Below are 104,800 nucleotides of genomic sequence, written 5' to 3'. Positions count from 1 at the left end.
TGGGGTCAATCAACCTTTAACAGCGTTAAGTTGTAGCCCTCTATGTGTAGATTTTGGACTTTTTCTTGAATGGTAGGAGGATACCTTGGTGAGGAGTCATGGTTTCTGCAATGAAAACCTGAGTATTGCCCAGATTGTAGGTAGAAGTTTTGCATAGCTTACCTAGATGATCACGAATGATGACTCCAACTGCAGTAGAGCAAGCACGAACCGAACCGAACCGTTAAAATTGATTTTGTGTGAACGGATGGGAGGAGACTCCTAGGCTACGAGCATGGAGGAGCTTGTTGTGGGGAGTGGAGCGAGGTGTTGGAGATGTGGTGGACAAGAGAACCAGTTGCATGGCAGATATCGATGGCATTGCAGAAAGTCCATTATAACTTATAGAACATGGCTTTAATTATGAAGTATGCGACGAATAATATTAAGTTTTTCATTTTTGTAGATGATGTCATTCCTCTCCTTCTATATACTCCAGATACGAAATATATATATTTGGAGAAGAGTTGTTTTTCCTTTCTGAAATCGTGTATCTCAAGGAGTACGTAGTGAGATAACTGATTAAATTTAAGTCAATGTTTGACATCGGTAAGTTGCCAATGTTGATGCAATTTAGGACACTAGATAAAAACTTCACACATGCTAATATGAAGGACTTTTCGCTTAAAAAGGGTTTCCCCAACCCTTGGACTATTATAATAGATTTGTCAGAGGAATATTTTCAACTTTGGTGGAATATGTAATGCCCCTAAAACCTTTTTCTTCATCAGGGTCAAGGTTGTGAGCTAATCATGTAGCTGATTTGATCGTAAATTGGCCAAAAGAGACGAGGATCCATATTGAGATATCCGTTATGCTAATTATATAGTAGAAGAATCCCTCTAATAATGTTGTTTACATGAGATGGGAGTAAATTTTGTAACTTTGAGATATCCCAAGTGTGACTATGAAGGATAAATGTATGAAGACGTAGCTTGTTATTCTAGGAGGTAAAGAGCGATACCCTTGACTAATCTATATTAGTTTGAGATTGTGCAAAGCTACACAGTACATAGGCATTACTCAAGAGAAAAAGGAAAGAAGTAACTATGAAGAAAGGGTGAAAATATGCCATCATATATCTTGACGAAAGTTTGGAAATTTTAAGGAAAGTGGCGGTTTAAGCAAATCATCATGTTAGACAATAGCCAATTAGATACACGAATCCAATGGAAAATTTTCGTCCAATCCCCAAGTTTGTGGACAAATAATTTAATAGTGGGCTAGTGCTATAATTATTGCATCCTATGATTCCTAATTTTGCCCTACAAGTGGTGCTTGATTAATAATGATATGTGCACTTTCTTGCCTCGACATAGACCTGCCTATATCAAGCTAACTAGCCAAGGTCGTCTCGACCTGCCTATAACTCCGATGAGAATTGAGTCTGTCTACCTCAGGTGAAGAATGAAGGGGTTTATTGCTCTTCTTTTTTTGCATGATTCCTCTCTAAAATATATTTCCTTTTCTTTGTTACATGATTTGTTACTTCTGTCACTGCTTTAGGGGGAAAAGTGCATAAACAAAAAAAGTGGGAAATTATGAAATAAGTCCTTAAAAAAAAGAAGGGGAAAGATTGTCATACTACTATATAGATAAAGTTGCCTTTAATATACATTAACAGCGCGTATAAAGCGACTGAGCTTTCTCAAATCAAAAATGCTAAACATTATCGTATTTATACATAATCTTTAATAGGTAGACAAATTCAATACTTTCTTAGTAATTACAAGGAAATTAATTAGGTAGATAAATACAAAGCAATCATACGGTAAAAACTAAGGATTAATACACACATCTTCTATGCTTCCCTCCTAAAGTGGAGCATGTAAGTCATGACAACCCAATTAACATATGAGAAATTATTCGAGTTGTTGTCAAATAAGAGCGTTGTTGAAGTATGTGTGCAATATTCTACACAAGTAGGTTAATAGTAAATCATATTGTTGTGTTGCACACGAGTAAGTTAATAGTAAATGATATTGTTGCGCGATAATATAATTTAGGGTCTATTGTACGAGACGGTTTTTTACGAGCAACAAAAATTACGAGGCTATTAACAAGTTGGCTACGATTTGGAAACTAACTTAAGAGCACCAACTATTGACCCTTTTGTTACAAAGTATACAAAGTTTCCCCCAAAAGTGTTGAATTGACAAGTCACAAGTGTGAATTCCAAGTCCAAAAAAAAAAAATGAAGTATGCAAAATGTTCCATACTCTCTCCTCAAATTAAAACAATTCCTCTGGTCCATAACACCCATCTTTGTTACCAAAGTCTGAAGGCCATGAGGATTCAGAATATATAGGATTCTTTTTATTCATGTTGATTCAGGTGATTGGGTGAATGATCAGAACATAGTGCAACGAGCCTTTCTTAGTTACTCTTGATATCGTTTTACGCATGGAGGACTAGCATTATGATATATGTTCAACCATCTAATCCACTTCCTCTCATTTCGTTTTGCACAAAGCCATTTTAAACAAAAATTTATCCTTCCTATATATGCATGGTCTAATTACCAAACAATGTGAAATTATTTCATAGCCAAATCCACATTCTTTGACCTAACCTAACTTGGGCCCGACTTGGGTAGATGTGTTCAACTTGGGGCCCGACCTAACTTGAAAATTAGCGGGTTTTGGACAATATTCTTTGGCCTATTGTTTGGGCCCGGTCTGATTTTTGGGCAAAATATTTAGGCCATGAGCAATCTAAATTCGGAAATTAGGCTACATTTTGGCCTGTCCCATGCTCAAATTAGTGGCTTTGGTGCGAAAAATTCTGCCTAAGGCTTTGGCTCGAAGTGGACTTATTTTTGGCCTAATCCCGACCCATGATCATCTTTACTCTCAAGTGAATATATTGCACTGTGTTTGAGATATAGTTGAGCATATGCCTGAGATAGTTGGAAATTCTTAAGAGACCAAGAGAGACTTGTAAATCATCAACTGGAAAAAATTAATTTCGCTTTTCTAAATAATAGGCTCGAGTCATTTGACCAACATCTACCAACTTAGTAAAGTTTACAGCAGCTTTAGGTAAACACTTGCTCCCATGAGACAAGAGCTTTTAAATCGCACATAAGTCTTTCATTAGACTTACATTATATAAGCTTAGAGTTTGCACCGTATTATTAGCATCCAAATTACATTGAATAGGAACAAATTAGAAAGAAGCAGATGGAAAGAAGTTTCAGAGAAAGTCTTTTGAAGAATGATATATAATTATAGTTTTCGTCTTCCAAACCATTGTTGTAAACTGTAATAGCTCGCTTCTTCCAATTTTTCTTTGTAGTTTCTTGCATGAAAGACATGAATCCTACACTATACATATAGGTGCTCATTGGGTAAGATCTAGTTCGAGTATTTAAGCAAAGGAAGCAACAAGCAAGAGAAATTGGGAAAACCTCCGAACTAGGGTAAACTGGAAGTACAACAGCTAGTTATCTGAATCTTTATGTGTTTAAATAAGGATTCTAATGGTTTTTTTTTGTGTAATTGTTGATGAACACTTAAGGTTGCTAGAGAGAATGAAAAGTGGGCTTAGGAGGAAGGAATTCATGAGCTTTTGGACCCTAGAATCAAGGTATACACAAGCACGCACCACCATTATATATATTGTATGAACAAAGCTTTAGTGCTCTCTTGAAAATGTTTGTATTAATAAGCTTAGAATCTCATGATTTCGGTTTTGCATGTGTGAGATTGTAAATTAACTTCATGGTTTTTTTGGATTATGTGATAGTAGGTATGTTGCATGCACGTTCCCACAATAGATTAAAGAAGTATAAAATCGATTTTCATGGATCTTGCCGCAGTTAGAATGAATAAATGATGTCTCTTGTAACGTAGCCCGGTAGCCCGGGTGCTCGATATCATTAGTGTTGCCTCAAAAAGGCTCTAAACACCTCCATTTATTAATTTCTCGTGTGCAACCAAAAATACTCCGAACTGAACGTGAAAACAATCATATATTCGTTTCAAGCCCTGGTAGTCCTTTTTATTGACCTCCCATGTTCGGAAACATTTTGGGGGATTTTTGGACTTCTCCGAATCCGCTAATATTTTGTCCCGAAACCTTCCTATGGGTGCCGACATGACTTTTAACGTAGCCCGGTGATTGGTATAATTTGCGTTGCCTCAAAAAGCGCCCCTAGACACCACATTTATTCATTACTCGTGCAATCCAAATTTGCCTGAAATGAACGTGAAAGCATTCAAATTTCTAATGAACTCTCATGTCCCTAGGAGGCATCCCTTGGTATCTGTAATCCTAGCTACGGGAAAGTCCAAAAGCGTGCATTTCTTCAATTTTGGTTGTTTTGTGGGACATTTTGGGCGACTCCAGGCCAGGTCATATTTTTATCCCCAAACCCTCCTACGAGTATCGACATGACTTGTAACTTAGCCTAGTTGATGATTGGTACCATTTGCATTTTCTCAAAAAAGCCTCTAAACACCCCATTAATTCATTTCTCGTGCAACCCAAAATTACCACGAAATAAACGTGAAAGCATTCATATATTTGTTCCAAGCCATACGAGACCTTTCTAATGACCTCCCAAGTCTTAGGGATCATCCCATGGCATCCAAATCCCCCATCCTGGAAAAGTCGGAAAGCGTGTATTATAACCTTCAATTTTAGCTGCTTTGCGGGTATTTTTGGACTCATCCGAGCCCTGTCATATTTTTCTCCCGAAACCTTCCTAATGGTGCCGACAGGACTGGTAACGTAGCCCGAGTACTTGATATAATTTTTCATTTCCTAAAAAAAGTCTCTGAATACCCCATTTATTCATTTATCGTGCAACCCAAAATTGTCCCGAATGAACGTGAAAGCATTCATATATTCGTTCCAAACCATGTGAGTCTTATGTAATGACCTCTCATGTCCTTAGGAGGCATCCCACGGCGTCTGGAGCCCGAGCACTGGGAAAGTTTGAAAGCGTGTATTATAACCTACAATTTTCGCTGTCTTTGGGGAATTTCGGACTCATCCGAGCCCGATCATAATTCTCTCTCGAAACCATCCTAGAGGTGCTAGAATGACTTATAACGTAGCCCGTGTGCTTGGTACCATTTTTGTAGCCTCAAAAAGCCTGTAAATACCCCATTTATCCTTTCTCGTTCAACCCAAAATTGTCCCGAAATGAACGTGAAAGCATTCATATATTCGTTCTAAGCCATGAGAGTCCTTATTTCTAATGACCTCCCTTGTCCCTATGAGATATCCCATGGCGTCCGGAGCCCGGATCCTAGGAAAGTCTGGAAGCATGTATTATAAACTTCAATTTTTGTTGTTTTGGGGAAATTTTTTGACTCATCCGGACCCGGTCATACTTTTCTCTCGAAACCTTACTATGGGTGCTAACATGACTTGTAATGTTGCCCTGGTGCTCTATATCATTTTTTTGCCTGAAAAATCCTCTAAACACCCTATTTATTAATTTCTCATACAACTAAAAATTGCCACCAAATGAACGTCAAAGCATTTTTATATTCATTCCAAGCCCTGAAAATCATTTCTAGTGACCTCCCATGTCCCGAGGAGGCATTCCTTGGCGTCTGGATCATGGGCCTCGGGAAACCCGAAACCATTTTGTGGGCTTTCTTGGACGACTCTGATCCAGGTCATATTTTTTCTCCTTGCACCTTCCTAGGGAAGCCATGACTTATAACTTAGCTTAGTCGTTTGATACCATTTGCATTACGTCAAAAAGTATCTAAACACCCCCATTAATTCATTTCTCGTGCAATCCAAAATTACCCTGAAATAGACGTGAAAGCTTTCATATATTTGTTCAAAGCTGTGGGAGACCTTCCTAATGACCTTCCATGTCCCTAATGGGAATTCAATGGTGTCCACAGCTCCGGTCCTGGAAAATTATGAAAGCGTGTATTATAACCTTCAATTTTGGCTGTTTAGTGTCATATTTTTGTCCAGAAACCTTCCTAGTGGTGCCGACATGATTGTTAATGTTGCCTGAGTGCTTGATACCATTTTCGTTGCCTCAAAAGGGTTCTAAATACCTCATTTATTCTTTCTCGTGCAACCCAAAATCGTCTGAAAATGAACATGAAAGCATTCATATGTTCCCAGCCATGTGAGTCCTATTTAATGACTTCTTATGTTCCTGGGAGGCATTCCATCCCGTCCGTAGCCCGGTTATTCACAAAGTTAGCAAACATGTATTATAACCTTCAATTTTAGTTGTTTTAGGGGCATTTTCGGACTCCTCTGGACCCGATCATATTTGTCTCCCGAAATCCTCCTAAGGGTGCCGAGATGACTTGTAACATAACCCGGGTGCGCTGTACCATTTGGTTTGCCTTAAAAATCCTCTAAGCACCCCATTTATCCTTTATCGTTCAACACAAAATTACCCCGAAATGGACGTGAAATCATTCATATATTCGTTCCAATCCATGAGAGTCCTTTCTAATGATCTCTCATGTTCCTAAGAGGTATCCCATGGCGCCCGAAGTTCGAGTCCCGAGAAAGTCCGGAAACGTGTATTATAACCTTCAATTTGAGCTGTTTTGAAGAAATTTTTGGAAACCTCTTGCCCCGGTAATATTTGTCTCCTGAAACCTTCCTAAAGGTGCTGACATGACTTTAATGTAGCTCGGGTGCTCTGTATCATTAGCTTTGCCTCAAAAAGCCTCTTAATACCCCATTTATCTATTCTCATTCAACACAAATTGTCCCGAAATGAACGTGAAAGCATTCATATATTCGTTCCAGGCCATGGGAGTCCTTTCTAATGACCTCCCATGTCGTTAGTAGGCATCCCATTTGGTTCGGAATCCGGGCCTTGGTAAAGTCCGAAATCGTGTATTATAACCTTTAATTTTGACTGTTTTGGGGGTATTTTTGGACTCCTCTGAATTCGGTCATATTTGTCTAACGAAACCTTGCTACAGGTGTCGATATGACTTGTAACGTATCCCGGGTGATCTGTACCATTTTCTTTGCGTCAAAAATCCTCTAAAGACCCCATTTATTGATTTCTCATATGCAACCAAAAATTATCACGAAATGAACATGAAACCATTCATATATTTGTTCCAAGTTGTGGAAGACCTTTCTAATGACCTCCTATGTCCCTAGGGGACATCCTATGGTGTCCAAAGCCCAGATACTGGAAAAGTCCGAAAGCATGTATTATAACCTTCAATTTTAGCTTTTTTGGTGGCATTTTTGGACTCCTCTGAACACTGTCATATTTTTCTCCAAAAACATTCCTAGTGATGCCGACAGGACTGGTAACGTAGCCCGTGTCCTTGATACCATTTTAACGTTGCCTAAAAAAGTTTGTAAATACCCCATTTATTCATTTCTCGTGCAACTCAAAATACTTCCGAAATGTACGTGAAAGCATTCATATATTCGTTTAAAACCATGTGAGTCCTATCTAATGGCCTCATATTTCCTTAAGAGGCATCCCATGGCGTCTGGAGCCCGAGCACCGGAAAAGTTCGAAAGCGTGTATTATAACCTACAATTTTCGCTATTTTTTGGGTATTTTAGACTCCTCCGGGCCCCGTCGTATTTTTCTCCCGAAATCATCCTAGGGGTGCCAGAATGAATTACAACGTAGCCTGTGTCCTTGGAACCATTTTTGTTGCCTCAAAAAGGCTCTAAATACCCCATTTATCCTTTCTCGTTCAACACAAAATTGTCCCGAAATGAACGTGAAAGCATTCATATATCTGTTCCACGCCATGGGAGTCCTTTCTAATGACCTCCCATGTCCCTAGTAGGCATCCCATGACATTCGAAGGAAGGGCCTCGGGAAAGTCCGAAAGCGTGTATTATAACCTTCAATTTTAGCTTTTTTGGTGGCATTTTTGGACTCCTCCGGACACTGTTATATTTTTCTCCGGAAACATTCCTAGTGGTGCCAACAGGACTGGTAACGTAGCCTGTGTCCTTGATACCATTTTACGTTGCCTAAAAAAGTCTGTAAATACCCCATTTATTCATTTCTCGTGCAACTCAAAATTCTTCCAAAATGTACGTGAAAGCATTCATATGTTCGTTTCAAACCATGTGAGTCATATCTAATGACCTCCCATGTCCTTAGAAGGCATCCCATGGCGTCCGAAACTCGAGCACCAGGAAAGTTCGAAAGCGTGTATTATAACCTACAATTTTCGCTGTTTTTGGGGTATTTTGGACTACTTCGGGACCGGTGATATTTTTCTCTCGAAATCATCCTAGGGGTGCCAGAATGACTTATAATGTAGCCTGTGTGCTTGGTACCATTTTTGTTGCCTCAAAAAGGCTCTAAATACCCCATTTATCCTTTCTCGTTCAACACAAAATTGTCCCGAAATGAACGTGAATGCATTCATATATTCGTTCCACGCCATGAGAGCCCTTTCTAATGACCTCCTATGTACCTAGGATGCATCGGATGGCATTCGAAGGACGGGCCTCGAGAAAGTCCGAAAGTGTGTATTAACCTTCAATTTTAGCTTTTTTGGTGGCATTTTTGGACTCCTCCGGACGCTGTCATATTTTTCTCCGAAAACATTCTTAGTGGTGTGGACAGGACTGGTAACATAACCCGAGTGCTTGATACCATTTTATGTTGCCTAAAAAAGTCTCTAAATACCCCGTTTATTCATTTCTCGTGCAGCCCAAAATTATCCCAAAATATATGTGAAAGCATTCATATATTCGTTCCAAACCATGTGAGTCATATCTAATGACCTCCCATGTCCTTAGGATGCATCCCATGGCGTCCGGATCCCCAACACCGAGAAAGTTCGAAAGCGTGTATTATAACCTACAATTTTCGCTGTTTTTGGGGTATTTTGGACTCCTCCAGGACCAGTCATATTTTTCTCCTGAAATCATCCTAGGGGTGCCAGAACGCCTTATAACGTAGCCTGTGTGCTTGGTACCATTTTTGTTGCCTCAAAAAGCCTCTAAATACCCCATTTATCATTTCTCGTTCAACAAAAAATTGTCCCGAAATGAACGTGAAAGCATTCATATATTCGTTCCACGCCATGGGAGTCCTTTCTAATGACCTCCCATGTCCCTAGGAGGCATCTCATGGAATTTGAAGCACGGGGCTCGGGAAAGTCCGAAGCGTGTATTATTACCTTCAATTTTGGTTATTTGGGGGGCATTCTGGATTCCTCCAGGTTCGACCATATTTTTATTCTGTAATCTTCCTAGGGGTTATATCTTGTGGAAGAAGCTGCATAAGCAGCGATTAACGTCATTATGTATTATGTATTCTGTATTTTGGGGACATATCTTGAAAGTCTTGCAAGTAGTACGAAAAGGGAGACATTCCTTGTAAAGAAAAAGGAAATCGCCTGAATGGTTGTTCTGTTCTGGTCCACTTCCCCACAAAAGGGTTTAGTGGGAATTTTAAGACAAATATCTTATATATGTATGGACTTAGGGGTGTTAATGAGCCAGGGTGGCTCGCAAACTATTCGAGTTCGGCTCGGTCAAAGTTCGGCTCGGTCAAAGTTCGGCTCGAGAGGGCTCGACTCGAGTTCGGGATCGGCTCGAGACCTTAACGAGCCAAGCCTGAGCCTCCCTAAGTTCGGCTCGAGAGTTCGTGAACAAGCTCGAAAGTATTTTAGATATTTTTTATATAAGATATTAATGTCCCACATCGACATAAAATGTGAACAACAACCTTATTTTCATTATAAAATCTTACTGCCTTTTACTAAACTCCATTTTAAATTATGTCTTATTTGTATTATTGGACTATTTATTTTGAAATATATATTTATATAAACATTGAACACATTATATCTAAAAGAAAAAAAGAAAAAAAAAACTTGCATGCCTCTTTCAAAAAAAAAATAAAAAAATGCATGTGCTACACCGTACAGCCTACAACATACATAAGTTCCAAGTGTCCCACATCAGAATTCAGAAGTGCAGCGTGTGATTCTTTGTTATATGAAATTCTTGAAGTCCCACATTGATGAGGAAGGGAAGGAAAGAGTGAACTTTTTACATTAAAAGGGCATGTGGATAAAGAGTTGACAAACTTCAATGGAAGTTGGGCCTATTTATTAAATAGGCATGACCTGACTTTCATATTAGTTTAATCTTAGCAAAAGTATGTTGGGCTATATTTTTATCAAAAGCCTAATGAATAAAATTTTTGCTGTACTTTTTTTTAATATCTGAACAATTTTGTTTACGAGCCGAGCTTGGGTTTGAGCCTTTCGAACTCGAGCCGAGCCTAGATTTTTAGGCTCGACGAGCTTCGAGCTCAATCTCAAACATTTTCGAGCTGAGCCGAGCCTGGACATGTTCGGTCTCGGTTCGGCTCGTAAACACCCCTATTTATGGTGTTGAATTTCGAAAAGGTTTTGTTTTGTAGTATATTCGTTATACTTCAAGTCTTAACCAGTTTCCGAATAAATTGGATGTATAAGTCATCCCTCATGAAGTTAAATTGTTCCTAATTAGAGTAATTTTTTAAATTTACCTTGTTCAGGGTGGTCGACTTGTGTACCAGCTTTGCTTACTTGTTTGAATTATGAACATGTCCTGGTGGGACATGCTCGTCTATTTTGCAGGACCAAGCTAATTAGGTGAAGTATGGGGGGATACTTAGCTTTTATTATACTAGCCTTCTATGCACGCGATAATGCGTTGATTTCTTGCTTTGTTCTTAAATTTCATCTAAATATAATTTTGAAAAGTATAATTGATAATCATTATAGTACAAACTAATATAATTTATAACTTGTTTAGAAATTGACATTTAGATGTAAAGTATTCATTTCATTTGTAAACCTTTCAAAAAAAATTTAAAAGTTTTTATTTATTTATTGAGTAACCATTTTTCTCTTTTATGTTAAGTTACTTTGTTAATGCTTATTTAGTTTATTATTGGAATTTGAAGGAGACATCAATACATACCATGACCCCATCTTTAAATTATAAGAAAGGATATAATCTTAGAGAATCTGAATATGTAATTATATATATTAGTAAAGGACAAAAAAGACTTTTCATAAAGGGACACCGTAGCTCCCCCCTTGGCTTATATAACAGAGATGTTCGTCGCGTGGTCTCTATTTCGAACCTCTAGTTAATCTCTAAGGACATTGAATATATTTAACTAAAATAAGCTTGTGCATGTATGTACATATAGATTCCCCTTTTATTTTCAGTTTTTAGTTCATTTTCTTGGTTTTTTTGAATAAATTAGTATCTCTTTCTAAGACTTCTTCAAACCCTATTATGGGGGTTTTAGTCTATTTTGTGATCTTGCAGAGATGTCCTTCTGCCTTATAGGAGTTATGAGTAGGTTTTTTTTATTTTTTGATATGAGAAATTGTTCTCATTGTTTGAAGTTCGAGACTCAACGTAAAGGTATTGGAATCTCGGATGCGGTTAACATGGTTCGATCAAGAATGCTCTTCCAAAACTATGTCAAAATGATAGACTTCCTCATCAATATATAACTACTTGATTCAGCAAATACAAAGGGGATGCGCTATATTGCTCGATCTGGTTCATTATTGTAGTTTCTTCGAAGACGAATTTAATTTAATCTTGTTTAATTGTGTCTTGTTTTTCTTTAATATCTTTTGTTGATGTCGTTTGGTCTTCAATTAATGAAATTTCTCTTTCGAAAAAAAAATTAGCTAGTTTAGTTTCAAATATACTTTCAACATATAAACCTTTTTATAATTTTCACTAAAAGACAATTATAGATATTAATGATTAAAATTATGTATTGATTAGTCAAATATTGCAATTAATAAAGAATGACCGATGTACTACCTCTGTTTTTATTTAGTTGCAACATTCACCTTTTTGCACAAACTTTAAGAAATGAGAAAAGAGAGTATAATTGACCCACTTGTCCCTGCTACTAGTACTATACTTAAATGGGGGAGAGAGAGATTTAAGGGTTATATAGTCAAATTATCCCAAAAGCTTTCCTAAAAGGGAAAATGTTGCAACTAATAAAAAACACCTAAAAGTAGAAATTGTTGCAACTAAATAAAAACAGAGGTAGTATATAATAACAAAAACATATTTGTATCGCATTTTCTAGCCAGTGCAAAGCATGAGTTTAGATAAAATTTAGTTATAAATGAGACAAAACTCATATATAAAACTATTTCTAAATTGAACTGAGATCTTAAACTCAACGGTCAACTCTCTAAAGTAACAATGCAATTTAAATCAGAAATAAATACTGAAAAACTGCAAATTGTTTTTTCATATTCAAGCTGAGAATGAGATCTAAAGTGAACATTACATGTGATTGCTGAGCCTGATCTAGGTTACAAATTTACAATAGAATAGATTCAATTCTTTTTTACCCTTTAAAAATTTGAAGTATATGTGTTCCGCACAAAAATTAATTAAAGAAAAAGCCATTGCATGCAGAAAGCCAGCAAAGCTGCTACCAACTCTTAATTAAATTTAAGATGCATAAAATATTAACATACATTAAAGAAAATTAGCTTGGTGTCACTTGTCAGGGTGGCTGCGTTGTGGTATTGTCTGAACATTGCTATATAAATTTACTGGACCACCAAAGTATCATGTAACTATATAATAATTGGTGAAGCTCAATAGGTAAGTTGCCTTTAAGCAAAAACGTACCAACTCTTCCACGTATAATGGTAGTAATAATATAATCTCTCTAAAAATATGGATTAAAAGAGGAAAGAGTAAGATATCTTGCAGTGGCGGACTTAAGATTTTTTTTTTATTAGAACAGGTTCCTCCTAATAATCTATGTATAGTTACATCAATAAGCACCTTATAGTTATCGATCACTCTTGTTACATCAAATTAAGTTAGATATTACCGTCAACTTTTCTTCCAAATCATTGATAACTCTTTCTCATTTTACACTCCAAAAGAATCTAGACTTGATTTTCATTATATAGGTCATAGCCTCATATATAGGTTAGGCTCTTTTATAGAAATTATTAACAAAACGGTGATCATAACCCGCTTGATCTAGGAAAGTTCCTATAAGAATTTTATCTCTTGTAGTTGGCCATACACTATCTGGATTTTTCCAAGATCTAATATAACTCCTTCCTTAGCCATGGTGTGGCTTAACATGGCAACTTCTCAAGCCAAAACTTTATACTTCAAGATTCCAACATGCAACAATAATTTCTCGTGAAGAGTCAAGATGATCATTTGAAGATGTTTCTCGTGCTCTTCTCTATTTTTTGAGTAAACCAAAAAATAGTCTATGAATATCACTAAAAAAATGTGTTCAGGTAACCTTGAAGATATGATTCACCAAATCTATTGATAATACTGGTGCATTAGTCACTCCAAAAGACATCACTCTAGATTCATAATGACAGTAACTCATCCTAAAAAGCAATATTCTTCGTAATATTCTCATTCATATTTCTTAGTTGATTTGTAAGTAGGTAACTCAACCATAAGTCAAAATTCTTGCTCCCTTCAATTGATCAAACCAATCATCGATCATTGAGTGAGAGTATTTATTCTTTACGGTTACTTAACTCCACATAAAATAGTCAATAAAATAACCTTAGATTACCTTCCTTCACAAACAAGATTGGTGTGCCCATGGTGAAACACTAGACCTTACATATCTATTTTATAAATGGTCCTCCAATTAAGTCTTAATTTACTAATTTTAGCTAGAGCCAGACAATATATAAATCTTATAATAAGGGTTTTCCACTCTAGGCACTAAGTATAATACGCTCAAGTTATGTTGTCGAAGGCATATACACCATAATCGCTTCTAATAGTACATCCATATATTCATTCACAAGTGAAAAAATTTCCATTTTTATTCCTTCTATGTACATCCAAATTTTGGATATTGCATAAGTATCAATGATACCCTTTCCTTACACACAAAAAAGAGGTCATAGTTGAGATGATCTTGCACCAGACTTCTCATATAACACTTTTCAGCCCCTTTGAAAGATAGAGCACTACATCTAGAATATTCAAAAGTATCCCCTCCTAACCACTCTGATCTAGTGTTCCCGTGTTTGAACAGACAAACTCAAGCCGAAAAATAAACCTGTTCCGACCCAAATTTCTCATAAATAACAAATTCATTCCGACCCGACTTTGTGATTCAAAATAGACCACTTTTAAGTTAAAAGTCCAACCTGTTTTATGATCACCTCTAATAAAAAGTTCAAACGACAGAGTACACAATACGACCATAAAATCTTTTTGAAAGATAAGAGGATTTCCCTAGGCCCATGAAACAGGGCAAATTGTTCCATATCATAATTAGACAAAAAAGATGAAAACTCACTTGAGCAATACTTTTCAGCATTGTCTGTATCTTACCCCCACACCACACTTTATAGTAGCAAATTAGCAAATAACATAACATAACATTAGCTAAGCTTATGTTATACCGCATATATGTCAGTTGCTAGAAACGTGAACAGTAATGGACACTCCAAAAACAAAGTAAAAACAAATTCATACAACCAAACCAAACAAATTGATTAACAAGGAATACCTTGTAAAGTTGGCAATAACAACTCCATTAAACCCCAGCAAACTGTAGAACAGTAAGCTTCCTTTTTCAGCTTCCAAACACTAAAAATCAACAAACCCATCTTTCAATTCTAGTTCAGCTGCTCCTTTCTCATCAACTACTCACATTTATTACATTTATTTTTCACTTTGTACAGTAATCATCACTTCATTCTGTTTTTAAATCATTCAATTTCTGATTTTGTTCATTAAATTTTTCTGGGTCCTCCCCATTTTTTCTTCTTCATCATTTCTCTCTTATCATCTTCATTTTCATCTTCTTATTTTTTCTGGGTAAGTGAGAGTGAAAGAGAAGAGTTAAAAGGAGATGCCTTTAGTGAGATTTACAGTGAAAAATGAATATGGGTTGGGAGTTGAAGAGCTGTATAAAGATGGTGTTCAATCTGAAGATCCTAAACTTGTTCTTGATGGTGTTGCTGTTGCTGGTCTTGTTGGTGTTCTTCGCCAATTAGGTGATCTTGCCCAGTATGATCTCTTTCTCTCTCTCTCTTTACTTTCTTCTCTTTTAATCTGTTTTTCTTGCTTATTTTGGTGTTGATTTTTAGACTAAGTTGACAAATTGATTTCCCAGTTTTGCCTTTTCTGGTAGATTTTTTTTTCTAGAGTAAATACATGGAACTAATTCCTACAAAAAATCAATAAATATGGAAACTAAAGCCCTGTTCTTTTGGACACAGTCTCAGTTCAGCTCGTTTCAGTTCAGTTCAGCTACTTTCCTCTCATAGTTTTACTTCAGTTCAGTTCAGCCCAAAATATGGGTTTTTGTTGTAATTGTTGGGTTTTTTGTTGCTTTTGTATAAGAGTGAGATATATGGGTTATTGAAGATCAACTTTGGTCCTTAATCAGCAACTAGGACACTTACTAGCTGAGTTTGGGGATATGTTCAAATCCATGGGTTTATCCTTCAAATTGAAATCATGTTGTAAAAAATGTCCCTTGCTGATCATCTTTTAACATGTAAAAAATGACCATGGTTATGCAACATCATCTTTTAACATGTGTTTTTTTGGTTCCCGGCTAATTTCAATTACCATACACTACCACATCTAAAGTGGCAATGGCTTGGATGGTAATGAAAGTTTGGGAAGAAATATAGGAATTCGGAGATGGACATACATTGTCATTGACATATCATGAGTCTTTTTTTCATTGAATTTACCTATATATTCAGTATCACTAGTGTCATTTTATTGCTGCATAGCAAAATGAGGCTTACGGACTTTTTAGCTTCATATTGATAAAATTTGAAATGATGGTTTTCGTGCTGAGTGATATTTGCTATGGATTGTATTTTTTTGTGTGTTCATATTCACTTTTTCCTTAAATCTTCAGGGTGGGGATGTGATAGAAGAGGGTAAGGAGATTTTTAAAATTTTTGGTTAATAGAAGCCTCAAATGGTTGAAATTTTGTACAATCAATCCCCATTTGCATGTGATTGCTTGAGCCTGGTGGTCCTGTTGCTGATTGTAGTATTAGGAAGCTCAGCTGATTTGGGAGTTAGAACTTTTGAAGCAACTATTTTATCACTCTAGTGTTAACTTTCTGCAACAACATTACAGCGTTTACTGTGGTCGAGCTAAGGAAAGTTGGTTGGCTCGCCTGAGGGAGTGCTTGACAAGAGTAGGCTATAAAGATTAATGATTTGCTAGAATAAAGTACTTGCATAGGAGGTGGAATGTTGGCCTCTCTTACTTGTACTGAGAAAGCTGCATTAATCTTGGAGTATCAAAGTGCCAAGTGATGACAATTTGTTTGAGCAGTGATGATAGTCATGCTGAAGTTTATATTTGATGTTGAGCCTCAGTCTATCATAGGAGAAGTATTTGTTAAAAATGACTTGTATCTTGAAAAAACTTATAAACTCCCCCTCTTTCACCCCTCAGATAAAAGCAAATTGGAATCTTGCAACTTTTTGGTGAAAGAAAATCTGATAATATGCTTATTGCTTATACTAGTCAGTCAACCAACTTGAAAATGATAAGCTTAGGAGGTTTCTTTATTCATAGTAGCTTGTCATGCAGTACTTTGAGTTTTGACTATTGAACATCCTCCTTTTCTCTCTTCTTGTTCACTTATTAGTTATTACTAGACCTGGCAAAGTGGATCCGAAACTATGACCTGCACTCGTGTCGGACACTCGTACCCATCAATATCTCTACCCACTTCACATAGTACATTAAAAGTTTGTTGGTAAATATGAATATAGTTTTTACACAAAACATCACTCTCTAATTAGTTTATTCAAGTTACGCATTGTTGTTTTTCTTCTAGTCCTTTTGTCCTTTTCTAGTTCTTCAGAATTATGAAGTGTTTTCCTCTGTGTACAATCTTATTGTGAGGTAATGCATAGATGTTTTACATCTGTGTACAATCATATATTCTTATTCTTCTCTCACAACCATCACTACAAGAAAATAACCAACAACCACCAACTTCCAACCATAACGAAATTATGTGTGTAGACTTCAGCCTATTACCTAATCCCTCCAGATTTAGTTCCTTTCTCATGTTTTAGAAAAAGTGTGGAAAAGGAAGACTAAAAGAAACTACTGCTCTATCTAAATTAGTCTGGTCGATTGTATTGAAACCTTTTTGTTGCTTAACAAGTATTTCACTGTCACCAATGTTACGCAGAAAGTTTTCTAAGTCATCCTGTATAGATTATTAGATTGTGACTTTTCTCCCACCATGTGCTGTGGAATGTAGATTTGCAGCTGAGGTTTTCCATGGCTTACAAGAGCAGGTTGCTTCTACCTCATCCAGAAGTCATAAGCTGGTTAATCGTATTCAACGGATTGAAGCTTCACTCCCTTCAATCGAGAGGGCCATACTCTCACAAACAGACCACTTACGCTTTGCCTATACTCCTGGTATGCTTCTCTCTTATAATTGCTTTATATTGTTTGGCATATCAATCATTCTTGTAAACTAATTTATCTCCGATCATCATTTTGGTCCCCTGGTCTGAGTCGAGGAGGATCTGCTTTTGACATCTTATCTGATTTTAGTTTCTCTGAATCTATGTACTGTTGCTGTGCTAAATTGTATTTTTCCTTATTTCATATCAAAGCATAAGTGTATACCCTGCAAGAAGAGCTCCCTTTTTTTTTGAGTGCAAGAAAGACCAGTGTTACTCCGACACAGATCATCCCTTTGGTTAGTAGAGCCATCTACCCATCTGAAATATATATTGTGGTTGTTTGAATGGACCATCTATCAACTACTTATTCATGATGATAGTATGCCATCATTTTTCCAATTGGGAAGGACAATTCCCTCCAAATGTCATGCTAGTAACTTCGCATGACTTTACAAGTTAGCATCTGCCTGTCATTCTCCAATCAAGTCCTTGTTTATGAAGATCTTACTGCTAGTTTCATTATTTGGCTTTTCACCCCCAAACACCCCCCCCCCCCAAAAAAAAACCAGAAAAGATAAAGAAGAAAGAGTAACACAATTGAGAGGACCTTTTCTTGACTGGTTGTCGTGCTTATCGGTGTTTTTAGGCTAGCATAGTGAAATGATCCTTCTGAAATTCTGTCTCAAGATTTGCAGTTTTGCAGGCTCTGAATGGCATTCTCGCATCAAAGAGGAACGAAATCATTTCATCTGTGATGACTTGCCACATTTTATCATGGATTCATATGATGAGTGCAGAGAACCTCCACGTTTGCAGTTACTTGATAGGTGAGAATGATGTGTGAAACTGCTCATCCTGATTCTAAATCGTGCTTGTTCTCATACTTTGCTATTTATAGATTCGACCCCGGTGGTACTGGATCTTGCTTAAGAAGATACTCAGATCCAACATTCTTCAGGAGGGCATCATCTCGCTCTGAAGTATCTAACAATGAGAAATCTCAACGAGAAAGGAAGGCTCGGAAAAACAAGGTGCATTGTTTCTCTTTTCAGTTGCATTTCGATAGGGAGTGAGGATGATTAATATGACCTTTAAGATAGGACAGGAAAACATAGAACAGTTCCTTATGTGTCAGAAAGGTGATCACTTATGATTTACGACTTACGAGTACAAATCAAGTAGCATTGTTCTTTACTGTAAAGATGGAACCACGAAAGACTAGATAAAGTACTTTAAAATTTATGTTTCTGAATGAAATTTCAAAAAAAAAAAAAATAGTGTTGTTTCAGGAAAATCAATTACCTCCGTATGTGAAGATTGCCTTGCATATTCATGTAACTTTTTAATTTGCAGCCATGGCTTTCTTGAATATTCTGCCGCTTAATTGAAAATAATTTCATTGTCATTGCCTGTAATCTTCTTTAGGAACTAATGATCTATTTTTCAGTATATTTCAATTAACCATTCACGATGTACAAGAAGCCTAATATTACACCCACATTCCACAGAAAAGAAGATCTTGGCAGCGGAATGGACAACTTCCAAAGTCTGCACCACAAACTGTAAATGGCAGTTGCAGGTATCAGTTAATTTACTTCTCTGGATTTATGAGCAGAATTATCAGTGAATAACCATAGGCTGTAAATGGCCACTTTCTTTGACTTTTTTTTTTTTGAGCTGATTTTTCTTTGACGTTATTGCTCTTTCTTTTGGCTAAAATTACATTTGATGGTTTTCAGGATGCAATTTTCCTCTACTGGCCAAGGACAGTCTTCTCTGTCACATACAGGTTCTGCCTTTGACATGACCTTCAAATCTGATATGGGAGATCAATCAGATTCACGTGGTTCGAAGGATGGAGTAGATTTTAGTGATTGTGTTTCTTATCCAAGCATATTGACCTTGCCTGATGAAACCAAAAAACGGGGATCCTGTTCTTCAGTAACGGGGGCAGAAGTAAGCAACAATGGATCAATGTACCGTGATGAGCAGACTACCGTAGCCAGTGATGATAACCTGTGCAGTCATGCAGCGGAAGCAACTGTTCCCCGCTCTTCTAGTGCGACCTGGGACGAGATACTGGAAATAGTTGAGCCTACAGATGTAAATTATGAGATCGAGGATATCCAACAAGTGCCTGTGACAAATACGTCCCTTCCTGAGCAAGAGGCTAAGCTTGTGAATGAAAATGGTCTCAATCATTTTAACGACTTCTCTGAACATGGAAGTACCCCAAAATCAAAAGCTGATGAGTGGTACCCAAAAACAGCTAGTGATGGGAACTTTATTGATCCGACTATGGATTATGAGATTAATGAAGTTCGAGATTTACTTAAGCCTAAAATTGACCTTCATGAGCATTATGCGGAGCCAGCTCGTCCTAATTTGTGCATGCAAGTGGTGGATTTGTCTGAAGGTGAAAAATCGCCACAGCCAACTACAATTGGCAACTTAATAAATGATTCCATATACAGGCGACTGGGAACAACTGAGGCTCAATATTCTATTGATGCTAAGTTTATCATTGCTGAGAAGGAATTGGGAATTGTCGACTCTGTACATGCTGGTGCAGTGAATGCCTTTACTGAAGATGCTAACGAAGTAAAAGCGATTGAATGGAGCCAGCAGCAATCAGAAACAGTCAACACAGAGCATGTTAGTCAAATAGATAACTTTTGTGAAGGTGGAAAGGATGTAAAATTAATTAGATGTAGCCACCAAAATATGGAAGTAGTCAATCCAGAGCTTGTTAGTCAAGGGGATGGCTTTTCTGATGATGGAAACAGAGAGAAAGTTATTGAGTGGAACCAGCTGGAAGTGGAAACAAATAGTACAGAACATGTTAGTCAGGAGGAGACCTTTTCTGATGTTGGAAACAATGTGAAACGAATTCAATGGAACCAGCAGGAAGTAGAATTACGAGATGATGAAAATGTTAGTCAAGTGTCTACGTTTACTGAAGATGGAAACAGTGTGCATGTAATTGAGTGGAACCAGCTTGAAGATATCGACAGTGGAACAGAAAACTTTGTTGATGCACTAAATACTATTGAATCAGAATCTGAAAGTGATTTTGAGACCGAAATGAAAAAGGAAGTACAAGCAACAGCTTTGAAAGATGAATTGGGAGAAGATACAGTGAACAGCCAAACATCAGATATAAGAAATCATTTAGTACCAGGTCATCAACATGTTTCTGCATCCTATGATCACAAGGAAGGAGGCGTAGAAGATATAGAGAGGTCAACCGCTTATGTGTCTTCATCCAATATGCAGTCTCCACACCATATTCAGTCATCTCATGACAAGTTGGATTCAGGTTTGAAAGATGAAATGGGAGAGGATACAGTGAATGGCCAAACATCAGATATAAGAAATCATTTAGTACCAGATCATCAACATGTTTCTGCATCCTATGATCACAAGGAAGGAGGGTTAGAAGATATGGAAAGGTCAACTGCTTATGCGTCTTCATCCAATGTGCAGTCTCCATACAATACTCAGTCATCCCATGAAAGGTCAGAATCGGCGGAAGGCCAGAAACTGGATGTTTCCAGATGCTTGTTTGACAAACAGTCCATGGAAACCAGTCAATCTGCTTCTCTCTCCAATGTTCCTCGGGTTCTAAGTGTTTGTGCTAATGTTCCGGAGATAGAAGTAGAACCTGCAGTCTGTGAAATTGCAAAATCTGATTCTGAGGCTCCTGGTGATGAGAGGAACATTAGTGCATCTCATGTGCCTCCGGAATTATCAACTGGGTCATCTGCCACCTACTCACCTGCTCTCTGGACAAATGGATTTCTCTTAGGACTACAGCCTTCAAAACCTACTGTGTTTGGCAGGCCTAATTCAGGGGATTCTGCTCAGACAAGTAATAGTAATGAAGTTGGTCAGTGCAATCTCGATGCAATGCAGAAGGTTGATCATGCAGGAATTCTGGCTTCATCAGTAAATAAAATCGAGCATGTCAATAATTTGTCTCAACAAAGATTAGAGAAGACACATAATACAACTGTAGGCTATGATAAGAGTAACCTAAGTGATCATCCTATGGTAGATCCGAGGAATGGTGATGCAATGCTTCTTGAAAGTAAAGTCTCCATAGGTACAAATGTGAAAGATGTATCTTCTGAAGCTACTGGTGCAAGCGAAGATAGATCATCATTGTTATCCCTTCTCGGTCGTGGTTTACTGAAAAATGGTCTGCGCAGGACAGGATCACTGGGTTTTGATGAAAGCCATGAAAGTAGTAGCCCCTTGAAAACTAATGAATTTGAGAATAGATTCCAAAATTCTGTTTCACACTCAGTACCTGAGACTGATCATAAAGGAAAGTTGAACTCTCCTGTGAGTTCTCCACCACCATCACCACCTCTTGAGCATATGAAGATATCTTTCCAACCTGTTGATGGATTTGATACTTCCAGATTAAAGCTTAAATATCCAGAAGGGGTTGATCACTACGAAAACTCTTTAGATGCATTCCCTTCATTTCAGTTGGTTCCAGAGTCTACTAAGTTGCAGCATGATATTGGCTCAGATTCTGATGATGATACTTTTTGTCGATCATATGCCTACATGTCAGATGAGTCCCTCAGCCAGTCAGACTCAAATTCTGAACAGTGGGAGTCTGGCGATTCCACAGAAAGTAATGATCACACGCTTTATAATGGCTTGCATAGAATTTCTTCAGCAGAGTCTGCCTCAGTCTCTCCGAAGCATAAAGAAGCAGATCAAGGAAATACACATGTTGGCTCTGGATCTGGCGGTGATGCCCATCCACTGTCTAATCCTTCATTTGGTTTACCAATTTTGGATGCCAAGAACCCATTTACTTTTCAAGAAATGAAACTCTGTCTGAACCCAGAAGTAAATTCTTCCCATCTCCAGGATCCAACACATGAACCCCCACCTCTTCCACCATTACAGTGGCGGGTTTCAAGACCACCGTTTGATGAACTAGAAGACAATCAGGATCAGAGATCTGATAGTCCGAGTCCATATTTTGTTCCTAAACTTTCAAACTCTGCCATTGCTCACCCAGTAAAGGTGGATTCAGCTAAGCTAATAAGTAAAACTGAAGATTCAGCTTCACTTGCAAACCCTAAAAAGGTGCTTATTGCTCACCTTAGTTCATTTTATCATTAATGCAGTCTAGTTTATATATTGATGCCCCTGTTCAAAATCACCTTCTTCAAATGGCTTGGCTTTTGTCTTTTTATATGATGATGATTATCTTTATGGCCATCCAGCAGGGGGAGGATAAGAAACTTGGACAGGAGAAAACAAATCATGCAGTTAAAGATAGAGAAATGGATGACAATGGAGATTTTCTTCATCAAATCCGAACTAAAGTAAGTCCAACTTTCTGACATCAATATCTAATTAAAACCTGGTGAGCTGAAGGATATTATATATGGAACAATTTCGGACTTCTCATATTACAAAAGTCAGGGGCTTTCGATATCATTGAATAGTCCTTTTGTGTTATTAATGCATCACAGTGATAAGTATTAGTGGGTGGGCGTGGGGGGAGCTGAACAACTTGGTTCCAGAATTCTTATATGAACCATCTTTGGGCATGTCTCCATGCTCGAGTATGTATGTCAAGTAGACTAGCTTGTTGAAGAGGACTCCATTCTGAAGTTAAATTGTTATATTAACTTTGACTTGGATAAGAGGGTTTAAGCTCTCAGCGGAACCCAATTTCTTTTATTGATCCAGGACCACCTTGATTTTTGTGATCTCAAAGTTGTTTTAGTTGACAAAAGTCCTTGAATGCAGTGATACCAGCAGTGTGACACTAAAAAGATTTTACAGTTCGGATAGATGTCTTACAAGTTACAAGAGTTAGAGGTCCTCTTGGAATTGAAAAACTGCAATGAACAGTATGAGCTTGTGTTGTGGTCAGGAAATCTGTAGTAGTCTGAACAGTATGAAGCTCCCTTCAAGTTCAAAGGATTTTGGCTTGATGATTAGGGTGAACCTAAGTTGACTTTGAAAAAGTTGACTGCTCTTGTGATCTAATACTTCCAAGTTTTGTGTTTGAAACAAGGCTTTCCAACTTAACATCTCCCAACCAAAGAACTCAAAAGCCAATGACTTGTCTGAGGAGCCCCTGGGTTTTAGTGGGGTTGACCCCAATGACTTTAAAATATTAAGATAGATGAACTGGCACACAGAAACCTTTTTGGAAGGATCAGATTGTCTGGAAATTTAGTACTTCTCATTCTTTTTGGAGGGCCATCCATGATACTTTGATAGATTTTGGCATATTTCAGTTACCCAAGAATGCTAGCTCGATAAAAAAAAATTCCTTGAATTTTAGTGAGTGCAGGATACATGTCGAGGTATAAAGGCATCACATTGTTAATTTTTGATTCAAGCCGAAACATTTTAAGACTTGTTTATTGTTATAGGGTGCTTCAATTTTTTCAATTGATAATGGTGTAGTTTTTGCATTGTTGCTATATGTGACTCTTAGACCAGCAAGCAGGCTGACAAATAAAAATACGGTTTTGATATGTGCAGCCCTAGCCCCTATGGGTAACAATGAGGATCATATACATTTCCAGAAATGATATTAGTTTAAGAAATTTATGACAAAATCACATGTCATTCAGTGTTAATTAATGCTTAGTTATTGCTTAATTTCTCCACTTTTAGCTTCTTATAGAAGACTGCATATTTCATTTTCCATAAAAGTAAATTGGATGGTCATAATTTGAATCCATAAATTGGACCCGGAGGGGGATTAGGACCGGTGGGGCGCTCAAGCCCTAGAAAATCCCCGAACTACCACAGGGGAGGAACCCTGGGAAAACTTAGCTGCTGTCAAAGTTGAAACCTTGTTGTGTATGTCTTATAGAGTTGGAAAATCATTTTCTACGTGTGATTCGGGAATTGGATAATAAAGGTTGGCAATTAGTTTTCACAAGGTATGATGTTATAACAATCTCCTGCATAAGTGTAGGCTAGAAAGTTCTGGTGGTGAAAAAAGGTATAACTAATTCCCGAATTACTGTAAGTTTTACAATGATTTTCAATTCGGATACTAATAGAAGTATAACTACACTAAATCAAAAGGTTGCCAATAAGGTTCCTGCTATGGTATTCTATAGTTGCTTTCTGATTCTTTGCTAGTAATTAGTCATGAAAATTATGATTCATACTTTAATATTGTTAAACTAGAAACTAAGACTGATGTTGCAGCAAAGTGAATGTTCTGATTCTTCAGTTGTGACAAGTTTTGTTTTCTTGACTGACATTCTTTTTTTTTTTCGATAATTCAGTCGTTCAACTTAAAACGTACAGAACCAATACGATCAACCTATTCTCCTACTCCTGCCACAAGTAACAAATTAACAGCAATCTTGCAAAAGGCAAATGCAATTCGCCAGGTAATGTTACTCTCCTGTGTTAAGCACCGTTATATGATGATAGAGATGGATGCGTGCGTATTGCAGTTAAATAGTTTTCAACTTTACATGCATATTAGTAATGTAGAAAGTGGGGAGAATTTATGGTAGTTCACTATTTTATTTGCTTCGTGTCCTCCCTTGATGACGCACAAATGCCTGGATTAATAAATCGAAGCAACATCCTCACATAGTCCAATCTTTTAAATCATAGACCACATCCCGAATGAACATATAACTCAAAAAAAAAAATTGAATATTGTAACTTTTATTATTTTACATTTTCATGTTCCGCTGAACATACAAGTGAAAGTATAAAGCATAGTAATTTTTATATCCATCCACATGTTCTTTTCATGATACCTCCATGCCTTTTGAACATAGAAGTAAATGATTCAGAATATAATGGAAATATATCTCAAACATAGTAACTTTGTTGCTAATGTCTGGTGTTGCTGCAATTTTAATGTCTGATGTTGAGATACAAAGGCATGTCTCATACTGCCTAGCAGTGTTACTCCGACACCTTCATTTACCTCAAAAACAAGGTGTCGTCTCGTGTTGTGTCCGACACGTCACTTCACTTGGATACTTCATTTTAAACTAAAAACTTGACTTTTTCTGCAAAAATAGCCGAGTCGGATACTTGGACACCCGTATCCGAGTTTACACTCAATCCGTGTCTGAGTAATATAGCTGCTAGGTTTATCTGATCATGTTTGTTCTTGAAACTATATTAATTCTAGTACTGTGTTGTCATTCAGGTTGTTGGGAGTGATGATGGCGAGGATGATAGCTGGAGCGATACATGAACACTTGGGTGCAATTTTGCAGTTAGTTAGAAAAACGATCTCGATTTGTCCTATCGCTTGATGCATTAGTCATATGTTCTGTTTCCTGTGACTTGTAACTGTAAATAGTATCTGTCTGTAATTAAATTGTAGTGCTAACATAGGTTCTTAAAATTATATGACCAGGAACACTCTTGGTGTACACAAAAGTGAAACTTTTCTCAAGCATTCTTGGCTCTATCTGAGTATATGTAGGCCTATATGTTAAAATTCATTGTTCGATCTCGAAGATATGATAGGTTTCCTTTAAATTAGAGAGAAACCAGCCTGCTAGGCTCTTCGTCGCTACGAAGCTACGTGCCGCTGCTTTCTGCTAATTTGCAATCATTTTTGAGATCATTCTCAACATTTTCTGTGTTTATGGTGATTTCGTTATACTGATTGAGTTATGATAGTTTCTCGGAGTAGATTGACAAAACTAATTTAATATGTTTTGGGGGGAGTATATAAGGAGTTGAAAAGGGCTATGATGTAAACAATATTTGATCATTATGTCTTGCATATTATAACAAGTTAGTTGGCATCTGTAGTAGGTAAAGGATTGTATAGTTTCTCTTTGGCAGTAGAATCCAAAACGAATCATCATTGTTTACTGATCAACAAAAATCTGAAGTGAAGTGCTTTTGTGGACATTATCTGATGTTGTGATCTGTATTGGAAGACAACACGATTTTTAGATGTTAAGGAGGTTAGGAGGCACTCCAACTCTAAGCGTTTGTTCTTCCCAGTTTATTTTCAGTTTAGTTGCAATGAGTTTAATTCAGTTCCAATCAGTTCATTTCAGTTTTTAATTTATTATCATTACTATTAGTTATAATTTAATTCAGTTCAGTTCAGTTGCAACTAGTTCAATTCAATTGAGTTCAGTTCAGTTGTTTTATGCCGAACATAATAGACTATAAGTGTTCAGAGTTTTCGGGTAGATTTTGTAGAGGAAGAAAGATATTGACTTATTTGAGTAAGTTGTGAGTTATATGATTATAAGGTATTAATGCACTGAAATATTTAGGATATAGTGCAACCTAAGCATGTTATAATTAAATGAAAAAATTTATAGAACACTATTTAGACCATCATGTTAAAAACATGCTAAGTAAATGGACAATTCACTATTCTTTACGCGCTTAAAAAATTAAAAGTCGAAGCATAATCGTAAATCGTAACCGCAATCACAATTAATCAGGAGCGATGTTATGTTGGGGCCTAAGAGAGTCATGGCTATTGCTGAAACAACAAAAACTTGAAGGATAATAAGCTAAGAGATTAAGAAGGTGAAAATAAAAGTTGTCTTATTGATAAGCTAACTTTTCTTTACAACCATGTTTAGAATTTTTTGTTAAATTGATCCCCCTACATAACCAAGTTTGACTTCGCCCCGACTATTAATCATTCATATACAAACGTCTTTGATAAGGACAATATCCCCTTAAGAAATTGTAAATGGCATATCTTCCCAACTTTTCAAGGAAAAAGATAAAGAAACAGAAATACATCTTATGCAAGTTTGTCTGCATGTTGTGTTACATTGGGAAAAAAAAGATGTAATTGCAAATGAGATTGCTTTTGCATTCTGTTAAATTAAGAAAAAAGAAAGAAAGTATATATAAAATAAATAAAAAAGAATTGCTTTTGCATTGTTTAAGAAGATTTGTTTGTTAAAGAAACTCCCCCCAAAGCTAAAGAAAAGCTACCTTTATTATGCTGAAATTGCATGCTCTTTTCATTAACTTTTTTCTTTGGGAAATGCCAATTAAGTTACATGTTATAGAGATATTGTTACACATTGAAATGGAAACAAAAGAGTTAATGTCAAAACTATAGCCATTAAACTCTAAGGTTTAAATCAAGGATGTTTTGGCCTAGTGGTTATGATTGATGTGCTGTGAGCAATAGGTCACAGTTCAAATTCCTTTTCTCTTTCTTTGTACTGCCTTCGTGGCTCATATGGATTTAAAAAAATCTCTAAGGGTTAAAAAAATCCACGAGAGTTGTAAAAGTCTTGTAAATTCATAATAAACGAAAAACTATTATTATAGGATATAATATTAAGACGAAGTCTCAATCTATAACTATGAGAGACTAAATTGGATTCTCATGGGAGGTATTCGGTCATTTTTGCAAATTAAAGTTAAAAATTAGTATAGAAAGTAATTTAATTGGTATTTCCAATATCAATTTTAAAAAAAATATTACATTGATTTTAAGATGAAATCTTATTTGAGCTTGTAAGTCTTTAATACTCTTTTTATTAATAGGTGTATCCCAAATTCATCTAACGTTTAACAAAATCAGGACGACTAAGGCTATGTGTAGGGTGAGTAACTGTACAGCCCCCCCCCCCCCCCCCCCAAACAAATAAGGGCTCAATTCTATTAGTTGTTCGCCTAAAGTAAAAAACAAATCTAATTATTACAAGTTCCTTTCCAATTTATCGAGTATAATAAAGAGGTTAATTTCTATTTAGTGTTTTGCTTTATTTCTTCTTGTTCTCCAAAAAAAACCATTAATGACTCTTGTGTCTCTTCTTAATCACTAAAAAATTTCAATTCTTATCATTTAATTTAGCAGAAGGCCCTTAAATTATACTCCCTCCATTTCATTTTAATGGTTGCATTTTGATATTTTACACTATTTACAAATTTCACTTTGACCATCATTTGTGATTTATACGCCGATGAAAATATAGTCATGTGGGATCTTGTTAGATTCATCATAACATGTATTTTATTAATATGTACTTTTTATAATTTTTACAAATACAAAACTAAAGATATATGTCCTCAAAGTTTTGCATTGACATGCGTAAAAAGTATAAGTGTGTAGATTAAAATGAAACGAAGAGAGTATGAGACGGTTCTAAACAAAATCTAAACAATTGAAAATTAATATGCAAACTTGGGAAGACACCCAACTTAAAGATTATTGATAGTGCATGTTAAGTTTTCTAACTACATCTAAAGTATTGTGTTATTATGAAGGAAAAAGCTAAATGCAGCCCTAAGGGCTGCATATAAGAAGCTAAAAATGGAAAAAACAAGCATTAACTGATCATTTATTACATAGATTAATGCAAATTTTTGTCATAAATTTACAACTAAATTCCATTTTAAGCAATGTATTTATGTCTTATATGCAGCCCTAAAGACTGCATATAGCATAACCCTATTATAAATAGCAACAGAATAAAATAAAATGGGGAAATAACTAAAAGGAATAGTATTACCTGAAAAGCATAAATCCAACTTTGAGCATCATTAAATTGCATCTTTCATAATGTTGGTTGAGAAAATTTGTTTGGTGGCCGACGTTGTTCCTTCTCTTTTGATAGTTTAAATAGAGAAAAAGGTATCCAAAAAGAAAAAGCGAAAAAGTTAATCTTGCGCTTAATTTAGGTGCTCAACTAACTATTCAGTTGCGTTATAAAAATGCATGTCTAGATTTTTATTGGATTTAATATGGATTCATTGCACAGGAACCATAACATAAGCATTTGATCAATGCACTTAGCATTTGCCCTTTTGGAGTAGGCTCAATACCCATTAATTGTACTTTGGAGGTGGAGATTTCCCTAATCTTTCTCGACACATTTAAGGACTTTTGTTCGTGTAGAACTGTAGATGGACCGAGTTGAATTGCGTGCAAGATTGTGATCCAGATGACAATGGATTATAAATCCTAAACCAGATCCTGTAGGACCTTATCTTGTTTTAAGGATATGAATCTAAGTTCGTTAGAATATTATGCGAGTCTGGATAGTGTGTAAGTCTTGGTATTTTGGGTAGGCGGGTATAGATTTAAAACGCTCTTGGACCCAAACCGTACTCATAGACACATTTAAGCATATTTGAAAGTATATTGTTTTAATCTCCTAAACTTATATATACACTTCAACATAGAGAAGTTTGTTGTTGTTTTACACACTTAAACTATGAAAATAAGCTTTTAAAATTTGTTGTGCACACTAATACATTGATAAATTTGTTGCGATCTTATAGTGCATTGCAATCGGAAGGCTGGTGTGATTCTATTTAGGTAAGTTGTCCTATTACTAGATGTTCGCCTACAGGTTGATTTGTGTAACTTGGGTATATACTCTCCGATTTTCCAAAATAAAAAACTATACATAATATTGTCACATTTGTCCGCGGAAGCCGAATATCAATCTATGACGTCCATGGTCCATCAATGATCACTTTGTGAATTGAAATAGTTAAAGAAATTTCTTTAAGATTAGAAAGTGTGTCGCTCACGAGATATGATTATGTGATAGTAACCTGACTCTATACAATACTCAAAATCTTAATTTTCACAAGAAAACAAAATAAATACATTGGGGGTGATCATTTTGTAAGAGATGCGATCACAAATGGGTTAATTCCTCATTCCTATGCCCCAATCAAAGTTCAGTTCGCATAAGTTTTGACACAAGCTCAATTTGAATTTTTGGTCCACATATTGACCGTTTGAGATCTCCAACATATATAGTGTAATATTTTCTTAGGAAAGCGTATTAATCTCTTGTGACTAGGTTATATAAGTATTGTGTTTAGGATTAATGAGAAAGCTGAAATTTGTGGTAATTTTAATCAAATCGGAAATTCTTCTTTGTAAGAGATGAAATTCGATCCTAAAATTTCTGGAATCGAAAGTAATGCCCAACGCCACTACACTATCATCTGTTGCTCATAATTAGAGCTTTATTACTCTTATTATGTTTTGAGTTAATCAATGTGTAGAAAGTTCTATATTCCAAGAGCTTATGTGATAAGTAATCTTAAGGAATAAGTACTAATTGGCGCATAAAGGGAAAGAAAGTAGAAAAAGAGAAAGCATAAAACAATGAAATAAAGTAACTTGTAAAGATAATTGTTATTACACAAATAAAGAAAGAAGCTTGTGACAATGGCCATACATTTAGGTCTAAACCATGTGCTACCTACTAATCAACCATGTTAAACAAAAGAAAGTATATTAAAATATATAACTCTCATTGGGTAAAAGAAAAGTGAATAAAAGAATTGTCATACGAATATAAAATTTCCTTCAAGAAGTTTGTCATTAATTATCCTACAACGACTTTTCTTCATCCCTAGTATCTGGAAATTGATATGTTATTGTTTTAGATATAGTGATTACAGAATAAATCTTGATCTTTTAGAGTTGAACTTTACAGAATATATTCATTATTTTGGGCAATAAAATAGTACGATATTTAAGAATTAAAATCTTTTGTTTCACTTTTTGTGTACCACTTTGTGTGCCGCTGATTTTTATTGATCGTTATGATTAATATGTCTCATTATTTTATGATTAAATTTTAAAAATATTCTCTAATCTAACTATAGAAATCACAGGCACACAAGTGGTACATAAAATATGAGATGGAAGATTTAAACTTGATATTGAAAATTTGAAATATATAACTATTAGGTTTTACTTTTGTTAAGAAAGTTATTGATGAGACATTGCCGCCCTCTAATCTCTTGATAAACTTAATAGAAGAACTAAAATTAGGGGGAAGAACTTAATATATCTAGTGGCCGGTTTGATAGTCCATAACTAAAAGACATCGATGAATAGTGGAATACAACTTGTCAATTACAAGAATTTTAATAATCACAAACCAAAGTAGTTCATTAAATATCAGATGTTGCATAAATAATTACGAACAATAGTAATTTAAGTTAATCAAGAAAAGAAAGCCTAAGAAACATCAAATCTTATACTATTATTATACATGCAACTAACGAAAAAACTCACCAAATTTTCAAGATTCTTAAAGCACACTTTAGTGAGTTTATGTCAAAACTTTATCCCTTCAATTGATCAAATCTCCCCTCATTTTCTTCTCCCCCAAACTTTAGTTACTTTGTAAGCAACCTGCCTGGCTATAGGACCAACTCTTTTTCTTAATTTCAACAAACAAACAGGAGAGAGAAAAAGAGATCATGATCAGATTATAATTTATAACAAGACAGATGCTTCCGTGGAGTAATGATGTGGACAAAAAGCTCAGCATCAACTTTTTCCTACGCCAACTTCAACTTTTGTGCCACCCGAAAAAATATACTCCCTCCGTCCCATAATATAGTGTTTGTTTCTTTTTACACGATCTCCAAAATGTAGCTTTGACCTTTAATATCTTCAATTCCGTATTAATAAAACATATAAAAAGTTGATATTATGAAACTACATATTGAGACGAATCAAACAAGATCCCACATGAATATGTTTTTTGATATATACAAACGAGAATATTCGGTCAAAGATTTTAAAGTTTGACCACCAAAAATGAAATAGGCACTATATTATGGGACGGAGGGAGTAATAAATAAATACAAATACTCCACCCGTTTCTTAATACATGTAAATTATTATTTTTTGCGATATTTCATAACTTGTAACATTTTTCTTATTGGGCGATGTGGTTTATGCGGGGGTTCACTCTCTTAGTGCGGAGTTGTTATCCTACAGGTTGAAAGGCTTGGGCGGTTAGGGAAGTGGTCCGATGTATCAAAAGTCTGAATCTGAATAGGATCATTGTTGAAGGGGATGATAGTCAAGTGATTAATGCTCTTTCCAATGTTGGTAATGTGTCTTGATTTATTGATTCGATTGTTGTCGATGTAGGAAAAGAGGCGGCGTGTTTCTCGAGGATATGTTTCCGTCATATATTGGTAGAGACGGCAATAGAGCAGCGGATTTTATAGCGTCAAAGGAGGATCATTACAAATCTCCTACTATTTTTTTCCCTCCATTTATGTTGATTTTTTCTTGTTGGTCCGAAAGAACACTTTAGATTGGCATCGGCGCTAGGGGGTTTGGCCTAGTTTTTTCTTTCCTTGGTCAAAAAAAATTCTTATACAAATAAAGCTTTATTTTATATTTAAAGATATGTTCTCTTCATCTTAAAAAAACTAAGTTTCTGATCAAATAAGTTCGGAGATCAAATTTAACTTAACACTAATAAATAAATTCCAATAAGAATCAATCGTTTGTCAATGTTGCATGTACTTAAAAACAGAACAATTATCATAACTTTTATGCTTTCTTCTTTTTTCCTTTGTGCAAATCCCCATCCTGCTCTTTAATTATACGAAACTCCCCCCTGGCGGCTCTCACTATCACATGCATCTTTAATTACTTTTTTTGGTGCTATCTTTTTTGAGGACTTTTTTACACACACTTTAATGGTCAATTCCTTTTTTTCTTTTTTGCACTTTATGTATGTTTCTTACACATATATATACACCTCAAACCCTATTCTCTCTCTTCCTCAACACCCAACAAAAAAACCCCACCTCCCCAAATTTAGAAATTTCAACACTTTTTTCTCTCTCCTCTTAAATTTTTTTTCTCTAACTCTTCAAAAACAATGGGAGAAATCAAGCTATTTGGGCAAACCATTGTATTACAAGTAAAACAAGAAGAGGTAGATAAAAACTATGATGATCAAGAGAACAACAATAATAACAATAATAATGATCTTAACAAAAGACCAGATAAAATTATACCTTGTCCTAGGTGCAAAAGCATGGAGACAAAATTTTGTTACTTCAACAACTATAATGTTAACCAACCTCGTCACTTCTGTAAGGGCTGCCAGCGGTACTGGACCGCTGGCGGCGCGTTACGCAACGTTCCTATAGGTGCCGGACGCCGGAAAGCTAAGCCACCCGGCGTTCGGCACGGCGGAATGTTTGCTGAGAGTTGCTTGTTAGATGGGATCAATATGGATCAATTTGATGTGGATGGTATGCTTATGGAAGACTGGCAACTAGCTGCTGCCATGGCTACTGGTGCAGCTTTCAGTCATGGGTTTCAGGTTAAGAGAAGAAGGAGTGAGTCTGGTCAAACTTGTTGATTTTGATTTGGGTACTTTCTAGTTTTTACTACTACTTTTGTATAATTATTACTTTCTTCGTTATGAAATCAATGAAACGCTGCTCTCTTAATTTTTACGTAAGAGCTCTTTGAGAGAAGCGTTTTATATTTTTATAACCGATGAATTATTATTATTATTATTATTATTATTATTATTATTATTATTATTATTATTATTATTAGTAGTAGTAGTGATATAGGGTTATAATGTGGGAAGGTTGAAAAAAAAATGAGAGGCAAAAAGGTAATTGTTGTCAATGAATTTTGGTGTAAATATATATTCAGTTAGCATTATTTGGAGAAAAAGAATGTTGAAAAGTATATTAGTTTTTGGATCAATTTTTTTTGTTTTGTTTTTGTTAATGATGATGCAAAATTTTGATCATGTGTGTAGATTATGGATTATCAAAAAAGATTTGTGAGTAGATCTTTTACAGATATGGATAGTTCACCAGCTGGTTATTATTGGATTACAAAGAATATATGCCAGATAAGAGCTTGTTACTTACTTCATTTAATAGTATTTTTTGTTAGGCAACATCATCTGTACTATAATCTTGTTGTATATCATCTCAAAAAGAACATAGGTATGTACTTCCTCCGTTTTAAAGTAGTTGAACCGTTTGCTTTTTCACGTTTGTTATGCCAAGCCGGTTTTTTGAACGTTAATATCTCTAGTTACATATAATTAAGTAAACGTTATGAAAAGTATATATATCTGAAATCCTTGTATTGAGACGAATTCAACAAGATTTCAAAGTTGGTTGATGAATAGTGACCAACTATCAAATGGTGTAACTATTTTGAAACGAATGAAGTATATCTTTATTATTGTTATTGTTAAGTGGTGCAATAATTTCTTTTTTCTCTATTAGTTTTTTTTTTTTGGCTAGCCACGAACATAAGTACAGGTTATACTACTTTTTTTTTTTTTACTATGTACAGACTCTGAATTTACAGAACTATAAAGATGATTTTAATTTCACTAACAAATTACCTAGAAAAAACATGTAAAATGGTAAATAGGAATACATTGTAATATTTAGGCATGAAAAAATTGTCCAAAACTTGTAAAGTGGTTTCATTTTGTAAATTCATTCAAAGCGTCACCTATGTTTTATATGGACAGTATCATAAATACATTAGCAGATCAAACATATGTATCCTCCTCCCTGTTGAGCTATATTTTTAAACGGAAGAAGTATATGACTTACGAAACAAGTAACGAAAAACACTGTATTGACTCCTCACAGAAGGAAATACAAAAAAACTGTATTGACTAATCTATATATGTTCAATACATTATAACATTTTTATTAGATTCATGCCTTCATCATATATATCTTCATATATATATGTATCTTTCTGTCAATAACGATGAAACGTGTAATAGAACAGTAACTTGTTACAGCTAGCTTGCTACATACCTGAACATGAAAAATACTTATTCCCTTCTTGTAAAGTTCTCGTTTGCTTCACGTCAAAAGGAACAATAAAAAGTTCGATCGGTCGCGCTTTTCAAATCAAACTTTATATATTTGGATCATAAATTCACACAAACATATAAGAAAAAAAATATATAGTAATAAAGAACTATGTTAGATTTGTCTTAACAAATAAATTTTAAATATATATGTTTATTTATTAATTTATTAAATATGTATGTATGTAATTATATATATATATATATATATATATATATATATATATATATATATATATATATATATATATATATATATATATATATATTAATTTCATATGAGAACCACCCTTATGGTAAGAACCGTGAGAACCACTCGTTTTTCATTATTTTAGTAAGATTTTGATCATTTCAATACTTTTTTTAATTTTCTCATTTTGTTTTTTGCTATGTTGTGTTTTTGCTCATTTAAAATTTGTATGCTCATTTCACGTCTTTTCTCATTTTACGTTTTGCTCATTTTTACGTTTTTGCTCATTTAGGTTTTTTATGCTTATTTTACATTTTTGTCATGTTACTTTTTGCTGCTCATTTTATATTTTTGCACATTTAATGTGTTTAGTTCACTAGTAGAAAAAGGACGATTTGCGTCGCCTTATTTGCGTCGCACAGACACGGAAGTGACGCAAAACGTCCATTTGCGTCGCATTACCAGGAGAGTATGACGCAAAACATCAAAAACAATAGCAGGACACGAGAAATATGCGTCGCATGGTACATAGGTGCGACGCATATTACATAGGTGCGACGCATGGTGCTTGTGTGCGACGCAAATAGCTGCGAGTGGTGGGAGTATTGCGAGACTAATGTGCGTCGCACGAAGCGTGAGGTGCGACGCACATTAATATAGGGTGCGCCGCAATTGGGCTTTTAATACTTCCCCCTCTTTTTGTAATATTTCCCAACGGCATTCTTTGGACCCCTAACTCATGCAACTGACTGCTATCCCCCTCTCTCCCTCCTGCGAAACCCTCGTACACACTCAAACAAACCGGCGCACACACTCTCGCTGGCGCACCCTCGCTCACAATCTTGCCGGCGCACCCTGAATTTCGCCGGCGACTTCCTCTTCTGGTGCGACTTCCTCTCCCTCTCTCTCTCTCTCTCTCTCTCATTCTCGTTCCTTACTCTGCCGGTGTCCTTTTCGCCGGCGCACCCTCGTTCACATTCTCGCCGCCGGTGCACGTATCTCGGTCTAAGTTGCTTCTGCACCGCCGGTTCTCTCTCTCAATCTCCCTTCGCTGCACCGCCGGTTCTCTCTCAATCTCCCTTCGCTGCAGCCGCCACGGACTAAGTTTACGGCGACCTACAGCCGCCACGGACTGACCTGCAGCCGCGACGGTCCAGCCGCCGGCAAAGTAGGTATTTCAAGTTATTTTATGAATCGTATATTTACTTCATGCATGGTAAAATTAGCTCTAAAAGCAAATTCAGAACTGATTTTCATATACTGTTAATGGATTGCATATTCGGAATGAGTAATGGATTGTGTAAATTTGTTGTACTTTTTTCAATTACACTTATTTTTCAATTTTTTCTCTGTTTTTGCAGCAACCGTCAAAAGAGGTTTTTCAATCTACCTTAGGAGCTGCGTTTTCCCCTATAACAAGTGAGTTTGTTATAATTTGTTGTAACTAAGTATCTGAATAATTTCTATTGCTTGATTTGTAACCTTGCATAGTGATGGAAACCGAATAGAGAAGGAGAGAAATCTAAGCCACCTTTGCGTCGTTTCCCGAGCGACGCAGATCGTTTCCTTGTCATTTGCGTCGAGGGCTTTGGCGTCGCACCATGGTCCAACGCAAATGGGCGCCTCACGTGCGACGCAAATTGCCCTTTCTCTACTAGTGGTTCCTTCTACAGCAAGCTACTAGTTAGTTATAGTTTGTTGCAACAACTAACTGATGTAACTGCTTAGTCCTATTGTAACCCACAACTATATAAAGCTGTCCTTAACTCCTTAGATTTATTTTCATTTTATACAGAAATATTATGAATGATAAAACCTCTCTCTAAATTCTCTCAATTCTTGCTTCTCTAAATACTCTTCTATTTCTCTGAATTGTTCAATTCATCAACAATTAACATGGTATCAGAGCTTACTATAGCTGAATCTACATTTTCCGCACAAAATATATGATGAATTTCAATTCATTAAAACAATCTGAAGCAAATTCTAGAGAATTTCATGTGAAATGCAGGTGTAATAAACTTCATTTTTTTTCTGATTCTTTCTTTTTTAATATTCATTTTGTGATTTCTTTCTTATATGATTGATTTGTTTCTGAATCAATTACCGAAATTCATTCTATAATCTGTGTTACATTCTTGAATCATCATCTGACAATCTAATTCAAAATTGAATTAGATTTTTTCTTAAGGCCTGGAAATTCTAAGTGCCTGAATTCAATTTTGGCGTTCTTCTCCTGAATTGAACTTTTAAGCTGTGAATCATTGATTTTAATCAATTGATTTTTGAAATACCTGCTCATTGTTCTTTCATTCTTTGTGAAAATGCCTGTCTCTGAATCTTCTATAACAATTCTCTCACCTAACCAAAATCCTTCTAGCATCAACTATATTCATCCTTAAGATTTGAATTTAGCTTAAATTGTTTCTGCCAAATTCAATGGTGATGGATATAATGACTGGAAAAGGTCAATGATGATCACATTATCTGCTAAAAACAAATTAAAATTTGGTGATGAAAGTTTAGATATACCAGCTGAAACTTCTACTGAATATGATTCTTGGAAAAGATGTAATAATGACCTAGTCATTTCTTGGTTATTGGCCAATTCGGATCACAAAATCAAAAAGAGTGTTATTCTTTAGTACAGATGTTGAGATATGGAAAGATCTCAATGATCGCTTTGGATATTCATCCATGGCACAAGTTTATTACCCTGAGTAGAAATTAATTGAGATGCATCAAGGCAATTCTAGTGTATCTGAATTTTACACTCAAGTCAAGATTGTATGGAATGAGTTACATGATGCTAATCCACTTCCTTATTGCACTTGCAACAAGTGTAAATGTAATGTTACTAAAACTAATTCAATTTATGATGAAATTGAATGAAGTATTATCTACTGTGAACAAAAATAACTAATTCATTCATATGTTAAAGTCAAACTCAAATGTCAAATAAAGTAAGACGTGTAAATTTGAGTTATCTTTCAAGATAATAAAAAGTTTTATTTTTATAGAATATGTACTTTTCATCATAAAATTGGATCATTAAGTAAATTATTGTTGATAGGAAGAAAAATCCCATGAACAAAGCTAGTAATAAGAAATGAAATCAAATCAAATGGTTTGACAAGGTCAAGTATGTAGTCAATAATAAAAAAGTAAAAACAAAGAAAGTTTCTTAAATGAGAAGAAAATATAGAAAGAAACCTTTTAATTTACACAAACTTTTATATGAGGCGGGCCACACCTTCAACTAATGGTGTGGCCACCCCTCCCCCTTTCCTCTCAACCCCCCTTATCTCACGCCTCCCCTCTTTCTCTTATTTTTTTTAACTCTTTCTTTTTTCTTTTCTTCTTTTTTTTATCTCTCATTTTTTATATTTTTTTGCCTCATTTTCTCTCTCCTCTTATTTCCCCTATTTTTTTTCCTATTTTCTCTCTCCTCTTATTTCCTCTAGAATTTAATGTCTCTCATTTTTCCTATTTTTTTTGCCTCATTTTCTCTCTCCTCTTTTTTCCCCTATTTTTTTTCCTATTTTCTCTCTCCTCTTATTTCTCCTTTTTTTTTTCCTATTTTATGATACGAGGAACTCATTACTTCATAATAAGTAACTATTATTATTTGTACCCTTATTTTCTCATATGAGTAACCCATTTATTCTACAAGTAACCCTCATGTATTTTTCAAATGACCCATCATATTATAAAAGTAACCTCATTAGTTAACAAAAGTAACCCCAATTACATGTTTGCGTAACTTTATTTATTTGTTCGAGTAACCTCATATGTTCGCAAAAGTAACTCTAATTATTATACAATAGCTTGAAATATTTATAGATGTAATCATAAGAAAGGTACAAATAACCCATTAATTAGTTCATAAAAAGTATCACCATTCTATATTTAAAGTAATCTCATTTATTCATAAAAAACTAAAACGTGTTGCTTTTGGATAATGCTAAGGTGTTACTCTTAGTGAATTAGAGATTACTTCTTTGAATGCTAAGACATTATTTTACTGACACTAGGGATTACTTTTTATAATGCTAAGGGGTTATTTTTACTGAAAGTATAAGTTACTTTTTGTAACTATAAAGGGGTTACTTTTTTTATAAATAGGGGTTACTTTTAATATAAATAGGGGCTACTTTTACTGAAAGTACATGTTACTTTTGCTATAACTAGGGGTTACTTTTACTATAACTAGGAGTTACTTTTACTGAAAATATAGGTTACTTTTTGTAACTGTAAGGGGGTTACTTTTGCTATAACTAGGGGTTACTTTTACTGAAAGTATATGTTAATTTTTGTAACTGTAAGGGGGTTACTTTTACTATAAATATGGGTTACTTTTACGATAATTAGGGGTTACTTTTACGATAATTAGGGGTTACTTTTACTAGAAAGTATAAGTTACTTTTTGTAACTGTAAGTGGATTGCTTTTACTATAACTAGGGGTTACTTTTACGATAATTAGGGGTTACTTTTACTGAAAGTATAAGTTACTTTTTGTAACTATAAGTGGATTGCTTTTACTATAACTAGGGGTTACTTTTACTATAACTAGGGGTTACTTTTTGTAATGTTAATGAGTTACTTCTACTAAAAGTAGGTGTTACTTTTATAATTATAAGGGGTTACTTTTATTGAAATTAGGGGTTACTTTTAATTATAAGGGGTTACTTCTACAGTAGATAGAGATTACTTTTTGTAATTATAAGGGGTTATTTTTGTAGTTATAAAGGGTTACTTCTATAGCGAATATGGGTTACTTTTTGGAATTATAAGAGGTTACTTTTACTGAAACTAAATGTTGCTTTTTGTCATTATAAGAGGTTACTTTTACTGAATTGGAGGTTACTTTTTGTAATTATAAAGGATTACTTTTACTAATGAAAAATAAAAAAAAAACTCAAATCTCCTCTCTCTTCCTCCACCACAATCACCGCCTCTTCTCTTTCGACTCCACGACACCTCCTCCACAACCTCCACAAATCGAACCCGTCTCCTACGCTCCCAAACCCAACCCCCCGACACCCATTTTACTACACGTAGGCTCCATTTCCCCCAGAAATGCAAAACAAAATTATCTGCTACTCTCTCACTTATAAACCCTGGTATAGACGCTACTTCCATATTGCAACCTGAAGAAACCCAATTTCACCTCATAAATTTATAGATTCTGGGGTTTTCACTCTCATTTTTAAGATTAAAGAAAAAGTGACAAAAACAAAAGTAAACAAAAAAAAATGAGGTGGGACGAAAATTGGTTCGACGAGAATAACAACGCTGATGAGCAACACCAAGAATCTTCCTTCAATTTATAGATTGCGTCGCTGCCATGGATGAGTGGTTGTTGATGCAAATGAAGTCGAAGGTTGAGTTTGCAATGATGAAAAAGTCGAAGATTTGAGGAAGGAGAAGGGAGGAGGGAGGAGGGAGGAGGGAGGAAGGAGGAGAGAGAAAATGGAAAATGTGAGGGAAAGAGGAATTGCGCAGGAAGGAAAAAGAGCAGTAATGTGGCCGCCGCACGGTTTGGGTTCCGTGTGGCGTGTTGTACAAAAAACGCACTGTTTAATTTATAAAGGGCAAAGCAATTTGGGAAAATCTACAAGTTCGTGTGATAGCTTTTGCCTTTATTACATTTCTTTTGTTGCTTTGGTTGTCAGAAAGTATAATCTCTGAGTCATAGTGATTAGTACTAAAAGAAAAACGACAACCTCTTTTTTACTGTATTGGGATTGACAAGCATGGGAAGATCTCATGGTATGACTCAAAATGGCATTAAGTTGTTTAGAGTTGGAATTATGTCCCCCAAAAAGTTTCCAATGTTTAGGGTCATGACTCATGATTGGTGGTAAATGAAGAAATCAACCAAAGCTATAGGATTGGATGAATAACTTTTTACTTTTTCATTTCATAAAAAAAAAATATTTACTTGAACTTGAAAGCTATGACTACCTTTTAGGACGACTTCACGACTAAAAAAAGTTGCATGTTCAATAGATATATTTAAGTTTGAATAAGTTTTAATGAGTTGTAATAAGCTCTTATAATTGTACATGAGTTTTAGGACATGCTACTTATCTCAAGCTTAAATCCAATTAATCTATTGAATGAACCACAACCCATTTCCTTACCCTAAGAGAATTGAAACCCTAATCCTAGGGTGAGAGCGAGGTGAGCGGCAAACCGACTCAACCAACTGTGATCCTTTTGATAGTGGCTCTTAAAGTTGTCTATGAAATTTTATAGATATTAGTCTAGATTATTTAACGTTAGAAGATCAGATGTATGGATATGTTTTACAAGGATTGAATGAATTGCTAATAATGATGAGTAGCCTGAATATAATGTGTAAATATTTTCAGGAAAAAAAGAAAAAGCATAATACAATCATGATTTTATGAATATTCCTAAATGTAATCTTATAAGAATAACTTAAACTTTTAGCAAACAATTAACCACTTCATATAAATACCACTTATATATTCTTACTAGCTAACTATTTCAAACGTAAGGCATATATACGTTAGTTTAACTCTTAGTTAGAGGGAGAGGAATATCATAAAAGGTGAAGACATAATAATAAAAATTACTTAAAATTTTAGTAAATAATTATATCACATCAACGCGAATCAAAATCTTCCATATGCAGCCCACTATTATTTGTGTGTACCATTTATACGCCACTTAATTTTATTGATTGGTAACATTACTATAACCCACCAATTTTTAATTAATATTTAAAACAATATAATCAAACGATGGAAATGAGATGCACACAAATGGTACGTACACAAAATGTTAAAGATTTCATTATTTCATGTATTCCCTCCATTTCATAATATACGGCATGTATGTGTTACTAAAATTTTCTTTGCCCACAATATCTATAAATATGACAAATGAAAACATAAAAAAATTATGCCATTAGATTTGTCTCTTGAAAAATACTATAACAATATCATTTTGATTCTTATAACTTTTCATAATATGAATTGAGGATAATTGACAATCAAAGTTCGACCTTAAATATCATGTGTGTCTTATATTTAGAGACAGAGGGAGGACACCATCTATATAAATATATTAATTTAAAAGGTGTTCCTGAACAAGGAACGGTGTCAGGTAACACTCTTAGGAGTATTTTACTTCATGTGATCTACGTACACTAAAAAGAATTAGAAATTGCATAGTATAGATTTTGATCCAGTGACCTCAAGTTCATAAACTAAAGTCTCAACCACTAAATCAAGTGGTATTTAGTGTTACTATTTTAAAGTACAATATTAATAAATGAAATTTTTTCTTACTCAGAACATAGCTCGAGCTTAATAACTAGTTTAAATAACTTTATTTCTTGCGCGTTCATCTCTCAAATAGAAGGAGATGAGTATGATCATAAAACTCGAAGGTAATATATTCTGCATAAATTCGGAAGAGGTATCTCGAGATCTGATCTCGTTACATTTAGGCTCCGTTTGGTAGGGCGTAAAATGTTTTCTCGAAAAACTATTTTTTCTATTTTTCAGTTTTACATTGTTTGGTTGGCAAAAGAGTGTAAAACCATTTTCCCTTGGGATAAAATTACTCTTCCGATGATGGAAAATCGTTTTCCTTTCAAAATGAAGGGAAAACTATTTTCCCTTCTCTCTTGTACACTCTTCTCACTACCTCCTTATTTTCCCTTTTATTTTCCTTTCCTTTCATCATTTTTATTACATAAAACCAAACAACAAAAAACTAATTTTGGAATTATGCTTTCCATTATAAATTATTTTTCATGAAAATCATTTTACACTAAAAATGTTTTACGGCTACCAAACTGATAGGAAATTTTAATACATAATAGCTTGTCCCTGACTTTTAAGGAAAAAAGCGGCTTCACCTTTTCATTTCTACGTTCTAATAAGCTAAAAGAACCTGGATGTTGAACATGCATGCATGCATGCAAAAGCTAACGGAATTTCTTCTATCTTATATAATAAGATATTCCACATACACTTGTCTTTCACATTACAATCACTTCAATTATATTAAGCACTTCCAAAGAATATAAAACTAACCTGAAGAAGAAAAGTGGAAGAAAGAAGTTCCTAAATTATATGGTAGTTGTAAGTGAATGAACAATGGAATCATATAAAAAAAATATTATAAGGAATCAGAATCAACTTATTTTTGTTGGATATGGATAGGAATTAGTAACACACTTGATTAAACAATTTAAAGCACTGTTAAAGTATTAGTAGTAGTAGTAGGCTTGATATAAAGGAGACGAATCTGATTACCAATTTACCATACATAGTACAGGATTCTCTTAACTAACTAAAATAAAGTTCGATAGAGAAATTGAGAAATGTGACAAACATATGAAGTATAAGATTCGTTTTATACATTAGATGATCAATAAATGTCAAAGAAGATATTCCCATCTTTTGAAGTCATTTTATCAACTTAATTAGTACCAATATTTTTAATTATGTTTTACTCCCTCCGTCTCATAATATAAGTCCTGATTCTGTTTTTACGCGGGAATTAAGGTTAAATAGAATCTTGTTTTATTTGAATAAAAAATATTATTTTTATTGAGAAACACTTGCATTGTTTTTTTCTTTTTAACAAAAAATAAAAACTGTCATTTAATGTTGCATGGTTTAATGTGTAGAGGAGTTCAATGGGGTAAAAGATTTCATTTTGTCATTAATAATGGTGCATTGGAAGCTGAAATTATAATGACATTTTGGGAATTAAACTATTTTCATGAGGGTATTTTGGGAATAATTATTGATTGAAAATAGAAATAAGACTTATATTTTGGGACACCTTATAAGGAAACAGGTCTTATATTATGGGACAGAGGGAGTAGTAAATTATGAAAATTAGAATATATATATTTTTTTGAAAGATACAAGTTAATAAAAAATTTACAAAATCTCACATGCATGGTGAAGTTCAATTCAATAACATGAGACTAGACTATCATATTTTAATTAATTCTTAGACCAAGATTATCTTATGTCAAGTAAAAAAGAACAAATCCCTACTTTCTTTGTTATATTCTCCCTTCTAAAAAAATTGGAATCAAAGTCGATAATCGGGTTTAAGGATTATATATTTAATCATTCCAAACACATGAGAATGATGCTTGTTGGATTTATTTTAACATAGTGTTTATTTAGTTGATATGAAAAAAAATATAGAAGAATGAAAGTTCTTGAAACTTGAAAGTGAGATTTGTAGTGTTGTTTGCTTGACATAAACATAAGAATTGACACATCATGACGATCTCTACACTTCTCACAAAATGAAAAATGAACTTAGTAGTCCCTCACTCCTAACTAAACTAGCCTTCATATGCACGCGATGCGTGCGTTAATTTCAAAATTTGTTATTCTATTAGATACTCCATTCGTACTTTATTTATGATTAAACTTAAATGTGAAAAATTCAATAGTTAGATGAATTTAGATATATTAATTCGCTAATGTAAAAAAATAAAAAGGTTGTGAGTGATTGTTAACATTAATTTTTTGTGAATGAATATTGAACAGAAAGAACAAAAATAATGAGTTGGTTTAACTGAATTAAAGAGTATTATTAAAGGTAGTGAATGTTCAGACTTTTCATGTGCACGTTATGTATGCCATCTTTTTTTATAAGGTACTAGCAATTTACGCACGCGATGCGTGCCTCATTCTAAAAAAAAAACAAATTCTACCTTTTTTGGACATTAGCAAGGGTTAAATTTGATCCATGATCCCAAAATTGTAACCGAAAAGTATAAACTAATTTCAGTTTTTTTCCTTGTCTAACTTCTAACTTCTGTTTTCACACATTAAAATTTAAAATTTTCATCATTTTAAATCTTGTCATTTTCTAAATTTTAACACTTTAAGCTTCAATTATATTTGAAATGAAATTTTAAATTTTTCATACACAATTTGATATTGTAATTTATGTAGTTTTTTTTTCTGAAAATGGATTTTTGCAAAATTCGATATTGTTTTTAATTTTTCAAAATTTATTTCTGAACATGGATTTTTTGCGGGCAAATAATATTGGCATTTTTTAAGAAAAAAATAAATTTATTTTATATGAAAATGAATTAAATTTAAGTCTGGTTGTATAAAACCCCTTTTGAACTCATTGCTATCATCTCCATTTTTTAACTACATAACAGTCGACTAAGTTGCTATTGTTTATTTCACTAATGTGAAATAATTTTGAAGGTTAAAAAAGTTATGTACCTTTTTAAAAGTTCGCAAATTGCCGATGGATGAATGTGTGATATCGCCGTCAAAATCTTATGTTCTTCTCAGTTTTGTGTTTATAGGTAACTTTTGTGAGTATGTAATTGTGAATGGTTCTTGAGAATAGTGATTTGTAAGAAAATTTTTGTAAATGTTTTTGTATGTATTGACATTTTAGGTTATTAGTTTTAGTTTATATGCTAATTTTAAGTTTTAATAAAGTTTCCTGATAATTTGAGTGATTTGCGCGATTTTTATAACGTGATTTTCTCAATTGTATGAGTGATTTGTAAAGTTTCTTCTTTTAAGTAATTTGTGAGTGAGTGTTGTAAATTGATTTTGCTAGTTTTCTTTAAGTGTCGATTTTGATTTTAACATTCCTTTTGTAATTTAGAAAGGGAAGGGGGGAAAAATAGGCGTTTCAAAAGAGGACACCATTTTAAACTTTTGATTGAAGTAGAATTTGATGTATATACCATTTTAAACTTGTTTTAAATGGCAAGTTGGAATGAGAATTTTTAAATGATTTGATTTTGTAATTTTTTTCATTTCATTAATTAGATCATTAAGGGTATTTTAGTCACTTCAAAAGAGGACACCACACCTCCTCCCTTGGCTTATATAATAGAGATAAGTAGAATTTTTCATTAAATTTATATTTACTTTTCATACTCGACCAAACAACTTTCATTAATTACTACCAATGTCAATCATATGATTAAACTTGGTTAATTTGACCTTGAAGCTTACGACAAAGTTGCACCTTTTACATTCAACCAAACAATTGCATTTTTTTTCAAGTTTTTCTCCCCTTAGTGAACTGCCTAGGGAGAGATTGAGGGAAGGATGGGGGGGGGGGGCAAGGGGTCATCCGTAACAAAACTTATTAATGTTTTATCGGAAAGAATTTAACTGATATTTTTGTTACTATGGGTTGGAGGAGACTAAATTTTCTATAATAAAATTTTTATATTATTCTTAGATTTTAGGTCCGAAGTATGTGCCCTAGGTAATTATAGTTTTCATGTATTAATATTTTACTTTGAAATGATACCATCAAATATAACTTGATTTGGTGGTTAAAATTGTAGTATATAAAGTTGAGATCACAAGATCAAACTTTTAATATATTTGTATAAATGTGCCACAATTTTTATTGTTTGATATCATCACTATGACGCACAATCTAACAATCAAAATTTTGAAACAAATAGTAAACATTTGGTAAGAAAAAGCGACACACAAATGGTACATAAATTGTTAAAAAGGGTTTCAAATTCGAGAATATCGATTATTATCGAAGATAATAAAATAGATACTCAATACGCAAAACAATTAAAAACGGAATCTATTTCTAAATATCTCTTTCGATCCTCATAATTTTGTGAAATAAATACGCTCACATTGTATTATTTGCAATATTATGAGTATAGAACTTCCTTAAATATATTAAATAAAACTATAAATAAATCAAAGGGAAGGAGATATATAGATATAATACAAAAGCTTACATCCACATTCATCCAAAATGAGCAAACTGACATTACATATTTGAACCTCAATATCAAACACAAAAGGGTGCAAAGAAAAACCAACAAACACTAGCCCATGCTCACAATAAACTCCCATTACAATAAGGCTAGTTTTAAATTTGCAAAACAAAAATGAATAATTTTTAGCTCTATATAACTTAGATCTTTTTGTGCCTCACACCCTCCTTTGTTTTTGTTTTTTCAAATGTCATATATGCTTATTCTGGTAGTACATTTAAGCTTGAAAAAAAGAAAAAAAAAAGTATTGAACATGAAAAGTTTTCTCACATGAATAAATACTTAATTAGCTGCTGGAACATCATACAGATCCAACTCCTTAAGAACCTCTGGACACTCTGGAAGGGGTGTCTTCCTCATAAACCCAAGAGCGTTGGCGCTGCGAACATCAGAAGATTCACCATTGTTGGATGTTAGACTAACCTTAGCAGCTTGCTTTGCATAAACATCATGAGAGATGTCAGTGCACTCGTTGTTCGAGCTCTTCGCCAATACAATCTCACAGATATCGTCCTCGTAATCACCATCTACATTGATGCTGTACATTCCTAGCTTGTCAGTGATAGCTTCAGATTTGAAGGTCTCAGTTCCTGCAGTAATGTTCCTGCACTCCAACCTCACAGTTGCACCTGTTGTCCCAAGGTTACAAATATAAGCATCATGTTTTTTGAAATATAATCACATACTTTCAACATCAAGAATCAATCCAATAACAACTTTTGGTTCGATAGTATATATAGGGGGGTTAACCCCTCAATATACTTTCTCCCTTCTAAAATAAAACTTGGCTTGTTGGGCATGTCGCAATATAGATATATTGCCTAAATTAAACCTGTCAAAATTCGATCAAAACAAAACATATAGGTGCTTTTGCTACAACTTGGAACATCTCATGCATTAGACTATCACGTAAAAGAAAAAAGTTCCATAATATGTTGATCATAACGAAGCTTAACAGAGATAACTAGAGAGATATGTTACCCTCCATCATTGTGCTAACGCGGGTGATGAACTGAATGCGGCAGGTGTCACAGTACACCATTCCCTGGACTTTGAAGTGGTTGGTTGCGGCGTAAGCAACGCCGGCCAAAGAGAGGACGGACAGAACGCCGGCCAAGAGAAAAATAGTTTGAACTCTAGCCATTTCTTTAGTACTTCTTGTGAACCAAATTGATAAGGAACAAAGATTTTTCTTAAAGTTCCTAAAAGAGGGTGCTTAGGAAAAATGTGTGAGGATGTTCTTAAGTTTATAAAGAAGGGAAAGAGATGGTTTTTTTTAGAAGATTTAGCTGTCTTATTATAGTTAAAGGTAATATCTAGTCATAGACTAATTTTGGAAATCTTTTGCATGGTTTGATTGGTTCATTTTATCCCCTAATTCACTTAAAACAAGGAGGTTCACAAATGTTAGTAAATGTCATTCTTTGGCTCCCCTTCATCACCTCAGCAGCCAGATAAAACAAATCCAAATATAGCAATAACTTAACAGACCCTCCAAGAAGCAACAAAAGATTTAATATGAATTCGCTCCGAATTTTCAGTTGTTACACTTCAATTTTTACTCTCTTCATATACCCACATTGACAAAAAAAAATTTACTCAAAAAGTACAAAAATAAATGTGATTATGTAAAATATTATTGGATTCGTCATGATGTACACTACTTTTATAGCAAAAAACATTATCAATGTTATGTTTTAACAAATATATGAATCGAGATTGAACAACCCAATGAAAAGAGAAAGAATTAGAGGTGCACCCGAATATATAACAGGTTGCTTTGCCAAATGAAAATTGTCGGTATTGCTCTCTAGTCGAGTAGTCGTGTTCAAATTAGTTTTAAGACTTTAAGAGCCTAAAAAAATCTCATATTAGCTCATATTAGTGTTGGTCCTTAATTACTTTCAATAACGCAGTTAGTAGTTGTTTCCTTTTTGTATCCCTATCTAATTCCATCCATTTAGCCAATGTCAAAAAATTGAAAAAGAAGCAGAGCTAGCAAAATATTATCTCATGAATGGTCGTACTTGATTCATCTATGAAATATTCGAATTCCTGGTGACGAATATTGTCACTTGGACTCTTCCTCAAGCACCTATGTTGGATACTCAACACTCCGATATGAGTATTTAACATTTCAACACTTCATAGTCGGCCGAATTGATGAATATTTCAGTAAAATTGCTAATTCAGGCACTTGGACCTGTCTGACACAAGTATCCTGGTCCAAGATAATGCAATTGTACGATGGACACTACAACTAGAATCCTAAACTAAAACTCCGGAACAAGTCACATGCAATACATGTTGAACCAGGAACTTAAAACATAGCTATGAAATGGCATGTTCCTATTGTCGCAAAACCTACTACAACCGCACGACTTCCAGAAAACATAGTGATATAAACTATGGAATAAACCAAAACCAAAAAAAAGAAGAAAAAAAGAAACTTTTCGACTCTTGCTACAATAGTACAATTATACACCAACAGAAGCATCACTTGTCAACAACCTTGATCTGGTCCATGAAAGAGCAACAGCAAGCTAAAGTCTTGGACACAGTGAACATCACAATCTAAACATATCTATTAACATGTCGACAAACACACCATATTAAAACTACAAAACTAGACAGATAGCATTAACTTGTCTGAGCTATATTTCTATACTTAACCGATCTTGTCCCAGACAGGTTCACTGCAAGTGAAGAAGAAATTCAAATTCTTGAGAACTTCGTAGAAGAAAAAAAATGGTAGACGTAATCAGGAAAGTAAACTAACCTCGCGTTCGCAAGCAATGGCCTTAGAAGAACCTTCCACCTTCTGAGGGGCATCTGATGCATTCCAATCAAACAACAACGTATAAACACAGATTAGAACAGTTGGACAAAGGAATCCATGAGACCAACACCACCAATATATTTGATTGTCCAAAGCAATATGTTAATAAAAAAGGAAGTGGGAAAAGGTGGGCTTCCGGGACAACAATTTATTTATTTATTTATCTTTCCAGTGCACCAAGTTACCTAATAGATCGTAGTTCGGCATACAGTTTGAAAGAAAAATAATACAGATAACTTGAAAAGAGAAAGGTGATACATAGACAATAGGGTCCAAGGACTGATCATTATATCAAGACTCAAAAATGCCGGTACGCAAAGAGGTCCTTCTTTAAATCTTGCTGATGGCAGCAGTACTTGCAAATCCTTTCTAACAGTAAACCGTAACAAAGAGTTGGTCATCATAGACAAATAGGAAGATGCCACACTGTTACAGAACTTCCCTGTTTAAAAGCGGTCTTTACTTAAGTCAAACATGCAAAATCACAATAGCATTATAAGGAATATAGTAGGAATGTGCAGCCACCCAAACAAGTAGAGAAGTACCTGAACACTCTTCCAAGTTTCAACAGATAAAGAGAAGAAAAGTCGGGGCAGCTGGCTATTAAGATGCCACATAACTTTCATCCATAAGGAAGAGGGGGGAAGGGATGCAAGGATGTAATATAGCATGCCCCTAAATTTTAGAAGTACCAGAACAATCTTCCAAGTTTCAACAAATATAGAGAAGCTAACATGGTGGACCAATAACAGAAAAAAAAAAAAAGGACTCCAACACCTAAACACAACAGTGTACCCATTGTGAACTCCAGAACAACTGCAGAACACAACAGTATACCCGTTATGAACTTGCCATTGAATGGCTCTTGAAGCTTCTTGCTTAGAACTTTACACTTAAAGAATGTCAAAATGCTTTACATTAATTCAAACCATATTATCCTGCTAAGAATTCCAACATATGTAGCATGAATAGCACTACAAAAAGGAGCCAGTATAAATTTGTAAGAAATAATCTGCTTGTTGTCTATATGCACTGGAAAGGAAAACCCTACAACTCATTGTTGACTTCCCAATTCAAAAAACAAGTATTGCAGACAATTCGATGATGACTTTCTCACAACTATTAGGACTTCCTATTGAAGGATATCCCTTTGTTATGCAGATGATCGTGGCACTAGCCTCCTTAACCAGTCTAGAAGTAAGCAGATTGCATCAGGTAGATTTGGCTATCAGTTAGCATTTGCAAACAAAACCAGCCATTTTGGGTACAACATGCTACTTCGAAATATTATTCACATCTCAAAACTAGACCTTAGAAAAGCAATAAAACTATTAAAAGCTCCAAAACGCTAAACAATGTTAAAATGCTACTTTTGAACAGCTCATCTTATCATGAACAGAAAAAAATTCCATTTTTCAAACAAAAGGAACATTAATTGGTTTCATCCGATAGTCTTTAAAATATTGGGGTTGGCTCCACAATATTCTAGTACAGATGAATTAATTCTACTTATTCTTAGTTATTAGTCTTTAGTTCCTATAGCATCAACAGCATCCTCTACTTGCTTCACTAAACCAACAAAAGGATCTTAAAGAGGCAAGACAAAAACATGTGACTTCACTTTCGGTAACATGTAGAAGTTTTATTAAGCAGGTAAAGCAAAAATAAATCCCATGAAACAGCTCCACCAAAAATCAATTAGCAAGCAGGGAGAAATAAACTAACCTCCTTCATCTGGAGGTGAAATGTCAGTAGTCCACAATGTAAGGTTATCCCTCAAAAGTTGCATGATCAATGTGCTATCTTTGTAAGACTCCTCACTTAGATTATCCAACTCTGAGATAGCCTCATCAAAAGCTTGCTTTGCCAAGAAACATGCCCTAAAGGTACCAAATATGTATCAATAAAAGATTCGTCGCAATTATCAAAGATATGAAACTCAAATTGAAAGCCGAAATGCATACAGCATGTACCTTTCAGGAGAATTCATGATTTCATAATAGAAGACTGAGAAATTGAGTGCCAAGCCCAAGCGTATTGCGTGAGTAGATGGTAAATCCGCCTCCGCTGTAGCAATTCCTGCCTGCAACAAATACAAACTGCTCATTCAGTTTCTTGGTAAAATTCTTAACTAGATTTCAAACTTCAGTTATTAAAACAAATAAATGAATCTAATACTTGACTAACTATTATTCCTAAAACCATCACACATTAGAAGGATATAAAAAGTCTTTTCTTAATACATATTACAAAGAAAGTTGTATAATTAACGCAAACCAAAGACAAATTGAATGACAAGGTCAATTATATTATAAAACCTAGCAAAAGAGATAGTCATGCACTAGATACCGGCAAAATCCAAGTGAAACTCAAAAACAGACAATCACAACTTACAATCACCACACTCAATATCAGTTGATCAGGAACAATTATTCAAAAAAAATTAAGTGATCAGGAACAGAAGGAAGAGAAGATGCATAAAAATCTCGAAATTCTCCAGCTTCTTCCACCCTAATCCCCATACATATCGTATAGAAAATGAAGTCCGCTACAAAAGAAATATCAGCAATGACAAAACTCACTCCTAGCAATCCCAAAGAGATCACTGGTTTCATTTTCAAAACAACCTAAAAATAATGGCACTCCCTATACTACCAACTAGCAAGAGATGCACTCGTGAGTTGCGACTTCCTACAATAACCTCAAATGAATTACAAGCTATCCGGCCAACGTATACACACTTATACTTCAACAGTTTCACCAAATCCGAAATCGACACTCTATTAGAGTAACCACAGAAAAAAGAGCTATATGAAACGCAACTTCACACAAAAACATAGATTAAAATCAACCTCATAAGCTTTCAACGATTCATCAGCAGCTTCTTTTCTCTCATCACCAGCCTTAAATTCCGCTATGTAACGATAGTAATCACCTTTCCTGCAACAAAAATTTCTCCATAAATTCAACCACTACATCAACAATCAAAGAAAATCATCAAAATCAATTGCTCCAAATTTTAATCTTACATCTTAAAATAAAACACAGTAGATTCACTGCTAGATGAGAATGGAAGAAGGTGATCATCAATCACCTTCATAACATCATTACAAATATCAGTGAGCTCCGATTCAACTTTATGGCGATAATCTCGAATTCTCTTAACATTCACTTCGTTTCCTTTCGATTCCTCCTTCTGCTCAATCGACGAAAGAATTCTCCAAGAAGCTCGTCGAGCTCCGATGACATTTTTGTATCCAACAGAGAGGAGATTACGCTCTTCGACTGTTAAATCGACATCAAAATTCGCTAGTTTCTTCATTGAATCAACCATTTCTACAAAATTCAAGCAAAACAAAAAAAAACTTCAGAATTAAGCGGAAATCGAGGTTTAGAATTGGAATTTTGAGGAGAGAGAAAGTGAAAAGTTTACCGTCATAGCGTTCAGCTTGCTCTGCGAGCTTGGCGAGGTAGACGAAGGTGTAACGATCATTGGGAGAAGCCATGAGAGGAGAGATAATGCTTCTGTAGGATTAGGGTTTTTGAAGGGGTTTAATTTGGGGAATTTGAATTTCTGGAAGGTATATTTGAAGACCTCGAAGTCAGATAAAAAGACTGCATGAGTCAGTGTGTCAAATAATGGCGTATATAATGAACCTGTGTCACAGTGTCAGTGACTCACTGTGGACGTCTTCTCTTATAGTCTTATGCTTCATCGCAAGTTTAGCTGAATCAGAGCGAACTTATAGATTGTATTATTTCGGATCGCAAAGTCGAATAAAGTTTTTTATTTAGACTATTTTTAATTAAATTTGTGATGTATCTAATTCTAAAATATTATATATATGTATTGTAAGTGTTGTTTGGCTATTTCTTATGAATGAATCTATTTTTTTCTGTCAAAAAAAAATGTTATGTGGCATGACTCGTGAGAGATGACCTACCCAAAGTTTCTAACTCGAGTTATGAAATTAACGAAAATTCAGTGGCGGACCTAGAAAGGGACATGGGGGTACAGCTGTACCCCAAATTAAAAAAACAAACCAGTTTAAAAAAAAAAAATTCGCGGAGCGAGCTTTTCCAAGTTTCATTCATTCTTTTCTCACGTAGCACAGCAGAACTCCTCTTTCTTCTCTCTCTTCTCTCTCCTCTCTCTCACATAATATCGGCCGTCGGCCGACACGCCGCCCGCCGGTGGCCCAATTCGCTGAACTCACGCCGGTCGCTGGTCGCCGGTGCCGCGGTGGCCCATTTCGCTGAACTCAAGCCATAAGCCACTGATTCGCAAATCGCAGCTTTGTTCTTGTAAGTTTAGGGTTATTAGACTCTTAGTTCTTACTTCTTAGTTCTTAGTTTATACTTTTGTGTTTTAATTTCAGATTTTTCAACTTTTGTAAGTTTATTTATTGTTAGATTCTTAATTTAATTGAATATTTAGATGTAAATTGTTGAATTTGAACATTGGTGATTAATTAGCTAGGGTTTATACTTTTGTGTTCTAATTTCAGATTTTTCATCTTATCTAAGTTTATATATTGTTAGATTCATAATTTTAATTGAATATTTAGATGTAAATTGCTGAATTTGAACATTGGTGATTAATTAGTTAGGGTTTATACTTTTGTTTTCTGATTTCAGATTTAGATGTAAATATGAAGGCTCGTAGGATGCAATTGTAGTTTTAGTTTGAAGTTTAATCTTATGTATTTTTTTAACAAAATTGGTTGTATGACTATGGATATTTTGGTTGTAAGACTTATGTATTGAACTTTTTTTATGCACTTTTTTCTACTATTTTTGTGTTTGTTGTACGTCCGTAACTCCGTATCTCCATATTCAAATTCCTGGGTCCGCCACTGCGAAAATTGATTCATATCTGTTTTAGTTATAACTCGAGAGATGGTGACTTGTATATAAAAACTAGGGTAATGTTATATGTAGCCCTTAGGGCTATGGATAAGCATTAAATATACTTCCTCCGTGTTTTTATTCTTGCTACATAGATAAAGTAGGGAGTTTTTAAGAAAGGTAGAGAGAGAAAGTAGGGGACCACCACTTTTTGAATAAAAAATCATTTGTTAAGAAAAAAGTATGAGTATTTTAAAAGAGAAGGTGAGGGACCACCAACTTTTTAATAGTATTTTAAGATTTTTATGGTAGAAAGGAATCCATTTATGGTATGTAGCATCTATTATGACATTTCCATTTAAGGAAAATGTAGCATCTATAAAAAAACGGAGGAAGTATTTCTTAAAATAAAAATAGTTTAAAAATTCAAGACAAAATTACACATCATTTGAGGTAATAAATGCTTGATTCAACTTTTTATTTCCATTTTAAACTTCTTATATGTAGCCCTAAGGGCTATGTATATCATTTTCCTAAAAACTAACCTCTTCCGATCCACACTAATTCGTAAACTCAATTTGATATGATAATATAGACTCGAATTCAATTTGTGGCTAGCCCGAAAACCACATGCATGACCCGTTATTGACCAAACCCGATTACAACTAGACTCATTGTTGACCCGACTCATGGCAATCTGAAACCAATTTGACCTAATATTTAATGGACTTACCGAACTAATTACATATTTACATCATGTCACCTGTTTTATGCAACCTGGTTTTAACCGGGCCTGTTATTAACCCAATTTCGAAAATGACTAGATCTGAAGATAACTTGAATCGACAGTACTATACCCATAAATCAATTGAAATCGGAATTGGTCTAACTTAAGATAATAAAATACCCAAAATGACTCAACTTTAGAATTAACAAATAGGACATTACCCGATAATAATGATTCGGTTTTGAGAATGATATCATGTGAATAAAACCTTATTTTGGCCTAATCTGAAATTCAATCGCAATGAAAATGACCCACACAGGATAACCACTAAATATGATCCAAAGTCAACCTAGAGCGTGCTGATGATAACATAGTTTCAAAAAATAATTTGATCTAAATATAACATGAATAAGATAGGACCCGATCCACAATTCAATTTTTAAAATGACATGACTCGGGGTTTCTTCTTTTATTGCTATATATTTGGTCATGAAATTGATAATGAGTTCGAGGGTGAGGTAAAGAACGTATTGTGTCGGACTCGTCCGACCATAATCTTGGTCGGACGACTTTCAGGTGGTTCCAATTTTTTTCAGGTAGTCTTCATTTTTTTTCAGGTGGTTCCAATTTTTTTTCAGGTAGTCTTCATTTTGTTTTCAGTTAGTCTTCTTTGTTTTTCAGTGGGTTTTTGTGCTTCAGTTAGACTTACTTGGGTTTCAGTTGGTCTTTATTCTTTTTCAGGTAGTCTACATTTTTCTTCAGGTAGTCTTCATTTTGTTTCAGTTAATCCATTATTTCTTTCAGTTGGCCCATTATTTCTTTCAATTGGTCCAACTGAAAGAAAAGAAAGTCTAACTGAAAGAAAAGAAAGTCCAACTAAAAGAAAACAAAGTCTAACTGAAAGAAAAGAAAGACTAACTGAAAGAAAAGAAAGTCCAACTGAAAAAAAATAAAGACCAACTGAAAAGAAAACAAAATACTAACCTCTGCTTTCTCTCACTTTCTCCTTCTTCTTCATTCCTCTTAGAACTGAAAAAATTCAAAGCCCTGGTTTTCCTCCAAATTTAGTGTTTTCTGCTCACTCCGAGAAGACGGTACGAGATCTGATTCCAAGTACTTGAATAATCCATTGTTGAATGCTCTTATCGAGAAGTCGAAGCAAAGTCCAGGAGATAGTACTATATCTATCAAGTGTGAGGTAGTCTCTTCGATCACCTATTGTGGATGCTTGAAAATGGTGATCCTAATCTTGCTGCCTATGATTCCTTAGAATAACTTGCTGAGCTTTATTTTCAGTAATCATAAGTTGGGTGCGTTCTTAAACATGGGAGTAGCAGGATGAGAGGAGAGAACTGGGCTCAGCCCGTCTGACGAGAATATTAGGTCAGACGGTCTGACCCAATACTTTCACGAGGTAAAATTAAGCCAATAGGTTAGATTTGCTCAGAATTCTTTGACCATTTTATTTGGAAATTGAGTAATACTTGGTCATGAAATAGTGAATGAATTCGATAGTGAGGGTAAAAATCAAGTATTACTCAATTTACCATTTTATTTCAACATTAATGCCCTCCACCATTTTTCTGATGGCATGGGCCTTTCATTTAAATATTCATCAAATCTTTTAAGGAATTTGGGCTAGCCCATAAATATGCAACTTGTGACAACCAAATTCAATCCTTTATATAAAGGCCAATACTTATGATCATCCAACATAATAAAAGACACTAAGAGACATATTTATGTATTTTCAATCATGTGTTGGCGTTTCTATTAAACAATTAAGAAAAATGATATACATATCCCTTAGGGTTACATTTAAGGTGCTAAAAATGAAAATAAATAATTAAATTAAGCATTTATTACCTCAAATGATGTGAAGTTTTTTCTTGAATTCTTAAATTATTTACTAAATGAAAAAAAATTCACTAAAAAATTAAACTGATATTTAGAATTGCTAATATTAAAACAATAGAACTACATGTAATAACTCTTATAATATATTGATTACAATTCCAATGCAATATTCTCATCTCCAAAATCATTTCATTACTATCTTATAACAAGTAATAGATCTAATCACTGCTCATTATAAAGAGCAACCCTAAAATCATAAATTTTAGAACTGCAAAGTTTAATGACCAACTTTAGTACAAAAGATGAATTATATTCAAAAAAGAGGTTCATACGGTGATACATGTAAAAAATAGTTTTTGGACCAATAATCTTAGGAGTTGATAGTAAGAACAATGTCACACTGAACAATCCACTATAACACCCACATCAAACACAATTACTCAATAAAATTAACAAATCAATAAACATCTGATACATAAACTACCACCTACACATCCATGACATAATCGAATAAATGAAAAACATAAATATGCTAATAAAAAAATAAAATTACAAGTTGCTTGAATATCCCATAACGACTGCCATTAAAATTTCGATTCCGATCTTACGCTACTACAGTTCTACGCCCCATAAGAAACTCATCGATCCCAATCCTACATACAATCTTAGTTTTGGTGGTGGTGGCGTTTCGATGGTGGTGGTGTTTCGATGGTGGTGGCGTTTCGGTGGTGCTAGTGATACGAGTGGTGCTCCCGCGATGGTGGTGGCAGTAAGTAGTGGTACTGGTGGTGCCTCGGCGGTAGTGGTGGCATAGTGGCAACATTAGGTGGTGCTTGATCCCGCCTCCTCTCTCCAATTAAACTTAATTACATACCCTCACCTTTTTCTGATCTCACCTTAAGAAAAATTGCCTAAGAGTCCGTGTCCATGGATTAGTTGCAAGTAATTTGACACGGAGGAAGTATAAAACTTCTTATGGTAGGATCTTAAAACGATTTTAAGATCCTACATATTCACGTTCCTTTCTTATTATGAAATATTATATTCATAAATTACTTTAATCTTAAAGTATTAAACTACGTACTAACTCCATTTGCAAACAAAAAAACGTCATCATTAATGTGTGTAAATTTCTAACACGAGTCTTTTACCATATTGTAGCATAATTATCATTATATTATTATTTTTACCCAAACTTGTAGGATCTTATGATTCTACGATTTGATCTTACCGATTCGATCCTTTCAAATACTGCGATCAGTTCCCACCACTCCACCAGGACCATCTATGACCCATTCCTCGTTTCTCGAAACTACTCATGAGTTATGACCATCACCATCCTATTAAGTATTAAATACTGCGATCAGTTCCTATCAGGTCCATCCATGACAGCATGATCAATTCCTCATATTTCAAGACTAGTACTAACTACTACGATAAGTTCCCATCAGATCCATCCATAAAGACCATGACAGCATGACCAATTCTTCATATCTCAAGAGTCAAGACTACCAATGAGTCATGACTCATGACCATCACCTTTTACCATTTCAATATTCCAATTCCAAACTTGAATTTGACTCGATCCAAATGACCAATCTTCAGAGTCATGTTCACCCCACCCCATGCTCTTCGTTAATTGACAAAACAAGAGTCATCTTGGTACTATATAGATACCCAATTCTATCCACTCTTTCCTCCTCCTCTGCACTTTCCCCCCCATTTCAGCTTCTTCTTAACTTCATACAGAGAAAATTACCAACATTTATGCGTATATAATATATAGTATAAACTAAGATAAAGTATAGTCAATATTACTCAATAGTGTGGCTAAAAATCATCTAGAAATTTGTAGTATATAGTATTATATATTTCATTCTTACCTTGGAAAAAGACAACCTACCCAACCAAATAATTTCCCCATCTCAAAGCATGGGCTTCCATTTATGATCATCAGCTGACATCAATGAAATTTCAATTTCAATTTCAATTTCAATTTTCCCCATTTTATTATTGTTTAATTTATTAAAATAGTGGGTATATTTGTTATTATCTAAATTTTTTGGGTACCCCAAGAAAATAGGGAAAGAGTACATACATATATGATATATGGCATCAGCAGTAGCAGCATCTGTTGGTCTGTTATACTCACGTTGTAATTATTACCCTTCTTCTCCTATTTTCTCTCTTAAGTTTTCTGGAGGACCCTCTTCATCTTCTTCATCGTCATTGTCGTCTTCTTCATCATCGTCACATTTTTGTTCATCCTTTAGTTCATGTAAATTTTCAGGTAATTTTTTTTGCAGATTTGGTTTTTGTTCATGTTTGTTTGGGTGGTTAGAGAGCGACTAAACGTAATGATGTAGACGGGTTTTGATCCCAAGACTTAGGTGTTAGTGTGTTACCCTGGCTAAGACTTTACCAACTACGCTAGATGATGATATTTCTGTGTTGGTTGTTTATTGTCGTATTGGAATTTTAGTTGGGTATATGTTATTATATTATTAGGTTAGTTTTTTTATTTTTTTTATTTTGGGTTTTGGGTAGTGATAAAATTGTGTGTGGAAACATTAAGGGGGAATGTTTCTGATTTCATGTTTCTGTTGAATACTTAGTATGAGATTGAATTTTGTAAATTTTGGAATTTGGTTGTTTTCTTTGGAAGAAATGCTCTTGATGGTCCTGTTATCTCAAAACTTTAGCTAGTGATGAGGAAAGGATGAGGGTATTGTGGTGTAAGTGTATGTACTTTCGCAAGGTATCGTAAATGGAGTATATTGGTTTGATGGTGTGATTGGCATAAATAAGGTATGTAGAAATTGGTGCTTGGATCAATGGATGTATTGCAAGTCAATTTTTTTGTTGGTTAGAGAAAGGAAGGGATCAATAGTTTAAGTGGGATATAGAGCACTTCTGCTAGAGACCATGATTTAACTTAACGATCGACATTTGGCAAGATGAAGCTATATCATCTTGAAAGGTGCTGCTTTGCAGTTAGTGAGCGCTTCTGGTGGTTTTGGTGGGATATTTTGATGCTGGATAGACATGGAATACTTGAAGGAGGTTTGTATGAAGTATATTTTATTGACAATTATGGAATGAGGACTGAAGTCTTGTGTAGTTGCTCTATGAGCTTTGGGTATCCTACCTTAGGGGATGGTGTTATATATTACTATACAAAGAAAGGTTTCAGTGGTGGAAACTATATGTATGAGATTCTTATGTGAGTGTTACTGTATATGGTATACTCTCTAAAAAGCTCTCATTTCTTGGTAGCAATTGTGCAATAGAGGGTTAATCAATGTTTTCTGCACTGGAGATTTATGCTTGTAGAGAAATTACATATGCGAGGTGGCTGTGAAGTAGTGTGAATCTTTTGTGCACCTTTAGCATATAAGGTTTGCCAAAGATTCAGCTGCTTGATCCTCATTGAACTCCTTGTTTTGTACGAGATGTGTTCTCTTATTTTGGGCTGAGTTTAAGGGGTGATATTGATGTCTATACTCTACAGTGGTAAATTTAGAACTTGGAAACCTTACTGGGTCAGAGTTGCTTGGAGGACCAGAGTTTGGTGCTGTCTTCTTGATGTGTAAATAGTGAATTCTACATTGGCAGATTGTGGAGGGGGAGGGGGGGGGGGGGGGGCTGATGTCAAATCGCAAATGGGATCTTTGCTAGTCAGAGTTGTGTTTAATTTGAAGATTATTCAATTCTCTAGTTTCCTACCCTTGTATTGGCTTATGAAATATGCAGTATGATAGTCAAAGGCTACTATGTTTGCAAAGTACCAACGAAAGATTTGGGAGTGATGCACCTGATTTGCAGAGTAATAAGGAAAAGATGCTGGTTGACATTTATTGTAGGACTGTTAGTACTCTTCACGTCAAGCACAGAGAACATGGTTTTTGAGCTAGTTATGTCCTTGTTTGCAGGTTGTTTCTGGGGTTTTTTTATGTTCCGTAGTCTCTCTTTTGTTTTCTTAAAGCAAATAACCAATAAAGCCCATGTTAATGGGTGCTGCAACACATTTGGAGTGCATTGCCTTGATATTCAATTGTAAGAACAACAATTTCGTAAACTGTTGAAGGATCAAATTTATATGCTATGGTTCATATCTAAATGCTGGAAACTGGAATTGCTTAATTGTGCTGATAATGAAGTAACAATTACATGAACTAATCATCTTCCACTCCTTCGCCTATCAAAGCTTTGGCTTATTGATCATTGCTAATGTCTCAAGGACTGAATAATAGCTGGCATAATCAAAGTTGCAAGTCTCATGCAATGAGTACAACAGCTGGAAATTCTGTGTCTTCTACAATAATTGCAAATGGAGAACGTGGGCCCGACCATCTTCTTGTGCTTGTCCATGGCATCCTGGCAAGGTATATTTAAAAATTTTCTACAATTTTTAGGAGGTCAAGACTTAGATAGGCAGGAGCATGAACTTGAATCATGGAAGCGGAAGGACTATATATAGAGTAATACTTTCTTGTATATCACACCTCCTTTGATCTATTCTATTCAAGTTTGTATTAACAGCAAGTCAGCAACATGGCTAGTTGGCCACATCTCTTCTTATTTCACGAGTTTCATCCCTGTACGGTCTTTTATGATACGTTTAATCAAGAATAAAATATATTATATTATAGCCCCGTGTGATGAACATGTTCATTTTGGTATATTTATCCATAAAAGAAATAAAAGTATGAATTCCAATTTGCAAATTGTTTGTGTAAGTATTTTCCTGTGTAATTATTATCCGATGATCTGATAGAACTTAACTAATACTTTAACAATATTGAAATTCTGTAGTCTAATTCTTATCAAATGCGGTGATACTTTTCTTCTTTTGTCTTGAGTGTCTTTTATTTGCTGCTTGTCGCTAGCCATTTTTGTGAAGTTGGATGCCACCTCTGCTTCATGTCATATTGGATCTTCTTGTCTTCAACTAAATTGTTTTTGTTGGCTACTGTATATTAACCGTTTCTAATTTGAATACAAAATGGAACTCATATCTAGAACTTTGTCGACACCATTAAGCTGTCTTGGCTGTACAGTGATGACAGCTTCATTGATTAACTAAATCTTTGGTAGAGTTTTGAATTTCATTCTCACACGTGAAACTGGTTGTTCCTTGTTATCCTTCACTCTCTTTTTCACTTGCTCTGTGTTAGCCTCCTCATCAATGAGTGTAGATTGTTAGAAATGGCTTTTGCTCCAGTCAATCTCTACCTCATTTTTCAGTAGTAATTTCATTTAATTACAGATTGGTATGCAAAGGGCAAATGAACTTAACCTTTGTATATATACAAGTATATCTTTGATCTGTGGTCTCAGCTATTCTTGTTCAGTTTCTTTTAAAGTATGTGACCACTTACTTTTTCAAAATTCCCAATAGTGTCATAATTTGCTTTGGATGCTAGTTCTCGTGTTTTTACAGAACATATATTTTGTACATATTTCTTACTTTCATGAGGCACGAGATATATGCAGGCTTGAATCCACTTGTAATGTGTGACAGACAAAGCGAAACTCATGCTTATATAGATAGTTTTGATTTTATACTGTTCTGTCTCGAAGGAATTAAGATTGTACATCTGTTCCTTTAGCTTCTCATGAAGAATAAGATGTGTCTTTAGTTTTAACTGTGGGAATCACTGCTTGTATATACAGTGCATGCTAGAACTTATCGAAGCTACTAATTAAACTTTGACATTTCACTTTTGTTCTTAGAACAGCCCAAGTGATTGGACATACTTTGAAGCGGAACTGAAAAAGCGTTTGGGAAGAAACTTCTTGATTTATGGTGCGTTTTATCTACTTCTTTCACCTAGTAGCACTTTTCAATTTTGTTTTGATCTACTTTCTTGTTGTGTGTAAAGATCTTTTCAGACCTCTAGTGAGCTTCATATTGTAGCATCAAGGTGTTTGTATTGAAACACTCCCTCCGTCCTCTATTAGTTTACCCCTAATCCTTTTAAGGGTGTCCCTTATTAGTTTACCCCTTTCTTTTTTTTTGCTATTTTTGGAATGAGACCACAAACTTTAGACAGGATCATGAAACTTTTGATTTGATATGCATTGCTTGACTATATAATTTCTGTGTTGGGATTTAAAATGTTTCAAGTCTAAAAGCATCTAGTAAGATGCAAATATGCATTGAACAGTTCTAAATCGAATGTGGTTTGCCACTTCAGTTTGTCACTGGGAATTAAATTGGCTTATGCTGGATAAAGCATGCTGGTTTTTCTCTTTGCTTTTTGTTTTGTCAGAAAACAATGTAATACTCTAGTTGCATGAGTGCTATCACCCTTCCTTTCATTGTTAAATCTTTACTTGCTTCTATGGAACTATATCCAATCATTATTGTTGCTCAAAGAGTACTGATTCTTTGTAGACTGTATCCTGATTATTAATTGTCAGTTTCTTAGTTAGGATGCTTACAGTGCTCTTTTTTTTTTTTTAATGTCTTCAGCAAGCTCATCTAATTCCTACACTAAAACGTTTGGTGGCATTGATGGGGCTGGGAAACGTTTGGCTGAGGAGGTAAGCTTTGAATACTTTTCTGGCTATGTTTGTTGCCTTTTCTGCATATTTTCCATAAAACTAATATATTATGCTTATCAGGTCAGACAAATTGTTCAAAGGACAGAGAGTCTTAAGAAAATTTCTTTTTTGGCTCATTCTCTTGGTGGCTTGTTCGCTCGATATGCTGTTGCTGTCCTCTACACACCTAATAACTTAGGTGATGGAGATATTGATGACACTTTAGGCCGCTCAATGAAGCATGGTGTAATTGCTGGACTGGAACCTATAAACTTCATTACTTTAGCTAGTCCGCATCTTGGGGTTAGAGGGAGGAAACAGGTCAGTAATCATTTTGAAAGCTTACAGTTCCTGGCGGTTTCATAGTTCGTATTTGCTGAGTCTGACTGAAGTTGTATGGGATATTAAGCGAGACAGTGACTTTGTGTTGATGGTAACTGCTTGCTAGCCTAGCATTTGACACCATAGAACCTCTTTGTTTTGTAGGCAAAACTTGTGGCAATTATGGCATTAGGGAAACTATTTATGCTATAGAACATTACTTGCTTTCGTCAGTAGATATTGGACAAGAAAGCTAATGTTGACAGCTCAAAGAGCCTTAGATATGCTACTGTACTGTCCCCTAATGAGTGCCTCTCAGGAGGCTCCTTCCTGTGGTGGACTATTTATTGAGGAGTGGGGGAGAAAAGTATAGATTTTTTTCCCTGCAGTGGCAGAGATGTAGTTTTCCATCCTTGGACAGAAAGACATTGATGACTTGGGTACATCTCCAATAAAATGAGATATATGATTCTTGATTGAGTTATTTTTATCTTGTGCATAGGAGTGTGTAGCAGTAAATATGTTTAGTTGTGAAATTTTTAAGTTCTCTTGAAATGCTGTGGCTAGACGACAGTTCCTATAATTAATCTGCCTCAGTGGACTGATTGATACCGAACATTTGAGTATGGTTCTTCTAATCTAGAAGAGTTCTATGGAGGTGCTTGTGGACAGTTAAAGCTACCACCTTTCTCAGATATCACCTCTCTCACTGAAGCATAAAGTTGTCTTGAATTCACATATGTAGTGTCTCAGATATGTGAAAGAGAAAGAACATGCTAAAAAAGAAACATTCTATGGTAGTATGCAACACTGCAACTTCAGGAATGATTACAAATGTTATCATTAGAGAGGAAAGTTTCTCCAATTATCTTTAAGAAGGCCGGAAATGTTAATTTTGAGGATAAGATAAGAGTGACCTGGTTATGGACTTATGGTGATCACTTGTTATAGATCAACAAAACAGTAGGGTGGTCCAAGTTTATACAAGAAGGAAGAGGAAGGAACACCTTTTGAACAAGTGAAAGTCAGTTTTCTTTTTTTAGCATTGCACAATGTCCAAGCCACGGTCAGAGGGAAAAGGAGAGACAAGATTAGTCCTTTCACTAAATTAGCAAGTGGTGTTTTTGTTAGTTGTTGGGAATTACTTAGAATAGCTTTTGGTAGTCTTTTAATCTAAGGAGCTTTGTAAGGGAAGGGTATTCAGAAATATTGAGAGAGTATTTTGGAGAGTTATGGCCTTAAGTCATACTGAGAGATTATGGCCTAAAGCCATTAGTTATCCTTGTAAGCTTTTGTTCATTGATTTCAGTATTAAACTTTCAACAGCCATTTATTGCTCTTCAATCAATCCCTGCATTTATTACAATTACTTGCATTAATTACCCGAAAGCCCTAAGTTCGACCCAAATCGGCCACGGTCTATCACATCACTGCTTTGAAATTAAATGAAGCTGATAACTTATTTCTATAAGATGCTGTTGGGCTCAAGGATTCAGTTTATTTGGTGGCTAGCGGATAATTTAGTATTCTATAGTTAGGGCTATCGGTGACTGATATATGTTACAGGGGTATTTGTTTTTTATTGGGTTAGAGTTGAAAAAAAAACTAAGTTCGGTAAATCCAAAGGAAAGTGTTTGGAGGAATTTTTGGGACAGAGGAAATATATGTCAACAACATAGCAGTGTACATGTGAAAATAAATTGTTATCCTTTGATATATATTTTTCTCTTCTAATTAAGACAAAATACTAGAAACACTGACTTGTTCAGATTTTCATATTTTGAAGTCTAGGTGTATAACTTTGATGGATATGCTGAGATCGACTTGTTGCCTTTAATACCTATTGTTCTTCACTTCTTCTTATGTTATCGTGTCAGCTTTGTTATAGATTCAGGGAAATTTAACTTGAGATTTAAAAATTTCTCTTGAATAAACTTGTGAGGTTTCTTAATTTCCAATCTGTACTTAACATGCCAGTTTTGGTGTTAATGGCTGGTTTAATTTGTGTGTTTACCTGTGAGTGTGTATAATGGTGTGCAGAATAGACTAAAAATTTTAATGCTTTAAATGGTTACAATATTAGATCTATTAAACTGGTTATATGCATTCTGTTTATACTCATATATGTCCTTGGGAGCTGAAATTGTGGTTTCGGATTTTCTTTCAGCTACCACTGCTCTGGGGACTTCCTTTCTTGGAGAAGCTTGCGCCTCCCTTAGCTTCTGTTTTTGTCGGTCGAACTGGTAGTCAGCTCTTCCTTACTGATGGAAAACCAAATAGACCCCCACTTCTTCTAAAGATGGCAACAGATTGTGAAGATGGTAAATTTATGTAAGTTATATTGTGGAAGTGTTGCATGCAACTATTTTGATGGTACGGTGCGGTTGTGCCATACTTCATATGCTCAAAAAATATAAAGCGCGGCTGAAATATAATATAACCACTGAGTTATAAGTAAAGATAACCACTGAGTTACATTTGTGTTAAGATAGAGAGAACAAATTATGGCCAAAGTTGTCAAGGTTTGACCACCAAAGCAACTAATGTGGGCTATTGCTTTGTAATCGTAGTACCTTTACATGTAAAAGTTTTATTCAGGTACAATGCAATATTGTTTTTGTTTTATAATATATAACATCTTCTAAAAGGAAAATTTCTTTTTATTGATTAAAATGATTTTTTCATAAGAGTCAATTTCCTTCTTTCATACACATAGAGTAGTTTAATGAAGTAATATGATAATTTCGAAGGGTTTAAATATTTCAAATTTTTTTAATTAATCCTTGGAGACAATTTTGGCTACTTTATGGGAAAATGGGAGATCAAAAACATTTAGAACAAAATTATTATAAGAAGCCAAAGAATAATTAATACTCAATATATAGCAAACTACAAAATGTATGGTTGATTGAATTAACTTGCTTTTTGTTTGTTATAAACTGTAAGTACCTATTTATTGTTGTCTTTTGAATTAAGTATCTATTAGAATTTAGAACACCCTCTGTTATTTAAGGGCTGACTTTCCTTACCCCACCTAGGTCAAATCCTTTTTAGGAGCAGTGGGGCAATAATGGTTGTGATCAATGTTATCAGGATCGGGATCCTACTTTGGATCGTAGGGGCTGGTAGAATCGAATCGGTGGGATCGGATCGTAGGATCGTAAGATCCTACAATTCGGTGAAATATGGCTAAAATATGGTGAGAACCTCATGTTAAAAATTTACACATATTAATAATGATTTTCTTAGTTAGCAAATGATGATAGTTTTTCAATACAATAAGATTAAAGTAACATGCGATCAAAATCTAATAGGAGAAATATAATATGTGAAATTACTTTATGATTTTTTATGGTAGGATCGGATCGTAGAGTCGTAGGATCGTAAAATCGTGTTAAGATCCTACATGTGATTTTTTGTAGTTGAGCAGGATCGAAAGATCCTACAAAATTAAGATCCTACGTAGGATCGGGATCGGTGAGGTCCTCCAGGATCGTAAAATCGTAGAATCGTAAGATTCGGATCGGGATTTTAACAACAATGGTTGTGATACACCTGTGCTCAAATATGTTTGTTGTTTATTGGGAATGCAGCATTCATAATCTCAAGTTTTTTAGACATTAGATTGAATAATTGTTAGAAAAACAATCATCTTATACCACATTATTCAAAAAATTTAACTGTGAAGGTACCCAATCTGTTTTAGGAAAATTTGACAAGAATAATCCCAAGTCTGGCCCAGAAAACAACAATGATCCCAAGTTTGATAAACTCTCAAATTAATCCCAAGTTTGCTATGTTGTTACATGGGTGAACTAATGATTTGACGGAGTCATTTTTTCATTAGTTTTGCATCACATATGAACCTACGAAAAATCCCTTCTTCAAGGGGAACAGAGGTAGGGAAGAAAGACATTATTTTAAGATTTTAAGTGATGGAGAAGTGATGAGAAGTTCTTGTGTATGACACCATATCGAACTTGAGATTATTTTGTGAAATTCTCAAACTTAGGATTATCTTTTTCTTTATGACCCAATCTAAGGATTGTAGCTGTCAAATTTTCCTAATATCTATAATCTGCTTAACCTTTTGTTCCTAAATACTTTTTTTTTTACATTGGATATTTCCTCTTATCCATTATCTTATTGACATTATGAAATCTGTCCTGCAGATCTGCCCTTGGCGCATTTAAATGCCGCATAATATATGCGAATGTATCTTTTGATCGTATCCTGTTGCAAACTATTTATAAAATTAATCAAACTCTGTTTTCTCTCTTCCTTTGATGAGGCAATCTCCTTAACGTTTTCTAGATATGGTTGGCTGGCGCACATCTTCAATCAGGAGAGAAGATGAACTTCCCAAGGTACTCTAATATGTTTGTTTATTAAGTTCTGTCATATTTAGAACTGATATATTTATATCGTGCTCAGCTGAAAAGTACGAAGTTCTATTATATGCCGTACTTAGCTTAGAGTGTGAAATTTTTTGGTTGATTTATTTGAAGAGCTTATAGTTAAGAGTCTTTCTCTTTGCCTCACTAATATCTGCAACTTATGGTCTTCTCTGCCCACATCACAGACAATAATTCAGTGACTTCGTTCTCTGTTTGCATTCTCTTGGGTTCCAGGGCTCAATGTTTGTATTGATATTGGGGAATGTGGACAATTTTGTAACTGGAGGCTGAACTACTGATTAAACCTCACCGGGATATTCACTAACTGTTTAATTCTATATAACCAAAGTACAGATTGTCATAAATAATTACTTCATATTATTTCAGGATCTATTGAATCCTACTTTATCAGGCTCTTTAATTTTTAGAAGTCAACCGAATTTCGTTTTTGCAGACAATTTGTAGATGTGCTACTTATATTTGTAAACCATAATCAATCATCATTTGGCAGACTCCTCTCAGACGATTCAGAGTGGGCTTTTCGCTGCTTTTAGCTATAAAGTTTGAAGTTGGGAAGACCATCCTTCTGGAGGAAAAATTGCCTTGTAGTTTGCATTTTGCATTTGCTTAACTTAAATATCCAGTAATGCTACTGACAGCGTATTTAATTATGTAATTTGCGAGAAATGAGTTTATCCCACTACGTCTGGACATGAGATGCATGCATTGAGCATATCCTTTAACATATCAGAAAGCCTGCCATTTCAACATCTATCTGCTTGCTGAATGTTAAATTCATCTTGATTCGCTCTTTCCAACCTCAGTTTACTGTTATTTCTTTGCCAGCCTCCTCAACGATCTTTGGACGGTTACAAGCATGTTGTAGATGTTGAGTATTGTCCGCCAGTTTCATCTGAGGGTGCTCATTTTGCTCCAGAAGTTGCCAAAGCAAAGGAGGCTGCACAGACTGAACCTAGCACTCAAAATACAGTTGAATATCATGAACTTGCCGAAGGTAAATCCTTTTATCTATTGGTGAAAATTTTACTTTGGGTATGTTGTCATAGATTTACTCTTTAATTACTGTCTGTATACATTATGTAAGAGTAGTCTGTTTTCATCTACAGAGGAAATGATGCAGGGCTTACAGCGGTTGGGATGGAAGAAAGTTGATGTTAGCTTTCATTCTGCAGTGTGGCCCTTCTTTGCACATAACAATATACATGTACTAGCATCAACTACAATTTAATAACACTATGTTTGGTGGACCATTTCCTTTTCCTATTATGTCATAGTTTGCTAATTGTTCTGTATAGGTGAAAAATGAATGGTTTCACAATGCTGGTGCCGGGGTTGTAAAACATGTTGCAGACAGCCTGAAGCAGCAAGAATCTTCATGTCTTGTTGCCAGCTTATAGCAATGAGAACGGTAAGTTCCCTTTACGCTGAGATCTTTGAGATCAATGTACAAAGTTGGTCTTTTTTTTTTTTGCTTGGCGGGTTACTTGGTAGATTCAGGGCTTGCTTCGCTTGGGGTAATGTATTGAGGGGGTATTAGTAGAAATATTGGAGAGTTGGAAGGTGAATGAAGGTGGTGGTAGAGAAGAATAGGTGAAAAAGTAATGTTTACCTCCAAGATGACGGTAATAGTTCCCCTTCCATTACCGTAAAATTATCTTCATATTCTTCATTTAATCTCCGTTACTCTCTTAATGCATTATCCTCAATCTAATCATCCTCTTAAAGTGTTCAATTGGGAGGAAATCGTTCCTAAAAAAGAACGGTATCTCATTTTTCTTTGTTTGGTTTGTAAAGGGAGATATTAGTTTTCCCAAGGTTGGAAAATAAATCTGCTTAATTCGGAAAACATTTTCCTTTCCAGACGAAGGAAGTCACATTTTCCTCCATGTCTCATCTTTTTCTTTCTCTTATCCCATCCATTACCCCCCCCCCCCAATTTACATCCTTCCTTTTGTGTATAAACTTTTCTTGCGAGAAGCCAAAGTACCGAATTGAGGAAAACTATTTCAAAATTTGCGTCCTTCCTTGGAGTTTTTTTTTTATTGTTATACAAAATTATCTTCGATTAAAAATATTTTCCGTCCACGTAATTACCATTACCACATAATTTTCTATGAGCTCAAATTAAGGAGTACCATGCTATGAGCTAACTACATAATTTTCTCTCTTGCAGGCAGTAAATTTAGGATGGTGGTCAGACTATGTGCTGAAATAATACTCAACAGATTTTGAGCTGGAAATTGAAGGATGAGTTGATGCAAGTAGTAAAGTGAGGAGATTATTGAAAATCAAAATGTACACTGTAAGGTGATTGTTGATTTCCTAATGTAAATTACTTTGGGGTAAATCATGATAAGATTCATTGGCTATTTATTCATTCCCTCTTTAGACATGATTATTTTTGCACATGTTCCTTTGAGGTTGAGGTTGAGGTTGAGCTTCCCGACTCTTATTTGACCTAAACGGAGGAAGTATTTTTTAAAGTGAAGAGAATGTACTATAAATATATTAAAACATTTAAAAAATAAAAGAACAACTATGCAAACACAACAAGAGCAATAAGGTGGTTTTCTTTCTAGATAAGTAGAGAGACAAATAATATACGCTATATATATATATAGGATTCACTTTTTCAACATTAGTAGATAAAATGAGACAAATCCTTCGTTTTTCTTATTTAATTCACATTTCTAATGGCACGGCATGAACAACTTTTTACACCCTTTGATATATTTGTCACACATTAAGGTTTCATTTGATAGTAAGTAAAACATTTTCAGTGTAAAATAATTTTCAAGGAAAACAATTCATAACAGAAAACATAATTTTAAAATTAGTTGTCGATTGTTTGGTTTCATGTAAGAAAAATAATAAAATTAAAGGAAAATGAAAAAGGAAAGTAAGAAGGTAGTGAGAGGAGTGTATAAAAGAGATAAGGATAACAATTTTCCTTTCATTTTGAAGGAAAATTGGTTTTTTATTATTGGGAGAGTAATTTTACTCCAAGGGAAAATGACTTTACGCTAATTTACCAACAAAACAATGTAAAACTGAAAATAGAGAAAAACAGTTTTCCACGAAACGTTTTACGCCCTACTAAACGAAGCCTTATACTTACACACACTACATAATAGAACATCCACTAGTATTATCATCATTAAACATCATGAATCCATCATCATCATTGGCCAAGGGATAAGGATCATAAGTATGTTCATGGACGATTTTACCCCTTCTGCGATGTGAAGAAGGGTTAGCCGAGCATTCGAATGTCTTATGTTGTTCATAAAAATGATTGAAATCATGAAATTGAGGATTATAACATATGGTCCATGGCTCAACTCTTAGCCCTGTTTTCATGATGGCTTTTAATATTTTCTTTTGTCCAGCCCATCCTGTCACTGTTACTTTTTGCATATGTAGGTCCACCTCAACACTGTTGACTCCTGAAAATTTCCAATGTATCAAAACAATTATTTTCTTCCGTTTCAAATTAAATGTGACATTTTAATATTTTACGCTATGTATAAATTTCATTTTGACTGTCGTTTGTAATTTATACGTGAATAAAATATAATCATGTGAGAATTTGTTAGATTAGTCTTAATATTTATTTTTTTAATATGTACCTCTTGTAATATCTACAAATGCAAAATTAAAGATATATGTGCTCAAAATTTTTGTATTAGCATAATAACATTCGTGAAAAGTGAGAGTGTAACATGTTAAAAAAAAGGGAAGAAGTACTGAAGTAGTACAAATTTACTTCCTCTAGTTTTTTAAATACAACATTTTCATTTTTTAAAAGTTTTACATTAATTGAAAAGTTTTCAAATTGGTAGTTTCTTCTACCTATCTCAATTTTATCAAGTTTTACATTAAAAATACAACGTTTAGGGGGGTGAATTATTTAACTTTAATTTAGGTCAGGTATCAACATGAAACTTTCTCTACGAATAAATTATATATAAATTCATTCATATTGTTGTCATTTATTGCATAGACTAACTTCTTATTAGAGCTTGGATAAAAATTAGAAATAATCCCTGCACATAGGAATAATAAACATATAATAATATCAAATTAGTATTTTGACTCGTGCGATGCCTAGGGTAGTAGGGTTAGTTATAACTAGCCTCTATATACACGCAACGCGTGTTTCACATATCAAACGACGAACCATATACAAATCGTGATTAAGGGTAGAATTAATAAGCTCAAAATAAAAAATGTAGAACTTAGATGATTTCTAAAATTACATATTAAATATCTACTCTTGAACAATATCTATACAAATATATTAAAAGGTGTGTGTGACAATGTATACACGCCGTGACCTCTTGCTATTATAACATGACACAATTACCATCTCAACCAACTTTTTAATCATGCTTTAAGTGTTCACAATAAAAATCTAATTTAAATTACCATCTAGGAAAAGACATAATACAATAAGAAGCCACCAGAGAATCAACCCTCATGGTAAAAATAAACCCGGAGGCCATCGCTTTGCATTATGAAAAAAGAAAACCGCACTTAACAGAACTACAAAAGTGGACGTAAGGATATATACATCAATAAACATTAAAAAAAAAATCTAAAAATCTATTTACCATGGAAACACTAATGAAGATCATGTTTCTCATTTTCGAAACTCGAGAGGACAAAATTTCTTTGAAAGAGTAGCGAGTTTCCTGCCTCAATGATCTTCAGTCACAAAATGATATTTTCCCAACTAAAAATCTCTTAGCTAGCTAATTCTATAGTATATGCCCTATTATATACATCTTTTGTCGGTAATAAAAAACTACAACAGATTTTTATACAACAACAATTTATTTAATCATAAATTTTAAGTTTCACGAGAAATGAACAAATGCGACATGGGAGTTCATTGGAAAGAAGTCGTGCGGCTTGGAACGAATATGTGGATGCCTTTATGTTCATTTCGAGACAATTTTGGATTTCACGAGAAATGAACAAATGGGGTGTTTAGAAGCTTTTCGAGGCAACACAAATGGTGCCAAGCACCCGTGCAACGTTACAAGTCACGTCATTTATCCTAGGAAAGTTTCAGGAGAAAATATGACCAATCCAGGAGAAGTCCAAAAATGTCCCAAAAAAAGCAAAAATTGAAGGTTATAATACACGCTTTGGGACTTTCCCGGGTCCGAGCTCCGAACGCCAAAGGATGCCTCCTAGGGACATGTGAGTTCATTTGAAAGCAGTCATGTGCCGTAGAACGAATATATGGATGTCTTTATGTTCGTTTCGAGGTAATCTTGGGGTTCACGAGAAATGAACAAATGAGGTGTTCAGAGACTTTTCGAGGCAAAACAAATAGTGCCAAGCACCACGCAACGTTACAAGTCACATCGGCTTTCCTAGGAAAGTTTTGGGATAAAATATGACCAGGCGCGGAGAAATCCAAAAATTTCCCAAAAACAACCAAAATTAAAGGTTATAATACACGCTTTCGAACTTTCTTGGGGTCCGAGCACCGAAAGCCACATGATGCCTCCTAGGGACATGAGAGGTCATTGGAAAGGAGTCATGTGGCTTGGAACGAATATGTGGATGCTTTTATGTTCATTTCGAGACAATTTTGGGTTTCACGAGAAATGAACAATTGGGGTGTTCAGAGGCTTTTTGAGACAACACAAATGGTGCCCAGCACCCATGCAACATCACAAGTCACATTGACTCTCCTAGGAATGTTATGGGAGAAAATTTAACCAGGCCCGGAGATGTCCAAAAATGTACCAAAAACAAACAAATTTGAAGGTTATAACACACGCTTTCGGACTTTCTCGAGGACCGAGATCCGAATGCCAGAATATGTCTCCTAGGGACATGGAAAGTCATTGGATACGAGTCATGCATGTGGCTTGGAACGAATATGTGGATGCCTTTATATTCATTTTGAGATAATTTTAGGTTTAACGAGAAATGAACAAATAGGGTGTTTAGAGGCTTTTCGAGGCAACACAAATGGTGCCAAAAACCCGCGCAATGTTACACGTCACGTCGGCTTTCCTAGAAAAGTTTCGGGAGAAAATATGACCAGGCCCGGAGAATTCCTTAAATGTCCCAAAAACAACCAAAATTGAAGGTTATAATACATGCTTTTGGACATTTCCGGAGCCCGAGCACCGAACGCCATAGGATGCCTTCTAGGGACATGTGAGTTCATTTGAAAGGAGTCATGTGGCGTATAACGAATATATGGATACCTTTACATTCGTTTCGAGGTAATTTTGGAGTTCACGAGAAATGAACAAATGGGGTTTTCAGAGGCTTTTTGAGGCAAAACAAATAGTGCCAAGCACCCACGCAACGTTATAATTCACGCCAGCTTTCCTAGGAACGTTTCACGAGAAAATATGACCAGGTCCGGAGAAGTCCAAAAATGTCCCAAAAACAGCCAAAATTGAAGGTTATAATACACGCTTTCGGACTTTTCCGGGGTCTGAGCTCTGAATGCCACGGGATACTTTCTAGGTTCATGGGAGGTCATTGGAAATGAGTCGTGTGGCTTGGAACGAATATATGGATGCCTTTATGTTCAATTCGAGACAATTTTGGGTTTCATGAGAAATGAACAAATGGGTGTTTAGAGGCTTTTTGAGGCAACACAAATGGTGACAGGCACCCGTGCAACGTTCCAAGTTACGTCATTTTTCCTAGGAAAGTTTCAGGAGAAAATATGATCAGTCCCGAAAAAGTCCAAAAATGTTACAAAAAAAGCAAAAATTGAAGGTTATAATACACGCTTTCGACTTTTCCGGGGTCCGAGCTCCGAATGCCACGGGTGTCTCCTAGGGACTTGTGAGTTCATTTGAAAGGAGTCATGTGCCGTAGAACGAATATATGAATACCTTAACATTCGTTTCGAGGTAATTTTGGGGTTCACAAGAAATGAACAAATGGGGTGTTCAGAGACTTTTCGAGGCAACACAAATGGTGCCAATCACCCAAGCAACTTTACAAGTCACGTCGGCTTTCCTAGGAACGTTTCAGGAGAAAATATAACTAGGTCCGGAGAAGTCCTAAAAACAACCAAAATTGAAGGTTATAATACACGTTTTCGGATTTCCCGGGCTCCGAGCTCTGAATGCCACGAAATGCCTCCTAGGGACCTGGGAGGTCATTGGAAATGAGTCATGTGGCTTAGGACAAATATGTGGATGCCTTTATGTTTATTTTGAGACAATTTTGGGTTTCACAAGAAATGAACAAATGGGGTGTTTAGAGGCGTTTCGAGGCAACACAAATGGTGCCAAACACCCGCGCAACGTTACAAGTCACGTCGGCTTTCCTAGGAAATTTTCAGGAGAAAATATGATCAGACCTGGAGAAGTCCAAAAATGTCCCAAAAAAAGCAAAAAATGAAGGTTATAACACACGATTTCGGACTTTCCCAGGGTTCGAGCTCCGAATGCCACGGGATGCCTACTAGGGACATATGAGTTCATTTGAAAGGAGTCATGTGCCGTAGAACGAATATATGGATGTCTCTATGTTCATTTCGAGGTAATTTTGGGGTTCACTAGAAATGAATAAATAGGGTGTTCAGAGGCTTTTCGATGCAATACAAATGGTGCCAGTCACCCGTGCAACGTTACAAGTCATGTCGGCTTTCCAAGGAATGTTTCGGGAGAAAATATGACTAGGTCCGGAGAAATCCCAAAATGTCCCAAAAACAACCAAAATTGAAGGTTATAATACACGCTTTCGGACTTCCCAGGGGTCCGAGCTCCGAATGCCACATGATGCGTCCTAGGGACATGGGAGGTCATTTGAAAGGAGCGAGTCGTGTGGCTTGGAACGAATATGTGGATGCTTTTATGTTCATTTCGAGACAATTTTGGATTTCACGAGAAATGAACAAATGGGGTGTTCAAAGGTTTTCCGAGACAACACAAATGGTGCCAAGCACCCATATGCAATGTCACAAGTCACATTGACTCTCCTAGGAATGTTATGGGAGAAAATTTAACCAGGCCCGGAGATGTCCAAAAATGTACCAAAAACAAACAAATTTAAGGTTATAATACATGCTTTCGGACTTTCTCGGGGACCGAGATCTGAATGCCAGGAGATGTCTCCTAGGGACATGGGAGGTCATTGGAAAGGAGTCATGTGACTTGGAACGAATATATGGAAGCCTTTACGTTCATTGTGATGTAATTTTGTATTTCACGAGAAATGAATAGATAGGGTGTTCAGAGGCTTTTCGAAGCAACACAAATGGTTTAAGCACCCGCACAACGTCACAAGTCACATCGACTCTCCTAGGAATGTTTCGGGAGAAAATATGTCTAGGCTCGGAGAAATCTAAAATTATCGTCCCAAAAACAGCTAAAATTAAAGGTTATAAGTAGTAAAAACTAAAGGTGACCCAATCCGATTAAAATTTAGCCGAACTAATTATAATACTACTCTGTTCTTTTTCTATTGCAACAATTTGTTTGGAAACAATTTTTAAGGATTTGAAACAAATGAGTAGTTTAGCATAAAAGTAACTCTTTAATTAACTAGAGTAGGAGAGAAATCATCATTAGAAAATAAAAGCAATTTTATAAGACAAAGTGAGTAATTAATGATGGTTTTAATAAGATACAGTAAGGGCAATATTATCAATCAAAATTGCTTTTTATACCAAAATTGGAATTGTTGCAATAGATGTGAAGCTACCCAAAATAGTAATTATTGCAATATAAAAAAAACGGAGGTATTATATTGTAACCTCGTCTCATGTACGAATTTATAATATTTAATCTTTTGTGTATTATAGGAGTTTTAGTGCTTTACCATTTAATACTACCATACATTTTCTATTCTAAAATAAGTAAGATGTTGATGGAGACTGTGGAATTAAAGAAAGCAAAGAAATAGAAACAACAAAATTGTGAACTGTGTGCAGAAAGAGTCTGTCTTAAAAGAGACCATCTAATTTTAATTTAAAATTAGGTGTTTTTTTTGGTAAAATAAAGGGGACTTACTTGAGGGGGATATGAAAAATTACTCAAATGAGTCCTATGAGGTTTGATCCCCACACCTCTCAGGGATAACAAATAGGAAGTGATACCACTATTCCACCAACTCAACCTCAATTAGGCAACTATTCAAGTTCAATATTAAGAAGATAACATACCTCTTTTTGAACACAGTGAATATTTTAAGCTATGTCGATTAACAAAAGTAAAATTAGCTTGCAACAAGATTTGAACCCGTGACGTCTTGCTATTATAACATGACACAATTATCATCTCAACCAACTTTTAATCATGATTTAAGTGTCCATTATATTTGTATCTTTCAAATGTTGAGTTTTCCTTAATATATTTTAGTGGAAATGAAAAAAAAAATGCATATCAAGTTCGGAAACACAATACCAACCTGAGGCAACGCCCGGGCCAAATACTAGTTTCTATTGTCAATGCTAGTTGGTTGATCATTTTAACTAAACAAAATCGATTTTTGTAGTAAGACTAAGTCATAGGTTTAACGTTAGTATTGTGCCCATAATAAAACATTATTACTGTGAAACAAAACAATTACAATAATAACATCACGAGTTCACCATGATCAAAAAATAATTATTAAGTTACAAAAATATTGTTCTAAATCACTGGTTTACTAATTATTTTCAAATTTTAACTTACTTATATATTGATGAAGAATAATTGAAACAATTATGATGGTGATTTAGATAGGTTAATGGAGGTGATCAGTTAAGCATAAATTATGAGCTTGTTTGATATGAATAATTACCTAATGAAACAAATAAATAAAAAGGTGGTTGATTTAACAAAGGTAAATTTTTATCGATTGTAAGAGATCAATTATGGCAGATTTAATATTAATTCATGAAGGATAGAATTTTATTTTTATGCGGACATCACACCTTCTTTCTTGGTTTATATAATAGAGATAAACAACTATGTTATTATTCTTAAATTTCATAATTTATTTTGCCACTCTTCGTATTTTTTGTCCATTAAGAAATTGAAAATTTTACTTCATGACGTGATAAGTAAAAAAACTAAAAGGTTTAAGTTTGAAAATAATAAAAGGAATTGTGGTAAGAGAATATAACATCAATAGTCTCTTGTTAGTTATTACGTAATAAAATTGTTAGAGATGTATATACGTGTTTAAGTTATTTTAGTCAAGTATATTTATTATACGACTTTATCATATTTTATTTTAAACATTAGACATAGTGTATTGATGGTTAAGCTTTTACTTTTCATTTCAAAGATCATGTGTTCGATACCTTGCAATTACACAATATTTTTATTGAGGGGTATACATGGACATAAGGCATTTGCATTAGAAGTTTGAGGAGAGTGACACGTGGCACATAAACTTCCTTAGGTACGACTTTTAATATATTTGTATGGATGACACGTGATTTTATCATTTATAGTAGTACCATACTCCCTCCGTTTCAAAATACAAAACATTTACGCTTTACGAAAATTTACTTTGATCACAAATATCTCTCATAATATGATAAATAAAAATTATAAAAATCATACAGCTAGATTCGTCTTGAAAAATACTATAATAATATTATTTTTGAAATTTTTTATCAACATATATTATTGAGAGTAACTAATGGTCAAAGTTCGACCTTGAACATCATACGTGCCTTATATTTTGAAACAAAGGAAATACTTCGTATCAATCCTATAGTTAATCTATACTAACAAATTCTAAAGGATATGTATAAGTTAACAAAAAATATAGTATTCTACCGAATGTTAAATTTCGGATTTAGGGAGGAAGAAACTAAAAAGGAAAAGAGAGTGAAGTCAGCAATTATTGGCTTAGAGAGAGCTAAAAAGCTAGAGAGAAAGATAAATAAAAATGTGTGTATATTGTAATATAAGTTGTTAAGAGAAAACATTACATGCCTACCTATTTATAATAATTACAATAAAACTAATGCTAGAAGTACATCTAACAAACTAACAAACTAACAACAACAACTAAAGTCTAACAACCTAATAACAATAATCAAACTTTATACTTCAACGACTTATTCAAGATTTAAGGTTATCACTTTATTAGTCGTTATTGTAATACGGTTAAAAGACTAGTATTATGAATATGATGATAATACAAATAAATATAATTGAAGTAATTACCATCTAGTTTGAGGAGAGCTTTCCTCACTTTGTTCTCGCATCCTAAGCAGTCAATACCAACTCGCAACTCCACAATCTGGCGTAATATAGATAAAGAAAAGTCATATATTTTGTAAGATCAATATTAGAATTATTTTCATTTTCCAAAAAAAAAAAAAACTAATTAAAAGGCGTATAAAATTATTTTTGCGAAGTTTAATTAGCCAAATGGATTCTAAACAAGACGTTGTGTAGGTGTACTTCTAGTGAACAAAATTAAAATCCCATATCACATTCATATACAACCTGCTATTTGTACACGTCCACTTGTTTTTGAACATAAAAGGGATTGAACATACCATAGTAATAATATTAAGCAATACGACATAAATGATATATGCATATATGGACTATGGTACATAAAAAGTGAGCTAATGAATTGAATTTGAAAGAAAAAGTAGGAGAAAAATAACTTACTGAACTCATTATTATAATTTTGCGTTGTCTTAAATGCTAAAATTTCTAGTATGATTGTAAGCGGAGAAGTTATATTTGTGACTTTGTGAGTAGCACAACTGAGCACAAGCTAGGCTTATATAATAGAAGTAACAACTTTTAGGAGTTCATCAAATTACATGCATAACAATTTCATGTCATATTTCTTCCACGAAGTAAACGATGTTGACATCTATACTAAAGTAATACCAAGAAAAAATTATCTTCCATAAAGTAAAGACATATACTATATAACTCAAACTAACACTTAGATTCCCTCACTAATAACAGGATTAATATACATAATTCTGTATGTTTCTTGTCCAACTAATGAAGTCCCTTGACGTTACGGGAAATTGCATGGAAAAAGTGCTATACATAGCCTTTAAAGATGTTTAGTCATGCAAGCTACATATTCAACTTTAGAAAAAATAATCTTCCATATTTCATCATACTTTTATATTATTTATTTCTCACTTGCTTTAATTTTACTAAATTCACTGCTCCTATGTAAGCCATGCGTAAGTGTTTGCTCAGTGATCGCGTGGAGGATACATCACTATCTTTTACCAAGTCATGCAATAGTTTTAATATGCTATTCAGTTAGAAATATATGCACATTTGCATAATCGGACTCTTATGAATAATGTAATGACTCGAAAGTCTTGTTATGCAATCAACTTTGCCGTGGGTCCAATTCAGATAACTCTTTTATAATTCTTTAGTACAAGTATTACTAGTTCCTAAACTTGTGTGATATACTCCCACCGTTTCAAATAGTTTTCTATTTTTCTATTTATGTATATCTCAAATATATTTTTTAATTCCTTATTTGGTATGGGTATATCAATAAAATACGATTTTTTCACCAAGTACCCCCGAGTTCTAAGAAAATTCACGAGTTACCACCGCAATTTTCAAAATACACCAAGTACCCCTCAACTTCATAATAATACATCCAAATACCCTTAATAACTATCGACTTAATTACCGTTAGTCATTACCCCTAATTAACCACTAACCCTAACCTTAATCCTAACTCTAAACCTAACCCTAACCACCCCTCCCCCACCCTCCCACCACCCCTGCAGCTCCCCTTCCCCCACCCAACGCACCCGCAGCTCAAACCCAGTTCCCTTACCCCTCCCCCACCCAACACGCCCGCAGCTTAAAACCAGTTCCCCCACCCTCCTCCATGCCACCATAGCCCCCCTTTGATCCCAGAACAGCCTCGTTCGCTCTCGGAATAAACCCTTTCGCCCCCTCCGCCCCGTTGCGATTGGGGGTGGGGGTTGGGGGAGGGGAAAGGGTGGTGGTTGGGTGATAGTGGAGTTATGGTTAGGGTTTCAATTAGGGTTAGGCCGGGTTAGGGTAGTTAGATGTTAGGATTTAGTTAGGTTAGTTAGATTAATTAGGCCTAATTAAGATTTAATGAGGTTTAAGACTAACGACGTTAATCGTTGTTAGTCATTAAGGGAACACGGATATATTACCAAGAAACTGAAGGCCGGGTACATTGTGTATTTTGAAAAGTGCAAGGGTAACTCGTGAATTTTTTGAAAATTCGAGGATACTTGGTGAAATAATTAAAATATTATTTAGCTTTTATTTTTTATTATATTACGCACTTTCTCATATTCTATCTACTCACTAAACAATTCATGAATAGTGCACCAACTTTAGTTTTTAATTCTGATTTAATACAACTAAATTCGACATATGATTTCTCCTTGATACTTATGCCCAAACGAAATGAGAACTCTATTTAGGGACGAAGGTAGTACATGACATTCTTCAAATCTCACTTTATATTATAAGAGGTGAAATTTGAGTCAACCTGTTCGAATTTTTCATAGAAATTAAATCAATTTGATATGTAAGATAAAGGAAAAATTGTCAAGAATAAGCCAACCTTTAAGTCATCCGCTAAAAACAAGTTAACCTTTTGATTATCCTTGAATAAGTCAACTTTTAATACCAATATGTTTTTGACAAGTCCTTGCCTATTTTTAACATATTAACCGCTTAAATATGATATGTGTAACTCTTCAAAGGAATGCGAGAGAAAATAAAAAGAAATAAAAAATTACGAAAAAGAAAGAAAAAAGTCACATTATTTGTAACTTAACTTATTTAAAATTAATAAGTACTAAGGTAGCAACCCGACTTGTGTGGACCAGACCCAGACACGTGACACTATATCACTTTAACATACACTATATCATTGTAACATACACTATATTATTTTAACACACACTAAATCACTTTAACATACACTATATCACTTTAACATACACTATATCATTGTAACATACACTATATCATTTTAACACACACTATATCACTTTAACATACACTATGTCACTTTGACATACAATATATCATTGTAACATACACTATATCACTTTAACATACACTATATCACTGTAACATACACTATATCATTTTAATATACACTATATCATTTTAACATACACTATACTATGTCACTTTGACATACAATATATCATTGTAACATACACTATATCACTTTAACATACACTATATCACTTTAACATACACTATATCACTGTAACATACACTATATCATTTTAATATACACTATATCATTTTAACATACACTATATCATTTTAACATACACTATATCATATCAATATACACTATCATAAACTCACGTGATATGGATCGGGTGCACACTAATTAGTGTGCACCGGGTTCATATTAGTTTTTTTTACTAAGGTAGACTTATTTAGGAAATAATCAAAAAATGACTTAGTTTATTTTTAACGGACATGACAAATGTTACCTTATTATTAACCGTTATTCCTAAAATAAAAACAATCGACTAGCTAAAATCTATGAGGAGTCATACAAGACTAGGCAGTATTATTCATCTTTATCTTACTTTGACCACTTGATATGAAACATAAACAATAAAACAAACTTATACGCATAGGGTAGATATATAGTATATATAGTTTGTGTAAACTATACCTTCCTCAATTATTAATTGTAATTGGAATAGCTCGTAAAAAAGTGTAAGTGAAATAGATGATATGATTTTCCTATGTAATTAGACACATATCTAATTTCATTAGTAGTGCAGTTACATTTTTTGAATTTAAACTAGTTTCTGAACTCGGGTTATTTTTCGGATAATTATAATTTTTATTGATTAATATCTTACTTTGAAATTATAACACCAAACATTACTTGATTTAGTGGTTAAGACATTATTATATTTACTTGAAATCATGGGATCAAATTGTATACCCTATACATTTTCAAATTTGTTAGCCAACTGCGATATAAATATGCTACGACAAGTAATGAGAATGATCAAACTTTCTCTCACTCTCTTCTCATAACTCTATCATAATATTAGTATTGGTAAAAGGAAACTAACACATACTTTATTTCTTAGCCCGCTTAAGTACATCAATACTGGATCCACCACTGTAGATAAATGCTTAATTACTTGAATTTACATATGCGGAATATTTATTGTAATCCATCATACACTTGGGTGTAGAATGAAAATTTGATCACATGTGAAGGGACATACAAGAAACTTCACTTTTATCGATCTACGACAGCAAGAAAAGTGTATCTTAAAACTTAAAGTGCTAGGAAGTTCTGGTAAAAAGAAAATGCTACCATGCCATGTTAGCCTTACCTCAATATTGTGCTATAATTGCTTGTCTTGTCTATGAAAGCGTAGAATACTATATACCATTTACTTTGATCTATCATGATTCATGAATGTCAACTCTCCTATTCTCGGCTGAACAACGTCAACATATCGATTCAGTACTACTCCGAGTATTTATCAATATTATCGATTTCGATTGTTTTTCTTATCTTTTTTCAAGTTCTTACAAAGAATAATCACTAGTATAAAACTGCTTAGACCTTTTGTTTAGTAAAGAGAGATTTGGAGTAAATCACATAAATGCGTAACTATTTAATTTAAGTATTTGGTAAAGAGAGGTTTCAATTAGCTGATTGAGTTTAGAAAAACTCTTTTTGGAAAAGCTATGGGAAGGACCTTAGAAGTTTGGGAATTATTGAAACAAATTACATTTATGTCCTAATTTTTTGGAAAATTGCATTAACTAATAAAAAGTACAACAATGGATTATGCACATGTCTTTATTGGTCATTTAACACAATTATGTAGCAATAAGCAATCAGCTACTTACCAAACACATTTATACAATAAACTAATACAATAAGCTAATCCAAAATTACCTCATAATGAACGTAAAGACATCCATATATCCGTTCCAAGCCACATGACTCCTTTCCAATGACCTCTCATGTCTCTAGGAGGCATCCTGTGGCGTTTGGAGCTCAGACCCCGGGAAAGTTCGAAAGCGTGTATTATTACCTTCAATTTTGGCTGTTTTTGAGACATTTTTGGACTTTTCCAAGACTGATCATATTTTCTCCCGAAACATTCCTAGTTGTGCCGACGTGACTTGAACATTGCGCGTGTGCTTGACACCATTTGCATTGCCTCGAAAAGCCTTTGAACACCTCATTTGTTCATTTCCCGTGAAACCCAAAATTAGCTCGAAATGAACGTAAAGGCATCCATATATTCGTTCCAAGCCACATAACTCCTTTCCAATGACCTCCCATGGCCTAAGAGGCATAATGTGGTGTTCGAAGCTCGAACCTCGGGAAAGTCCGAAATCGTGTATTTAATAACCTTCAATTTTGGCTGTTTTAGAGACTTTTTTCATATTTCTTTTAGTCTGGTCATATTTTCTTCCAAAATATTCCTAGGAGAGCCGACGTAACTTGTAACGTTGCGCGAGCTAGTCCTTGGCATAATTTGCATTGCCTCGAAAAGCCTCTAACACCCCATTTGTTCATTTCTCGTGAACCTAAATTTCCTTGAAATGAACAGAAAAGGACCCACATATTCGTTCCAAGCCACATGACTTCTTTCTAATGAACTCCCATGTCCCTAGGAAGCATCCCGTGGTGTTCGAAGTTCGGACCCCGGTAAAGTCCGAAACTGTGTATTATAACCTTCAATTTTGGCTGTTTTTGGGACATTTTCAGACTTTTTCGGGCCTAGACATATTTTCTCCCGAAACATTCCTAAGAAGGCCGACGTGACTTATAATGTTGCACGGATGTTTGACACCATTTGTATTACCTGGAAAAGCCTCTAGCTAAACACCCCATTTGTTTATTTTTCGTGAAACCTAAAATTGCCTCGAAATGAACGTAAAGGCAACCATATTTTCATTCCCAGCCACATGACTCCTTTCCAATGACCTCCCATGGCCTTAAGAAACATCCCATGACATTCAGCGGACCCCGAGAACGTCCAAAAGCGTGTATATATAACCTTCAATTTTGGCTGTTTTTGGGACAGTTTTGAATTTTTCAGGCCTGGTCATATTTTCTACCGAAACATTCCTAGGTGTGCCGACGTGACTTGTAACGTTGCGCGGGTCCTTGGCACAATTGGAATTGTGTCGAAAAGAACCTAACACCCCATTTGTTCATTTCTCGTGAAACCCAAATTGCCTCGAAATGAACGTAAATGCTTCCACATATTCGTCCAAGCCACATGACTTCTTTCCAATGACCTACCATGTCTCTAGGAGGCATACTGTTGCGTTCGGAGCTTGGTCCCCAGGAAAGTTCGAAAGCGTGTATTATAACCTTCAATTTTTGGTGTTTATTTTTGGACTTTTCCGGGCCTGGTCATATTTTCTCCTGAAACGTTCCCAGGAAGGTCGACGTGACTTGTAACATTGCGATGTGTGCTTGGCACAATTTGTGTTGCCTCGAAAAGCCTCTGAACACCCCATTTGTTCATTTCTCGTGAAACCTAAAGTTGCCTCGAAATGAACGTAAATGCATCCATATATTCGTTTCAAGCCACATGACTCCTTTCCTATGACCTCCCATGACACTAGGACGCATCCTGTGGCGTTTAGAGCTCGGACCCCGAGAAAGTCCGAAAATGTGTATTATAACTTTCAATTTTGCCTGTTTTTAGGACATTTTTTGGATTTCTCCGGGCATGATCATATTTTCTCCCAAAACATTCCTAAGAGTGCCAGCGTGACTTGTAATGTTGCGCGGGTGCTTGGCACCATTTGCCTTGTGTCAAAAAGCCTATGAATACCGCATTTGTTCATTTCTTGTGAAACCCAAAATTGCCTCGAAATGAACGTAAAGGCATCCACATGTTCTTTCCAAGCCACATGACTTTTTTCCAATGACCTCCCATGTCCCTAGGAGGCATCCCGCGGCATTCGGATCTCGGACCTGGGAAAATTCCGAAAGCGTGTATTATAGCCTTCAATTTTGGTTATTTTTGGGACATTTTTGTACTTCACCGGGCCTGGCCATATTTTCTCCCGAAACGTTCCTAGGAAAGCTGACGTGACTTGTAACATTGTCTGGGTGCTTGGCATCATTTGCGTTGCCTTGAAAACACTCTAAACACCCAATTTGTTCATTTCTCGTGAAATCCAAAATTGTCTCTAAATTAAATTAACGGCATCCACATATTTGTTCCAAGCCATATGACTCATTTCCTATGATCTCTCAGGTCCCTAAGAGGCATCTCATGGTGTTCGAAGCTCGGGCCCCGGGAAAGTCTGAAAGCGTGTATTATAACCTTCAATCTTGGCTGTTTTTGGGATTTTTTTTTATTTCTCTAGGTCTGGTCATATTTTCACCCGAAACATACCTAGGATCGTGCCGACGTGACTTGTAATGTTGCGCGGGTGCTTGGCACAATTTGCATTGCCTCGAAAAGCCTCTGAACACCCCATTTGTTCGTTTCTCATGAAACCCAAAATTGCCTCAAAATGAACGTAAAGGCATCCACATATTCGTTACAAGCTACATGACTCATTTCTAATGACCTCTCATGTCATAGGAGGCATCCCGTGGCACTCGGTCCTGGGGAAAGTCCGAAGCATGTATTATAACCTTCAATATTGGTTGTTTTTGGGAAATGTTTTGACTTCTCTGGGCCTGGCCATATTTTCTCCCGAAATGTTCCTAGGAAAGCTGACGTGACTTGTAATGTTGTACGGGTGCTTGGCATCATTTGTGTTGCCTCGAAAAGACTCTGAACACCCCATTTGTTCATTTCTCGTGAAACCCAAAATTGTCTCTAAATTAATATAAAGGCATCTACATATTCGTTTCAAGCCACATGACTGATTTTCAATGACCTCCCAGCTCCCTAGGATGCATCCCGTGGCGTTCGGAGGTCGGGCCCCGGGAAAGTCCGAAAATGTGTATTATAACCTTCAATATTGGCTTTTCTGGGACATTTTTGGACTTCTCCGGGCATGGTCATATTTTCTTGAAACGTTCGTAGGAAAGCCGACGTGACTTGTAATGTTGCACGTGTATTTCACATCATTTACATTGCCTCAAAAGCTTTTGAACACCGCATTTGTAATGCTGCGCGGGTCTTTCAAAGAAATTTTGTCGTCTCGAGTTTCGGAAATGGGAAACATCATCTTCATGAGAGTTTCCATGCTAAATAGATTTTTAGATTTTTTTTAATGTTTATTGATTTACACATCCTTACTTCCATGGTTCCACTTTTGTAGTTCTGTAAGTGATTTTGTTTTCTCATAATGCAAAGTAATGGCCTCTGGGTTTATTTTTTTACCAAGAGGGTTGATTCTCTGGTGGCTTCGTATGTATTATGTCTTTTCCTAGATGGTAATTTAAATTTTTATTGTAGACACTTAAAGCATGATTAAAAGTTGGTTGAGATGGTAATTGTGTCATGTTATAATAATAACATATTTATATTTTAACAACTAGGATAACTATGGTATCCTCAAAAATAAGCCTATAGTAATTTCTTTTGGATGTACCATATTCAACCTAAATATTTTAGATGTATGATCAACAAGGGAACCGGATACACTACTCTAAGGCATAAAAACTACCTATCTCCATCAGCATGTAGCCTGTCTAACTTTCATAACTTAGTGTGCTGGTCTCGTGTTTGATTATTTTGAGAAGACACTTTTAGTATATGGGATAATTCTGGAATAAGTTATGGTTTCTTTTAATGTAAATGAGCAACTAATAAGTGCATTGATGCTATGGAGATTTGATCTCAAGTGTCGTTACCATCCTTACAAAACTATACCAACTAAGTTAGATAATATCGACTGAATAAATCATAAACATTCATAGTTAGCATTATTATAATCACGATTGTTCTTGCATTATAAACCTTCATATACAACTTTATGTTGATTTTTTTGGAGTATTTCGGCGCTAGTACCCCCCTCAAATTATTCCATGTGCAAAGGCTAAAGCATCACGTAATTTCTCAGTAAACAATCACTTAGTCAACATTCCATAATCTAAAACCACCTTTAACACCAATATTCTGTACTATAAATAAGAGCTAGTTACTACCCCTTAACAGACAATTAAACTCAAAGAAAAAACAATCACAAAAATGGCAAGAACAACTTTGCAAACATTAACCTCACTATTTCTAACCATTTATCTTCTACTAATAATCCTAAACCAAGTAAAACCAGCAAAAGCAAAACTCAACCAAACACAGTTTATCAGTGAAGTCTTAGAAGGGCATAATGCAGCTAGAAAAGCAGTAGGAGTAGCACCTTTAAGGTGGGAAAATTTACTCTCTGTATATGCAAGGATATACTCGTCGAGGAAGAGGCGATTCGACTGCGAATTGATCCATTCTACAGGCTATTTTGGGGAGAATTTGTTCTGGGGACAAGGGCGACGATGGACGGCAAAGGATGCAGTTGCTGCATGGGTGGCCGAGAAGAAATGGTATAACTACAATAACAACTCTTGTAATGGACCTGAGTGTGGACATTACACTCAGATTATTTGGAAGGAAACTAAGTTGGTAGGTTGTTCCAAGATTATATGTGATAGTGGTGATAGTTTCATTACTTGTGAGTACTATCCTACAGGAAATTATGTAGGGGAGAAGCCATACTAGAATGGAGTAATTTGCATGCCTAATAATATAATGGCTAATATGTTGTGTTTGTTATAGCTTTGTTACTTAGATTTGGATCTGGTGTGTGTTAGATACTGGTACGTCTCTAAGTGTCAAACTTTAATAATACTACATGAAATAATTTCATGTTTTTGGTCGAAAAATAAAATGTACGTATCAATATTATTGTTTGGGTGTTGATGGTCTGAGACAAGTATTTGATATAAAATAAGAATTTCAAGTTTTATATATACTCTCTCGGTCCTTAATAACATATATATTACATTATTGTGAGCACAAATGTTTAGGAGCGGAGAAAAAGCGTGGTGAGGACCATAACTTTATTGAAAAATGACAAATATTTGTGAGTTAGTTAAGAAGATGACAAAAATAAGGGAAATATCGTTGCTTTTTGGTAGGTTATAGTTACCAAATAAAGATATGTAGCAAGATGAGACATTGTTTTAAAGAAATTGTCGAAGTAAAAGAAAACGGAAAAAGTAATTCATACTATTCATATATTTCAGTGTGGATATTATCATACATGTGATAGTAGATTTAGACCTTATGGAACATGTTCTCTTTTACCTTGGTCCCAAATTCTACCTCAACAATTAACAAGACATCAGTAACAAATCTACACAATTTGTTCTATGTGTATGTAGACATCATTTATTTCATTTGGCAAAGTTTTAGAACATGATCTATATCACGATCTTTTGTGGTTCTTTATATAATACACAAAAACAAAAAACAAAAATTGCTCTATGTAGCTCAAAAAATGTGAGAGATAATGAAAAAGAAGTGTTTTGAAATTAAAAAGCTAAGATACACTCAGTAAAATTGGAAGAAACTCTACAAAAAACCATTATACTTCCTCCGTTTTAAAATAAATGAAACACTTCTCTCTTTTATGTGAGAGCTTTTTGAGAGAAGTGTTCACTTATTTTAAAACGAAGGAAGTATTCAATAAGACAATAACATACACCTTATGACCTTAACAACAATTATGAGATAATCTACACCAAGATGCTTTAAGAAAAAAATTAGTTTCATTTAGGACATTATTGATACTAAATGAGCAAGGCTATTTCTCATAATTATTGCTTATCAAGATATACTCCAGTTTAATATGATCTCAACAAGAATATATAAGCAATAATTATGCAGTCGGAAAGACCGAAAGAAAAGCATGCAAGCGCTAATCCTTACAAGAACGAGCATGTTTACTAGCGATAAATTTGTAAAAGCTCTGGAATCCACCAGAAAAGAGTTAAAGAACTCTGAAATATTATTAAAAGATGAAAAAAAAAACTCCCTCCTAATGACGGGTAATAATGCTTAAATAGTTAAAACAAAACCCTAATAAGAAATTAAGGAAATATCATAATTCGAAAATAATTATAATGCTGTTTACGGGCCCTAAACGAACCCATATGGTCTAAAATGCCCGTTGGTCACGGTGTAGTGGTGAGTTTGACTTGTTGGCCCGTTTCGCTTCCAAATAGGTATTATAATAAGCATTCTGACTCCGGAGGCCTGACTAGTGGAAATCATGAAAGTCTTTTTCGACGAACTTATTCGTCGAATTTGTCCACTAACCTTCCTATGTCAAATAAGTTTCTAAATAAAGTTAAGAAAACATAGCCTAATTTCTATTCGTTGTTTTTTATTATTATTATATTTGGAACACTTTAACATACTATACTAATTAATATTTACAAGCTTAACAATCTATTGTATTGGCCCTTGTCAATTTCCTCTTCTACCTTAAGAAACAAAAGTGCCTACAAATTATCATGAGCAACATGCATGATCATACTGCTCCACCGGCAACTACGTCGGTAACTAATGCAGTTGCATGTTCTTCCAAGTTCCATCACACATATTATTGACTCGATCTCTTCACAAGTGGTAGGACAGCAAATCTATATATAAACTTAGCATTACAATTTACAACATTAAACGTAGTACGTAGTTTGCTCACATACCATGTGATTGTACGTGATTAGTGAAGAAGCCACAAGAGGAGAATACAAATTATAAAGTTGCAAGAAAAGTGGATCTTGAATTTCACGTTGTTAGAGTGCTAGTGTTACTTCAAGCCTCGAGTTGCTAAATTTGCTAATCTTGTCAACGAAGAATGGAGTTATTTACTACTATCATGAATGTCAACTCACTCTTTGGTGCTATCAATAATGTCAACTCATTGACTAAAAACCCGCTTGAGATAGCCGATATGTTTAATTAATACTTCCGCCGTTTAAAAATAGTTGCACCATTTTTATTACCATTTTTATTGTGTGCACTATTCACATTTTACATTTAGATTGTTTTTGGTGATTTAAATTTTAGGAAAAACATAGTCATATGGGATTTTGTTAGATTTCTTTCGATGTAAATTTTTTTAAAATAAACTTTTATGTAATTTTTACTTATTGATAATTAAAGATATTAATGGTTGAAATCATATATCGTCATACATGAAAGTTAGAAATGGTGTGCACCTATTCTAAACGGAGGGAGTATTGAATAATATAATTAGAAAAGAGAAAATAATGTTCTTCTTTGATTAAACCTACGTACAACAATAAATTCAAATCAGATCATATATTATCTCGATATAAATCCTTACTTTCTAAATTTTTAAGTGGGGTCAGTTTAGGTTGAATCAATAATAAATCAAGTTCAATTAAAGTGTCTTATTACCAATTTACCGGTATAATTCAGGTATGGGTCAGATTATTTCAAATTGGGTCATTTCGATTTACTTCAAGTCTACGCCCTAGGGTCAATTGGACTCCTTAGGTACCAGATCCGCTAAACCACTTTTATTACTACTTCTTTTGCTTGGCATTACTACAAAATTTTATCAACTGATAATTTGGAAGGTTGACGATATTGTTGAAGCTATGATGTATAGCGCACACCACATGTGAGTGTCCCACATTGATCAAATAAGAGAGATGGGTTCACTTTATAATGCAAATGGGTTACTGCCCTTATTGCCATATGATTTTAAGGTGGAACCTCTTTTATGTTGTGAAGTGGACTATTTCTCCTTGTGATGGGTGCGGCCCAGGCCCATATTTAACATGGTATCAGAGCCAGACCCACAGAGGGTCCGTTAATTTATTATGGGCCAATTGAAAAAGGGACCTCACATGTGAGGGGGAGTGTTGAAGCTATGATGTATAGTGCACACCACATGTTGGTTTTAAGGTGGAACATCCTTTGTGTTGTGAAGTGGACTTTCTCTCCTTGTGATGGGTGCGGCCCAGGCCCATATTTAACAGATATTCATGTTATTTCCTTAGTTTAAACTCTAAAATTGGTGTGATTCTGTCTATATTGGTCTAAAAGTCATAATGCAAACAGCTTATATACTTAATATACTATCACAACATCCATGTGCCCAGGCTTAAGTTTCAAGTAATTGAATAAAGCAAGTACTACATTCAACAATTAATCAACTCAAACCATATTCAAAAGCAATATTCCTGTTAATATTATCCTACTTCTCTGTATTATGTATAAATAAGACGCTTCCACATCAAACATTAAACCCAAAATATTGGTAACTAAAATGGCAAGAAATTTGCAAATACTTACCTCACTTCTTTTATCCATTTCAATACTACTCATCCTAAATCAAGTCAAACCAGCAGATGCTAAGCTCAATCGAACTGAGTTTATCAATGAGGTCCTAGAAGGCCACAATGCAGCTAGGCAAGCAGTGGGAGCCTTGCCTCTGAGGTGGGAAGATTTGCTTGCTACATATGCGCGGATATACTCATCAAGGGAGAGGCGAGAGGACTGCCAACTCATCCATTCTGCAGGAAAATTCGGGGAAAATCTGTTTTGGGGACAAGGACGACGATGGATGGCAAAGGATGCAATAGCAGCATGGGTAGCAGAAAAGCAATGGTATAATTACAATAACAACTCTTGTACTGGACCTGAGTGTGGGCATTACACTCAAATTATTTGGAGTCAAACCAAGTTGGTTGGATGCTCTAAGATTATATGTGATAGTGGTGATACTTTCATTACTTGTGAGTATTATCCTGCAGGAAATTATGAAGGTGAAAAACCATACTAGAATGATGATTTACAAGCCTAATATAGTATGTGTTTCAGTGTTTGTCAGTTGTTCAAACTTAGTGTGAACATTTTACTTTCAGTCATACCTCGGATCATTATGTGGTATTTATATGTGCTGTCTTACGTATATCAGACTATCAGTGTATTATAGAAGTGTATAATGTGATCAGTGAGGAACAATCTGATACTGAGTATCAGATCTTACATGGAAGTTACTACAAAATTTCAGAGTTCCTTAAGCCTATGTTACTTGGGACTCGGGTATCTTTGTCAGACAGAGGTAGATGCCTATATGTCCGACTCTCATTTTGCGAATTCTTTCCATGATTTTGGTCCAAAATAAAAGTTATGCATAACCATGTTAGAGCGACGAGTAACATAGCCTTTTATAGTTATAGCAGAAAGAGCTGTCAGTAAATAGGAAGAACAGAGCTAAGAGCTCTTCTACCTTATTGCTACCTCCTAAGCCCTAGCTCCAGAATCAACAATGACAAAACTACATAAATTGCTCTTTGTAGTTTAAGGTGTGGGAGATTGTGAAACTAGAAAGGTTCAAAACCACAATATGCCGTAAGCAAGAGTCTGCAATGTGGCCAAAGGAAAAACCATACTGTGACATGAATCTCCAAAGGCTCACATAATGCAAATCTTTGTTAGCTAGAAACACAGGCTTACATAACCGCGACTCGATCCAACCAAAGCATTTTAGGTGTTCTTTAACTATCGATCGAGCCCTTCTTCTCCTTTCCTAATCCCTACTCCAGTGCAAAAACTGATCTGAATTTTGTGGCCTGTACCCAATAAGACATAAATAATATAGTTAGATGCCATAATGATGAGACTGAATTAAGAGTAATGCTCTATGAAAGAAAAACTAAGAAACTTCACTTGCCTATCCACCAAGATTCAGCCACTTCAACCCAATATATATTAATGGTCTTCACAAATTTGAAGCATGTAACTATGCTCTTAAACTCAGCATAGATCCACATGTTTTCGACATCTAAAGCATGTGGAATTCATCTAACAGGAGAGCACTAATGGTTTGAAGTTAACCCACTCTTTAATTATATCTGAAAACAATTAACAGAAATTCAAATCAATCTAACATTTTTAACCTCTTGCCACCAAATTTGTAGAGCCAAAAGAGCGATATTAGATACCAATGAGATCACAATCCCAAACAGGCATCAAACCAAGTCAGACAGAATAGGTTAAGATTGCCAAAAATAGCTCATTAGCGAGCAAATTTCGAATTAGGATCCATATATCTGAACTAAACATCATCACCACTGATCCAAATCGAGAAATGAAAATTTCCCATCTTAATTATTTTCAGAAATAAAATATATATTTTAGTGGATTTTTTCAGATATTTTCCAAGACAATAGGGAAAACATAGTATGAATAATGTCATGAAGGTAGAACAGTTGCGGAAGCCAAGAAACATGAATGAATCATAGTGTATATGTATAATCTTTATATAAATTGGATACACTAGCTCATCAGGTAAGCTCCCTTGAACCATATACAATATCGTCTAGTTGATATACACTTTACTCCAAAAATGGTCTACTATCTAACAATTACTAACCCCGTAAAGTCAAGCACAACTAAGTGCCTGAATGAAACTAAACAGAGCCTTTCAGATCAAACCAGATTTAAAGACATACAAGCCTAACAAGGCATTGTAATGGCCCTTCTCGATTTCCTCCTCTTTCACCTGATGCAACAGGAGTGTCTCAATGATAAAATCTTCCCAATCTATACTATCAGGCTGTTTCTTCCTCTTCTTACTGCTTTTAACACGATCTGGTATACTAGAATCTTCATTACAGCAGGATTGAGCACCCAAATCACTACGCATAACAGCATTACTGGAACTTCGGATAGGGGGATTCACAATGGTATTGATACGCTTCTTAGCTGCTCTTATCTTTTCTCGCCTCCTTTTAATAGCACGGCAACCATGAATATAGGATGGCGGAAGTGGATCGAATCCAACATCTTTCTCCAACAGCTGCTCTATCAAAAGCTTTTCGCACAACTCTGATCTCCCACTCCACCACTCGTCAAAAAGTCGGAAATCTATCTCATTTAGTCTATCTTTACCCCAGTCAGCTGCTAAATTCTCAATCTTATTTTTAAGATTCTTAAACTCTGCCTTGAACTTTGAGTATACTTTAGCCAATTCTTGATGTGAAATGGCGACATTCTCCAATTCTTGTTTCCCATCTATCCTACACAAACTATTTTCAACAGCACTACCATCACCATCAATCCCACCATATCCAACTCTCTTACTCAAACACTCCCCAACAACATCACCAAGATCAAACCCACCACTCTCATCACGAAACCCTCCTTTATCATTCCGCCTATCTTCCACCGACTTCATCTCCATATACTTCAACACAAAGGGCGCATTCCTCACAATATTCTTAACATCAAGATCTTTCCCCCAAGGCAACTTCTTCCCCACCTCCACCATAGCCTTCAAGAGCTCCTTATACCTCAATTTACACGTTCTCATCGCTACATTCATCTCCTTGGCCACATCTTCCATTCGAACATCAACCCCATTGACCGCCCCCACAAACACCAAGACCGCCACAACAACAGGCCCCGGCCTCCTACCAGTAGTCAAAAACCACTTAATAGCACATTGTATCACAAAATTCCCTTGTTTAACCATCAAATCAAGCTTCTCCATATCAAGCTCACGAAACCCACCAAACCCTCGAATCGTTTTCTCCAACAAACTCACCAAATCAAACTCCTTCAACTCTAACCCTAAAAATTGAACTACCCTGTTCACCATTTTCCCCAATTCATAACAATCACAATCCACAATCCCCACAATCTCAGAAATTGGCAAAGGTATATTATTCTGACGCATTACAATATAAGAACAAGCAGCAACAAGAACATTAAACCAATTACCTAACCCAAATTCTCCCTCTGTAACTTTCTCAACCATTGATTTGACTTCACGAGATCGAACGTCGCCGAATCCAAAGCGAAATAATATGTCCTCAATTATCTGATTGGATTCATAGAGCTTCCTTTCCTTGTATGAATAATCGGTTCCTGTACCGGATGTACCGACACGAACAAAGGTTCCTTCAGGCCCAGAAACGCCGCCGAATGTGTGCTGGTAGTCGTCAAAATCTTGAACAATACCGCAGGATGAGCACACTGTTCCACCGGTGACTTCTTCGGTGATTAGTGCCCTAGATTTACAGCTTCTGCAAGCTGCCATAGAACTCATTTAAGAGAGAAACAATATACAGTAGCTAATTTGATAATCTAGGGTTTATGTTGAATTGGGAATTTATAGGTTTTGTACTTCCATATGTCTGCGAAAACGATGTCGTTTCTTCTTCGTAGGTGTGACAAGATTTTGTTTTGCTACCCTAGAATTAAGTTAAACTTAGGTAATAAGACTTGGTTTAGGTCTATGTAAGACGGGGTGAAGTTAAACTTAACATCAGACTTGTTGACAATAATAACTAATTGAATAAAAACCATAACTATTAACTCAAAAATCATAACTAATGACTAGACAATTATAACTTATATCCTAAACGTAATAATTAATTATCCAAAAAGTATAAATAATTGCCCGAAAAATATAACTAGTGACCGTATGACGTTACGGTCTTTTATAAGAATTTGTGTAAGAATTGATTTTAAATTTTATATTGGTAATATAAAATAACCTATAATAATCTTATTTTGATAGTATAAAGCTGCATTTGTTTTTACATTGGTACGTTATATTTTGAAACAATGTCAAGTGTTTTTTTAAGAAAACTAAATATAATAAGTCGTTCTCCTGTGTGGTACGTTCACAAGAGATTTTTTGGTTTTATAGGATGGATTGTAAAAAAAATACCAATTTAGAGAATCAATCGAGTTTCATCACCTCAACTCCTCAAGTCCTCAACAACTATGCGGGTTCATTCTATTCAACTTACTTTGACTTATCTGAACTTATCTTATCTTATATGAACTTATATTTTTATTTGACTTTATTCTATGTTAAATCTGTTTTTTTAGTTGCAACATTTGATTATTTTAATACACTCACCAACAAGTCAAATGTTGCAACTAAGAAAAAATAGCAAGTATTATCTGAACTTATCTTAAATATTTTATCCTTTTTTTGAACTTATTTTTATCTTATATGAACTTATTAAAAATTAATAATGTTTGTATTATTAGACTTGTGTTCTTATCTGAACTTATATTATCTAACCGACCTTATTTTATCTTATACGAATTATCTTCTCTGAACTTATATTTCTAGAATTACGTTAAAATAAGTTAAACTAAGCAGATCTACATCAATCGATGGAGCTTCGTCAAGAACGATGCAGAAACCTCTAAAATTATGCAAGAATATATTAAAAGCGATGTTAGTTGTACATGGTGTTTAATACCTGTATTGAGATTTTAGATCCTTCAAGGGAGTTCAAGTCCAATCGGGGATAGTAAATTCAGCTCCGGTAGGTCCATGTGAAAAGAACTCACTCGAGCTTTTGTTTTGTTCAACAACTAATATTTCTAATCCTTCAAACCATGTCCGACATTAATTATCTTGAACATCGTTCGAAGTATTTGATAAGATCATGGTGGTAGTTTTCTAATTGAAGGTGCATCAAGATATTCCATATAATGAAATCAAAGTATTTGATGACATTATATTTTCTTTTGAAGGTAAGATGAAGATCCTTTGCAAATGGGGAAGGGAGGATATATTGGGGATTGCACTTTGCAAGATAAACATCGGACCCCTCTCACAAGTGTGAAAGAAGGACATCCAACCAACTACGCCCTTCGAAATATTAAATGGAGTTTAGAAGCTTAGTACGAGTAATAAAAGACACAGTAATGACGCTAATAGTAGCATTAACCATTTCAGGAATTGGCATTGCTAACAGCCTGAAGGCCTGAAAGAGTGAAAGAAATATTATATCCATAAGTTACAATCAAAATATGCTTCAAGCCATAGAGCTCAACTTAATTTACACTTAACTATTAAGTATCAGCAAAACTCATATCTGACATTCATCTATCCGGCTCTTAAGAATCTGAAAAGCGGGATTAATCCAAGCACCACAACTACATTGCATGCCCGCCCAGTTGAACGAACCCAACCGGTACTTGCACCCCATGCAATAAAGCTTCTCAAAAACATATCCTTCTTGAACTGGGGAAAAAGAATTTACCAATCATGAACTCAATTAGCAACTAAATAACGTCGAAAAAGGATACTATGACAAACATAGGGCTCCGAATCTTACCTGTTTGCATCCACTTCAAAGGCTCAACAAAAATGGCTGTGCATTTAGGCAATGAATCAGACTCCACCGTCCTCTTCCTGCATCCAAAGCTTGCCTCTCCCTTTCCTTGATCATGTGGAACTATATTCTGTTGTGAAGCCACAATTTGACGGCATTTCTTACACCGATATATCAGCTGAATTTCCTCGTGAGGCTTTATTTCAGAGCAACTGGCTTCTGTCATTTTATGCACAGCAGTTGATGCTTCTTAACGACCTGTCAAGTTGCAAAAGGCAAGAGACATAAGGTCAATTTTGCGAGCATTTTACATCAGTGATAAAACATACCAGGGTACAGGAATATGTTCATTTGCTATTTGCTAACAGAAAATGAGGAAAGGTAAGAGCATATCAGCTGTTTCTATTGTTCCTCATAACACATCTTTTGCTTCTTTTTGTTTCGCATGTTAAATATGGTGCGTCCTGAAAATGCCCTCTTCTTATACTCACGGAAAGAGGGGAGAGAGGGAAGCAAGGCATTTTGCAATCACTTCAAATAATTCGCAGAGGACGGCTTCAAGGGGGGAGCGAATGTTCAAGGATCTTGAAGACTTTGGAAGCTAAGAAATTAAGATAGATACATCTTCTCAGTCTCTTGAATACCAAGGATAATATAAAATAGAATCTGATCAGTTTTTTCAAGTTGCACCATGTACTGAGGACTACTACTCAGAGGCCTAAGCTAGATTCATATTTCCAAGATCCTACATATAAATTGATAATTTTCCTGTCTCCTATAGTTTCGAAGCAACAACCACTGGTCTCATTCAGATTAAGCAAAGCTTCTGCAGCAAACTATAGTTCTACTTATTGTATTCCCAATTTGCAGTTTGTGCTCAATTCTGCATTGATGTGTCTAGACAACTATTAGATTCTGACTCTTAATCAGCATATAGGTAGCCAGTGATCAAAAACTCCAAACAGCTCTCTATGATATCTTTCTATGCTTTATAGTTTAAATGTTTAATCATGTTTGACTTGAAAAGATGGATATCAATCAACAATGCACACATACCAAGCAATGACCGTGTCTATTGTCAATCTTCTACACTCTCTTAAGTTGATCAGAACATAGCATTGAAGCCAGTACTTCTATGTCACTGTACTGCGCTACAGCCTACAGAAATAGTGAAAGACCAGCAACCAGAACTCTTAAGAAAGTGAAAAGCAAACAGAGAGATAGAAGAGGGCTGAATATGGCATCCAGTACGAAATTAGGCGATTTCAACTGCACCAAGGTTAATAGAAGATTTACTGATGATATTCATGGATACGGACCTCAAATAATTGATATACAGATTATCTTATCTATGTCCACCTTCCCTTTGGTAGCCCAAGCTGAGGGGATGAAAGGGGAATACTTCTATGCAAGAAACAGGAACTGAGAAAGAGGAGCAAAATTAGTAATGGTATTTGAAAGGCATAATCCTTCTTCTCCATACAAGTGGACAGGCACAAAAACAGAAAAACATATATACACCTAAAAGATCCTTGCAACAAGAAGGTGATAAAGAATAAATTGTATACGTACAAACACAATAGTTCCTAAAAGTTGTCGTTGAAGGAGAGAATGTAAGGGGAGATATAGAAGTCTACAGTGTAATAGCTTCCCGAAATTCCAATATTTAATAAACAGAGGATCCAGAGAGGCTGTCGTTGCAGATTCATCGGATAAGAGCCTATGGGATTCTACTAGGCTATCATATACTCTTACCACACCCTTATGCACTGTTTTAGTTGCTTCAACTTCTTTTTTCTTACTGAAATTCCATTAGAAAGCTACTTTGGGAGCAAGGTGGAACGGAGGTTGCTCAAGTAATGAGCTAACAGCTAATAGAGAACCTCTCATTCCAATTTTTGTCTCAAGCACAAGCCTTACGCATACGGCATAAAAAGGCCTTCAATTTCATCCCAAGTTGTCACAGCTTGTAGTCTTAGTCTACAACTCACAAGAACCAAAAAGCCGTTGAATGTATACCCCACTACTTCTCTTGGGTTAATCCTTTGCATTTGATAACAATGTACATTTGTTTAGTGCAAAAGGTGGTGAGTGGTGAAAGTTTCTAGCATGAAGCTCCTATTCTATAGTTTTATACCTGTAGTCCTGAACCTGGTGTACCATATCACAGTAGACTAATCTTACAAATATTTTTCATGATAAGTTGTGAACTAAGATAGGAAACATCTCTTGATTACAATTTTCCTTATTCGACAATACATCGTCTCTCTGATAAAATAGCCTAGATAACAACACAAGAAAAAGAGACTTCATCCACTATAACATTAATACAATCATGTTAACAACCTTGTTTAGGTGCACAAATGTAATCCTCCAAACTAAACATACTTCACTTTAGAGAAACACTAAAATGGGATAGAAAACACAAGTGACACCACTAAAAACAAGAAATCCTCAATGCATTTTAGCTACTACACTCATAAAAGAAGAGAAATTGATTAGCAATAAAAATTATGGCACAAACCCAGATCATAATTACCATAAATTCTTACTTTGTGCCCTTCAAAAAGTGATTTTTAGCACCACAAAAAAAACATCAATTTAAATCAAAATATACATGATAATCAAGTTACAAATATAAAAATTTATTGAATAAGGTTAACAAAGATTAACTTAAATTGGCAACTAATTTCAAAACAAAGCTACTCCCTTGTCCCAAAATATAGTTCTCATTTCAAAAAAAATTCGCGATAATATATACAAGTAGAATCTAAGAGGGATAGTAAAAAAATTGTTTTAAATAAATGTTGCACGGGAAAAGATGATTTTAGGAGAGAATGGAGAATAATTGGTAAAACAGTATTAACTGTAACATTTTGATTGAATAAACAAACGAAAAAACAAAATTCAAGAAGCAAATAAACGATGGGACACGGTTTTTCTAGACAAATTATGGAAAAATATGGAATTAAATATAAAAATAGGAATTATATTTTGGGACACCAAAAATAGAAATGAGAAATATATTTTGGGACTAAAGGGAGTAGTAACTTTATGATCAAAGAAAGTTACCTTAACTAAACCCAGATGTCAATAATCACAAATCGATATTACTCTATAGTACAAGTATAATTGCATATGATGTAATATTGCAAGATTGAGGCGATAAAAAAAATTAAAAAATATATATAAAAAAAACAATAAAATCATGAAATAACAGGGAGAAGAAGAGAGAATGAGATTTGCCTTAGTACTCTTATCTGCACAAGATTTTGATGAAGTGAAGGATTTCTTTCTCTTGGTTTATTGGCGTTAATTCATGGTACTTTCTCCAACTCTTTCTTTCTTTTTAGAATTCATTGGATATTACGACGTCGTTCCGCTTTTTTTTTTTTTTTTCCTTTTTGGTTATATTGGAAGATTAAGTATATTGCTAAACAGTTGGTCTTGTAAGAGACGGCCTATTTTTAGTTTCAAATTAGGCAACAACCTATGTTCAGTATCGAGAAGAGAATACACCATCTTTTTGAATATAGTGACTAGTTTAATTTATTTAGTGGTCAGTTTAATTTATTTAGTGACCAGTTTAATCAATTTAGTTCTTACATTTTTAAAATCATTTAGTGACTAGCTTAATCCCTTTATTGACTAATTAAATTTATTCGGTAATATTGTCGGGTTAGTTTATAAAATTGTTCGTTGTATAAATGAAAACAAAAGAAGAAGAGGAGAAGAGGCGACTAAGTTGGCGTAAATTGTCATGAGTTCATTCATCATACATCTAGCCATCTGGGTGTACCATGTGTATGGAATACCTAAGACTAACTTTTGCTCATTTTCTCATTGAGCTCTCCTTTTTTTTAGTATATTTTGCTCATTCGGATGATTTCAAATGAACAATAAACAAAAAAATAGCCTTGGGTGTACCATGCTCATGGAGTCACGGTACACCCAAGCATATGATAATTTTTTTTTGCAATGGAACTCATGATATTTTCAATCATGAAGATAGATAATGAGGCATGACAAAAGAAGAAAAATCATAACATTTACGCAAATTATTAGAATAGTCGGTCTAAATTTGACATAAAATTAGTGCTTTTTGGTATACAGAAGATTATGTAGCCAATAGAAATTCGCATGATTTTCTGATTTGGGTAATATTTTGGTTGGCATGAAGCGGGTAAAATGGAGGCAATGAAAAATTGGGAAATTGAAATTCCCACAAAACGTGGGAATTATTCACCCAACCCTCCTTTGGTCATTCAGAATTTTCAAATCAATTTATGAAAATTGCAAATTCTATGATGTTAACCAAATATATTAAGGTCATTTTGTAACAATTACATAAAGGAAATAACTTCCTAGAAATTAGAAATTTCTATAGGAATTAGATTCACATATATACCAAACAAAACACAAGATTTGATTGGTCTCCCTTCGGAGCATGCCATAATTGTATTTTAATATTTTAAATACAATCTTTGTATTATTTGTATGTTACCCAATTGCTCTAAGTAGATCTGTTTATTAGACGGGTAGGTGATGGTCGATGCGGGTAGGAAGCGGATTGGAGCTGAAGAGGGTCACATCATGGAGGGTCGATAGTGATGTGATTCCGTGGATGCTTCGAACTCTTTTTGTGTTTTTATGAATTTATAAACGAACAACAAGAAAAATAAAATGGATAGGCTCTATATGTTCCCTCGAGAACTAGAGGATCTCTACCTAGCCTCAACTAGGAGATGCACATAAACCACGATCTATGTGTTCTTGGTACGACGACCAAAATCAATGCAAACATGCACTTGACAAACTTTTAATCAAAACCAAACAACCAAATCTCTCTTTATTAATGAAACTCGTGTACTTATATATACACGCCTAACACACCCTAAATCTTATCACCTTAATACTAATAAGATAAACACAAACTAAAAGATAAACATAATTAAAAGCACACGCCTAAGATAAAATCCTAACCAACTTGGGATAAGAATTACCATATCTTATCTTATTTGGACTCCTAACTTGACTCAATGACAAAGGAATTAGACTCCTAAATATAATAGGATTCTTTTTATCATCACACAACTGAAATTAAACGCCTAATAAGATTAAATTACATAGTCTCCTAACAGAAATAGAACACTATGTACAAATCCTAACAGAACTAAGACTCTGGCACAGTCTCACTCAGTGGTTGGCACTGTCTGGCCCACAGTGACCTACGTTTTCGAACTTGATGCTCCTCATACGCATCAGATAGCGTGTCGGTCCAAACGGATAGCTGGCCGATAGCGGGTCGGGCCAAACAGGTAACGGGTTGGTAAACGAACAAGAAAACAAGGAACAAAGAGAGCCAAAAGTGGGTATAAATGAATAGAAATCCATTCATATAATATTATTTAGAAAATTTATTTTATTTTCCAAATTGGGTTTTTTGTTGGCCCAATAACGATCCTCTCCAATAACATCCTTGTCCAATAAAACCCTATAAATTTAACCCTAATCCTTTAACCATTGAGCTACTCTATCTATCCAATAACCATGTCTAGTTCTAAGTAACTAAGGAGTAAGGAGATTTGATGATAAGGCATTTGTGTCACTTGGGGTAGTTTTTTTGTCAATATAAAGTCAAGTCAAAAGAACAAAAAAAACACCCTATCAAGCTAAGGAAAAAGAGAAGAACCAAAACAACATGGGTAATATGAAAGTTTATCATTTTTGACTTTCATCTATTCTTCAAATATATCGATCTGTTGACTTGATGAGGGCAGTAGGGGGGGTGATGCAATTCAAGGTGACTTGCAAGGTGCATGTTCTTAGGCTCCATTTGATAGGGCGTAAAACGTTTTTTTGGAAAACTGGTTTCCTCTATTTTCAGTTTTACATTGTTTGGTTGGCAAAGGAGTGTAAAATCATTTTCCCTTAGAGTAAAATTACACTCCCAATGATGGAAAACTATTTTCCCTTCAAAATGAAGGGAAAACTATTTTTCTTATCCCTCTTACACACTCCTCTCACTACCTCCTTACTTTCCCTTTCATATTTCTTTCATTTTATTATTTTTCTTACATGGAACCAAACAACGGAAAACTAATTTTGGAATTGTGTTTTC

The 104,800-nt window shown here is 34.8% G+C and overlaps 10 protein-coding genes across 18 annotated transcripts; 5 read left to right on the top strand and 5 right to left on the bottom strand.

Moving 5' to 3' along the window:
- Window positions 1-14,428: 14,428 nt before the first annotated feature.
- On the top strand, window positions 14,429-25,925 carry LOC104900487 (SCAR-like protein 2). Of its 3 annotated transcripts, none has more exons than XM_010687904.4 (9): window positions 14,429-15,045; window positions 17,289-17,452; window positions 18,146-18,269; window positions 18,341-18,473; window positions 18,951-19,021; window positions 19,182-22,554; window positions 22,698-22,796; window positions 24,735-24,842; window positions 25,625-25,925. In XM_010687904.4, exons 1-9 carry the CDS (start codon window positions 14,888-14,890, stop codon window positions 25,670-25,672), a joined length of 4,278 nt encoding a protein of 1,425 aa, XP_010686206.2. In that variant the 5' UTR covers window positions 14,429-14,887; the 3' UTR covers window positions 25,673-25,925. The 3 variants fall into 3 exon arrangements, with proteins under 3 accessions (XP_010686206.2, XP_010686205.2, XP_048491274.1); XM_010687903.4 differs by having other exon boundaries at window positions 22,695-22,796; XM_048635317.1 differs by lacking the exon at window positions 14,429-15,045 and having other exon boundaries at window positions 17,313-17,452; window positions 18,138-18,269; window positions 22,695-22,796.
- A 7,047-nt stretch (window positions 25,926-32,972) lies between these two features.
- Window positions 32,973-34,101, top strand: LOC104900486 (dof zinc finger protein DOF1.5). The gene has a single exon (XM_010687902.4). It carries the CDS (start codon window positions 33,087-33,089, stop codon window positions 33,573-33,575), a length of 489 nt encoding a protein of 162 aa, XP_010686204.2. The 5' UTR covers window positions 32,973-33,086; the 3' UTR covers window positions 33,576-34,101.
- A 12,922-nt stretch (window positions 34,102-47,023) lies between these two features.
- Window positions 47,024-49,225, bottom strand: LOC104900485 (pollen allergen Che a 1). The gene is made up of 2 exons (XM_010687901.4): window positions 48,060-49,225; window positions 47,024-47,707 (listed from the first exon to the last, which is right to left on the bottom strand). The coding sequence occupies exons 1-2, from the start codon at window positions 48,220-48,222 to the stop codon at window positions 47,361-47,363; spliced, it is 510 nt and encodes a 169-aa protein (XP_010686203.1). The 5' UTR covers window positions 48,223-49,225; the 3' UTR covers window positions 47,024-47,360.
- Window positions 47,567-53,569, bottom strand: LOC104900484 (14-3-3-like protein D). Of its 2 annotated transcripts, none has more exons than XM_057391054.1 (7): window positions 53,351-53,569; window positions 52,947-53,253; window positions 52,770-52,857; window positions 51,891-52,000; window positions 51,643-51,797; window positions 49,858-49,910; window positions 47,567-47,707 (listed from the first exon to the last, which is right to left on the bottom strand). In XM_057391054.1, the coding sequence occupies exons 1-7, from the start codon at window positions 53,421-53,423 to the stop codon at window positions 47,696-47,698; spliced, it is 798 nt and encodes a 265-aa protein (XP_057247037.1). In that variant the 5' UTR covers window positions 53,424-53,569; the 3' UTR covers window positions 47,567-47,695. The 2 variants fall into 2 exon arrangements, with proteins under 2 accessions (XP_057247037.1, XP_010686202.2); XM_010687900.4 differs by lacking the exon at window positions 47,567-47,707 and adding an exon at window positions 49,461-49,774 and having other exon boundaries at window positions 53,351-53,566.
- Window positions 53,570-59,039: 5,470 nt separating this feature from the next.
- Window positions 59,040-71,014, top strand: LOC104900483 (lipid droplet phospholipase 1). 3 transcript variants are annotated; one of them, XM_010687898.4, is made up of 12 exons: window positions 59,041-59,639; window positions 61,590-61,734; window positions 63,091-63,158; window positions 63,828-63,898; window positions 63,980-64,219; window positions 66,387-66,550; window positions 68,392-68,447; window positions 68,534-68,586; window positions 69,463-69,631; window positions 69,744-69,841; window positions 69,933-70,045; window positions 70,811-71,014. In XM_010687898.4, exons 1-11 carry the CDS (start codon window positions 59,459-59,461, stop codon window positions 70,032-70,034), a joined length of 1,347 nt encoding a protein of 448 aa, XP_010686200.1. In that variant the 5' UTR covers window positions 59,041-59,458; the 3' UTR covers window positions 70,035-70,045; window positions 70,811-71,014. The 3 variants fall into 3 exon arrangements, with proteins under 3 accessions (XP_048490300.1, XP_010686200.1, XP_010686201.1); XM_010687899.4 differs by lacking the exon at window positions 59,041-59,639 and adding an exon at window positions 61,004-61,405; XM_048634343.2 differs by lacking the exon at window positions 68,392-68,447 and having other exon boundaries at window positions 59,040-59,639; window positions 66,387-66,540.
- Window positions 71,015-71,615: 601 nt separating this feature from the next.
- On the bottom strand, window positions 71,616-80,327 carry LOC104900482 (heavy metal-associated isoprenylated plant protein 45). The gene is made up of 3 exons (XM_010687897.3): window positions 80,253-80,327; window positions 79,797-79,872; window positions 71,616-72,083 (listed from the first exon to the last, which is right to left on the bottom strand). The coding sequence occupies exons 1-3, from the start codon at window positions 80,259-80,261 to the stop codon at window positions 71,761-71,763; spliced, it is 408 nt and encodes a 135-aa protein (XP_010686199.1). The 5' UTR covers window positions 80,262-80,327; the 3' UTR covers window positions 71,616-71,760.
- Window positions 80,328-88,735: 8,408 nt separating this feature from the next.
- LOC104909133 (pathogenesis-related protein PR-1) lies at window positions 88,736-89,471 on the top strand. The gene has a single exon (XM_010698341.3). It carries the CDS (start codon window positions 88,748-88,750, stop codon window positions 89,267-89,269), a length of 522 nt encoding a protein of 173 aa, XP_010696643.2. The 5' UTR covers window positions 88,736-88,747; the 3' UTR covers window positions 89,270-89,471.
- Window positions 89,472-92,774: 3,303 nt separating this feature from the next.
- LOC130589746 (pathogenesis-related protein PR-1-like) lies at window positions 92,775-93,577 on the top strand. The gene has a single exon (XM_057391287.1). The coding sequence runs from the start codon at window positions 92,856-92,858 to the stop codon at window positions 93,369-93,371; it is 516 nt and encodes a 171-aa protein (XP_057247270.1). The 5' UTR covers window positions 92,775-92,855; the 3' UTR covers window positions 93,372-93,577.
- A 1,245-nt stretch (window positions 93,578-94,822) lies between these two features.
- LOC104909128 (hypothetical protein) lies at window positions 94,823-96,717 on the bottom strand. The gene has a single exon (XM_010698335.4). It carries the CDS (start codon window positions 96,642-96,644, stop codon window positions 95,019-95,021), a length of 1,626 nt encoding a protein of 541 aa, XP_010696637.2. The 5' UTR covers window positions 96,645-96,717; the 3' UTR covers window positions 94,823-95,018.
- A 1,553-nt stretch (window positions 96,718-98,270) lies between these two features.
- LOC104909126 (probable inactive dual specificity protein phosphatase-like At4g18593) lies at window positions 98,271-102,075 on the bottom strand. Of its 4 annotated transcripts, XM_010698331.4 has the most exons (4): window positions 99,999-100,555; window positions 99,736-99,837; window positions 98,683-98,937; window positions 98,271-98,588 (listed from the first exon to the last, which is right to left on the bottom strand). In XM_010698331.4, exons 3-4 carry the CDS (start codon window positions 98,903-98,905, stop codon window positions 98,434-98,436), a joined length of 378 nt encoding a protein of 125 aa, XP_010696633.2. In that variant the 5' UTR covers window positions 98,906-98,937; window positions 99,736-99,837; window positions 99,999-100,555; the 3' UTR covers window positions 98,271-98,433. The 4 variants fall into 4 exon arrangements, with proteins under 4 accessions (XP_010696633.2, XP_010696632.2, XP_010696634.2 ...); XM_010698330.3 differs by lacking the exons at window positions 99,736-99,837; window positions 99,999-100,555 and adding an exon at window positions 101,926-102,075; XM_010698332.4 differs by lacking the exon at window positions 99,736-99,837.
- Window positions 102,076-104,800: the final 2,725 nt, after the last annotated feature.

Source organism: Beta vulgaris, chromosome 8 (assembly GCF_026745355.1).
Source record: "Beta vulgaris subsp. vulgaris cultivar EL10 chromosome 8, EL10.2, whole genome shotgun sequence".
In the NCBI taxonomy this organism is placed as follows: Eukaryota; Viridiplantae; Streptophyta; class Magnoliopsida; order Caryophyllales; family Amaranthaceae; genus Beta; species Beta vulgaris.
This window is presented reverse-complemented; position numbering and strand designations above follow the sequence as displayed.

Bases quoted from the DNA above. Each gene is read 5' to 3' on its own strand.
- LOC130589746 (XM_057391287.1), top strand. From the start codon at position 92,856: ATGGCAAGAAATTTGCAAATACTTACCTCACTTCTTTTATCCATTTCA.
- LOC104900485 (XM_010687901.4), bottom strand. From the start codon at position 48,222: ATGGCTAGAGTTCAAACTATTTTTCTCTTGGCCGGCGTTCTGTCCGTC. The intron at 47,708-48,059 runs GTAACATATCTC...TTGGGACAACAG, and splicing joins CGTTAGCACAATGATGGAGG to GTGCAACTGTGAGGTTGGAG.
- LOC104900484 (XM_057391054.1), bottom strand. From the start codon at position 53,423: ATGGCTTCTCCCAATGATCGTTACACCTTCGTCTACCTCGCCAAGCTC. The intron at 53,254-53,350 runs GTAAACTTTTCA...TGAATTTTGTAG, and splicing joins GCAAGCTGAACGCTATGACG to AAATGGTTGATTCAATGAAG. The intron at 52,001-52,769 runs GTTGATTTTAAT...TATTTGTTGCAG, and splicing joins AATCGTTGAAAGCTTATGAG to GCAGGAATTGCTACAGCGGA.
- LOC104900486 (XM_010687902.4), top strand. From the start codon at position 33,087: ATGGGAGAAATCAAGCTATTTGGGCAAACCATTGTATTACAAGTAAAA.
- LOC104900482 (XM_010687897.3), bottom strand. The intron at 72,084-79,796 runs GTAATTACTTCA...GGAAATTTTCAG, and splicing joins AGCTCTCCTCAAACTAGATG to GAGTCAACAGTGTTGAGGTG.
- LOC104900487 (XM_010687903.4), top strand. From the start codon at position 14,888: ATGCCTTTAGTGAGATTTACAGTGAAAAATGAATATGGGTTGGGAGTT. The intron at 17,453-18,145 runs GTATGCTTCTCT...GCAGTTTTGCAG, and splicing joins ACGCTTTGCCTATACTCCTG to GCTCTGAATGGCATTCTCGC. The intron at 22,555-22,694 runs GTGCTTATTGCT...ATGGCCATCCAG, and splicing joins CACTTGCAAACCCTAAAAAG to CAGGGGGAGGATAAGAAACT.
- LOC104909126 (XM_010698330.3), bottom strand. From the start codon at position 98,905: ATGACAGAAGCCAGTTGCTCTGAAATAAAGCCTCACGAGGAAATTCAG. The intron at 98,589-98,682 runs GTAAGATTCGGA...CTTTTTCCCCAG, and splicing joins TTTGAAGTGGATGCAAACAG to TTCAAGAAGGATATGTTTTT.
- LOC104909128 (XM_010698335.4), bottom strand. From the start codon at position 96,644: ATGAGTTCTATGGCAGCTTGCAGAAGCTGTAAATCTAGGGCACTAATC.
- LOC104900483 (XM_010687898.4), top strand. From the start codon at position 59,459: ATGGCATCAGCAGTAGCAGCATCTGTTGGTCTGTTATACTCACGTTGT. The intron at 61,735-63,090 runs GTATATTTAAAA...TTCTTAGAACAG, and splicing joins GTCCATGGCATCCTGGCAAG to CCCAAGTGATTGGACATACT. The intron at 68,448-68,533 runs GTATCCTGTTGC...AACGTTTTCTAG, and splicing joins TGCGAATGTATCTTTTGATC to ATATGGTTGGCTGGCGCACA.
- LOC104909133 (XM_010698341.3), top strand. From the start codon at position 88,748: ATGGCAAGAACAACTTTGCAAACATTAACCTCACTATTTCTAACCATT.